Source organism: Papio anubis, chromosome 6, assembly GCF_008728515.1.
Source record: "Papio anubis isolate 15944 chromosome 6, Panubis1.0, whole genome shotgun sequence".
In the NCBI taxonomy this organism is placed as follows: Eukaryota; Metazoa; Chordata; class Mammalia; order Primates; family Cercopithecidae; genus Papio; species Papio anubis.
The window spans coordinates 161,025,848-161,170,026 of NC_044981.1; the positions used below are offsets into that span (position 1 = coordinate 161,025,848).

Consider the following 144,179-nt stretch of genomic DNA (forward strand, 5'->3'; position numbering starts at 1 on the left):
GTGACAGATCCCTCATGGCTTGCTGCTGTCTTTGTGATAGTGCATTCTTGCAAGATCTGATCATTTAAAAATGTGTTGCACCTCCTGCCCACTCTCTCTCTCTTGCTTGCATCTGCTTTTGCCATGTGATATGCCTGTTCCTCCTTTGCCATCCAACATGATTGTCAGCTTCCTGAGGTCTCCCTAGAATTCAAGCAGATGCTAACAACATGCTTCCTGTAAATCTTTCAGAGCCATAAGCTAATTATGCCTCTTTCCTTTATAAATTATCCAGTCTCATGTATTTCTTTATAGCAGTGCAAGAACACCAAACACAGAAAATTGGTACCAAGAAGTGGGATGTTGCTTTAAAGATACCTGAAAATGAGAAAGTGACTTTGGAACTGGCTAATGGGCAGAGGTTGGAAGAGTTTAGAGGACTCAGAAGAAGACCTGAAGATGAGAGAAAGCTTGGTCCTTCTTAGATACTGGTTAAATGATTGTGACAAAAATGCTGATACTGATATGGACAGTGAAGTCCATATCAGTGGAGCTAGTGGAGCTGTGGGAAGGGGTCCAGCATCTTCCAAACCCCAGAATGGTAGATCCACCAGGAACTTGCACCCTGTGCTTGGAAAAGCCACAGGCACTCAACTCAAACCCACAGGAACAAGCACGGGGCTGCACCCTGCAAAGCCAAAGGGGCTTGGGAGCCTGTGCCTTGCAGCATTATGCCCTGGATGTGGGACATGGAGTCAAAGGAAATTATCCTAGAGCTTGAATATTTAATGACTCCCCTACTGGGTTTTAAACTTGCATGGGGCCTGTAGTCCCTTTCTTTTGGCCAATTTCTCCCTTTTGAAATGGGAATGTTTGCTCAATGCCTATACCTCCATTGTATCTTTGGGGTAAATAACTTGTTTTTTATTTTACAGGCTCATAGGTGGAATGGTTTTTCCCTCTCTCAGATTAGACTTTGAACATAAAAGTTAATGTTGAAATGAATTAAGATCTTGGGGGACTGTTGGGAAGGCATGATCATATTTTGCAATGTAAGAAGGAAATGTGATTCTGGATAAGCCCAGGGTAGAATGATGGAGTTTAAATATTTGTCTCTGCCCAAATCTCGTGTTGAATTGTAATCCCCAAAGCTGGAGGAGAAGACCAGTAGGAGATATTTGGATCATGGAGACAGAACCCTTATGACTTGGTGCTGTCTTCAGAGTAGTGAGTGAGTTCTTATGAAATCTGTTCATTTAAAAGTATTTGGCACCTCCTCCCCACTCTCTCTTGCTTACTTCTGCTTTTGCCATATGATATGCCTGTTCCTCCTTCACCTTCTGCCATGATTGTAAGTTTCCTGAGGCCTCACTAGGAGCAAAGCAGATGCCAGCACCATGCTTCCTGTAAAGTCTGCAGAACTGTGAGCCAGTTAAACCACTTTTCTTCATAAACTTCCCATTGATATGGTTTGGCTGTGTCCCCAGTCAAATCTCATTTTGAATTGTAACTCCCACAATTCCCACGGGCCATGGGAGGAAACCACTGGGAAGTAACTGAATCATGAGGTCTGGTCTTTCCCAAGCTGTTCTCATGATAATGAATAAGTCTCTAGAGATCTGATGGTTCTAGAAGGGGGAGTTTCCCTGCACAAGCTCTCTTTTTGCCTGCTGCCATCCATGTAAGACATGACTGGCTCCTCCTTCCCTTCTACCATGATTGTGAGGCCTCCCCAGCTATATGGAACTGTAAGTCCATTAAACGCTTTTTTCTGTATAAATTATCCAGTCTCAGTATGTCTTTATCAGCAGCATGAAAACAGACCAATACACTCATTTGGGGGTATTTCCTTCTAGCATTGCAAGAATGGACTAATACACTCATTTAGGCATTTCTGGTTTACCCAACAAGCATGTTGTGGCAATCAAGTGATTATTGTTTGAAGACAGTAGGAGTATATGTTTTGGATCCTCCCCAAATTGAGTTCCTCATGACAGGGTCATATAGGTAGTTGTTATCTGCAAATATACTTTTGTTTGAGTGCATCAAAGAACTTTCTTTGGCACATTAAGCAAATATGTGGGCTAGAAGTAGCAGATATATGAGACTACCAAGTCATCTAAATTAAGATTGCTTTAAGGTTTTCCTTTTATCTAAAATTTTATATTATTTTATTTTATTTTATTTTAAGTTCCAGGATACATGTGCAGGACATGCAGGTTTGTTACATAGGTAGACTTGTGCCATGGTGGTTTGCTGTGCCTATCAATCCACACCTTGGTTTTAAGCCCAGCAGGCATTAGCTATTCATCCTGATGCTCTCCCTCCCCCCACACACTGCCCACAGGCCCCAATGTTGTTTGTTTCCCTCCCTGTCTCCATGGGTTCTCATCATTCAGCTCCCACTCATAAGTGAGAACATGCGTTGTTTGGTTTTCTGTTCCTGTGTTAATTTGCTGAGGATAATGGCTTCCAGCTACATTCATGTCCCTGCGAAGGACATGATATCATTCCTTTTTATAGCTGCATAGTATTCCATGGTGTATATTTACTACATTTTCTTTATCCAGTCTATCATTGATGGGCATTTGGGTTGATTTCATGTCTTTGCTATTGTGAGTAGTTCTGCAATGAACATATGCATGCATGTATCTTTAAAATAGAATGATTTATGTGCCTTTGGGTATATAACCAGTGATAGGATTACTGGGTCAAATGATATTTCTGGTTCCAATTCTTTGAGGAAATATTACACTGTCTTCCACAATGGTTGAACTAATATACATTTCCACCAATAGTGTAAAAGCATTCCTGATTCTCCACACCCTCACGAACATCTGTTGTTTCTTGACTTTGATAATCACCATGTGACTGGTGTGAGATGTTATCTCATTGTGGTTTTGGTTTGCATTTCTCTAATGATCAGTAATGTTGAACTTTTTATTCTATTTTTCTTGGCCACATAAATGTCTTCTTTTGAGAAGTGTCTGTTCATGTCCTTTGCCTACTTTTTAATGGGATTATTTTTTTTTTCTTATAAATTTGTTTAAGTTCCTTGCAGATTCTGGATATTAGACCTTTGTCAGATGGATAGATTGCAAAAATTTTCTCCCATTCTGTAGGTCATTGGTTCACTTTGATGATAGTTTCTTTTGCTGTGTAGAAGCTCTTAAGGTTCATTAGATCCCATTGTCAATTTTTACTTTTGTTGCAATTACTTTTATCTTGAGCATTGCCTTACACCCCCCAAAACACTATCTATAGACTTTAGGATACATGGTGCTTTGAGAAGCATGCAAATAATTGTTTACATGCATTACACTCAGGTTTGAGTTGACGAAGACAGCATAGTGTAAGTGGTGGCAGAGAAGGTGACTAGCACTCATTAAATACCCAGCACTAAGTACTAATGAAAAACATGAGCTATTTAATTTTTAAAATATTCTTATGTAGGTAGTCTTGTTTATTAATGAGTAAATTGAGGCACAAAGAGATTAAGTAACTTGCTGAAGCCTAGATTTGAACTTAAGACTATGGGCTACTTTGATTGTCAGTTCACTCATTGATCCAATTTTCTCATCTGAAAAAATAATTGCTAATAATCCTACATGCACAAGAATGTCATGAGTGTGAATTAGAGGATGTCAGTGTCTGAGACACACAATAATTGCAAAATAGCGCTTGTCACATCAAATCTGGCATATCTCTTCTCCAAAATGCATTTAGCCTAGGAAAATGGTATGAGATTTCAGAAAAAGTATCTACAATGTGTGTTAATAAAGATCCAGTGGTAGTAAGAACATCAATATATGACACACTTTTTCATTATGATGTGTTGTGATGGTTCTATTTGCAATGTCTAATGGAGAAGAGTTATTTTAGTGCTTATCAGAGTTGTTAGAAAGGCCCTTTGGGACTCTGAATGCTTAAGTTTCTTCATTAACTAGAAAGATGGAAATCTGCCACTGGGCACTAAACGTATATTAATAAATCACTCAAGAGGATAAGGTCACTTCTTCAGTTTTATTCTCCAACTCTTAGGTGTTTAAATGTGTTGATATAGAGGGAAATGTCTGCTCTGCTCATCAAAACTAAGAACTTGTTAATACAAGTTAGCTCAGTAGTGCCTCAGAAAAAATTAAAAAGCCCTGTTATTTATCCACAGCGCAAACATCACTGGATTGTTCCACATGTTCCTAAGATACTTAGAGTCATTCTGCCAAAATAACTTGACATATATTAGATTAATTATCCTCCTCCTAAACTGATTCATTCTCTGGCATTTTCTGTCATAGTTACTATCATGAACCATCTAAAAACTCAGGCTAGATCCCGTGAGTGGTTTTCAATTCCACTTCTTGCCTCATCTACAGTACCAAGCAATAAATCGACATATTTTGTTTTCTCAGAGTTTCTCTAGTCCTGTTAATGTCACTAAAACCATAGTACCAATGTCCTTAGTGAGAGAGATAATATACCTTGTTTAGACTGCTCTAAGGGCAACTTAATTTATCTTCATGCCTTGGGCCTGGTCTTACATCTGCCCTGCACACTGCAATTGGAGTGATCCTTCAACGTGCAAAGGACCATCACACTCTGCTGATAGAATACTTTAATGCCCACAGCAGAGTCTGTAGTACATTGGAGTCACACAATAAATACATGTCCAATAGCATGTTGAACTGACAGATGTGAATGGGATACATTTTAGCCATGCCAACTTCCACAACTGCATTTAGTGATGAATGAATGTCTATTCCCAAACCTAAGAGAAAACTCAGGGATGAAGATCTAGATTTGATCATTGTCAATTTGTAGATGAAAATGAAGGCCATGGTAGCCAGTGTGATTGACTAAGAAGCTATAAATGTTTCTATAAAAAGGGAATATCCACCATTAGCCATCAAATTATTTCCTATTTGATTCTGGCCTATGATATTATAAGCTTATAAGTTTACAGTACTTTCTAGTTAACAGAGAAAGAGCACATATATTAATTTACCTGAAACTTAACACTGTGATAGGTTAAATTTTATAGTTAATGCAAGTTAGTCCCAGAAAAGTTTAGTGAGTTGTCCAATATATTATGGCTAGAAATTGGTAGAACGTGGACTCAATTTCTAAGGTGGGGAGATCTTAGAGTGCAGTCATCTTCACTACCTTTTATGTATGTGATAAGTTTTTGCTGTGTCCCCACCCAAATCTCATCTTGAAATATAGTTTACATAATCCCCACATGTTGTGGGAGGGACCTGGTAGCAGGTAACTGAATCATGGCGGTGATTACCCCTATCCTACTGTTCTTGTGATAGTGAGTTCTCATGAGATTTCATGGTTTATTTAAGAGGCTTTTCTTTCTTGGCTCAGCCCTTCTTCCTGCTGCCATGTGAAGAAAGATGTGTTTGCTTCTCATTCTGCCATGATAGTAAGTTTCCTGAGGCCTCCCCAGTCATGTGGAACTGTGAGTCAATTAAACATGTTTCCTTTATAAATTACACAGTCTTGGGTATGTCTTTATTAGCAGTATGAGAATGGACTAATACAGGTAATTTGGTACTGGGTAGTGGGGTGCTGCTCTAATATACCCAAAAATGTGAAAGCAGCTGTGGAACTGGGTAACAGGCAGAGGTTGGAACACTTTGGAGAGCTCAGACGACAGGAAAATGTGGCAAAGTTGGAAACTTCCTAGAGACTTGGAGGGCTCAGAAGACATACATGTGTGGGGAAGTTTGCAACTTCCTGGAGACTTGTTGAATGGCTTTGGCTAAAATGCTGATAATGATATGGAAAATGAAGTCTGGGCTGAGATGGTCTCAGATGGAGGTGAGGAACTTGTTGGGAACTGTAATAAAGGTGACACTTGCTATGTTCTAGCAAAGAAACTGATGGCATTTTGCCTCTGCCCTAGAGATCTGCAGAACTTTGAAATTGAGAGACATGATTTAGGTTATCTGGCAGAAGAAATTTCTAAGCAGCAAAGCATTCAAGAGGTGACGTGGGTCTTGTTAAAAGCATTCAGTTTTATGTATTCACAAAGAGATGGTTTGGAATTGGAACTTATGTTTGAAAGAGAAGCAGAGCATAAAAGTTCAGAAAATTTGCAGCCTGATGATGCAATAGATTAAAAAAAATTTCTGAGGAGAAATTCAAGTCAACAGCATAAACTTGTCTAAGTAATGGGGAGCCAAATGTTAATTGTCAAGACAATGGGGAAATGTCTCCAGGACCTGTGAGTGGTTTTTGTGGAAGCCCCTCCCATCACAAACCTGGAGGCCTGAGAGGCAAAATGTGGTTTGTGTGTTGGTGGGCCCAGGGCCTTGCTACTTTGTGCAATCTCAGGACTTGGTCCCCTGCATTCCAGCCAAGGCCAAAACAGGCCAAGGTACAGCTCGGGCCATGTCTTCAGAGGGTGCAAGCTTCAAACCTTCACAGCTTCCATGTAGTATTGAGCCTGTGGGTGCAAATAAGTCTAGAATTTAGGTGAGGGAACCTCCACCTAGATTTCAGAGGATGTATGGAAACACCTGGATGTCCAGGTGGAAGTTTGCTACAGGGCTGGAGCCCTCATGAAAAACCTTTGCTAGGGCAGTGTGGAAGGGAAATGTGGGGTCTGAGCCCCCACACAGAGTCCCCACTGGTGCACTGCCTAGTGGAGCTGTGAGAAGAGGGCCACCTTCCTCCAGGCTGCAGAATGGTAGATCCACTGACAGCTTACACCATGCACCTGGAAAAACCTCAGGGACTCAATGCCAGCCTATGAAGGCACCCAGAAATGGGGTTGTACTCTGCAAAGTCACAGAGATGGAGCTGCCCAAGGCCATGAGAGCCCACCTTTTGCATCAGTATGACCTGGATGTGAGACTTGGAGTCAAAGGAGATCATTTTGAAGCTTTAAGATTTGAATGCCCCACTGGATTTTGGACTTGCATGGGGTCTGTAGCCCCTTTGCTTTGTCCACTCTCTCCCATTTGGAGTGGGAGTATTTACCCAATGCCTGTAATTCCATTGTATCTAGGAGGTAAGTAACTTGCTTTTGATTTTACAGGCTCATAGACAAAAGGGACTTGCCTTGTCTCTGATTGGACTTTGGACTTGTACTTTCGGTTTAATGCTAGAATCAGCTAAGACTCTGGGGGACTGTTGGGAAGGCATGATTATGTTTAGAAATATGAAGACATCAGATTTGGGAGAGATCGGGGTTAAATTATATGATTAGGCTTTGTGTCCCCACCCAAATCACATCTTAAATTGTAGTGACAATAATCCCCACATGTCATGGGAAGGACCTGGTTGGAGGTAACTGAATCATGGTGACACTCACACCCATGCTGCTGTTCTTGTGATAGTGAGTGAGTTCTCACAAAATATGGTGGTTTTATAAGGGATTTCTCTCTCTTTGCTTGGCACTTCTTTTTCCTGCTCCCACGTGAAGAAGGACATGTTTGCTTCCATTTCCTCCATAATTACAAGTTTCCTGAGTTCTCCCCAGCCATGTGGAACTGCAAGTGAATTAAACTTCTTTCCTTTATAAATTACCCAGGGTCAGGTATGTTTTTAATGACAGCATGAAAGCAGACGAATACAGTACATATGCTAAAGGTGTTGATTTTGCACCAATTGGTCAGATTTGGAGACACTACTGCATGGTTGGCATTGTGCTTGGAGCTGTAATGCAAAGATAAGCGTGGCCCTGCTCCTCTGGCTCAATGTGAACATAAATAACTAAATATAAAACAATGTGCAAGTGTCATAGTAAAGATATGGACAGGAGATTTCAGAACCATAAAGGAACCAGCAGTGACAAATAGAGGAGTGGCACAGACGAAGGTTATGAAATGCTTCTCCACCTGATGGGCCAGCCATCCACAGTGTCCATTTCCATCCATGTTCACCATTGATAGAAACATGTCCTGAGCATGGACATCGGGGTGGTGCTATTCTAGGTGTTGGCAAAATGGCAGTGAACCAAAAAGTCAGCATTTCTTCCCTCATGGAGTTTAGATTCTACTTGGAATGCAGAGAAAGAAAATAAACAAAATATCAGATGTTAATACTTATTATAGAAAAAATTAACACATGAAAATAAGTGAATCAAGTTAGGAAGGATCACGTATAATTTTAACAGAATCGATCACAAAAGGTCTCACAGAAAATATGACTTTCATCAAATATGTTGTATCCATTTGTTATTGTTGCCTTAACAAATGATCACAAATGCTTTGGCCTAAAACACAAATTAATTACCTTTCAGTTCTAGAAATCGGAAGCCCTAAATCAGTTTCACTAAAAACTCAAGGTCTCAGCAGGGCTGTGTTCTTCCATTTCCTTACCTGTCAGCTTCTAGAGTCTGTCTACATTTCTTGCCTTGTGGCACCTTCTTCCATCTTCAAGACTGACAACCCTGAATCTTTGAATGTTTCTCTGAACTATATTTTCTTTTTTTTTTTAATTTTTATTATTATACTTTAAGTTCTAGGGTACATGTGCATAACGTGCAGGTTTGTTACATATGTATACTTGTGCCATGTTGGCGTGCTGCACCCATCAACTCGTCAGCACCCATCAACTCATCATTTACATCAGGTATAACTCCCAATGCAATCCCTCCCCTCTACCCCCTCCCCATGATAGGCCCCGGTGTGTGATGTTCCCCTTCCTGAGTCCAAGTGATCTCATTGTTCGGTTCCCACCTACGAGTGAGAACATGTGGTGTTTGATTTTCTGTTCTTGAGATAGTTTGCTGAGAAAGATGGTTTCCAGCTGCATCCATGTCCCTACAAAGGACACAAACTCATCCTTTTTTATGGCTGCATAGTATTCCATGGTGTATATGTGCCACATTTTCTTAATCCAATCTGTCACTGATGGACATTTGGGTTGATTCCAAGTCTTTGCTATTGTGAATAGTGCTGCAATAAACATACGTGTGCATGTGTCTTTATAGCAGCATAATTTATAATCCTTTGGGTATATCCCCAGTAATGGGATGGCTGGGTCATATGGTACATCTAGTTCTAGATCCTTGAGGAATCGCCATACTGTCTTCCATAATGGTTGAACGAGTTTACAATCCCACTAACAGTGTAAAAGTGTTCCTATTTCTCCACATCCTCTCCAACACCTGTTGTTTCCTGACTTTTTAATGATTGCCATTCTAACTGGTGTGAGATGGTATCTCATTGTGGTTTTGATTTGCATTTCTCTGATGGCCAGTGATGATGAGCATTTTTTTCATGTGTCTGTTGGCTGTATGAATGTCTTCTTTTGAGAACTGTCTGTTCATATCCTTTGCCCACTTTTTGATGGGGTTGTTTGTTTTTTTCTTGTAAATTTGTTGGAGTTCTTTGTAGGTTCTGGATATTAGCCCTTTGTCTGATGAGTAGATTGCAAAAATTTTCTCCCATTCTCTAGGTTGCCTGTTCACTCTGATGGTAGTTCTTTTGCTGTGCAGAAGCTCTTTAGTTTAATTAGATCCCATTTGTCAATTTTGGCTTTTGTTGCCGTTGCTTTTGGTGTTTTAGATATGAAGTCCTTGCCCATGCCTATGTCCTGAATGGTATTACCTAGGTTTTCTTCTAGGGTTTTTATGGTATTAGGTCTAACATTTAAGTCTCTAATCCATCTTGAATTATTTTTCGTATAAGGAGTAAGGAAAGGATCCAGTTTCAGCTTTCTACTTATGGCTAGTCAATTTACCCAGCACCATTTATTAAATAGGGAATCCTTTCCCCATTTCTTTTGTTTTCTGAGGTTTGTCAAAGATCAGATGGCTGTAGATGTGTGGTATTATTTCTGAGGACTCTGTTCTGGTCCATTGGTCTATATCTCTGTTTTGGTACCAGTACCATGCTGTTTTGGTTACTGTAGCCTTGTAGTATAGTTTGAAGTCAGGTAGCGTGATGCCTCCAGCTTTGTTCTTTTGGCTTAGGATTGTCTTGGCAATGTGGGCTCTTTTTTGGTTCCATATGAACTTTAAAGCAGTTTTTTCCAATTCTGTGAAGAAACTCATTGGTAGTTTGATGGGGATGGCACTGAATCTATAAATAACCTTGGGCAGTATGGCCATTTTCATGATATTGATTCTTCCTATCCATGAGTATGGTATGTTCTTCCATTTGTTTGTGTCTGACCTATATTTTCATTGTTACAGATCCTTCTCTGACTCTTAAGAGCTTCATCCTTTCCTTTATAACTACCCTTGTGCTTAGATTAGGGTTAATTGAATAATACAAGATAACCTCCCATTTCATGACTCAAATCTGCAAAGTCCCAAAGGCCAGAAGATAACATATTCACAAATCCCAGGGATTAGGACATAGACATGTTTGGTGCTGGGTGGGCATTATTCTACCTGCCACATACATGAAGGAGTGTAAGGGAGATGCATGCAGCTCATCCGGGATGTGCATTCCAAGCAGATTGAATCAAAAGTACAAGGATTCTGAGGCAGGGCTGTGTCTAACTTTTTTTTTTTTTTTTTTTTTTTGAGATGGAGTCTCGCTCTGTCATCCAGGCTAGAGTGCAGTGGCTGGATCTCAGCTGCAGTGGCTGGATCTCAGCTCACTGCAAGCTCTGCCTCCCGGGTTTACGCCATTCTACTGCCTCAGCCTCCCGAGTAGCTGGGACTATAGGCGCCCGCCACCTCGCCTGGCTACTTTTTCGTATTTTTTAGTAGAGACGGGGTTTCACCGGGTTAGCCAGGATGGTCTCCATCTCCTGACCTTGTGATCCGCCGGTCTCAGCCTCCCAAAGTGCTGGGATCACAGGTTTGAGCTACCGCGCCCGGCCGCTGTGTCTAACTTCTAAGGCATGGTAAGGAATCAACGGCTTGTACAGAGGGACCACAAGGGAGAGGCGTGTGAGAGAAGGCCAGACAGGTAACATGGGGCGCCAGATGATGCAGGATAGTTTAGGTTGTTGTAGAGATTTGGGCTTGAATTCAAATGAAGTCAAATAAGATGGGATAACTATGAAAGGTTTTGCACAATTGATGGGCATGTTCAAATTTATGCTTTAAAATAATAATCTGGATGATATCCTGAGAATGAACTGTGCAGGGGCACGTGTGGAAGTCAGGCCACCAGAAAGGAGATGACTCCCACAATGCAGCTGAGATATGACGGCCATGGAGGCCAATGTGCTAACACTGGTGATGGGAAGGAAAAGAGATCGGTCACAGTTACAAAGCTTTTTAGCTTGACAAACTAGCAGGATGTGTAGACGCTTGCAAGAGGAATGTGTTTCTAAATACAGAGTGGGCCAAGGGTGCAGTTCTTGGTCTGGTGAATTGGGAAAGCCTATTCAGATTTCAAATGAAAATGCTAAAAAGATGGGTGGATCTTCAAGCCTGTAGTTCAGTGGCGAGATCCAGATTGGAAACAGAAAGTTGGGTGGTCTTTAGAGCCATGAGATTAAATTGTCAAGCTTTTGGTAAAGAAGAGATTATTGCACCAACCAAGCTCTGGGGCCCTCCAATTAAGTGGTTAGGGGAGGGATAGGAGGAAAATCTGGCAAGTTAACTGTAAAGGAATGGCAGGGTAGAAAGAGCAAAGAAGAATTTAGTGTCAGGTAAGCCAAGTGCAGAAGGAGTTAAGGGAAATGAAGATTGAACATTAGATTTACAAATATGCAGTGAATCCAATTGATGGAATAGGTTGGCAGAAGCCCAAGTGGCATAGGTTCAAGGATTATGGGGGGAGTAGAATCAGTGGTAGCACCTATATGCAATGCTTTTGATAAGTTTAAATTTAAAGAGTAAGAAAGCATTTCTAAAGAGAAAGAAAGTACCTCTAAAAAGTAACTGAGATAATAGAAGTCAAGTAAGGCTATGTTTGTTTCTTGTAAATTGAGTGAAATAATGTTTGCTGACAGGAAACATCCAGTGAACCTGGGGAAATGGATCATGCAGGAGAGGGTGAGAATAGTAGCTAAGGTGATGACCTTGACTTAGCTATGGCATGGGATTGAGTGCACCAGTAGAGGATCTGACCGTGTCTGGGATTATGGGCCATGTAACCATAGCAAGAAGAGAGAAGGCAGAACAATGGGCAAAGATGAGTGTATGTGGTGTTAGGAAATCATTAAAGCGCTCTTCTTATTTTTTCAGATTCTTTCAATGAATTAGGAAATAGCTGAGAATAAGAATAGGATGACGATGTTGGAGTTTCCAGGAGAAGATATAAGATTTATCTGGGAGAATTGGAGAGGAAATCACCTAAAAAATATAATAGAAATACTAGCCTTGATGAAGGATGCAGTTAGGTCATTGTTTATTAATGTACAGGGGAGTCAGTTAACAAGATTGTGTACTCTACCCCCAGGTTAATCATCTTCACTTGTACAGGCATAGGAGGGCAATTGCATTTAAATAGGGTGAGGGTTTTGTCAAGCAAGGATGATGTAGGTTTCAATTCTAGGTGATTGCATGTTTTCTGCCACCTAATCTTTAGTAAAGTATGAACTAAAGTGTGAATTCCCCCACTCCCTCTATTTGTCATAATCTAGGGATAGGTTAGGGCAGAAAAATATATCATGACTCAAATACAAAAAGGCTGGTCCTAAAGTCCCTTGACACATTTTCACAAAATCCTCATTAATTTTTAGAACTCTATATCATAAAATCTGCACAGATATGATGGTCGCTTGCTGAAGGTGCTCGATCAATGGTAGGAGAAAGGATTTTCAACAGCAAGCAGAGTTAAGAAGTAAATTTATTTTCTGAAGTTTTATAATCCATTGATTTAAAATTATGTAATGTATCACATACTTACTTGACTTACTTATAGAAAGGTATATAAACAATCACATACTAAGACACCATCTAAGGTCTTATCGAAACAAGATGAGCAGTTAGTGAAAGGTGCATCATAGAAGAAGGAGATTATTGATATTCTTGAAAATAGCAGGAGGGTCAAAATTTATTTCCTATTACCCATACCTGTATTTTCATTGACAATTATACCTAAAACAATTAGACATTGATTTACATCTTGCTATTATATCATCTTACACAATGGTGATCTCAACATTTAAATTGTATAATGTGTTTTCATTATTAGTGGTATATTTTTCATTAAAAAACATCTACTTTCTTTAAATAGATGCTTTATAAGACATTGTTATTTCTAGGCATTTTCCACTTCTACAAACAAAAATAATTTGTAAACATTATCTCTAATTTTATAATATGAGTCTAGAAATTGAGATATTCAATGTACAACTTAGAAACAGCTTTTTTTTCTAGGCTCATATCAGTCCCATATAGAGAAGCATGCATGTGTTAGATGCTTTAGTGGCTTACTCAATTAAATACAACGAATCCAGCATCTGTGACTCCTCCCTACTGACAGCTTGACTCTAAGATTCCTTTTATCATTGCTTCGGATAACCATCTCTTTCAACAGTCTAAGCATCTGACTTGGATTTTAAAACACAGGTAATATTTAAAAGTATAGAGCCCTCCTCATTTGCTATAAATTCTGATCAAACCAAATATAAATGGGAAGCAGATTAAGAGCAAAGTCACAAAAAAATCAACTTTTGAGTATAACAAGATAAAAGGAAGTCCTACCTATTTTTTAACACCTGCAATTTGGTTATATATTGTTGTATTAGAGTTGATAAATTTGAGTACCTGCAGCTCCACATCTGGTTAATTCTAATTTAAATTCCAATAAAGGCATTGGTTGTCTGGTTAAAACACTCACATAAAATTGGGTGGTCTTTACATAGTGAATTGTTGCCAGAATCAAGATGGTCCACAACTGTGTACCAGTTGGTCACACAAATAACTTTATATTGCTCCTTATAGAATATGTGCATGTCAATTACAGATGCTGCTGTTTTCATATAGATTAAATGAGTTTCAGTACTAATTTCACTGATTTATAAACTGTGACAATTTTATAGCCTACTTTAAGTACTCTAGGCTCATTGGGAAAAGCAGCTTCCATTTAGAACTATGCGACATGTACAAGCTTCTTTGCAAATATTCTTCAGACCATGTGCATCTGTGTGGTATGCTAAACATGCCAATGATTCATACCTGGAACTGGCTCAGATTAATGTCCATTGAGGGGAAAGAGAGGTCAATGTAAGTTAAATAAATAAGGCAGTTTCAAATGGAAAATACTCACTGAGAAGTTGAAACGCCCAACAATTTCATTTTCTGGCTACCTATACAGGAGGGCGAATATCCTTTAACTGTGATTTAAGCTTTTGCTTTTTTGTGTTGTAGTTGATGAATACTTAGCATAGAGTAGCACGGTGGAAAGGGCCCTGGTGAGGAGACACAAGACTCTTCATTGACTACCCAGAGTGACCTTCTTTCCTACCCACAGTCCCCATCCACCCCACCCCTTTCTATACCTTATAAACCATCCCATTGCCCTGGGGAGGATGGGTTTCCATGGCCACATGCAGGTGAGGCTGGGCCTCACCCCTTACTTCCCTGCATTACTGCAGACAGCTCTGCCATGGCCAGTCATGGTGGTGATGATGGGCCATCCATCACACATCCACATCGTGGAGCAAGCAGGGATTCTTTCTTCATCTGACTGATTTATAACTAAGCAAAGCACTCTCCTGGGTGATGGCATTTATACTAGAATTTTCACAGCTCCCACAGAAACAGAGATCATGTCATAAAACTCAGAAGCAAAGGAGATTGTCTGAACAAAGGCGCCATGGGAGAACTATGCACTCCTGGTGCTTAGGCATGCAGAAAGCATTTTCTTAAGGAGCTCTGCTATAAATTTAAAATACGGCATGTCTGGCAATTTCAATTTTTAACATCCAAGTCCTTAAAGAGAAGCAGGGCCAGACTCAAGAAAGAGAAGGAAGGTAAATTTTGGATGCAAATGAAGGCCAGCTGCAGTCGTGGGGGAAGGGAAAGCATTAAGATAAATGTGTCTGCAGAAGGATTTACAGCAGGTCATTTCAGGTTATTCTCTGATCTGGAAGAACTCTCCACAACAGTACCTGGGAGTGATGTGGATATACTTTGATTGTCAAAGAAGGCTGGCCTAGTGTTTTCTTTTAAGAAAGGCCAGTTTTATTGTTATCACAAAAACCGCAGATGTCAATTCAGGACAAGGGAAGATACTTGGATTCAGAGCTAATCAGTCTAATGATGTATCTGTGGGGTGCTCCGTGGCAAGGGGAGGGGAGGCTGAAAGCGTAGCCAAACTGCTGCTGCCCTGTCCCGGCAGCTGTGCCCTCTGCAGAGACTCCAGGATGGCCTGGCTCAGAGCCTCCTCCTAGGATGTTCCCCTTTGGATCACTGGGCAGTGGGAGCTGTCAGATAAGATTCAGAAACACAAGAAGCACGATGCTTATCTCCAACAAGGCAAGCCAGGAGGAGGCTTGGAAAATTGATTTGCTGCCCTCTGAGACTCAGTGGAGTGAACCAACAATATAGCAGACTATTTAGAAATCTGAAAGATAATGTCAGCATATTCTGAGCAAAGATGCCGCTAACAACAAAGAAAGCACATTTCCTTCCAACCTCCACTAAGAAACAAAGTCAAGCAAGTCAGATAGAAGCTAGGCCTGTGTTGCTGTTGAAATAGTTGGTTATAAATAATATATTATTCAAAGAAATATTCAGTATTATCAACAGTGACCAAAGTTAAAGTAAACCTTATGAGACCATAATGCATAAAAAATAGCCACAACTGGCTAGACACCAGAATGGCTATTTCACATCCTGTAGGTAGAAACAGAATGTTTAAAACGATTAAAATGATTCTACTCCTAGCTGGACAGGCCTTTCAGCAGGGCCTGAGATTATAGCATTCGTAGGAATACAAAGGGAGATTCCATCCAAGGCAGCTCCAGCTGCCAGCTCACTTCAGGGTGCTGGGGAGATCTGTCCGGGCCTAGACCACTGTCCATCACCACCCATAACAATTAGTCCAGGCTGGTTTTCTCAAAGTTGACCACAGTGCATGGGCTCGATAGGGACTTAGGAGGTTGAATCAATAAGACTTGGCTACAGATTGGATGCAGAGGCTGAAGGATACAGAACAGTTACAATGATGCCCACTTGCTTTCTGACTTGGGTAATGCAGTAGGAAGTGGTGCCATTCACCTAGATATGGGACACAGGAGGAGAAGCTAGTTTGTAGAGGAGATTGCTGGTCATGATGATCATTTTAATTTTGGACATCCTGAGTATAAAGCACCTCTGAGATACGAAAATAAATGTGATTGGTAAGAAGTTGAGTTCTATGGTACATTCGACCATGACAAGGTGAAACAGAACAGAGAGTAGTGTAGACAAGAGAAGCACAATGCTTTTCCCTAAGGGTCAAAACTATCCCACGTGGACAACTCTGCTTCACACCCTTTCCTCCCTGGGGAAGCACATCCTCCACTCTTGATTTGCAAGGAAAGCGTCATTTGCTAGTGGAGCGTCTCCTAAGTGCCCCTTCTCTGTGGAGCGGATCTCCATCTACTTTGTGTCTCGGGAACAAAGATTCTTCCCTGGGACATCTCTTATCTTTCTATTCTCATTTTCCTCATTTATACGGTGACTCTTAATAATTACATCATAGAGTTTTTATGAACATGAATTGAGATAACATTGGTTCAGGACCTCAAGCAGTGCCTGGAACATAATAAGTCTTAATTTAGCATTTCTAAAATAAAATAAAGAGTCACTCCAGCTAACTCTCACTGAGCAGTTATGATGAAAGGATTGGTTTAGTAACTTATCCGAGCTCACAATGCAGAACAGGAAGTTAAAAGAGACCATGCTGTTAAAGGCAGCGCGAAGGTTCGTTGGGACATAGATTCATATATGCATGTCCATGGTATTCCTGTAGCAATGGGGTTGACAGAATTAGTGTATCTTTTTGAAAGAAAATTGCTTTAACACTTCTAATTTCACCATAAGTATTAAAATATATTTTTAGGGGCGCGGCAGGGTGGCTCACGCCTCTAATCCCAGCACTTTGGGAGGTTGAGGCAGGCGGATCATGAGGTCAGGAGATTGAGACCATCCTGGCTAACACGGTGAAACCCTGTCTCTACTAAAAATACAAAAAATTAGCTGGGCATGATGGCGGGTGCCTCTAGTCCCAGCTACTCAGGAGGCTGAGGTAGGAGAATGACGTGAACCCAGGAGGCAGAGCTTGCAGTGAGCCGAGATTGCGCCACTGCACTCCAGCCTGGGTGACAGAGCGAGACTCCAGCTAAAAAAAAAAAAAAATTTGTTGATTAGTGAGATCTGATAGCACTGGGACCCTATATTTTACTCAAATAGGTAGAGTTACTACATAATAAATCTTAGATTAAAAAAAAACCAGCAAATATCATACTTATAATCTTGCCAACAGTGGTAGCTAAGAGGTCAGCTGAAAGATGAATATTTTACTGATTATGTCTCCTAGAAATTATGTTGGGGATTTGCAAGTATTTTAGGAAATGGGAAAACAATCTTCCTCTTGGCATTTTAGGGAATATTACTTTGGTAGAAGTTATCTTAATTCTCAGAACAGATATCTAATGGAAAGACCAAGGCTTCCTGTAGCAATCACCAATCAAGTTTAAAATAAACCATACCCCAATTTCTGATATTATTTTGGAAAGTGTAGATAATATTAACAAGAAAGTTACAAATTATGACTTAGTTACATGTAGAAAAAACCAACATCCTTGTCTTTTTTATATTGTACCATTGGTTTTATATTCATCTCATCTTAAAACTGTAGGTATGTTGTATTTTTGTATAACATATATACTTTATTAATTATTTTTCAGAAAATTAGATTAGTCTTTTTCTATATCTATAACCTGTGGTTTTTGTTATAGATCCCTGATTTTGTTATAGATCCCTCAAGTGCATTTTAAATGGCTATTTTCAGTTCATCATAAGAACAAAATCATTTGAGCAATATCACATTATTACAATGTTTTATTGTTTCTATTTTGTAAAAGTTTTAAAGAAAACTATCATGAATTCAAGTGTAGCAAAATACTAGCACAGATTTTAATATTTCCTCAAGATAAATTTCAAGATTTGTTATTTTTTCAAAATACATTTGGTATTCTTTCAATTTTGACTTATTGCTTTAATAAATTAAAAGATTTTATTAAATATTATCAATTTTCCACAAAAAATGTAACATGTACCATTCACCACCTGCCCCTGGCACTCTAAAACTATGACTATTTTATATGCTTGATATTATCATTAAAAATATTTTGGTAAATGGCAAATTAATGGTTAAATTTTTCATGTATTTCTTTTCATTATAACATTTATTTTGTATTATAGGTTTGTGCCTCTGTCTTTTCCCAGTAAAATGATTATATATTTAGTATTGAATTCATATTTATGTATATGACTCCGTATGTAAATTGTCATAATAATTTTTGACAATTTGCATTTTCTTTCATATTTTTATTCATTTTAAATGTATAGAACTTTAATTTTTATGACATTTGGTTTTTTGAGTTCTCCTTTATCAGTTTTTCAATGTCTTTACGCTACAAAATGACTTTTCACTCTTTTATATTTTCATCTTTCATATTTAACTCTTTAATTTAGTTATACTTTATTTTTACATCAAATAAATGATAGAGTTCTTATTTTATCCATCATGAAATAAACAGTTGTTTCAGAAATACCTATTAGATCATGCAGCTTTTCTCTAGACATTTGAAATAGATGACATGTAGGTACAGATTTTTACAACCTTTTTTGTTACACCAAAATAAAAGGAACAGAAGTAAAAATAAAAGTAAAATAATGAACTGTATACTATTAATGCTGATGTTTCTTGATTGGCATTGTTGCCTACTGGATCATTTGTGGTTTCTCTCTTCCTTATTCTCCATGCTGTTCCATCATCAAATTAAATCCTGACTTTCTACCTTTAGAAAGGCTCTCAAATCTGTCTACTGTTCATCTCTTTCTAACACTCTCATTCACCATGATTTCCCCCCGACCAACTTCAACTGCTGTCACTAGCTTCCTGTCTTGTCAATTTTGACTATATTACATTTTTACTAAGCGTAGCTTTTGCTCTGTGTTTTTGTAGTGCATTTCCCACATCACGGTTTGCAGATATAAATTTTTCCAAGAATACCTGAGGATTATATTATTTTTTAAATGCTATTATTAAAAAGTCAGAAAATAACACATGTTGACAACATTGTGGAAAAAGACTTACAGACTGCTAGTAGAAATGTAAATTAATTCAGACACTATGAAAAGTACTTAGGAGATTTCTCAAAGAACTCAAAACTACAATTCAATCCAGCAATCCCATTACTGGTTATACACCCAAATGAATATAAATTGTTCTACCATAAAGACACATACATTCATATGTTTATTGCAGCACTATTTGCAATAGAAAAGTCATGTAATCAGCCTAGGTGCCCATCAGGGGTGGACTTCATAAAGAAAATGTGGTACATATATATCATGGAATACTATGCAACCATCAAAAATAAAATCATGTCCTTTGCAGCAGCATGAATGCATTACCTTATGCAAATTAAATAGCAACAGAAAAAGCAATATCGTATGTTCTCACTTATAAGTGGGAGCTAAACACTGAGTACGCTTGGACATAAAGAGGGGAACAATAGACACTAGAACCTACTTGAGGGTGGAGAGTGGGAAGAGGATGACGTGAAGAAACTAATTATCAGCTACTATGCTCACTACCTGGGTGACAAAATCATTTGTATACCAATGCCCAGTGACACATAATTTATCCATGTAACAAACTTACACATGCACCCCACTGAATCTAAAATAAATGTTGAAATAGAAAATAATTTCTACCAAGCTCTATTTGTCCTAGACAAATACAGTGTTTACTATTTTCAATGTCACCACTTCCAGCAGCAAAGAATAGGGCCAGTTCATCCTGAGTCTTTCTGGAGGGTGAAGACATCCCTACTTCTCTCTTTTCAGATGGTGATGACTGGTGAAGACCCTCCCATCTGTCATTTGACCTTCCTTGATGATTTCTTCCTCCTTCCCCCTCCTTTCTCTTCCTGTTTGTAATTCTCAGCCAGATGATATTATTGTCTCAGGGAGCAGTCATTACAGAAGATATAGAAGAATGGGATTGATTTATAAAACTTTTAGTCATATAAGCAGATAGACAGAAGAATATTTTGTAAAAACTTAAATAAGGCTTAGAATATGTTAAGCCAAATAAAATTCCATAGTTAAAATGGCTAGAGTTCAATAATCTTACATTTTTTAAATGTAAGGCCATAAATATTGTTAACAATAGATTACATTACAAAAGAATGGTTTATTTATTATTTATTTATTTAGTTAGTTAGTTAGTTAGTTATTTTTGAGATGGACTCTTGCTCGTTATTTTTGAGATGGACTCTTGCTCTGTCGCCCAGACTGGAGTACAGTGGTGGGATCTCGGCTCACTGCAATGTCCGACTCCCGGGTTCAAGCAATTCTCCTGCCTCAGCCTCCTGAGTAGCTGGGATTACAGGGGTGTGTCACCACACCCGGCTAATTTTTGTATTTTTAGTAGAGACGGGGTTTCACCATGTTGGACAGGATGGTCTCGATCTCCTAATGTCGTGATCCACCCCCCTCGGCCTGCCAAAGTGCTGGGATTACAGGTGTGAGCCACCATGCCCGGCCAAGAATGGTTTATTTTAAGATGAAAAATGTTTTAACTTTAAAGTATATCTTCTATGTTTAATCAAAGCCGAATCACTCTAAATTCAATGTATTATGCAATTAATCTTGAAATGTTTTCATTTGTAAAGTAAATGCAATTTGTCATCAAATGTGAATAATACTAATAGCAGCCTTTTAGTTACACGTTTTCCAGGTAATAATTCTGAATAAGTGGCAGTGAATTTGTACAGTTTTTGTCATCTGCTTCTATATCGACGTGTGTATGGTGGTACCATGGAATTTGAGTGATGCCACTGTAAATGCATACATTTCCTTTGGGACATGTTAGGAGGAAGGATAGCAAAGAGCTAAATAACTCTAGAAAATAGAAAATGGACAGCTGAACACCACATACACATTGCAGAGGAAAATGGCAACTTGAATGTAATTGGAGAAAGAAAAACTAAGAAAATTTAAGAAAAACAAAGGGCAGGACAGTAGATCATAAAATTCAATGTTGTGTTTTAGTAACTTAACAAAATAATTTGGAAATGTATTTTAATCCTGTTTAGAATAAAAGAGTGCCGCTCACTGCCAGCACTCATGCATTAGGTAGGTGCAAAAGTATTTGTGGTTTTTACATTACTTTTAATGGCAAAGACCACAATTACTTTTGCTCCAACCTAATAGTTTTACATAAACATGCTCTTTGAGGTTGAAGCAAGTCTGATTGATTTTCAATGTGAAGATAAAACACATAAAATTGTTCTTGGAGTTATTTCTAAACAGAACTAAATCGGAATCATCTGAATCAGCAGAATCATCTATTTCAGAAAAATCGAATTCATCAAACGACTCTTCAGCAACAACTGTTTGAGAACAATGTCAACATATGCATAGGAATGCTATGTTTTCTAGGATTTGAGGTTTTCAACAATCAAGAATTACTATATTTTGTAAATGGAAATACTGCTACTGAAAACAGAAGGCTATAGAATAATGTCCTTTTTTTCCTCAAAGTCAATACACTAGAGGGATGCAAAAATAATAATAAAAGTGAGCTATTCTGCAGCAAAGTTATCTCGGGGTAAACGCTGAAGCCACAAGCACTGCCAGGGAGTACTCTCAGGGCCAATGGGGAAAAGGTTAAATAGTAAAATGGGAAATTATGAAAAACAGAGGAATGAGGAAAAGTTTGTCTTACAGTATTAAAGTGTATTTTAATACTATAGTGGCTTTCTAATGCTTTATTCTTTTTCTATGATTTGAATTCTAGGATTCTCTTTTTTTCATACATTTCTCCTTAAATATTTGTTGATTTCTGGTTGCGCACACATCTGTCCTATGGGGGCTCTCATCACTTCATGGTGAGCAGTGTTTCTGATGATCACATCCACCCTGGCTCCAGTTTTTTGGATTTGGGAGTGGGTGTGTAGTTGTTGCCTCAGTGGGTAGTTTCTGAATATGGGGACCCCTTGCATGGGCAGCCACCAAGGATACACACCATTGTCTCCGGGCTTCCTGCCCAAATGCCCACACTCGCTGCTCAGATTCAGGACCTAGGGCTTCGTGCAATTTGTTTCTGCTGCTTGATCCAGGCCAGGGGAAAGCGTTAAGAGAAAAGGGGAAAGGTTGAGTATCTCATTTGCTTAGCTTGATTTTGATGTGGTTCTCTGAACTCAGAACAACCCAGAACTGTTTGCCGTTGACATTGTGAGCGCTGTTCTTTTTTCTGTCAATTCATACACGTGAGCTCCTGTATTTCTCAGAATTTCTCCGAGTTTCTGATTCATTGATGTAGCAGTTTCCTAGGGATACAGTAAGAAATCATTAAGAACTCTGTGGCTTAAAACGACAGACATTTATTTCCTCACAATTCTGGAGGCCAGGAGTCTAAAATCAGGTTCATGAAGCCAAAACAAGCTGTGGATCTGGGCCATGTTCCCTCTAGAGCAGGGGTCCCCCAGCTGTTACCAGTCCATGGTGTGTTAGGAACTGCGCAGCACAGCAGGAGGTGAGCTGCAGACAAGTAAGTGTAGCTTCATCTGTATTTACAGCTGCTCCCCATCACTCGTATTATCACCTGAGCTCTGCCTCCTCTCGGATCAGCCACAGCATTAGATTCTCATAGGAATGCAAACTCTATTGTGAACAACGCATGTGAGGGATCTAGGTTGCACTCTCCTTATGAGAATCTAATGCCTGATGATCTGTCACTGTCTCCCATCACCCCCAGATGGGACTGTCTAGTGCAGGAAAACAAACTCAGGGCTCCCACTGATTCTACATAATGGTGAGTTGTATAATTATTTAATTATATATTACAGTGTAGTAATAATAGAAATAAAGTGCACAATCAATGTAATGCACTTGAATCATCCCCAAAACCATTCCCCTCCCCCAGTCCGTGGAAGAATTGTCTTCCATGAAACCAAAACAGGTCTCTGGTGCCAAAAAGTTTGGGGACCACTGCTCCAGAGGCTCTAGGGGAGGGTCCTTCCTTGCCTCTTCAAGCTTCCGGTGGCTGCAGGCATTCCTTGAACAATTGGATGCATCACTCCAATCTCCACCTGTGTCTTCACATGAACTTCTCTTTGTGTGTCTGTCAAATCTACCTCCACCTGCCTCACGTAAGTACGTCGAGATTACATTTAAGGCGTTTAGGGCATACCCATATATTCCAGAATAATGTTCTCGTCTCAAGATCCATAATTTATGCACATTTACAAAAACCATGTAAGGTATTATCTATCTTTAGGTTGCAAGGATGAGAATCTGATACCTTTGGGAGGCACCATTCAGCACACCATACCTAATGATTCTCTTTTTGGGTTTTCAGTTTTCTTATGAATTTATTTTTCCTTTCTCCGTTTCATTTTTACATTACTTACTAGGATTAATAAAATAAAAATATGTATTTTATATTAAATATATATTTGATTAAAGATAATCATAAGATCATATATATGTATTATTTCTTTATGCATATATTTCATCTGCCATCTTACCCAATCCTGTAATATAAAACACAATAATTAAATCTGTATACTGTAGAAACTTTAATGAAAATATAGATCCATAAATCAGAGTAGTGAAAACTCTGAAAAACACAGAAATACACTCAAGCATATGTAGGAATCTTGTAACATGATATGAAAAAAATCAAATAAGCATGGAAATGATGAGTTATATTTATGATGTGCTATGGCAATTGGCAAGCTATTTGGAGACAACAGGGCAATTGAAGTTTCCTCCCCTCCCCTCCCCTCCCCTCCTCTCCCCTTCCCTTCCCCCCCCTTTCTTTTTTCTGTCTCTTGATTCTTTTTACAGATTTAAGTATATATTTACAGATTTAAGTATAAAAATATATGATTACCAAAAAGAAACAGACAAGAACAAGGAATGAATTTATGTATATATTGAAATAAATACTACATTTAAATATTATTTAAATAAATTTGGGTATTACAAATTGAAACAACAGTGAGATAAATTAGGTCAATTGCCAGATTGTTAAAGATAAAACAGACAAGATGCAGACTGGTGAATTTCTCAGTTATGATTCTTTAGGTATCCAATGACAGAAAACCCAACTAAGAGTAGTTTAAACAATAAAGGCACTTATTATTTCAAACCATAAGAAGCCCCCAAGTCTGCAGTTTCAGAGTTGTTCCAAAGGCTCAGTTGTGATGTTGAGAACTCAGGCTCTTTGCACGTTTCTGCTATGATGACCTTAATTTAATAGACTGATCCTGAGACTGATCCTGTTGCTTGTTCTTTGAGTTCCAGGCATCAATGACAACCAAATATACATCCAGAGGCATGTATTTTTTATTAGAGAAACCTTCCAGAGGCCTCCAGATTATTCCCTTGCAGGTCCCAATGATCTTAATTTGGTAATAGGTGAATGTCCTGGCTTCAGGAGAGTCTGGGGAACCTGTTTCTGGCACTGGCACATTCAGGCTTTGAAGGGGAGTCAGACCCTTCAAGGGGACATCCAAAGTGGTGTTCCTGAGAGTTCATCAGTTTGCTTAATTGAAAAATAAACTTTGCAATAGTAATATATTACCTATTCGTGAGAAAAAATAATAAATATTGCACATTTAACAATAAAAATAGAATGAATACTGCTTTTGCTATTTTTCTTCCCAATTTTTGAACATAAAATGTATGCATTTATTTAAAATAGAAAAAATAGATATCACACATTAATAAATACATAGTTTTTAATGATAAGAAAATCCTTATTGATCTTCAGGTAATGGTGTGACAATAACCACTTCCCAGGAAGATTCCCTTTAATAGCAGTTGCAGACAAAAAAGGAAGTGATGGTGTGACAGGACTTTTGAAAAGAGCCGTTGGTGTCATCTGCTTGCTGTTGAGATGCCATTGGTTTACACTTTCGTTTCAGCTAATACCTCTGCAGCACCTCTCCATCAATAGTGAGTAACCTTTGTTTAATGTGATTTATGACATTTTCCCAACATGAAACAAACCTTCAGTGAGTCATTTTCCACCCATTCATTAGGACCTATGGCCCTCTGTTTGTTTCATGGAACTACTAACCAGAGCATTCCTTGAATATCACATCACATCGTCTCTAAACATCAGTGGCTCAAAACACCAATTCCTCCATGTATAAATCAGCACTTATAAGAATGATTCATTTTCTAAGAATCCTCTCTTTGGGTGTCTTCTAATACTAACACTTAAACTAAAATATATTTTATTGTGTCTACTTGTAAAGAGATAATTTTGCAACATGTAGAAAATACAAAATGAATATATCCTCTGATTCAGGATACCATCCCAGGTATTTATTCTCAAGAGACATCTGGCCTAATGAACAAATATAGATATTGATGTTTTAATCATTTGGAATAGATCCAGTTGAATACACAATGCTGCAGGAACAGACAGCGAATACCTTAGCATCTTCAAAATGACAAAGTTTATTCGTAGTTGCTGCTTCATGAGCACTGCAGGTAGGCTGGGGACTCTGCTTCAAACCACCTTGCTCCAAGACCCTAATCTCAAATGTGGTGGTCATCATGGAAGAAAAAAGATCACCCTAGAGGGATGTAAGCTGGCAATTAGTGTTGTAGCCCTGAGGTGACCAATGATACTTCTATTAACAACTCACCCGTCTACCTGACCAGTAGGTCCAGGCAGTGGAATTCTACCCTGTGCTTAGAATGAGAGAGAATCCGAATATTTCTGCTAAACAATTCTATGGACTACCATCCTTGCATCCCTGAGTTTTCTCTTTATGTTAAAAAATTGCAAACTATCAAAACAGTTATGAATGAGGGTCAGTAAAATAAGTTATTGTATATCTAAGGCATTGAAGTCCCATGCCACCATTTATGAGGTGATTTAAGTCAAAACTTAATGACATAAAAGATTTCTGGTAAATACCGTTGGGAGAATAAAGCACTGTTAATTTGCATTTAATATTTTGTCCGTTTACTTAAATTCATAGGTGGATATATACAAGAGTATGGAAATAGCTATGAAAGAAACTCAGATACGGTGGGTATGGCCAAGGAGAATGTACTTAGGTAAGAATATCGATTGCTGTATTCAACTTTTCTCAATTATTTTTCTTATTTTCTCTCAATATGTTACTTTGGATACAAATTTTCCAGACTGGCTTGGATCTTATGGTTGTTATTTTAGACTTCCCATTATAACTGTGGAGGGCTTGTGTTGATTATTATTTTATTTCTATATGTTCTTTGCCCAAATATGGGAAAAGTATTGATTTTGTAATCAATTAAAATAGTTTATTATTATTTTAGTAGATTGTCTTTGATTTATGTGCGAAACAGTAAAACAATCTTACTATTCAAAATTAACGATATTTTAATGAACTTCTTTATAGTAGTCATTCTTCTTCTGCTTGCCATCTTGTTTAAATAAATCAAGCTTATAGAATATTTTAAATAATGGCTAAGATGGGAATTTTTTTTTTTTTTTTTTGAGATAGAGTTTCGCTCTTGTTGCCCAGGCTGGAGTGTGCAATGCTGTGATCTCGGCTCACCGCAACCTCCACCTCCCAGGTTCAAGTGATTCTCCTGCCTCAGCCTCCTGAGTAGCTGGGATTACAGGCATGCACCACGCCTGACTACTTTTTTGTACTTTTAGTAGAGATGGGGTTTCTCCGTGTTGATCAGGCTGGTCTCGAACTCCCAACCTCAGGTGATCTGCCCGCCTCAGCCTCCCAAAGTGCTGGGATTACAGGGGTGAGCCACCATGCCTGGCCAAATGGGAATATTTTAAATGATGGTTAAGATGGCTAGTGAGAGACTAGCCCTCTCACCATAAGTAACAATGTAGTTGTATACAGTATATGATGCACCTGTTTCCATCATTGAATAGAAACAGTGCAAAAGAGAAATCCCTGGAAAAAAAGGAAAATTCTCATGGGGAGCTTCAAAATTACCCCAGTCTTGCCTGAGGACACTTTCCCAAACATAGTGCCGTGAGAGGGAGTCAGGGCAAAACTCAATCTCTCACAGGATTAAGGAAGAAGATGAGGTTTTGGATAGAGTGGGGACCCACCAATTCTTTTTTGAGGTCTGGGTTGCACATGTGCAAGGCAAAATGCCAGAGGCCTACAAGAGCACGGCTGCTACAGTCTAAGCACACAGTAAAGATTCTACAGTTTAAACAGGGCCTCTCCAGAATGGATAGATGTCAGTAACCCTTTGTCAACACCAGGGGGATCCAGCTAAGATTCCACAGAGGCCATGATTCCCGAGTAAGAACCACATTCTACAGCAACGTCTGCTCTCAACTCACCCTGACAAAGCTTAAAGACTCAGAGGGAGGAGAAATGGAGGAGGTGGAGAAATTAATCTAAAGAGGTTTGGGAATATCTTGGGGTTTCCACAGATGATTCTTCTTAACAAAGTATAAAAGGAAGTCTTCACAAGCTCAAGATGTTCTGTTAAGAATTTTACTTCCTACTAAAACAAAAATTCTACACTCTTCAGAGGAAGATAACAAGACAACAAATTCCAAGGTCTTTAAAATGTCATTCACAATGTATAGCAAATGAAAAAAATTAGAAATTTTAAATGTAGAATAAGAGAATAAAATAAAATCAGAGAAAAAAATAAAAAGCATGCATGGGTTGACCTAGATGTTAGATGTATTAGGCAAAGACTATAAAACAACTATTGTATGTATATTCAGAAAATTAAAGTTACATGTGGTCTTAAGAAGTGAATGGGGAATCTCTTCAGAGAAATGAAAATTTTATAAAGAATCAAATGGCAACCCTAGAACCAAAAAGTTTAATAACTGTAATAAAATCACTGCATAGGCTTAACACCAGACTGGATATGACTGAAAAAAATAATCATTGATTTTGGACAAATCCATAAAATTGTTTTAATTAAAAGAGAGAGAAAAAATAATAATGAAAAGTGAATAAAGCATCAGAGATTTGTGGGACAATATGAAACATTCCAATATATGTGCAGTTGAAGTTCCGGAAGAAGATGGTAAGAATGGAACATAATTTATTAAAGATATAAAAAACAGTTTCAAAAATTGATTTGAAAAAAATCTACCTAGATTTCCAAAAACTTAACCCAAAGCAAGAAAGAGACAAAACCACCTGGTATTTTATACTCAAACTGCTGGAAACCAAAGACAGAAAATTTGAAACTAGAAACATATAAAGGAGACACTCCATCTAGGGAAATGGTGCTATCAGTGAGAGCTTTAGAGTACAAGGAACAATAGCAACAACCCTCCCAGAATTCTGTGTCCAGTGATGATATCCTTCAAAAATGAGGGTGGAAAAAATACATTTTTAGATAAATGAAAGCTAAGCAGTTTCCTTGATAGCAGATGTGCACTATAAGAAATGCTCAAGGCTGTCCTTCTGGCTGAAGTGGAATGATACCAGCTGGAAATTGATCTATAGGAGGGATGAAGAATGGGATCTAAATTGCTGAGTGACTTGCTGTAGGGCTCTGCCACTTCTGAATGGCAGAGGCATACACAAAGCCCAGGACTCTCAGCTGCTAATTTGCTCATTTCGTAGAGGGTCATGTGAGTAGAAAATCTGGATTGTTTGCAAGCCCATCTAAGTGACTTGATCCAGAGTAATTTTTGTTCCTTTCAAATGGGCTCCAGAGCTCATATGCATGAATGAGGAAATGCCTCTGCAGGCTGTGAGCTCTGGGGACCTGGGATCCCAAATCTGGTCTCCTGTGCGCACATTTACATCATCACTCTATTCACTCAGAATAAGAGTAAAACGATGTCTCTTTCCTGACCCCATATGTCTTTTACTATAGTTTTTCTTAAATTCTTTGGAAAAGCTACTACAAAACAACCAAGAGTGTGAAAAAAAAATGAAGTAAAAGTAGTAGGGCACCTATCAATCTAGAACCTATGCCCGTCAAGGTTGAAGACTTCTGTAATTAAAACACACTAAGTGAATTATAATTGTATTCAAAGAGATAAAGAAATGTAGCCAAACCAAAAATAGTAGTGGCCGTAGGCAAATTTGTGTTGTATCTTGTTTTAGTGATAAGGCCACCATCATGTATGAGGAGGGCTGTTGATTTCAAAGAAATATTCATTATCAAGTTTTGAAAATGTGCTCCTATCTCCTGCACTTTACTGAGACTTCCACCAACATGACGTACTTAGCTTACTTAGCTAACATTCTGCCCCTAAACTCTGCCAGCACAAACTCATAAAAATGCAGAAGATAGTATACAAATATTATATGTAATATATATATTAAAAATACCATATTGGATAGCATATATATACAACTGTTCATGAGCATATATATGATATATGACAGAGCTGACACTATGTATCATGCATCAATGGAAAAAGAAGCAGAAAATAATGCTGAAATCATGGGTTATTTGTATTGGGAAAAAAAGTTACATTGAATTCCTACAATACCATGGACAAATACTTCTAATTAAATTAAAATTTAAATATGGAAAGTAAACATTCTGTGAAAACTAATAATGAATATCTTATTTATTTATGGGCAGGGAGGGATTTGTTGTGTAATGCACAACAAAGAAACCATAAGAGTAATAGCATGATTGCCTTAAAATTAAGAACTTCCCTTTATTAAAAAATACTTTTAAAAGGTGGATAAAGTCCCAAAACAGGGAAGATATATTTGCCACCAATAAATCAACAAGGATTTGGACCTTGTACATATAAAAAAAACTCCTACATATTAGTAAGTTAATAAGCAAATAAAAACAAAGTAACCAATTTGAGAAATAGGCAAAAAAAAAAAAATTAACAGGCATGTCACATCAGAGAGTGTATCATTAGTGAATATATATGTGAAAATATGGCAAAGTCTATTTGTAATAAAACAATTCAAATTGAATTATAAAGGCGCAACATGTTCTACCCACGTGATAACATAAAATTTAAAAAAACTGGAGATTATAAATATTGTTGAGATTGTAAACCAAGAGGCATATTAATACACTGCTCCGAAAGATAGAAATTGATTTAAATGCTTTGGAAAACAATTTGGCATTATCTAGTGAAGTTGAAAATTCACAAAATCTATTATATTTTCAGCAAGAAATACACTTTGTCGTAAGTTGGTTATTAAAACACATACACAGACACCACAAAACCTAATGGTTTAAAAGTTTGAAAGTAACTAAATGATAGAAAACCCAGACAAATAAAAGCAGAAAGAACACTGGTAGAGTAATATTTAAATTACTAAAGTATTCAGGCCCAAACCAGTATTAAGTATAATGATCACTTAATGAAAGGAACAATTTACTGGGAAGACATAAAAATCGCAGGCCTGTTGAGCCTAGCAAGAAAGACTAATTCTAAAACCAAAATTATAAGTGAAATTGGCAAATCTAGATCATAATTTTAGAGAATTTATCACATACATATCAAAATGATAAATCAAGCTGGTAAAAAATATATATATAACAGTAATTTTAAAAGAATCAAATAAGACAATAAACAAGGCTGGTAATTGATATACTTACTCTTTTACCCCACAATTAGAAAGTACTTGTTTTCTAAAACAGATGGAAAATTTTACAATCTGTAGGCCTCAAAGAAAGAACAGACATGGCCAGGTGTGGTGGCTCACACCTGTAATCCCAGCACTTTGGGAGGCTGAGGTCGGTGGATCACAAGGTCAGGAAATCAAGACCATCCTGGCTAACAAGGTGAAACTCCATCTCCACTAAAAAATACAAAAAGAAAATTAGCCGGGCATGGTAGTCTCAGCTACTTGGGAGGCTGAAGCAGGAGAATGGCATGAACCCAGGAGGCAAAGCTTGCAGTGAGCTGAGATGGCGCCACTGCACTCCAGCCTAGGTGACAGAGCAAGAATCTTTAGCAAGCAAGCAAGCAAGCAAGAAAGAGAGAGAGAGAAAGAAAGAAGGAAGGAAGGAAGGAAGGAAGGAAGGAAGGAAGGAAGGAAGGAAGGAAGGAAGGAAGGAAGGAAGGAAGGAAGGAAGGAAGGAAACTACAAAGAAATTAATGATACAGAATCAGTTCTCTAATCACAAAATAAATGAGTTAGAATTCAATAACATAATGATATCCAGTATTCCTAGAGTTAGAAAATAAGAGTTTTAACCAGAGTGTATGTTGATTTTTAAAATTTCCATCTATGAAATAATCATTGACCTTTTGAATTGATAATTTTTGTAAGTAGAGTTTCGAACATTGCAGCCTCATGATATTCATAGGATAAAGCCTGCCTGGTAATAACATACTTTTCTTTAATTGTAGTGCAGTATTCAATTTGATTCTAACTCATTTAGGATTTTATTGCTGTCATCTCAACATGCATGCTTAGTTTGTAAAAATAAATAATTCTATAGGAAAATAAATTATTTGGTGGATTTTAGCATCAGGGTTAAGCTAATGCCGTATAATAAATTTAAATTCTGTCCTTTTGAACAGTTTGTGTGCATTTGAATTCCTTGAATCAAGATCAACTCCTTAAGGAGCTAGCAGTTCTAGCTCTCCCAGCCAACTCTACTAAATTTTTATTTACTCCCCACTCTTGTAGTTTACTATTACACAATTTTCCTTTCTCTTCTGTCCTCCAAGTCTTCCCATTCTTCTCTTGCCTTACAACCTTTTTTTCTAGTTTACTGAGAAAGTGTGACTGACAGAAGAGATTTTCCATGAACTCTCATCACTCGGTCTCCAACCCATCAGCATGCCTGTCTCTTCTTCTTGTTTCTAGGGATGACCTGAGGCCACAGCAAACCCTCCACTGTGCACTGGCTCCTTTCCTTTCTTATTGACCCAACGTCCTCACCCTGGCCATTGCTACTTGCTCCCTTGCACCATCAACTTGGCTGCGGCAGTGCCCAGCTTATAAAATTAATAAACAACTGCTAGCTTAACTTCAGTGCTTTAACTCCACTACCTCATTTGGGCTTCCCTCTAGAGAAATGTTCCTGCTGTAAGGACTGTCGTCCCTTTCCTTTTTCTCATTCTATCCTGGGCTGCTTGAATGAAGTTTTTCTCCAATCTGACATTCCATGGAACCAGCTCTTGCTGAAATGAGCAGTGATTGCCACGTGATCAAAGTAAACCAGGCCTTGGCTTGAGGACCGCTCAACTCATCTTTTCACCCTCTTACTCTTTATGGTCTCATCTCATTCCATGGTTTCAACTACTATCTATAGACTGACAGCCCCAGATTTATATCTTCATTCTCAATATCTTCCCTGAGCTCCAGACCTGCATATCCAGTTAGTGATCTATCGCCCAGATGTGTAACAGACAACACTAATTTACCATGCCCAAAATTAAATTCCACAATTTCTTTCCCTTTCGCACCTGTTCCTCGGAAAGAACCCTCCCTCCCACATTAGTAAATGGTGCCTAGGTCCCAAACGTGAAGTCTTCCTTGACGCCTCTTTCTCTTCACATCCTATGCTCAATCCATCAGCAAATCTTTTTAGTTGTACCTTTAAATTAGATCATGCTTACCATCCTGGGCCAATCCACAGTCACCTTTCTCCTGACATACCACAGGACACCACAGTGGTGTCATGACTTCCTTCTCTTCATATACTGTTTACTTTTTCACACAGCAAAACCTCCATGATCCAGAGTGGACTTATCAGATTGTGTTTCTCTTATGCTTGGAACCCTCCAATGACGTCCAATCTCTCTAGAATTAAAAGTTAGAGATTTTGTAACAGTACCCAGGGCTCCTGTGATCTGCCCCCAGTGTGTCTCTGATCCAACCCCTGCTATGTTCTCCTTGCCTCTTCTCCATCCACTCCCCTGTGACCCTTCACTATTCAAGTGCACTCTCAACTTGGAGGCAGGATAGGTAGTCAAGGAGGAGACCATATCCTCTAGATGCAGCAGCCGTGGTGGCCATACGATCATCACAATAAACATTTGCATTGTAGGTAAAGCTCATTCCAGCAACACTGTCTTCAGCAGGGAATTTCCCCTGTAGAGAGTATGCGCACTTTGATTTTACCTGTCCTCAAACGGCCCTTTGCTCATCATAATAGTCAAAAAACACACCCATTGGTGGAGATTTAAGATTCTAATGAGACATGCGATGTATGAACAAGCATGGACAGCTACTGGGCATGTGCCCTCAGAGCACCACCCAGAACATGCTTACTAGTAATGTCTCTTCCCACCCCCTTTTGAATACTCATGTAGGACTCCCACAAAGGGAGTCTTCCTAGTGCCATTCTCTGCTGTCTCATTCTTACGAGTAGCCCGCCCTGAATCCAATCTTTCTTAGGATGTCCTATCTATTCTGTACTGTACTTTCAAAATATTATTTTTCCTTTGCATTAAATTGCATCTCCTTTGCTAGGTGTCTCTCTTTTTAAAATTTCTTCTAAAAAAGAATAAACAGAAAACGGGATACATGTGCAGAACATGCTGGTTTGTTACATAGGTATACATGTGCCATGATGGTTTGCTGCACCTACTGACCCATCCTCTAAGTTCCCTTCCCTCACCTCCCACCCCCCAATAGGCTCTGGTGTGTGCTCTTCCCCTTTCTGGGTCCATGTGTTCTCAGTGTTCAACTTCCACTTATGAGTGAGAACATGCAGTCTTTGGTTTTCTGTTCCTGTGTTAGTTTGCTGGGGATGATGGCTTCCAATTTCCTCCATGTCCTAGCAAAGGACATGATCTCATTCCTTTTTATGGCTGCATGGTATTCCATGGTACAAATGCACCGTATTTTTTTTTTAATCCAGTCTATCATTGATGGGCATTTGGGTTGGTTCCAAGTCTTTGCTATTGTAAATAGTGCTGCAATAAACATACATGTGTGGGTGTCTTTATAGTATAATGATTTATATTCCTTTGGGCATATACCCAGTATTGGGGATGCTGGATCAAATGGCGTTTCTGGTTCTAGATCTCTGAGCAATCATCATACTGTCTTTTACACTGGATGAACTAATTTACATTCCCACCAAGAGTGTAAAAGCATTCCTATTTCTCCACAGCCTCATCAGCATTTATTACTTCCTCACTTTTTAATAATCACCATTCTAACTGGCATGAGATGCTATCTCATTGTGGTTTTGATTTGCATTTCCCTGATGATCAGTGATGTTGAGCTTTTTTTCCGAATCCAGCAGCACATCAAAAAATTTATCCACCTCGATCAAGTTGGCTTTATCCCTGGAATGCAAGGCTGGTTCAACATATGCAAATCAATAAACATAATCCATCACATAAACAGAACCAAAGACCAAAACCACATGGTCACATGATTACCTCAATAGGTGCAGAAAAGGCCTTCAATAAAATTCAACATCTCCTCATGTTAAAAACTCTCAATAAAATAGATATTGATGGAACATATTTCAAAATAAAAAGAGCTATTTATGACAGACCCACAGCCAATATCATACTGAATGGGCAAAACCTGGAAACATTCCCTTTGGAAACCAGCACAAGACAAAGATGCCCTCTCTCACCACTCCTATTTAACATAGCATTGGAAGTTCTGGCCAGGGCAATTAGGCAAGAGAAAGAAATAAAGGATATTCAAATAGGAAGAGAGGAAGTCAAATTATTTCTGTTTGCAGACGACAGGATTTTATATTTAGAAAACCCCATCATCTCATCCCCAAAACTCCTTGAACTGACAAGCAACTTCGGCAAAATATCAGGATACAAAATCAATATGCAAATATCACAAGCATTCCTTTACATCAACAATAGGCAAGCAGAGAGCCAAATCATGAATGAACTCCCATTCACAATGACTACAAAGAGAATAAAATACCTACGAATACAACTAACAAGGGATGTGAAGGGCCTCATCAAGGAGAACTACAAACCACTGCTCAAGGAAATAAGAGAGAACACAAACAAATGGAAAAACATTCCATCCTCATGGATAGGAAGAATCAATATCATGAAAATGGCCACACTGTCCAAAGTAATTCAGAGATTCAGTGCTATTTCCATCAAACTGCCATTGACATTCTTCACAGAATTAGAAAAAGCTATTTTAAATTTCATATAGAATCAAAGAAGACCCCATATAGCCAAGACAATCCTAAGCAAAAATAACAAAGCTGGAGGCATCATGCTACCTGACTTCAAACTATACTGCAAGGCTACAGTAACCAAAATAGCACGGTACTTGTACCATTAACAGACTTATAGACCAATGGAGCAGAACAGAGACCTCAGAAATGTCACCACACGTCTACAGCCAGCTGATCTTTGATAAACCTGACAAAAACAAGCAATTGGGAAAGGATCTCCTATTCAGCAAATGGTGCTGGGAAAACTGGCTGGCCATGTGCAGAAAACTGAAACTGGACCACTTCCTTACACCTTGTACAAAAATTAACTCAAGATGAATTAAAGACTTAAATGTAAAACCCCAAACCATAAAAAGCCTAGAGTAAAACCTCGGCAATACCATTCAGGACATAGGCATGGGCAAAGACTTCATGATAAAAATGCTAAAAGCAATTGGAACAAAAGCCAAAATTGACAAATGGGATCTAAGTTGTGTGTCTCTTGTTTAAATTCTTCTAAATCAAGAAGACAAGAACTAAGATCTCACAACAGCTATTGACACCTTTTCCTTTCACTTGATGTTCTCCTTTTCTGACCACCTTCCCTCCAGAAATCTCCACTCTGTGGAAGCGTGCCTGGCAAACCATCTGTGATCCATCAATATTTTCCAAAGGAATGAACTTTCCATCCTCTCTTTCAACTAGGTCACAAATGAAAGAGCATGAATAGCTCTTCATTCCACAATTATTTTAGTAGATTTGTAGCTGTGAGAATGGCTCACACCATCTTCACATCCTCTTACCCAGCTTGAAACAAGAGAGAGGCAACTGCCTTATATATGAGCTTAATCAAGGTTTATGGTTATTTTCCACTTACCTGGATATTTAGGTAAAGGTGCAACCATTGTTTTTGTCTCATTAATGAATTCACTTTTTAGGGGATGCAATTTGCAAATTTGAGGAGAAGGAAAGGTTGATAATTTAAAAGGGGAATAAAAGTATTCTGCCTTAATAGTGACCAAGGATTTAGTGGTGGGTACAAAAGAGAGGAGAGAGAGGAAGGAAAAGGAAAGAGACCAAAGCCAAGAATGGTGATGGAGGCCAGAAAGTGTTCAGGAAAAAAAAAAAAAGAAAAAAAAAATATATATATATGGCGAAGAACAGTTTTAAGACCAAAGATGTCTTACATGCAATTTCAATTTAGTTTTACTATGATGTGAGACTTCTGATCCTCTGCCCCTGTAAATATTCAGATAAATCTGCTACTCTCAGTACTTGCACAAGAGTTTTTGTTTGCTTGTGTGTATCATCATGGGTGTGAAGAAAAGTGACAATGTCAAGCTGGTTTCACATGATCAATGCCCACAAGATTTGAGAAAAATCCATAATTGCACTCTGAAAAATGGAGTACAGAGCCAGGGGTGACCAGGGAAGGACAAGCAGCTGGGAATGCACCTCCGCTGTGGAGATAGTATTGACTTCCCACAGGCACAGAAGCTGGGCATCTATGAATTCCATCTTTATTGCTAGAGGCAGAGCTGACATTTAGGCTACCGTGTAAATAGGTGAAGTGGCGCTCATGCCTGTAATCCCAGCACTTTGGGAGGTCGAGGCAGGTGGATTGCTTGAGACCAGGAGTTTGGGACCAGTCTGGTCAACATGGTGAAACCATGTCTCTACTAAAAATACAAAAATTAGCTGGGCATGGTGGTGGATGCCTGTAATCCCAGCTACTTGGGAGGCGGAGGTATGACAATTGCTTGAACCTGGAAAGTGGAGGTTGCAGTAAGCTGAGATTGTGCCACTGCACTCCAACCTGGGTGACAGAGTGAGACCCTGTCTCAATAAATAAATAAATAAATAGGCGTAGTGGACAGACTTTAATAAAAATGAAGAGTGAAATAGAAGATAGAGATCTAGTCTTTCCCTGAAACTTTATGAAAGTACAAAATTCATTATATCTTAATTATACAATCTACAAAATATCCACACATACCTCCACAGTAAGAGCGCTGTGAGTGTACAATACATAGGTAGATATTAGCCATAAAAATACCCGTTCAGCAGTGGACAAGGGCAATTCACTTTGATATCTTCCAATACTTACAACAATCATATTTGGAACTTTCGGGTAACACCTGTCAGTAATTTTTCTCTAAATAGTGAAGATAAAGATTTACTTGAATTGTAAATGAAATCCATAGAAACTTTTCTCTAATCGTTTGAATGTCAATGATGTTAATGTTATTACTATTTTAGACAACAGAAAATTCTAATCTCTGAAGATCAAAAAGGAAAAGCACATTTTAATTATTCATAAGCTGCATTTATTTATATTGTTAGGCTGTGCATATTTTTTCCCACAAATCTGTTATTTTAAATGGTTTTTTGTTATATCAATATTTTCAGTTAAAAATTAAGAAACATATTTTTTCAAAAAATGTGAGATGGTCTTATCCAAAAATATTACCCACATCTGCCTCTCTAAATTACTCCATGTATTTTAATCTTTTATCTGGCATAACAAAGAAAGACAAGCTAATAAGGGATGCATTTTTACTGCTGTGGGGGTAAGTGTATGTCTCCTTTTGGCTTGCACAGCAGTGACATGCAAAGGAGGTGACCTCAGGGACCCACGGTCCTTTCCTGCTGCTCTACCCTTTCCTAAGTCTGTGATGAGGCAGAGACTGCTAGTTGTCCACAAAAAACAAATTTTTCTTCTTTCTTTTTGTATAATAACATATGTTGATGATTATGAGTGTTTGGATCTCCATGAAGTGAAGGTTTAGGAGTATAAAATTGTAATGGTTTCTATTAAGAATGGAGTGGCCTGGGTAAACAGAGGTCTTTAAAATGTTTGGTAACAATAATAGTAATAATAAGTAATAAAAACTAATATCCAAGAACGTATCAGGCAAACTTAAGTAACTTATCTCTTTTTAGTTCTCAAACAACTTTTAATATATACAGAGAAGGTATTATTATCCCACTTCAAGACAAATGGTTGGTTAAAATAAATTCATGATTCAAGCTAGGCGACAGGTAAAGTTTAAGACCATAATATTTGAAGGATTAGAGTTATAAATGTAAATTGACTAGTGATGATATTGACGATGAAAATGATACTACTACTAATATTGATGATGACTGTCAGGATGTGATAGTAATATCTGGCATTGTTGTAAAAGGTACAAACATAATTTCTCATTTCAGGGATGAGGAAACTAAGATTCCAGAGTTTAAATAGCTTGTCAAGCACATGCAGTCAAAGATGAGAGTGAAGTTTTCAGTAACTTTAAATATGAGAGAAGGCATAGAGTAGATGGAGAGACAAAGTGTGGATGAAGATGAGCCAGTGCGTTGGTGGAAATTGGGTGATTGAAGCGAGAAAAAATTTCGTAAGAATAAAGGTTGCTGAAGGACAGCTGTAAAATAAATGTATGTATAAACCATGCTGACTCCTTCTTATCCAAGGAAGTTGAGGGTAGTCATGAAAGCAGAGAGTAGGAGAAAAAGCAGAGACTTGTGAAATTTATGCCAGGGGAAGTAATCAGCAATATTGTCATTGATTGTCCAGTAGAATTGTTTAAATGCTTGCTCTATAACTAAATCCTCACCATTCTTTGGAAGCATTTAACCCTTCTAATGCAAACAAGGGCAAAATGAATCAGTCAAATCAATTCCACAGTACTAGAGAATATGTTAAAACAGGTTGATAAAAATGAATAGTTAGGAAGCAGTTTCTTCATATTTTTTCTCTCTTCTGTGCCAAAGCAAGAAACAACGCCAATAGCATGCCAGCCAGAGAGGCTGAAATCCTTCCAAACCAATCTGGAAAATGCAAATGCTTTAGATAATAGGTGCACTCTAATTCAGATGCCTCAGGTTATATTAAAGAAACAACAGCAAATGGCAGTTGATCCTCTATCATTAAGGGTCTAATTAATTATCCAGTCTGTACATCATTGAGGGCCCATGATTTTTCTGGGAGCATGGAGCTTGAGCATCACTCAGGTAGCACTTCCCCTAGAGGGAGAAGGAAACAATTATAATTAGTATATTTTGCATTTTGGGAAAAGTGCCTGTAAGTACTCTGGTGGTAAAAATGATATGTTAGGCTGAAATAGCCATGCTCCCTGACAAGGGTGACAGACCATGCAGGGTTAGTGCTGGAATCCTCAGCAGGGGCTGGGAAGAATTGGCCAGGCTGTGGCTTCCTCTCCCAGGCTCCTCTACTTGCTCCAGGCCCCCAAGTGTGTGCACCCTTTAGCTATTCTAGTCATACCAGGGAAGAGCTCCTGACCAAGGAGCTGCAGAAATAGAAACGAGTCAGAGCCCTAACCCTATGAGATGGAAGACGGTTAGGCACTAGGGATGCTTTAAAAACGTCTCTTCTACCAGAATTGGAATGAAATCTGCCATTTTCATTTTGTGCCTGTCCTCAAATGCTCACTGCAGAAGTGGCTTTCTGGAACTGAATGGAGCAGCTGCTGTTTAGTAGGAAGGAGGATGGAGGACTCCTTACTTGGCAGAAGCTGCCTGGCTCCCAGGTCCAAGTTATCACTCCCCTCCCTGCCAAGGAGCCGTCTTTCTCCCTGCATCCAACAGGAAAACTGATTTGCAAAGTGAGGAGGGACACAGAGGTCGGCTCCGGGTTGCCAGGCTCCTCTACACAGGCCACTGCTTTGTTTCCCACCGCAGAGTTAGGATGCTCACTCATTTCATGAAGACTCCTACAGTTCCATCCCCTTAGTTCTTCACAGGCAGCACGCTCTGTGTTTAAAGTATGGAAATGCAGCTTGCTCCTCCTCAAAGCTCTTGACGTTGTCAGGTCATAAAGCTGGAGATGCAGCTTCTATTTTGGGCATCAGTACACAGAGTGCATCGTATTTTTCCTCTTTATCTCATTGCTGTTAAGAGAAACATAAAGCGTCACGAAAGGGTTCCTCCCATTAGTATTTCTGTGCCTTTCCAAACAATAACGATTCTGCTTTAAGCAATTCGAATGTTTGACATCTTAATAGTGTTTGTATCATCTTTTGCAAAAAGAAATTTCATGGATAATCCCATTTGATTCTCAAAAATAACTCTTTGGCTTAGGAATTCAGGGTACTATTTTCAGTTTACTAACCAATCAATCAATCAATACAAGCAGAAGCTGCAGTTTACTCTCTCTGTAATTGAGAACATTTTCTTCCTCATTACTCCAGCCTCTTCTTCCCCAGGGGATCGTTACTTCTTCTTAGAGGCTTTTATTCCCATCCCAAATCCTATCAACCAGTCTTGAAAATGCTGCGGTGGTTATAATGTGTCCATTTCCTCTGTGGCTGGGATTCGGATGCCACGTTTTGTGGGTGCTAACTGAAACACGCTCTTCCTTTTCATCCCAGGTCTACTTCCTTGTCATATATCACTTAGATTCTCAAACTGGTTTCCCTAGGTGCCAGTCTTTTCACATTATAACTTCCTGAATAACTTTTTTTTTTTCCTGAAGTATAGCTCTGATGATGTCACCCCTCAGCTTATGGGTTTTCAATAAATTCTGCACTTGCCCCTGAATATATTATAAATTCTAGTATGTTATTCAGGGTCTTCAGTGATGTAATCCAAAGCTACATTCCTAAACTTCAGTATCAACAACTAACTCAATAATACTGATCCTACTACTAATATTAGGTAATCTTTTATAGCACTTACTGGATTTCAGGCCTTATAGATATTAACTCAAGAATTCTCAGAATAACGTTGTAAAGACACTGTATTAGTCTTCCTGGACTGCCATAACAAAATACTACAGACTGGGCTGTTTAAACAGCAGAAATACTTTTTTGAGCGTTTAGAAGTTGGAAGTCCAAGATCAAGGTGCTGGTAGGTTTGGTTTCTCCTGACACCTTTCCCCTTGGCTTCTGAGGGCTGCCTTCCCTCTGGTCCTCACATGGTCTTTCATACGTGGGAGCATATCCCTGGTGTCACTACCTTTTCTTATAAGGACACCACTCAGATTGGAATAAGGCCTCATCTTTAGATCTCATTTCATATCAATGATCTTTTTAAGGCCTTTTCTACAATTACAGCCACATTTGGGGGTGAGGGCTTCACCATATAAATCTAGGGGAAGATATAATTCAGTCTGTAACAGTTACTATTGTTACAGCCATTTTATACAAGAAAATTAGAGACTGAGAAAGCTAACTGAGTTTCTGAAGATTGTACAACTAGTTCTATGTCGAGTCATGAATTTTAACGCAGGTCTTCCTGATCTCACTTAATACACCATAAATCTATGAGAACTGCTGCCTGCTAAAATATCAGATATTTTGTAAGCACATGGTAGAAATTTGTGACACGATTTAGCTGCTCAGCTTTCCTCTTTTCTTGTCAGCTGCCCAAACCATGCACGCTCTGCTATGACCCCTTGAAAAGCCTTGGGCAGCTCGTCCTTACCCCTTAGGCCTGAAGCACTGTGCCCATTCTCTGGACTCTGAGCTTCTCTTTCAACATCTCTAGGAAAACATAAGATATTTACCTTTTTCAAAACTTGGGGGTTTTGAGGCAAATTTTATATGTGGTAAAATGTATCCCTTTTAGTGCACGGTTCTATGAGTTTTCAAAAACGTACAGTCATGTAACCGCTTACACAATCAGATACAGAAATTTCCATTTCCTAAAGAGTTCATTGAGCCCTTTTGGAGTTAACACCTGCCCCATCCTAAGTCCGAAGTAATCATTAATTTGTTTTCTGACACACCTGTCCCTATAGTTTTGCCTTTTCTAGATTACAATATAAATAGAATTACACAGTATGGAACATTTTGAATCTGGCTTCATAAAGTGTAACACATTTGATACCCAGCTGTGTGGTATGAATCAGTAGTGTTTTTCTTTTTATTGTTAGGTGGTGTTCCATCGTTTGGGTGATTATCCATTTATCAGTACAAGAACATTTGTGTTACTTCCAATTTTGGGTGACTATGAATAGAGCCACTATAAACATTCATGTAAAAGTTTTTGTGTGAATATATTTTTTTCATTTCTCTGGGGTAAATACTTAGGTTTGGGATTGTTTGGTGGCATGAGAAGTTTATGTTTAACTTTATAAGAAACTGTCAAACTCTCTTCCAAGGTACCTTGATATTCTGTATATTCACCAACAATGTATGAGAATTGCTGCATGTTAATGTCAATAGTAACTATACTGTTATATTATGGACAAAAATGTATAACTTAATCCCACATTGCATTTACTTGGTATTTCTTCTTAGTCTCCAGCAGTCTGTGATAATTCCTACATCATTCTTTCTCTTTCATGACATGACACTTTTGAAGAGTATTATTGATCAGCTATTTTTTTCTAATGAGTCCCAATTAGAATTTGTCTAATTTTTGTAGTGATTGGACTTACGTTATGCATTTTTGTCAACAATACAACAGTAAATATATAGTTACTATTGACATTACATATAGTTTCTATGTAACTATATATTGAGTACTATATATTGAGTTCTCTTTTTGTTCTCTGTTCTCATTGGTATTTAATGTAATGGTATCTCATTGAGGATTTTGCTTTTTTGAAATAAAGTATAACTTTTCAATTTCATTATTTATGCATGACAATATTTCATCAATTTTATTCTACTTAGCATTTGCTTTATTTTATTGTGATTTTTAAGCTTTTTAATTTGAATATTTTATAGAAACATCCCCAAAATGGTATAACTCTCATCCAGTTTTCTGTAATGCTAACATCTTATGTAAGCACAGTACAATGATCAAAACCAGAAAATTAACATTGGTACAATGCTGTTAACTAATCGTAAGGCCTTATTTGAATTGCACCAATTTTCCCACTAATGTCCTTTTCCTGTTCCAGAATTCTACCCAAAATACCACATTGCATTTACTTGGTATTTCTTCTTAGTCTCCAGAAGTCTGTGATAATTCTTCCATCATTCTCTTTCATGACATTGACACCCTTTGAGTATTGATCTGCTAATTTTTTTCTAATGACTCTCAACTGGAGTTTGTCAGACTTTTGTTGTGATTGGACTTAGGTTATACATTTTTTTCAATAATACAAAAGGAAGGATTTGTTCTTCACATTTTATCATATCACATGTTTCATGATCTCAACATTACTGAAGATCCTCACTTTCATTACTATTTTTCTCTTTGATTAATGGTTTAATAATTATCTTGGGCATTCACTGAGGTTTTAATTTGCCCTTTTTTACTTACCTATGGATTCTGTTTTATATTTAAGAAACTATTTTCTAGTCAAATTAAAATAATCATTTCTATGTTTTTACTTCTAGAAGTTTTATAGTTTTGGATTTTTACATTCAGATCTATGATTTTTTTGAGTTGATTTTTGCATATGATGCAAGATATGGATTGAAGGCATGTTTGCTTCTGGATGTTCCAGCACCATTTGTCAAAAGACTATAATTTCTCAATTGAATTATTATAGTAATTTTGCTGAAATTCATTCACTTAATATATGTGGGTCTGTATCTGTACTCTCTATTATATTTCATTTACATATATGTATATTTCTTCTCTAGTATCTAACTTTATTATTTTAGCTTTATTGTTCATCTTGAAATCAGAGAGTGTGAGCTATTCAGTTTTGGTGTTTTTATTCAGAATCATTTCATCGTTTTAGTTCTTATTTGTTTCTATATGCATTTTAGTAACATTTAGTCAATTTATACACAATTACTATAATTTTGATACAAATTCTGTAGGTTAATTGGGGTGAATTCTCATCTTAACAATATTAAATTTTGCAAACCATGAACATGTTATATCTTGATAGTTAAGCCATCTTTGAATTATATCAATAATGTTTTGTAATTTTTGACATATGGATCCTCCATATATTTGATTTATACAAAAGCATTTCAGGTTTTTGATGCCATAATAAGTGAAGATTTTAAATTTTATTTCCTAATTGCTCATTGCTAATATATTTAAAAGTTATTGATTCTGTATATTGAATTCGTACCCATAAATTTGCTATGGTAAATTATAAGCTCTTGTAATATTTTTGATGACCCTTTTTGATATTTTTCATAGACTTCCTTCAAATAAAGACAATTTTATCTCCTCCTATCTAATCTGCCTTTCTCTCCCTTCCACCTCCTTCTTTGCTTTATTGCACTAGTTAGGATCTCCAGTATAATATTTAGTAGGCGTGATGAGCTGAGTTGTCTTGCCTTATTCCTGATCTGAAGGAAATAATACAGTCTTCTATAATTAAGAGTATGATGTTAGCAGTAGGCCTTGATATATGCCCTTTTTCAGGTTAAGAGAGTTGCCATTAATTGCTAGTTTGCTTAGAGTTTTTAGCATGAATGGATGTTGAACTTTGTCAAATGCTTTCTCTGCAACTATTACACTGATAATATATTTCTTTGTTTTTTAGATTGTTGACATGATGAATTACATTGAATTTTGGCAAATGTGAAACAAAACTTGCATTCACATGACAAAACCTACTTTATCATCATGTATTATCTTTTTCATATACTGTTGGGCTTTAGGCTTTATTTGCTATTATTTGGTGGAAGAGTTTTGTGTCCATGTTTATGAGGGATACTGGTGTATAATTTTCTTTTCTTATAAACTCCTTGTAGGCTTTGGGGATAAGAATAATGCTGACCTCATAAAATACATTGGGAAGTATTTGCTCTATTTCCCATAACAGTTTTTGTAGAACTGACATTTTTTTTCTTAAATATTAGGTAGAATCCATCAGTGAAGTTACCTAGTCAAGAAGTTTTTGTTCTTGTACCATTCACCCTTGTTTTTTGGGATGCATTTATGCCACACAGAGGATGGTGCTCTAGGCTTTTGCTTGTCCCCCAGTATTAGGCTTCTTTGTCTTGTTACTTAGTGCTTACTAGGGGTGAGGGAATGGGAGTAGGTTTTTCTCATGATATATGATGGTTTCATATCTCACCATTCATTCTGCACTTTTTCTCTCCTGCCACCATGTGAAGAAGGACCATGTGTTTGTTTCTCCTTCTGCCATGATTATAAGTTTCCTGAGGTCTTCCAAGCCATGCAGAACTGTGTTAATTAAACCTCTTTCCTTTATAAATTATCCAGTCTCAGGCAGTTCTTTGTAGTAGTATGAGAATGGACTAATACAGTATATTGGTACTGGGAGTGGGGCACTACAATATAGATGCCCCAAAATGTGGAAGTGACTTTGGAACTGGGTAAGAGGCAGAGATTGGAATAGTTTGGAGGGCTCAGAAAAAGACAAGAAGATATAGGAAAGTTTGGAACTTCCTAGAGACTTGTTGAGTGGTTTTGACCAAAATGCTGATAGTGATATGGACAATGAAGTCCAGGTTTAGGTGGTCTCAGATGATGAGGAACTTATTGGTAAATGGAGCCAAGGTCACTCTTGCTGCACCTTATCAAAGAGACTGGTGGCATTTTTCCCCTGCCCTAGAGACCTGTGGATCTTTCAACTTGAGAGAGATGATCTGAAATTGGAACTTATGTTTAAAAGGGAAGCAGAGCATAAAGTTTGGAAATTTGCAGCCTGACAATCTGATAGAAAAGAAAAACCCATTTTCTGGGGAAAAATTCAAGCCAGCTGCAGAAATTTGTGTAACAAGGAGCTGAATGTTAATCACCAAGAAAATGGGAAAAAAATGTCTCCAGAGCATGTCAGAGGACTTCATGGCAGCACCTCCCATCACAGGTCTGGAGGCCTAGGAGGAAAAAATGATTTTGTGAGCCGGACCCAGGGCCTTGCTGTTTTGTGCTGCCTCAGGACTTGGTGCCCTGCATCCCAGCCATGGATAAAAGGGGCTAACATACAGCTCAGGCTGTTGTTTCAGATGGTGCAAGCCCCAAGCTTTGGCAGCTTCCAGGTGGTGCTGGGCCTGCGGGTGCACAGAAGTCAATAATTCACATTTGGGAACCACTGTCTAGGTTTTAGAGGATTCATAGAAATGCCTGGATATTCAGGCAGAAGTTTGCTGCAGAGGTGGAGCCCTCATGGAGAGCCTCTGCTAGAGCAGTGCAGAAGGGAAATGTGGGGTTGGAGCCCCCACACAGAGTCCCCACTGAAGCACTGCCTAGTAGAGTTGTGAGAAGAGGACCACTGTTCTCCAGACCCCAAAATGATAGATCCACCAACAGCCTGCACCAGGTGTATGGAAAAGCCACTGACACTCAATGCCATCCCATGAAAGCAGCTGGGAGAGGGGCTGCAGTCTGCAAAGCCACAGGGGCAAAGCTGTCCAAAACTGCGGGAGCCCACCTCTTTCATCAGCATGTCCCAGACGTAAGACATGGAGTCAGAGGAGATTATTTCAGAGCTTTAAGATTTAATGACTGCCTTGCTAGATTTCATACTTACATGGGGCCTGTAACCCCTTTGTTTTGGCCAATTTCTCCCACTGGAAAAGGTGCGTTTATCCAATACCCATACCCAATTGTATCTTGGAAGTAACTAACTTGCTTTTGATTTTACAAGCTCATATTGTCTTGTCTCATTGAAATTATGGACTTGGACTTTTGGGTTAATGTTGAAATTGTAGAACTGTTGGTGAGTCATAGTTGTGTTTTGAAATGTGAGAATGATGAGATTTGGGAGAGGCCATGGTGGAATGATTTGGTCTGGCTCTGTGTCCCCACCTAAATCTCATCTTGAATTGTAATCCAAATTGTAATCCCCATGTGTTGGGGGAGGTACCTTGTGGGAGGTGACTGGATCATGGGGGCAGTTCCCCCATGTTGTTCTATGACAGTGAGTTCTCATGAGGTATGGGGATTTTATAAGGAGCTTTTCCCCCATTCACTCTGCACTTCTCTCTCCTGCTACCATGTGAAGAAGGACCATGTGTTTGCCTCTCCTTCTGCCATGATTGTAAATTTCCTGAGGCCTCCCCAGCCATGTGGAACTGTGAGTCAATTAAACCTCTTTCCTTTATAAATTACTCAGTCTTGAGCAGTTCTTTATAACAGTGTGAGAAAGGGCTAATGCACAACTGCATGGCAGCTGGCATTGATTACTCTCATGGCTACTGCAGGTAAGTAAATGCTTCCCTCAAATGTCCTTGGGGAGGCCTAGCTTGCCTTGGATTTCCTTGGGAGCTCTGCAACCGTGGCTTTCTTTGAGCTCAAGAAAACATTTTCTTTTTTTCTAGCCATTTTTGTTGTTTTTAAGTGGACACTTTCTAGCTTTATTAATCCTAACTAGAAGTAGACCATTTTCTTTGAGAGTACCCTCTTCAGAAACTAGGGAACAAACAAAAAAGAAATTTGCATTAATTTATATATTAATTATATTTATATTAATATATATAGCCTTTTTTTTAACCTTTTTTAGATTATCAGCATCTGACTATATTTTCTCATCACGTTACCTAGCAACATGCACATAAAACTGCCAGAGAATAAAAGACGGTAGGAAAATTCAAATTTTCAAATTCTGGGACTAAGATAACTTCAGTTGTATAAAATGTCAATGACTTACATCCGTGTTTCACTATTAGAAAAACAAAGCAATCAGTACTACCTGTTTGCATTAAATAACGGCTCTTTAGAGTTTCTAGAAAATGAGCCATCAGCAACAAGGCACAGTGACTCCAGTTTTATAACATCCCACTTGTCTTACATTTTTAACCTTCTTTAATAGTCTTATCTATGTGAATTCATCTTTTATCTCTGATAAACTGTTTTCCATGCATGACTCAATTTTGGAAATTTGTGTTTCTCCTTAAAAGTGATGTTATTGCTATTTAAATTAGTAGGACTGACAGACATTCTTCTTTGGTCAGCATTTTCAGGGAAGTGGGGGAAGGAAAGGGAAGACAAGGAGCCTGTTACAAAAAGGTATTCGATCACTCTATTATTGGGGCCGAAAATTTCCTGGCACTTGAACACCCCATTGACACTCACACTCTGGAAATAGAGACAGGCAGTGCCGGGCAACAGAGGGACTAATTGTAATTGTTAAGTTCTTTTGAGTACATTTAACCAAGTAGCAGAAGCACATTGCCTTCTTCCATGAATTCAGGAGCCTGCTAGCAGGCAGTGTTATATTACTCCTGGGTGGGAATGAAATCATGTGGGAGCAGCAAGAACAGCTCATGGAGAAAAATTACCATTTTATATTTATTACTTTGGCTAGCGTAAGTGCCATAGGAATAGACTCTCTAATGTATTAAAGAGCAATTCCCCAACAATTTGACTCTGTTGCTTGGTAAACTATTTTTCGGGACTGTCTCCGTCAGCTTTTAAAGGCACATGCCATCCCATTTTCAAAGGTTATTTTAGTGGTTTGTCAAAATGATATAAATAACAGAATCTTTCTCTTCAGATTAGAGCAATATGGGACAAACTGGGATGAAATCTGTATTCTTGAAAAAACGCGGCCCACTTTTTCTTGCTTGGTATTTTTCATTGCTAAACTCTGGTACAATTCCATTTCATATCTTTGATATGATGCTAATCTTGTAGTTTAGCTTGGCTTAGGTGAATAATCAGATAATAGGATTTTGTTGAAACCACGACTCAGAAGATAGCATGCACTTATCTTTGACTGAGGCTAGATACCAGGTGAATTTTGTTCCATAGATGCACTGCCAGGTCAGCTCATTGGAGAAATCGCAGTTACCACTAAATATGAAATGCACTTAAAGCACTTTCATCTTAACATACCCCAGGATTTACCTAATATGAAATGAGATCTAGAATCTACATTTTGATATTTTATTTGTTCAACTGCACAAAATAGTAACGAGAAGCCATTCTGGGGTGCATCTCCCTGAATGACACATTCCTAAGTGGATTAACTCATATACCAAGGAAGTTCACATACCATCAACAGAAGAGGCTCCAAGGCTGTACAGGGTTTGTTAATTGACCAACTGAGAGCCTATGGCCCTCAAGAAGACTCACCATTGCAGTTATTACTTTTTATCAATTGAATTCCTTTTCTCCAGTAAGTTAATTATGCTAAGTACAGTATAAAGCAAAAATCAAACAAAGTAGGTTTTCTTATACTTTTTTCTTCCAATTCATGGAGTTCCAAGTTCTTGGAAGATGCATGGCCTTTAAAAAAATATGTTCAAATAATTATATTCACTGGAGAACAGAAGTAATGTGATTCTGGTGAACTGCCTAAGAGATTAATTTTTAGCTCTTTCTTAGAATAAATGGTCTGAATTTTTAATATTGTTCATTAATCTATAAATATATAACACTACTGTGTTATTGTATATTATCATCTTCACATTGCTGCAACTTGAAAACTGACTTCTTTATAATATGCTAGATAAAGAAAACCGAATATAAATCAAGTAATAGGAAAGTAATAGTTGGTATATTGGATTTGTTGGTATGAGGCTCTTTATGTAAATTCTATTATAGTGAGTATAGTTCCTTCTAGCAATCAGAAAATTAACCATATTTTAACGATTAGACTGTAAACTTCTTGAAAACAGGGGTCTTATCTACCTTTGTATTTAAGTGTTTGAGTATTTAGCACAATTATTGTTCAAGACATGTTTACCAAGTAAATTAATTAATGGATGAAGGGTGGATGGTTAAGGCTAAAATCTTTAATTTGACTGCATGAGGGTCTGATGAAGTCTGAATATAAATAAGTTTACATTAATTATTAAAATCACTGGAGATATTAACCTCTTAGAAGAAGTTTTCTTGTATTTTCCTCTTGAAAGGGTTTGAAAATATGCATTAATGGCTTTTATTTTCTTGATATATAGTACTTTAATTCACAGGAAACTGCATGTTAAAACATATATAAAATAAAATGTTTCTCTTCACCAAAATCTCAATTTTCTAAATTTAAAGCCCAAAATGTATTACTAGCAAGTGCAGAGTCTCAAGTGGGGTGCATGCCCCTCCCTATTTTCCAAGGTATATGATCATCTGAAGAGTCCTTAAACACAGGATTCATGCTGTGAATCTTCTCAGATTATTGATTTTACTTATAAAGTTGGAAAAATCTACATTGTCTTTATATATTAAAAGTTAAAACAGCTGTCTAATAGGGTAAAATATACATTCTATTGTTGTTTGGTTGAAAGACAAGACTTCAAATAAATACTAAAATCAGGAGCTCAAAGGCACCTAGAAATGCTTGTTCTTTTTCTTCTGCCTGGAGTTACTTTACTGGAATTGTGAGAAAACACTGATGTGATGCAAATACTAGTGATCTGAAGACTTGGGTTCAAATCATTCTTTTTCCTTTTGAAAAGTGTGAGCATGTGTGTATGCCGTAACATAATTTGGGGCAAAGTTGGCTCATGTATAAAATCATAACAAGAATTTCTTATCAAAAAGTTTCTTGGGAGTATTAAAATAATTATCTGTGAAATACTTAGCCCATTGGATATCACATATTCAGCCCTCAATAAAGGTAGTTGACTGGTTGAATGTCAAGTCAACTTTCAGGTTACTCTCTGCTTATTATACTGTCATTGAAACTAGAAAGGGACAGGATCGTGCACTCTTGTTGACTGGAATATGAGTATGAAGAGCCTCTCATTGTTCTTTGTTCCATGGCAAATAGAACAATGCTTTATATTTTCCCAGTGAACATTACTTATATAAATATATTTTAAAAATCAATCTAGGGTCTGTCTATTGCACCTTCTTGTTGGGTCTCTGAAGTATTGAAGAACTGTTGGAGTCTTGGCTAAGCAGGAGCAATATTTGATGGAATCTGACATTGCTTGAATATTCTGGGATGTTCATAAATATATGCAGCAAGTACCTGGTAAATTGCCCATTTCAAGGTACTTTGTGGATTTTTAAACTTTAGTGACAGAGTAATAAGAGAAATTTAATCTAAATTGACTTGACATTCAATAGGACATCCAACCAGACATTTCTATGCTTTGAAATAATTCTAATATTTATCTCGGCAACTTTGACATTCTTCTTGGCCATTTTCAATCTCTCAATTATAAAGATGTAAAAGCCCTTTAGCTCACTGGCTGTCACATTCCTTAACCTGACTGCCGTGACTTTACCTCTGTCTCCTACATCGTGTCCACTTCCTTCACCTCTTGTTCTGTGGGTCTCACTCTCCTACCTCCTTACTCTGTTCATGATGTGTCTTAACATGTGTGAATGAGTGAGGACATATGCATAGGACTTCACGTGACTTGAAGGACGTGGAACCATTTCCTGATGCATTGAGCATGACCTGGCAAATCTTGTAAAGGATTGTAAGGGTTGGTACAAGAGAGGACACAGGTCTTTTCATATTTATTTTTCTGTTTTTCACCTTGTTCCTCATTCTCCACCTCTCTGTCTCTCTCGTTTTCTCTCCTTCTCTCTCCTTCTCTTGCTCTGTCTTTCTTAATTTTCACTTCTTGCTTGTTTTCACAACATAATTTATCTTTTCTCTTTATGCTGCTTTAATTTCCTCGTGCTGATATGCTTCAAGTTTATTTACTAGTACATAATCTTTGTACCTGTCTTGTTAAATCATAAAAAAAAAAAGGCCTCACAGGTACACCAAGAGTTATAAGGGCACAGAAAAATTTATATTGTTAAGTTGAATTAAGTTTGGCCTGAAGGTTTCTCCATGCATGGGGAACTGCAGCCTAGCTTGCTGGGTAAACAGACTGTAATCCTTTCTTGTAACAACCAGCTCAGCCTCAACCAATCACCACAGCCGTGTTGTAACCAATCACAGGCAGACTACTGTTCAAACCCTGTTCAAGTAGCCCAATGCCAATCTGTACCCAGCCCATAGTTTCTGAGACTCACTTTCCTTTTCTTTCCTGTAACTGCTATGCAGCAGGCAGCCCTGGTTCACTGTGCACTTACTCTGGTCTGGGGGCTGCCTGATCCACAAATTGTTCTTTATTCAATGTTCGATTAAACTCAGTAAAATCTAATTTGTCTAAAGTTTTAAAAAAGTATATTAACAAGAAGAACATTCTTAAACTTGTTTTGAATCCTCAATGAAAACTTCAGTACCATATTGGGAGAGCCTAAAAACCCTATTTTTTGAGGAAAAATTAATTTGACTTGTTGAACATGTGATGTAATCATCCCAGTAGAATTAGATATAGCCTCTGATCGCAGGTGCTTCCTTTTGTTTAATCTGGTAAAGTTAGTATTGCATGGGTTTGGTGCTTTAAAAACTAAAGGAAATGGAAAGAAAATGTGAATATTATTTTACTTAAATATTGGTCTCAATGTTAATGTGTATATATGCATGATTGTGGTATCTTTATAATGTTAACTGCCATTTAGAAATTAAGAGTGTTATATAGGTTTAGCCAAACCTTTTAAATATTTTATTTATTGACCCCCACGTCAGAATAGAGACAAAAGAGAAACAAACACAAACAGAAAATAAACAGCTTCTTTGTGTTACCGGTGGAGGGATTCCAGGTTCTTGGCATCTTAAACAAAGAACTGGACAAAATGCACAAACAAAGCAAGGAAAGAATGAAGCAACAAAAGCAGAGATTTACTGAAAATGAAAGTACTTTTCACAGGCTGGGAGCGAGCCTGAGCTTTTAGGGGCTCAAGAGCCTCGTTACAGAATTTTCTGGGGTTTAAATACCCTCTAGAGGTTTCCATTGGTTACGTGGTGTACTCTCTATGTAAATGAAGGGGTTGAAGTAACATTACAAAGTTATTTACTGGGTGTATGCCATAGGGCGTAAATGGAGAGGATATTTCCTGTTACAGCTGAAATGTTTCCATTTGATTTAGTTCTAGAAAGTCAGCGTGGATTGGCCTTTTGTTCCCTGCCTCCAGACCCTATTCTCCTGCCTCACCTGGTCCACAGACATGCATTTTGAATGGGTAGATTGCTCTTATTTTTAATAATAGCAACCTTTTTTAAATAGCACCTTCCTGGATAACAGAATGCATCCCCCCATCTCTTGAACCATTTGCCAAACTGCCCTTGATGGAGTGGTGCTTCTTTGAGTCTTGACAAATGTAAACATCTAGGATGGTGGAATCATGGCATGGGGCTCAGGGGGCCCTTGGCATAACTATGAGAAATAGGCTTTCTTCTCTCGGGTTCTGTTTTTCCTTCCTTGCCATCATCTACCTTCTTTTCCCTTAGCCACCCGTCGTGTGGACTCACACCATTTATGTTGAGTTCACAGACATTTATATCATTAAATAGATGATACAGAGAAAGAACAAAAGAAACAAATTTAATTTTAATCAGGTCACCACCACACACAATCATGAATCAAGTGCTTCAGCAGTCACGACAATTTCTTTTTCCTATGGTTCATAAGAAACTGCCCACTAAAACTTTGATTATGATTTAATGATTAAATAGAGATTTGCTATGGGGGACAGATTGTTCATTTTCTTGGTCTTTCTTTAAAGACCTCATTTATACTCATCTAAGTAAATAAACTACTTCCTCTCTGTGCTCTCAGACAGTCTTTTATCTCAGCCAAGATGCCTACGTGTCCCCCACAGCTTGACTAAACTTTAGACAGGTTTCTTCCTGACTTTAGGCTTCTGGCCTCCCTTTTGTTAGAGCATTGCTTTAGACAACTTGTCACTGTAAATTCTTTGTTTATCCCTTTGAGATGTAAATCTCCCAACTTCTTGTCTGGATTTCTGGCTCCAGGACCGGGACTGGGAGCCACCTCTTTGAAATGTAATCATTAAGAAAGATACTGCCTCGGTCTCCCAGTCTCTGTGGGAGAGTAGGAGCCTGTGTTAGTCTGTTCTGTGTTGCTATAAGGGAATATCCAAGGCTGGGTCATTTATAAATAAAAGTTTGTTTTGGCTTACGGTTCTGCAGACTGTACAAGAAGCATGGAATCATCATCTACTGCTGGTGAGACCTCAGGAAGCTTCCACTCATTGCAGAAGGTGTAGAGGGAGCAGGCATATCACACAGTGAGAGAGAGAGAGCAAGAGAGAGGAGGAAGTGCCAGGCTCCTTTAAACAACCAGCTCTTGCATGAACTAATAGAGAATTCTACTCATTATTGCAAGGAGGGTACTAAGTCATTCATGAGGGATGCGCCCCCATGACACAAACACCTCCCACTAGGCCCCACCTCGCACACTGGGGATCACATTTCAACATGAGATTTGCAGGGGACAACACATCCAAACTGTATCAGAGCCTAACTTTGATAAGCACCATTAGCAAATGCAGCTGGTCTAAGCCTATTGGCCGGCCTCCCCACAAGCCTTCCTCCAAGGATGAAAGTATCTTCCTTTCCTGTTTAACTCTGTCCAGTGCAGTTTTTATGTGACAGTCTTAATGATGAAGGTTGTTTCTGGCCTGTGAGTCTGCCTGTTTCACTTCACTGTGAGTCCTGAGGTCTGGAAATAGGGACTAAGCTCCGTTCATCTTTGTATCCTTCAGGAGTGACCATATACATCAGTGCCCTTGGGATAATTCTTTAAAAATTAAGCAAAAGTTAAAAATACACCAGAAATCCCAAATGATATCAAGGCAAATACAAACACTGATACACTGCATTCTAGGCCTGGGATTTCCAGTATCTTTCTTCTGCACCAATAAGCTTGGGGTATTATAGAGGTAGTAGTTGAAGATACAGCGAAGTAACAGAACCAAAATCTCTGTGTAGACTAGGTTCAGAAAGGAAATACTGGAAATATTTTTAAAAGTCACAGGTGGTCTGTTGCTAAATGCTGTTTTTGATTCTAGCTCTGAATGGGTCATTATAATTTTCCAAATGGGAAAAAGTCACCTTTCTTCTGTCATTTTTTTGTTTATCCTACTAATCTGGAGTCAGGGACTGCTAGAACCAAAGGCAGCCTGAGAAGTATCAATTCAAAAGCTTCTAGTGTTACAAAGAAGAAACACGGGCCTGAAGATTTGTGTCTTTGCTTGCGTGATGGAATTACATCTCTTGGCCTCTGTATAAAGCCCTTTCACCAAATTGTATGATAATCCATCTGCAGCCCAAGAAGAATACCATGGAGCACATTTTAAACATGATTACTCCTGCCTCTGGTTGAACATTAGCAAAGTTCTACTAAGCAATGACTGCTCAATTCACAGTGTGTTCAATTTCTCCTTGAAGTTTATCTGAGTTCAAGATATGTTTACAAATCCATGTTAATGTATCCAAAACTCTAAGAAACTCTTTTTCAATATATACGTGTATATATGTAAATTCTATTTTTAACTTTACATTATTTTATAAAGTTTTATTTTTATTTTTTTTTAAACTTTTATTTTAAGTTCAGGGGTCCACGTGCAGAGCTGTTACATAGGTAAACATGTGTCATGGGGATTTGTTGTGCAGATTATTTCATCACCCAGGTAGTTAGCCTAGTACCCATTAGTTAATTTTTCTGATCCTCTCCCTCCTCCCACCCTCCACCCTACAATAGACCCCCGTGTGTGTTGTTCCCCTCTATGTGTTTTTTTGTTCTCATCATTTAGATCTCACTTATAAGTGAGAAGATGCAGTATTTGGTTTGCTGTTCCTGCGTTAATTTTCTAAGTATAATGGCTTCCAGCTCCATCCATGTCTCTGCAAAGGGCATGACCTCATTCTTTTTTTATGGTTGCACAGGGTTCCATGTGTTTGTTATTGTGAATAGTGCTGCAATAACATACATGTGTATGTGTCTTTATGATAGAATGATTTATATTCCTCTGGGTATATACCCAGTAATGGGATTACTGAGTTGAATGGCATTTCTGTTTTCAGGCCTTGGAGAAATTGCCACGTTGTCTTCCACAATGGCTGAACTAATTTACACTCCCAACAATGGTGTATGATCATTCCTTTTTCTCCATAATCTTGCCAGCATCTGTTATTTTTTAACTTTTTAATAATGGCCATGCTGACTGTTGTGAGGTGGTATCTCTTCTTCTTTTCTCTTTTTTTTTTTTTTTTTGGAAACAGAGTCCCACTCTGTCGGCCAGGCTGGTAATGGTATGATCTCGGCTCACTGCAAGCTCTGCCTCCTGGGTTCACGTCATTCTCCTGCCTCAGCCTCCAGAGTAGCTGGGACTACAGGTGCCTGCCACCATGCCTGGCTATTTTTTTTATATTTTTAGTAGAGATGGGGTTTCACCATGTTGATCAGGATGGTCTTGATCTCCTGACCTTGTGATCTGCCTGCCTCAGCCCCCCAAAGTGCTGGAATTACAGGCATGAGTCACCATGCCTGGCCTGAGGCAGTATCCCACTGTGATTTTGATTTGCATTTCTCTGATGATCAGTGATATTGAGTTTTTTTCAATATGATTGTTGGGTGCATGTATGTCTTCTTTTGAGAATTGTCTGTTCATGTCCTTTGCCCACTTTTTAATGAGGTTGTTTGTTTTTTTTCTTGCAAATTTGTTTAAATTCTTTATAGATGCTGGATATTAGACCTTTGTCAGAAGCATAGTTTGCAAAAATTTTCTCCCGTATATGAAAATTAACTCAAGATAGATTGAAGACTTAAATGTAAAACCCAAAATTATAAAAACCCTAGAAGGCAACCTAAGCAATACGATTCAGGACATAGGCATGGGCAAAGATTTCATGGCAAAGATGCCAAAAGCAATTGCAACAAAAGCAAAAATTGACAAATGGGATCTAATTAAACATAAGAGCTTCTGCACAGCAAAAGAAACTATCAACAGAGTAAACAGCCTAGAGAATGTCAGAACATTTTTGCAAACTGTGCATCTGACAAAAGTCTAATATCCAGCATCTATAAAGTTTTAAATATCAAAATAAAAATAATAATACATGGGAGAAAGGCACCACCACAGTTGGTCAAAATCCCTTTAGGTATAATGCTGACAATATGCAACTTGTACATTTTACTTTTGTAATTTTTTATTCCTAAGAAAGCTGTCAGCTTTTCATACCCTACCCAGCAATCATCTCCTTGTGCCAGAGCCCTTTTGAAAATGTAATAATCACTGAAACAGAAGGATACCAGCAACATAAAGACGTTTCACAGCTTTTAATTCACTCCTGGGATTTTTGTTTCAAAAAGTGCATTGTTTTAGGAGTAGCAATTACAAGCTATTTTGGCTCCCTCGTTTACTCCTGGGTTTCTGACTGTTTCTTTTGGGTTTAGAAGAGGGAACAATTGGGTCTGGAAAAGAGCAATGATAGGGTTGTTGCTTGACGTTACTAACCCAGCCCCTGAGTCACCCTGGTCATAAAAACAAAGTCAGGGAAGTGAGGGTCATGATTTCTACCGTGCTCTTTTCTTGCAACTTCGGGACATATATTTTTGACCCTCATCTGCTCTTTTCCAAGTTCAAAATGTCATCTCAGAAGCAGAGCTATGAAAAGTTTCTTCCCGATTGCTGAAGGTTTTGATAAAGAGAAATCTGAAAACTTTTCAGAGAAAGTGACAGCATAGAGGCCCTTTGCTGTTGAACAGGGAGATGAAACCCTACGAAAGAGTCCAGTCTGGCTTTCTCGATGATTTTCCTGTTTCCACTGGAATTTTTTTTCTACCAATTAAATGCTGTTTTCCTTTTTAGTTACATGTATGTCTCCACTTATTTATAATGTCATCCTAGCATTTCTCAGTCATTATTTAGTCAAGATGTTAGGAATCAGCAGCCTCAGTTTCTCTGCTTTTTAATTCATTGTGTTTTCTGTATCCTCTTTTGTTCTCTCCATGTTACTATACAAATATTTCTGATCATTATCCCAGCCTTCATTTAAGGCAATGGTTCCCAACCCTTTTGGCACCAGAGACTGGTTTTGTGGAAAACAATCTTTCCACAGTTAGGCCAGGGAGAGAGGGAATGGTTTCGGGATGTTCCAAGTGCATTACATTTATTGTGCGCTTTATTTCTATTATTATTACATTGTAATATATAATAAAATACTATTGCATATGTTATATAATATAGGATCAAAGGGAGCCCTGAGCTTGTTTTCTTGCAGCTAGATGGTATCAACTGGGGATGACAAGAGATAGTGACAGAGCATCAGGCATTAGATTTTCATAATGAGCGTGCAACCTAGATCCCAGGAATAGGGTTGGTGCTCCTATGAGAATCTAATGATGCTGCCACTGATATGACAGGAGGTGGAGATCAGGTGGTAATGCAAGTGATATGGAATGGCTGTAAAAACAGATGAAGTTGGCCAGGCACGGCGGCTCATGCCTGTAATCCCAGCACTTTGGGAGGCCGAGGCGGGTGGATCACCTGAGGTTAAGAGTTTGAAACCAGCCCGACCAACACGGCGAAATCCCGTCTCTACTGAAAATACAAAAATTAGTCAGGCGTGTGGCGCATGCCTGTAATCCCAGCTACTAGGGGGGGCTGAGGCAGGAGAATCACTTGAATCCAGGAGGCGGGGGTTGCGATGAGCCAAGATCATGCCATTGCTCTACAGCTTGGGCAACAAGAGGAAAACTCTGTCTCAAAAAAGAAAAAAACAAACAAACAGATGAAGCTTTGCTGCTCACTTGCTATGTGGTGGCCTGGTCTCTAACAGGTCATGAACTGGTATCTGCCTATGGCCTGGGGTTTGGGGACCCCTGATTTAAGGCACTTGTTAAGAGGTGATATATCATTACCCACTAATTTTTAAATAAAAAGTCCAATTAAGCTATCTGTAAAGATTTAAAAAATGTAACTTTATGGAAATAGGTAAAAATATTTAGTCTAAAATTTTTTGGATTTCAACCACTTATTAAAAACCATGCTGGTTAAAATTAATTAACTTTAGTTGCTGTTCCTTACTTATTTTTTAAGTTTACATGCATATGTATGATCTTTCTTGATATATGTCTCTTTGTTAATTTCAACCTCATAATTTACAGGAATCTCAAGCTTGTTAAAAAATGGTAATAGACAAATTTTGAACAACCTGTTCAGAAGCACTCTGCAATGTATTACCCTTGAACTATATATTGTTGTTTATCATAATAAGATGGCGATTATAACTGGTTGGGGTAAGTTTTCCAATCTAGTTAATTTTATTTGTACTATAGTTGCCTTTTGAGCTAAGTTTTTAAAAACACAATACCATCAAAAACTTCATTGAAGTCTAAATTGATAGCATCTATGATGTCATTTTTTCTTAATAAAAATAGTATGAAAATATAATTCGTATACCATATAAATCACCCATTTGAAGTGTGTGATTCAATGTTTTTATATTCAGTGCTGTTCAACTATCAGCTTTACAAGTTTTAGAATATCTTCATCAACCCAAAAAGAAACCCCATGCCTATTAACAGTTGCTCCCCTTTTCCCTCCTATGTATCCAGCCCTAGGCAACCACTGATGTACTTTCTGTCTCTGGATTTGCTTATTCCAGATATTTCATAGAAATGGGATCGTATCATATGTGATATTTTATGACTGGCTTCTTTCAGTCACCAAGATGTTCTCCAGGCTTATTCACGTTGTAACATGTGCCAGTAATTCATTCATTCTTGTTGCCCAACAGTTTCCATTATGGATGCGTCACATTTTATACATCCATTTTTCAGTTGATGGACATTTGGGATGTTTCCACTTTTTCACTACTGTGAATAGTGCTTCTATGAACATGAATGTACAGGTTTTTGTGTGGACACGTGCTTCATCTAACTTGGCTGTGCAATTAGGAATGGATCGCTAGGTCACAGGGTAACTCTACATGTAACTTTGTGAAGAACTGCCAGACTGTTTTCCCGAAAGACTGCACCATTTTATATTCCCCCTAAGAATGTATAAGGGTTCTAATTTCTCCACATTTCTGCCAACGCTGCTTAGTACGTCTTTTGGAACATAGTTATCTAAATGACTGGGATGTGGCATTTACTGTGGTTGTCATTTACCTTCCTCTGGCCAATGATGTTGAATATCTTTTCTTGTACTTTTTGACCATTTATATATCTTTGCACTTATTTTTAACCAATTAATTTTGTAATTCTATCAAAAGCTAGCTTTATTTTGCTCTTTAAAAAATTTCTTTCTAAAATTTTTCATTCCAGATAACACATACATTTTATTTGATTCCTTTTAAAACATTGACCCCTATAGTTCTGAGAGTAAGGATTTATTCTTTATTAATACTTAAGATCACATCTTCAAGTCTCTTTCAAATTCAGCTATCTACAAATTTTACTGATTCCAAACAATGCAATTCTATGTGCAATAAGATTTTGGTTAGAATTTATTAATTATTGTCATTAGAAATAAGTGTAAGCCCATTCATGTTTTGCATATTCCAATCATTTTCATGAACATAGAACTGGGTGGCCCTGAGCAATCAGGTTTTTTATCACAACTGTGTCCTGGAATTCTCCCCTGAAAAAATCTGCTGAAACAAGTAATCTCATATTTACTTTACCTCACAAATATTTATTATTGTGTCAAGGCATGAAACACAATATCTTAAAACCATTGAACCTAGTCGCCATTTTTATATTATGCATTTAATTACCAGACTAACGTGAAAATGGCTTTTTTACAAACACTGTCAGAAATGAGCATTTCGGCGCCACACATACATGCCTGCTAAAAGGCTTTGGATGCATCGTCTCATTTAATTATAACTACACTACGAGATGGGCAGATTTTTTTCCCCACTTTACACATTAGACAAGATGCAGAAAGGTTATACAACCGGTCAGAGGTTTGTAATAAGTAAAGGCTTCGGTAAGATATAGATCCAGTTAGCCGCCATAACATTGTCCCTCGTCTATGTTTCACTATTTCCTTAGGCTTGAAAATATCAGATTGAAAATTAATCAAGACATTAAATTAACCAAGACAGAAAATTAACCAAGACAGAGGATCTTCGAGTATAACCCTCAAAGCTTAGCTCAAATGCTACCCCTTTTATGAAACTGCTTTTCCCTTCAGTCGTGCCGTAGTACCTCATTCTCTTTGCTCACAAAATGTTTTGTCTCCCTTTCGTACCACTATTCACTGTTGGCCTATAAAGAGTAATCAGAACAGTATTCCATAATGGTGGAGACTGTCTTATTGACTTTGTTCTTTTTTTTTTTTTTTTTTTTGAGATGGAGTCTTGCTGTGTCGCCCTGGCTGGAGTGCAGTGGTGCGATCTCGCCTCACTGCAAGCTCCGCCTCCTGGGTTCACCCCATTCTCCTGCCTCAGCCTCCCGAGTAGCTGGGACTACAGGTGCCCACTACCAGGCCCAGCTAGTTTTTTGTATTTTCAGTAGAGACGGAGTTTCACCGTGTTAGCCAGGATGGTCTCGATCTCCTGACCTCGTGATCCACCCACCTCGGCCTCCCAAAGTGCTGGGATTACAGGCATGAGCCACCGCGCCCAGCCGTGACTTTGTTCTTTAATCTCTGCTGCTTGCCTTAAACATGGCAAGTGCCCATTACAGGTTTGCTTTACTTAATTAAACTGCAGCCATACGAATAACTAACTGTTCATTAAATGAAGACCCATTTTCAAGAACAGTAAGTTCTGATATATTACACTGGAGAAACATTGCAATACAGGTTTCCCAAGAATCATTACTATGTTTAAACAAATCCTGCATGTTCATATTCACCAGTGGTTTTCTTTGTTCTGATGTGAAAAGTTTACAAGTGTGGAAGAGTCCAGATATTTTGATCTAGTTCAACCTAGATTCAAATATTCATCTCCACGTTAAGTAATTATGAGGTTTTGAGCAATTTTAAAAATCTCTTTAAATTCCAATTTTACCAGCTGCAGTGACTCACTCTTGTAATCCCAGCACTTTGGGAGGTCAAGGAAGGGTGGATCGCTTGAGGCCAGCAATTTAAGACCAGCCAGGCCAAGGTGGTGAAAACCTGTCTCTACTAAAAATACAAAAATTAGCTGGACATGGTGGCATGCACCGGTAGTCCCAGCTACTCAGGAGGCTGAGGCACAAGAATCGCTTGAACCCAGGAGGCAGAGTTGGCAGAGAGTAGAGATTCTGCCACCTCACTCCAGCCTGGGAGACAGAGTGACACTCTTTCAACAAAACAAAACAAAACAAAACAACAACAACAACAAAAACCCCTCAACTTTCTCATATCTTAAATAGGAGCATAAATACTAATCTCAGAAAGTTTATGAATTTGAGAATGGTTGAAGATTAAATAAAAAATTATCAAAACAGCACAATTTCTGTCACTGAGCAGGTACTGTTAGTAAGAATAATGATCAGTATTGCTCTGTTGGTCCTATAAGAGCAATGGCTTTTAATTATTTTTGTGTTTGTCAAGTATAAGATAAATACAAGAGTCTCTAGACATATAATTCCCAATTCTCCACTGTCACTCATAAAATTGAGAAGAAAAAGTGTCTTCACAACTCAAAAGTATTACCCATTGCCTTTTCTAACAAAAGGGAACAGCTGCTTATTCCAGACATAATAGCTGAGCTTTGGAATTCTCAGAATACAAGGGCTATAGAGAATGACTTCACCTCTCCAGAGAAGTAAAGATTGGGAAAAATCATCTGTAATTTAATGTTATAACCAGAAGAAAATGAGAATAGATGGGGTTGAACATGTCAGAGCAGTAAAAGGCAGTGAAATTACAGAATGCAGCCAAATGCCAGGAAATACATAGATTGTATGATAGAGATTAATAATGCCCTTTCTCAAATTAACTTTTTTTCCTTTCCTGTGCTGATATTTCAGGTTTGGTATTATGTTTTGATATAACTGTTCATAGATTAAATCAAGTATGATTTTTCTGTTTTTATCCTTCTTTTTTTTCTTTAAGTTCACAACCTGAAATGAGAGTCCTCCAGCATGGAAAGCATGCACTCAGACTGTGGAGACGTGTCTGTCTATTTCAACACAACTTGTGCTCGGGGCTATATGCAAGCACAGAGCAAAACCCAAGCAGGGAACATGGACAGAGGAAACTGGCCACATGCTATTATTACCTCACCCATGCTGATGGCTCTAAGTCCACAGAATGCTTTAATAAATCATTTAGAAATATACTTGCATCATGTCTTCTGTTTCCTTCTCTCAAGGAAGAAAATCATATGATGGTATTGCCAGCAAAATTGGGGGGTTCTGAGATAAACCCAGCATCTCTGCTTTTCCTTATCTTTTTCTTTTTTCTTTTTTTTTTTTTTTTTTCTTTTGAGACAGAGTTTCGCTCTTGTTTCCCAGGCTGGAGTGCAATGGGGCAATCTCAGTTCACTGCAATCTCCACCTCCTGGATTCAAGTGATTCTGCTGCCTTAGCCTCTCGAGTAGCTGGGATTACAGGCGTGCACCACCACACCTGGCAATTTTTTTTTTTTTTTTTGTATTTTTAGTAGAGACAGGATTTCACTATGTTGGCCAGGCTGGTCTTAAACTCCTGACCTCAAGTAACCTGCCCACCTCAGTCTCCAAAGTGTTAGGATTACAGGTATGAGCCACCACGCTCGGCCTCCTTTTCCTCATCTTAAACTACCAAGTAGTTGGTATAGCGTCAAAGCTAAAAAAGACAGGAGAGATTATCAAATTCTAACACTTTGTTTTTCAAATGAGTAAACAGTCTTTCTGAGAAGCTAAGTAAGAGAACTAGTTATCACAGGACTATGGCAGAGCTAGGAATAGGGATGCCTCCTCCTCAGTTCTCCTGGTCTAGCCCTGCTTCTCATTCAGGCAAGACCAGCAAGGTGGTCATTATGTCATAGACACACCATACCTTGGAACATGCATAAAAGATCATTGGGACAAATTAGGGTTATATATGAAGAACAAACTCCTTTTGAGGGGCATGCATCAAAATGTGGAGTAATAGTCTATGAACTTTATTGCATGAATATATACATATATATGTGCATGTGTATTTATATGTCTATGTCTAGTATGTTATTAGTCCATTGTATTAGTCTATTTAATTTACAAAAAGCTATATGAAAATGGACTAATACAGCAATTTTATTTATTTTAGTTGTTATGACCTGAATCTTAGCTAAAACCCACAAACAGAAAATTAACTGGGCTATATGGAAGTCCTAAACTTAGGTTTAAACATCAAATTATATGATAATAGAAATAGACTTGTCTTAATTCAAGGGAATGTGACATAGCTTAGTAACCTGTGAATGATACTTTTCACTGGATGTGAGAATAATGTGTAGTTTGTATTAGTCTGTTCTCGGGCTGCTATAAGGACATACCTGAGACTGGGTAATTTATAAAGGGAAAAGGTTTATTTGACTCACAGTTCAGCATGGCTCGGGAGGCCTTAGGAGACTTATAATCATGGCAGAAGGGGAAGCAGACACCTTCTTCACAAGATGGCAAGAAGGAGAAGTGCCCAACACAGGGGGAAGGGTTCCTTAGAAAATCATCAGATCTCTTGAGAACTCACTTGCTATCACGAGAAACAGCATGAAGGAAACCACCCCTGTGATTCAATTACCTCCACCTGGCCTTTCACTTGACATATGGGAATTATGGGGATTATAGAGATTACAATTCAAGATGAGATTAGGGTGGGGAAACAAAGCCTAACCATATAATTCCAACCTTGGCCCCTCCCAAATCTCATGTCTCTCACATTTCAAAACCAATCATGCCTTCCCAGCAGTCCCCCAAAAGGCTTAATTCATTCCAGTATTAACCCAAAAGTCCAAGTCCAAAATCTCTCCTGAGACAAGGCAAATCTGTCCTCCTTATGAGCCTGTAAAATCAAAAGCAAGTTAGTTATTTCCTAAATGCAATAGGGGTACAGGCATTGGGTAAATATAACCATTCTAAATAGGAGAAATTGGCCAAAACAAAGGGGCTACAGGCACCACCCAAGTCCAAAATCCAGTAGGGCACTCAATATTAAGGCTCCTAAATGATACCCTTTGAATCCATGTCTCACATCCAGGTCACACTGATGCAAGAGGTGGGCTCCGTGACCTTGGGCTACTCTGCCCCTGTGGCATTGCAGGGTATATCTCCACTCCTAGCTGCCTTCACAGGTTGGTGTTGAGTCTCTGCAGCTTTTCAAGGTGTACAGTGCAAACTGCCTGTGGATCTACCTTCCTAAATCTGGAGGGTTGTGGCCCTCTTCTCACAGCTCCACTAGGCAGTGCCCCAGTGGGGACACTGTGTTTGGGCTCTGACCCTACATTTCCCTCCCACACTGTCCTAGCAGAGGTTCTCCATGAGGGCTCTGCCCCTGCAGCAAAATTCTGTCTGGACATCCACGTGTTTTCATACATCTTCTGAAATGTAGTCAGAGGTTCCCAAACCTCAATTCTTTACTTATGTAATCCTGCAGGCTCAACACCACGTGGAAGCTGCCAAGGCTTAGGGCTTGCACCCTCTGAAGCCATTGGCCAAGCTGTACATTAGCCCCTTTTAGCCATGACTGGGAAACAGGGCATCAAGTCCTGAGACTGCACAATGCAGCAAGGTCATAGACCCAGCCCACAAAACCATTTTTTCCTCCTAGGCCTCTGGACCTGTGATGGAAGGGGTTGCTGTGAAGACCTCTGACATCTCATGGACAAATTTTTCCCATTGTCTTGGTAATTAACATATGACTCCTCATTTCTTATGCAAATTGCTGCAGCAAACTTGAATTTATCTTCAGAAAATGGGTTTTCCTTTTCTATCACATCATAAGGCAGCAAATTTTCCAAACTTTTATGCTCTGCTTCTCTTTTAAACATGGTTCCAGTTCTAAACATCTCTTTGTGAATGCATAAAACTAAATGCTTTTAATAACTCCCAGGTCACCTCTTGAATGTTTTGCTGCTTAGAAAATTTTTTTTTGCCAGATACCCTAAGTCATCTCTCTCAAAATCAAATTTCCACAGATCCCTAGAGCAGAGGCAAAATGTTGCCATTCTCTTGGCAAAGCATAGCAAGAATCACCTGTATTCCATTTCCCAAAAAGTTCTGCAAATCCATCTGATAACCACCTCAGCCTAGACTTCATTGTCCATATCACTATCAGCATCCTGGTCAAAGCCATTCAACAAGTTTCTAGGAAGTTCCAAACTTTCCCACATCTTCCTATCTTTTCCTGAGCCCTCCAAACTGTTCTACCTTCTGCCTATTACCCAGTTCCAAAGTCACTTCTACATTTTTGGGTATCTTTATAGTAGCACCCCAGTCTCTCTGATATCAATTTACTGTATTAGTCAGTTTTTATACTGCTATAAAGAACTGCCCAAGACTGGATAATTTACAAATGAAAGAGCTTTAATTGACTCACAGTTCAGTATGGCTGGGGAGACCTCAAGAAACTTACAATCTTCTATATACCAGTGTTTTCATTTCTATATTTCTTTTGGCTTTTTCTTTATGTTTCACCTTCTCACTAACTACTTCAGACCCTTTGAACTCTTCTCATTAGACACTGTTCCATATTTAAAACAAACAAAAAAACAAAATTTCAATTTCTCATTCACCTTCAGCCACTTAAATACATGACTATATTTTTTACCATCTCTTTACCTGGAATGACAGCTTCTCTGAAGTCTTAAAATTCATTTAAGTTTTGGTGTCTTGTTCAACTCCTGCTGTTTCCAGTTATCTCACCCAGTTTCTGGTATGAACCACTATTCTTCTCCAGCATAAACATTTCCAGTGCCTTCCTTTGTCCATCTAGTTCCATTCTGGCTTCACCACTCTCCTAATCAGTGTAAATACCAAGATCAAGCAATACAATCATTCTTATCACTACTTTTATTTCTGGTGGTCACCTTGTGTTCTGGTGAACACCATGTGTTCCCTTTATCTATCAAAATCCTAGACCTGAAGCTGTAATAATTCATCTTTTTTACTTCTATAACAAGATTGCTGAACAATGAAAAATCACAGAATGCAACCACTGTCAACTCACAGTCTTCAGCCTCTGGTGATTCTTAAAACTGAATTCCTCTTCTTTCATATATTCCCGGTCAGCTTACTTCTACCTCTCCTAAAACTCTCAGGAGGTAATGTCCCCTACCTCAGACAGAAGAGAGGCCAGAGGTGGAGGAAGTGAAAAAATCACACACAATTTTTTCTCCCATATCACTTTAAAAAGCCAGGCTTCACTCAGATCCTATAGTGATCCATCTTCATTCTCTCTCTTCTAGTTTCAGGAGAAGATGCAGTTTCTTCCAGTTATGAGCTAATCTTTCTTAGTGTTTAAAATAAGCCCCTTATAATATCTTTGGGAATGTTTTCAAACATTCGATATGATTATAGCTTCTTTCCAGATCTACAATCTTTCTATATTGGTTCTTACTCTGTTCCTAACAGTAAACACAGTCATTCTCTTCTGTCACTAAGCAAAAACCTTCTCCTGACTCCCCCTTCCCTATTGTCTGTCCTTTTCTTCCCTCTCTTCAACCAAACTGTATAAAGAAAACTCACTGTTATTTCTTGTATTTCCTCCTTAATACATTGCAATCTATCACTTTACTGAAGCTGTTATTCCTCACATCACAAGTGGTCACATAGTTTGATTCAGTGAACATTTTTTGGTTCTCAGACTATTCATTCTGTTTACAGCACTCAAAATTAACTTACAATGTTTAAAAATCTCTCTTCTTTCCGTCTTCAACGACACCACTCTCCATAGCCCGCTTTTCTCTTCTTCTGTCCATGAGTTAGTTGTGATGCAAGTTCAGGATTCTCTCCTTGGCTCTTTTAGGGGATGTTCCCACATGTCAGCAAGCAAGAATCTGAACCCTCTTCTGAGGTTTCCAGGATTTTTCATTTTACATCTTGTTGATAGGCAGAGATTGTCTTTCTCTATGGAAACTGAGACTTTCAGAAACTTGATTTCTATGTCTTCTTTACAACCAGTATGTACACATGTGACACAGTAGCTTTTGACTCAGGAGCTTGTGAATGTAAGAAGCAGGATGGGTGAGGCCCACTCTCGCAGGGCTGACAGGCAGTGGAAATGTTGGCAGAGGCAGCAGAGGCAGCATCAGCAGGGGTGATAGGTCACAATCCATCCCATTTCCACACTAAGAGGATGGGTTGCTTAAGCCACAGAGGCCCCTCATCGGGACTGGTGGTAGCAGAGTTCTCAGCCTTGGTCAAGAAAAGAGTGTTCCTATCCTTAGAGATCTGCAACAGCAAAGGACTGAAAAAACAGATAATAATTTCGTGCAGTGATACCTACTAAGAAAATACAAAACAGGGCAGCATGATAGGAGGTAGCAAATGTAATGTAAATGGGAACTGCTTCACTAAAATAATCAGAGGTCATTCAGCTAAGGAGTCACATTGGGTCACAGTGCTAAAAGAGAGAAGCAAAGCCATGAAATATCTTAGAAAGAGCCTCCCCACAGGAAGTATGACCATGCAGGCACAGGCTGGGTGATGTCCAAAGAAGCCTGGGCCAGCAGATTGGGAAGCTCAGGCAAGAGTGGCGGGACCTGCGGCCAGACGGTGGACAAGGGCCAGGGCCTGGAGGAATTTGGATTTAATTTCATGAGTAGCTTGCAGTTAAGTTATACTTATTAAGATGGTGAAATGTAATCAGTTCAGGCTACATTTTGAAGGAAGAGCTGGTAACACTTGATGAGTGATAGGATATGAGGTATGACTGCTAGGTTTTGGACCCTAACAATCAAATTACAGTGAAATTCATGAAATGGAAAGGTGGAGAAGGCATTAGTGTGGAAAAGGGTGCAATGCAGAATTCTCTGTGGCTGTGCTAGTTTGGATACGAGTGTGAGGCATCAAAGGGGAGAACAGTGGGTTGAAGAATTTTGGATGCAGTGGAGATTGAGCTGGAAATGTAAACTTGACAGTCACCCAGGTAGTAAACGCACACACAAAATAGAGCTATGATAAGCAACTTTGAAACTCAGAGACCAGGGAAAGGAGGGTCTAGTAAAGGAGGTAGAGAAGGGGTAGAGAAAAGAGAAGAAAACTAGGATTGTGGTGTGATGGAAGCTATGTAAATAATGTGTTTCCAGAAAGAAGGAGTCATTAAGGAATGGCACAAAATTGACTATTGTACATGGAAGGATGCAAGTTATTGGCTTTCTTGACATGAACAGACTTATGAAGGAGTAGAACTCAAATCCTGAAGGGTAGGTGAAGACAGGTGAGGAATGAAGGCAGAGATTGGAAGCAACCCGTCCAAGGAGTTGTGCTATAAGAGGAACAGGCGCAGGAGTTGAAGCTGATTATGGGCTCAAAAGAGGTTCATGCATTTATCTATTGATTTATTTAATAAGGGCATGTTTGTTTGCTAAAAATGATCCAGTAGAGAGTGACAGAATAATAATGCAGAAGGGAGAAGATATAATTGCAATAATAAAGTCCTGGGGAAAGCAAGAAGAATGGAATCCAGAGCAAAAAATAGAGTTATTTGACATGCACATGAACAGTTCATCCATTTCAACAGGAACGAAAGCAGAGCTGCCCGGGATCCACAGAGATTGGCTGTTTCTTTTCTGGTGGCTTCTATTTTCTAAGTAGAATGAGATGAGATGTCATGAGCTAATAGCGAGGTGGAAACAGGGATGCTGGGCCTTCGAGGCGGGAGGAGAAGATGTACAATAGATGTGTCAGAGAGTAGGAGTGTAATTTAACTATAGAAATTTATAGGACTGCCAAGCAGTGAGAAAGGCCCACTTGGGAATTGTGGTGATAAATTAAAGAGATCCCAGTTAGCATTGCTGCAAGATGTCACCCTCTTGCAGAGTGGGGTTTATGTTTTATTTTCTCTTTATATCTTGAGGCTACCACAGTAGATATTCAATGAATGATGGCCATGAAGTGACTGCACTGGATAAAACTCCAGATGAGAAAATGCTTCTTTATTTGTAAATATGTCTAGGGCAGGATAGCAAATAAAAGCGCAGAACCCAATCAAGACCCTCTTTCATGAGTTGTCACTATCTCCACGATCATCACCTTTCTCAACATTTCTATAATGCTTTCCAGTTCTCAGGGTTTCCAATGTGAGATTGTAGCTTTGCTGAAAGCTGAATTTTGTCTTCTAAGCCAATTGCATAAGTGAGCACCCCACTTTAGGTTATTATATCATGGAGGTTAGTAATATAGGTGTGCTTTGGAGTTGGACACCTAGACATTTGAATACTTATTCAAACACCTATTAGCTGTGTGATCCGAGTTACGTTACCCAAACTATTTCTGCTTCAGTTTTTTAATCAATAAAATTAAAAATGATAATATCTACTTAATATGAAAAGTTTAAAGGAAGTAACTGCATGATAAATATTAACTATAATTGCAAAACTCCATAGCAGGATATAAGAATCAATACAGGTATCACAAATTAGAATGTCATGACAGAGTAACTGGTATGTGAACCACCATAAACAATTAGAAAACTGGACAAACATATGAAAAACCGTCTTTTTGTAATGGGTTTCAGATAGGAAAGGACTGAATCCTGAGAAGAGAGAAACAAATGAGGTGAGCCTTCAATTGTGTGAAATCCTGAATTCATGGTAGGGAACAGCAAAGGAATATGCACCACGCTGTTTCTTGTTAACGAAACTTTAATATTTTCTAATGGTTTTGGTGGCTTTCGTATCATATAACACTTCATTGCTTTATATTTCAATATTTTCCAGATCCTCTATTTGCTTACTGAATGCTAGCCGTTAGATCGGGTTTTTAAAAATTCACTCATTAGCAATTACTGTCATCCGTGGAGCTTTCTCCTCTTGATTGAACTGTTCTCCATCATTTTGAGAGTACGCATATAAGATAACCACATGTTATATGCAAACCCATAATTACCTTTTTCCTTTCCCACTTGTGACCATATTAATTTGCATTGCCTTTGAGTTCGAGGTTGAATTTAATTCTACACAAAATAAAGTGCCGTGCCATTTTTTCATGTGACATTTTCTGGTTTTGATTTTTGTGTGTAGCTTATATAAACTCCTGTCAAAATTTTATTGTCAGAATTCAGAGAAAGCTTCATGTTTCCTGCTGTGTGATTTATCACTATGTACCTCTTTAAGTAGGTAGAACTTATTTTTATGTATTATTTGGTTTACAAATGAAAACAAACTCTGATAGAGTTAGTCACTATTAGGAAAGACAAAAAAGAATAAAAATAGATCAACAATGATAGCCCTTTACTTGTAATTCAGTATTTGTAATACATACTGGTGCTAAGATAGTGAAAATCTTAATCTTTATTTTTAAATGGTGAAAAGCAGATAAAAATGTACACACTCACACTTACCCTTGAACAGAGTGTCCTACAAAAAGGATGGTGTAGTGGGAGATTAAAGTTCGTTTACCATGAGGTAATAACGAATCTTAATAAGTATGAAGTACTATTAGGGCAAGCAACATACATTCTGTCACTGATTTAGAAAGTCATAAATAAAATAATTTGTCACCTGATTTTACTATGCCCAGATTACCTGGCTTCTCTGTCATCAAAGCATAAAAACAAGAAGAGGACTCATAGAATGTTTCTTTCATATATAAAAGTGAAACTCTTCACTTTGATAAATATAGCTACTTGAACCTTATATTAAATAGTTTTGTATGTTGAAATTTGACCCTAGAAAATTTTCTAATTTAACATTTGCAATAACGAATGAGACTAGCTATAAAAATTCTTTATACCTTTTAAAGATGAAAAACAATCAACTCTCCTTATTAAAATTTCTTCTAACATAGGTAAGAATATTCTAACAAGAGACTATTCCAAGATAGAACAGATTTTCTGTCAATAACAATAGCCAATCCAAAGCCGTTAATCAGAGGAATGTCTTAGAGAAGCTATAAGCACAGGGTATAAATGACTAAGTAAGTGACACTTAAACCATCATCAGTTCAAAATAAGAACTTCTGCTTATTTGAAGATGAGGTAGACATACTTTTCCCAATTTCTATTGCTAAGATATGATGCACATGACAAACATAAGAAGTTTCCAAAAGGTAGAGATAACATATACTTCATAGGGACCTCAGAATTCATGCACATGAACTCATGGTAATTTCCTTGGATTTTCTTTTTGCCTCATCTATCCAAATCATGGTTATGAAGAAGTCTGAAATTTAGAAACTATAATGAACACAGACAAAAATAACCTCCAAAGGGGGCTGCTCTTTCTATAACCAAAGGGCTTAGAAAGAAACAGCAGAGCAATGCAGAAAACTTTCAAACAATAACCCCAGGTGAACACACAGAAAAGTCTATGCCCCCACCCTCACACAGGCCAGTTAAGGCCAAGGCGGGACTTGCAAGGCTGTGATCAGGCATGGAAAAAATTTTATTGCTACAGACCCTGTAGACGTCAAAACAATGGCAAGAGAATACCTTGAATAATTCCATGCACATAAATCCGACAAGTTAGATAAAATGGAACAAGTACTTGAAAAATACAAAGTAGCACAATTCACCCAATACAAGATTGATAATTTTTAAATAGCTCTCTAACTATTAAGGAGATTGAAGTTTTGATTTTTTTTTTTTAAATTATTGATGAGATAATTTACATTCTTTTTTTTTTTTTTTTGAGGCGGAGTCTTGCTCTGTCGCCCAGGTTGCCGTGCAATGGCACGATCTCACCTCCCAGGTTCAAGTGATTCTCCTGCCTCGGCCTCCTGAGTAGCTGTGATTACAGGCACGCACCACCACGACCGGCTAATTTTTTTGTATTTTTAGTAGAGACGGGGTTTCACCATGTTGGTCAGGCTGCTTGAACTCCTAACCTTGTGATCCACCCGCCTCGGCCTCCCAAAGTGTTGGGATTACAGGCGTGAGCCACTGCGCCCGGCCCTGAAGTTTTGATTTTAAAGCACTTCCCAAAAAGAAACCTCCAGCTCCAGATGGTTTTACTACAGAATTCTACAGAATGTTTAAAGAATTAACACAATTCTATACAATGTCTCCCAAAAATTAGAAGAGGGGCCACTTCATATTTATTTTACAAAGCTAGTATTACCTTAATAGCAAAAGCAGACAAAGATAGTACCTAAAAATAAAATGACAAACCAACAAGTCATAAGAAGAGACAAAAAATTTAAAATAAACTATTAGCAAATATAAATCCACGTCATCTAAAAAAATTGCACTATGATCAAGGGAAGTTGATTGCAGGAATTTAAGGCTGATAAATATTTAAAACCCAATGTATGCCACCGTATCAATAGAGTAAATAAAAAGAAACAAATGATCATATTAATTGATGCAGAAAAAGCACTTGACAAAATTCAACATCCATTCATGGTAAAAAATGTTAGGAAACAGGAATAAAAGGGAGCTTCTTCAATGTAAAAACTAACAAAAATTGAACAGATAAGATTATACTTAATGGTGAAAGACAATGTTTACATCTTAAGATTTAGAACAAATCAAGACTGTTTGCCCTCACCACTCTTAATTTAACATAATGCTGGAAGTGATAGCCAGTGAAAGAAGACTATGGAAGGAAATAGGAAATATGCAGATTAAAAGGAAAAAAAATAAAACTGTCCTATTTGCAGATGATATGATTGTTTATATAGAAAATTCCAAAGAATCTAAAAGAAATTCTGGGACTAATAAGTGAGTTGCAAGATAAATATTAACATAAAAACATCAATTTGTATTTGTGCATACTAGCAATGAACACGCAGACACTAAAATTAAAAATAAAAATTTTAGTTTTTATTTACAATTACTCAAAGATTTAATACTTAGGTATAAATCTAACAAAATATATGCAGAAATGTGTATGTGGAAAATCGCACAGTACTGATGACAGAAATCAAAGAAGATCTAAATGGCAGAGACATGCTATATTAACAGGTTGAAAGACTCGACAAAGAAAAAATGTCAATTCTACTAAAATTGATATACTGGTTTTACACAATTTTTGTCAAATTTAGCAAATTTGTGTAGGTATACACAAGATTATTTAAAAACTTCTAGAGTAATCTAAAACAATTTGGAAAATAAATAAAAAAGTGGGAGAAAGTAGCTTACCAAATTTCCAAATGTATTACATAGCTCTATTAACCAAGACTATATGGTAGTGGGGAAGGTATAGACACACAGACCCGTTTACTAGAACAGAGAACCCCCAAATCAACTGCAATGATATGCCCCGCTGATTTGGCAGTGGTAAAAGCAACTCAGTGGAGAGAAAATTACCTTCTCAACAAACAGTGCTTCAGCAATTGGACATCCATACGCAAAATAAACTAACCTTCATATTCAAAAAAATGAAATCTCATATTATACAAAGTTAACACAATATAGATCATAGAGTTAAATATAAAGGCAATATAAAAGTTTTTGAGAAAAAAAATCATAGGAGAAAATTTTCAATATCTAGGGCTAGGAAGAATACTTAGACTTCTCACCAAAAACAATCTATAAAAGGAAAAAATGATAAATTTTACTTTACCAAAATTAAAAAGCTTTTGTTTTGTGGAAGATTCTGTTAAGAATGAAAAAGTAAGTTAGGGAGTAGAAGAACATATTTGTAAGCTATACATCTGACAAAGGAATAGTATCTAAAATACATAAAGAACTCTAATAACTCAACAATAAAAGACCAAACAATTTAATGGGCAAAATAAATAAAGAGATATTTCACTGAAAGGAATATATGGTTTGCAAATAAGTACACGAAAGGATCTTCAATGTCATTAGCCATTAGGAAAACAAATTAAAACCACAATGGGATATTACCATTTATCTGTGAAAATAGCTAAAATTAAAACAAAACAAAACAAAAAAACTAGTGACAACACCAAATGCCGGTGAAGGTGAGGAGGAACTGGATAATTCATATATTCCTGGTGGAAATGTAAATTTCTGCAGCCACCCTGGAAAACTGTTTGACAATTTTTTTAAAAGGCTAATATGAAACTACCAAACAACTCAGAAAGTGAACTTTTGGGTCAGAGAATGGAACACTATGCCACTCAAAAACCTGGACATAAATATTCATAGCAGCTTTATTTGTAAAAGCTCCAAACTGGAAAGAATACAGGTGTCCTTCATCAGGTAAAGGGGTAGACAAACTGTGGTACAGCCATAGTGTGGAATACTTAGCAATAATAAAGTCAACTATCAATACACACAAATGAATGAATTTCCAGAGAAGTATGGCTGAGTAAAAAAAAAAAAAAAAAAAAAAAAAGCCATTCTTAAAGCTAAATATTACATTATTCCATTTATAATATTCTTTAAATGACAAAATTACAGAAATGCAGAGCAGATTAGCTACAGTTAAGGACAGGGCAGGGATGAAAGGGATTGTGTGTGGCTACAATGGCAAGATAAGTGGTCTTTACACTGATGAAATGTTTGGTATCTGGACTATATCAGCATCCTGGTTGTGATGTTGTGTTATGGGTTTGCAAGATGTTACCATTTGGGAAAGCTGAGTAAAAGGTATTCAGGATGTCCCTGTATTATTTCTTAAAATTGCATGTGCATTTATAATCATCTCAAAATTAAAAGTTTAATAAAAGCTATAGATTATTGACTTGAGATAGGCCACCCTTATTACATTAATTGCTTGCAGACAAAATTAAACAACGAATATAAATAGATAATATTTTCTAAATTGAGAGGTATTATTTTGCAGTAGGAAGACCATAGGCTTTAGAGACAGAATATAAGTTTGAACCTTAGATCTGCTGAGGATTAGCTGTGTCAACTTATTCTAAAACTCACATTTACTGACTTTATATCTAGTATTCCTTCAACTACATCACTGGGTTCTTAAGTCACATAGCTTTCATAGATCAATTGGCAATAAAATATTGATGTATGAATTATCTAAGTTTGGATGTCATATTACCAGACAACTGAGAATAGTATTACAGTAAATATAATACCACTAAAATCCATCTAAATTTTAAAATGAATGTTACAGCACAACATAATGAAAATAATGCTAAAGAAAATCTGATTCTGTCAACAGTTGTTTAATGGGTTGTATTTTAGGGGTACTATCTAGTTACTTTAAATTGTGAAAAAAATTAACACCATTCCCCAGGACCAGGAGGAATAACAAATAAGTAATAAGAATTTGGTCTAAAGTTTATGGAAAAAAAAATCTAGCAACACAATACAGTAATGATTACTGACACAATGGTGCAAATAAATGAGCAAGCATTTGTAAAATGTGCCCAATTTTACAGCCATGTCAGTTTTACTAGTATAATTTCTCCTAACTGCTACCTTGGGTATTGGTTCAATATGAACTTGAGGAAGAATGCCGTCTACTGAATCAATTACCTCATGAACCCAAAACAACATTCCAGTTGCCAGTTTAAACTGACAAAATAATTTGATCAAAACTAATAAACAGCTCCTGCAGAGAACCATACTTTTTTTTTTTTTCAAGTCTTCTTGCAGATTAATACCAAGGTTCTCGGGTGTGCTCAGACTGACATTGCCAGTCATGTTGTGGTATACTGCCACTGCTTTTCTCTACAATATCTACACCACCAAAAAACTGTAAAACCGATCGTTTATATTGTTATTTATATAATGAGAATTCCACTTTTGTTTCCTGAAGTAATTAAATTACACTTAAAATTATGTGCATAACAACAGGTTCATTAACCCCGGGGGGTTATCGTTTATAAAGAAAATAATTCAAACAGCAAGAGACACAAAACATACTGTTTTCCCCACAATAGCATTTCATTGTGTTATTTTTTTTACCATTTATGAATAAGAACAATTAATTCATTAACTAGAAGTTAAAAATAAAATAATACCAATGAAAAGTTTGCCAATATTGATAAAACATATCATGTTTAATTATTTCCCTTATATTAGAAATGTTACTTTTATATAATCCAAATATTGATACTTTTGGTGAATTCTTTACATTAAATATCTGTGAGATTGGAATTGCTGTATTAAATAGTCTGTTTTATGGATTGCTTTTCATTTACATTTCAAATTGTAATTCATCAAATTCATGCATCCCATTGCAGTGTAGTGCCCATTTTCCAATATTGGCCCAGCAAATGATTACATATTTTCAAAGAATACTATTATTTTTACAAAATTGTTTCCTATTGTGCCAGTCAAAAATGTTAATTGTCTTTAATAATACTTTCATTTTAAGTGGGGATGAAAATTATTTTACATAATTATTTGTGGTTCTTTCATAAACTTTGGCCAATGTTTTTTGCTGTGTTCTGGTTTTCTAACTCATTATATATTTTGTTGCATTTTTCTTATTATGAAAGTTCATCTCAAAATACAAGCAAAACACACAAAAAGAGAGAACAAAATTCACAATGGTATATACATATTCTGTGGAAACTTTGTTTTATGTTTTTAAACATACATATATACATGCACATACATTAAATCAATGAATACACACAAATATATTAACATTTGCATACAAAGACATATGCTTCTATAACATTATTATTAATAGTTGCATAACATTTTATGGCCTGGTTCTAAAAGAATTCCTACTTCCTGTTGTAAAATATATTCATTTCTTCACTATTTAAAACAAGCACTGCAAAAATGGATACTTTTAACTCAATATATGAATATCCATACCTTAACAATTTGTCTATAATAAATTAGGAGAGTTGCAACTATTGCTCTATCACCTATCTAATCTATCATTGATCAATCTTTCTATTTAATAATTTAGATTAATAAAATTGTCTTTCAGAGTGGTTGTACAAATAAATTTATGTGCTTACTAGCAGTTTATGAGACTGGCTTTTTGGACTGGGTATTTTTTTTTCTAACTGTTGTTTTGCCTTTTAAAAATAATGTTTTGTTTTGTTATTTTTTAATGGTTTATTTTTGTTTATTTTATAATATTTTGTACATTCTTGTTTTATCTTTCTAATTATTGAATAATTTATTTTCTATTTACATTTCTTTGATAACACTGAGGTATATTTTAAAATTATTTTTATAATTTTTATTAATAGATTTTCATATCCTTTTGCTATTTGCTCTTATATTATAGTTTTCCTTTTTTGTGTATGTGCATTAGTTTAATAATTGAGATAGTAAAATAATATGAGTTATATATGCAAAACTTCAGTTCTTCATTTCATCTAATAGACATCTAATAGACTCCACTTAAAAAAATTTCTTTTTGCTTTAATAATATTGCATATTATTGTTAGAAGCTGTTGGGCTGTGATGCAAATTCTTAGATTTGTGATGCAAATTCTTAGATGTTGGGCTGTGATGCAAATTCTTAGATTTTAATGGCTTTGGGGGTTTTTTGGAGTGAAGTGGATATTCAATTATTTTCCCATTTTTCTTTGCCTAGTTCTAATATGTACAAATTACTTTTATATTATAGATATTATTTCTTATCAATAACATGTGTTAAAATGTCTTACTTTTTGCTGCGCTTTTCACACCCTAACTTGTATATTTAGTGAATAGAGATCTTTGATATGTATTTGGTCAAGTGTATTATGTGTCCGCAATTTCTTTGTATGGTTAGTATACTTTCTGTTTAGCTTAAGAGATTCCTTCTTGCAGAAATGTATGAAGATATCATATTCTATTATATTCTGACAGTCTTATTAGTGGCTACCACCTGTATTTCCTTAATTTACCTGTAACTGATTTTTGTGTATGGTTTGATAAAGGGACACCTTTCTTTTTCCTTTTCTTTTTCTTTTTTTTTTTTTTTTTGAGGCCGGTCTTGCTCTGCTAAGCCCAGGCTGGAGTGCAGTGGCCGGATCTCAGCTGCAAGCCGCCTCGGGTTTACGCCATTCTCCAGCCTCAGCCTCCCGGATAGCTGGGACTACAGAAGCGCCCGCTCCTCGCCCGACTGATTTTTTGTATTTTTAGTAGAGCCCGGGGTTTCACCGTGTTAGCCAGGATGGTCTCGAACTCCTGACCTCATTGATCCGCCCGTCGGCCTCCCAAAGTGCTGGGATTACAGGCTTGAGCCACCGCGCCCGGCCGATACCTTTCTTTTTGATGTCTATCATCTCACGTCATTTATTCAGCCTTTCCACTGCATTGGCCAGGTTGCCCACAGGACACAAGGTGGGGAGTGATGATGGTAAACCGAGAATAGCACGTGGTAACTTTATGAGATGCTAGACTCATCTTCACCTCGGATGTAGTTAAAGAAATGTATAATTATAAGACGAATCGTTGTATACACTTAAAACATATTCACTATACACAACTTACTGCATGTATGTTACACATCGGGATGAAAGATAATATAAAAAGTTAAATTAAGTGACTATATATAAGTGCTTGCTGGGTTAAGAGACACTGTCAGAGGGATGGAGAAGCCAGAGAGACAAGCAATAGGAAGATACTATTACTACTAAAAGCTTCAAAGGGATTAGGGAGAGAGCTGTTACAAACACCAGTGACAGCTGTAGCGTCAGGCACCCATGCCCATCAGAAACTGTTCAGGAACACTACCACGGCCATGGTGACCCAACAGTAGCTAAGAAAGTAGACAGCCAACCTCTAGCTTGCCAGCATGTCACTGGCTACTCATTTTCTGCCTACGCTTTCAACTGGCAGGACGAGAAACAAAGCCAGAGGGTGAAGGGGCCTTGTTGATGGAGTGTACAGACATCAGAATCTCAGGGCGTGGAGTAAGGTGGGTCGGTGCCACACACGAAGTGAAGCCACTGATTGGAATGCGCTTTGTCACCTGTCAAGTGGTAATGTTTGTTTATGGAACTTTAATTTTTTCAAATAAAAATAAAAGATATCAATTATTTTCACTATGACACTCACTGCATTTAATATTGATAAAATACTTCAAATTCATATTGACGATTTTAATTTAAAGATAGTAAAATTCGTTATATTATTCTCTTCCTTTGAAACTGAAAGAAAATGAGAAGAATGAAAAAGAACTTCATCTTCAATTCAATTAGAATGCAGTTTCAGTTACAATCCTTGATGTCTAAGAGAGGAAGTATATATCAGACTCATTTATCTGCAGGTGTCTTGGGTGCGAACGTCTTCCAAAAATGGATGCCTAGTCTGTAGGGTCCAGTAAGCAATGCATTACTTAGGATGCAAAGGTCCAGGACTGTAGGGGAATGCTTGGTTCGCTGTAGGAGGAAGGGTCGCGGAAACATGAATTCTCAATGCACCATCTTTGCTCTCAGTGTGACATGGTAAATAAAGGAAAAAACACTGAGCAGCATCAAATCAGGCAGCCAACAATCCTTATCACCTGAAGTTACTATGTAATCACCCCTAACTAGCAAAATATAGCGCTTGAGGGTGAGCCAGGAGACTTCCTGGGACCTGAATGGAGGCATAGCCTTGGGCAAACAGGTAATAGGAAAATGTTCAGAGAATGCTGCTTAAAATCCCCACAGGCAGCTGAAGTGCTTAGCCAACACAAGCTCTACTTAGCCTCCCTTTCCCCCAACCATGCAGTATTCCCCAACAGATATTTGCCTTAGAGGGCCACAGCATGTGATAAAAGATGAATGATGCCTTGAAAAGACCTCTTGAATGATAATATGACTACCCAAAATCAAATAGGGGAAAGGAAGACAACATAGTTGAATGACTTTTTTCAGTTTTAAAGTAGGGAAGTAACACGTATTACCAAAAAAGGTAAGTAAACATTACATGTAATATATAAATATTAATAAAAAACAAAAATTCCAACTGTTGATATTCTAATATTCCATAAGAGAAACACAGCAGAAAAAGTATAAATCACTTGAGAAGATGAAAATACAAAGTACTAATAATAGGAGGAATATAACAAAAGACAATGATAAAACCCAAGTATGTATAAATCATGAAAATTAGTCTATGAAAATTAAAACAAAGTATTTAAAGTATATAAGAACAAAATTGACTTTCATGGTAAGAAGTACCCAAAATATTGTTTTCAGACATGATAAAAAGTAAAAGGAAACAGAGACATACCAGGTGAATGTTATATAAATGAATGCAAGAAATATCAATGTCAGAAAACTTGAATTCCAGTAAGTTTATAATAATGAGTAAAATAAAATAATAATACAATAATAAAATAAAGCAAAGAAAGCTTTTTTAAAAATATAAATGACAGATACAGTAATAATGTATGATCTACCATAGAACATCAGGGTTGAAGCTCATCGTATAGCATTATTGTTTACAAATATAATTGAAATCACAACAAAACTGAATGAAATAAAACAGAAACTGAGAAAAACACAATAATGTGAATTTCTGAGGCTAAATTACTTTTCTCAGTTCAAGACAAAGGTAAAAGTTCAAAATTATGTGATAATACAGAAAATACGAGTGAGATAAATGAGACAAATATGAACTCTTAATATAAGATATATAGAAGCTTATCTAAAATCTAATCCATATATTATGCATGTATATAATCTTTAGAGTTGTATGTTTTATAATTAAAAACTATACCTTTTAAAAATTTCCATAAGATGTACTAAAAATTAATCATGTATTAAGTAAAACAACAAAAAAATAAAGTCCAAAAATACAAATAATATAAACATGCAAATTTTGTAACAAAAAAACACAAATAAAAATATAAGCAGTGTCAAAATGACTATTAAAAGGAAAATCGATCAAGTATCAGATGAAATTTTCAAAGCCAATGTTCAAAACATTTTAAACAAATTAGTCATGTAAAAAGTTAGAAAACTCTGTAATCATAAATTCCTGAATACTTAAAATGGAGATTTTAAAATAATTAGATATTCACTTCAAACAATTAGAAAAACTATAAGATGTATGTCAAATAAAGGAAAAATACTAAATAATGTTAGAAAAGAGATAAATTGATTAAAAACTGGATGTTTTTAATCACTACTAAAAAAGGAAATACAATTTCTGCTTCTCTGTAGAAAAGTAATTAAGAGACGGCATTAGCCATGATAATGAAAAATATAAAGGAAAGCATAATTTTATAAAGTTGTTACTTAGAATGGACAAATAATTACAGATTCAGGGGAAATTCAATATGGAAACTAAATACGTTGATTTTTTTTGAAATATATTTAAAACGCTGGAGAGATGAAAATTTTTCTAGAAAAAGACAGCCTAAGAAAAGCAACTGCCTATTGGGTGGGAAGTCTAACATGATCAATGACCACATGAGAAATTTAGAAGTTGTCAAAGAACAGCCAACCAACCAGGGCTATTTAATTTCACAAGTGAATTCTATCAAAACTTCAAGGAACATTTAACCACTAGGCTCCTTTTATGTAGCAAATATACTACTTCCATAAAATCCTGAAAAAAGATAACAAAGAAGGAATCTGCAGACCATTAAAGACGTAAATCACTAAGACTGAATTTCTCCCAGGAGTGCAAGAATGATTCAGTCTATTTGAAAATCGAGTAAAAATTTGATTATCAATGTGTCCAAAGATAGGGGGAAAACTATGATTTCTTTGCAATATAAAAATTCTTAATACAAATATGACCTTCTTAATATATTTCTCAACCTTATATTTAAAGGAGCAACACTTAAGAAATATCATTCTACATAAAACAATTCCAGGATACCCACTGTATTAGTCCCTTCTCACGCTGCTATAAAGAACAGCCTGAGATTGGGTAATTCACAAAGAAAAGAGGTTTAATTGACTTACAGTTCTGCGTGGCTGGGGAAGCCTTGGGAAACTTACGATCATGGCAGGAAGGGAAGCAGTCACATCTTACATTGCAGCAGGTAAGAGAGTGTTTGTAGAAAGCAAAGGGGGAAAGAGCCGCTTATAAAACCATCAGATCCTGTGAGAACTCACTTACTATCACGAGAAACACATGGGGGAAATTGCCCCCATGATCCAATCACCTTCCACCAGGAGATTGGATCAACACGTGGGGATTATAATTCAAGATCAGATTTGGATGGGGACACAAAGCCTAACCATATCAGTCACTAATGCTAATTTGATTCATCATAGTTCTAAAAGTTATTATCAGCGAAATTTTACAAGTAACAGTAATGAAGTGAATATAAGGAGAAAGCCAAATAATCATTGTTTGCATCGGATAGAAAAGCTGAATGATAAGAACTAAGAAAATCTACTTGTCGTATAAGATAAATTAGAGAAATATGCTGATTAAAATCAATATACAAAAACCAACAAGTTTCATATATGCACAACAACTTAAATTATATTTAAGGAAACACTTGATTTGCAATAAAGATAAATGTAAGATACTTAGAAATAAACAAAACAAAGTCTTTCAATGTGCATAAAATAAAACGAGTAAATATAAAATATGCCTCTGAATATTACAAAATTATTTACATATTATAAATGATAATAATGAAAATAATTTATTCTATAATTATTTTTAGATTAAATGTTATTTAAAATTATCTATTTTTTGAAATTTGTCAGGTTGATTTCAAGAGGCTATGACATGAATAAGTGATATTAATAAAGTGCTACTACTATAATAAGCATGAAACAACTACTAAGAAATTTCTGACAGATGAGAGGAGCAGGCAAGAATATAATCTATAAGATACTAGAGATATAAATGGGCAGTATTTTTAAAACTGTGGACCAGTTTTTGAATATATAAATAGATTAATGAAACAGACTAAATATTTCATAAACAACACTAGATGCATATAGGAATCAAAAAATGATATCAGTATTTCAAAGCAGTGGGATAAGGTGGATTGTTAAAATTAATGATATAAGCAGATGTGGCTACATAATTTGCGAAGTCAAGTGAAAAATGAATCATGGGGCTTCTTATTCAAAAATTATTAAGAATTTCAAGATGGAAAGACAGAAATAGCAGTGTTAAAACAAGCCTCGGTCTTTTTAAGTGTGGGGCTCTATTTGGTTGCACAGGTTGTACATCTCGGAGCACGTCCTGATCACTCCAAAATAACTTCCAGATAAATCAATATTCTGATCATTAAAAATAAAAACTGCCAAAGTTCTGTAAGAAAAAAAACGATGTGTTGCATATACAATCTTGGAGAAGAAATTAATCAATAGCAAAACCAATCAACTCTAAAGGAAATGATAATTGCACTTGTATAGACGAAAATTATTTAATTTTGTATAGGAAAAAAGTAGTATGTTGTTTTTAAAAATAATGAACTAAGGCAAAAATTTCCCACAGTTATAGCAAGCAAATTTCATTATAAGAAACCCTTACCAATTAATATAACGAAAGCAGATTTCGTAGCAAACTAGGCGAAGGATGTGAACAGACTTTCTCCTGATACAGAAACGCACTTAAAAACATTTCAAAGGTATGCTCTATCTCACTTTATAGTTAAATACATAAAAATGTAACAGTGGAGAACTTTTAAAACCACTAGATTATCAAGGATCAAGCAATTAGACATGAGGCAGTTTTATCTTGGTTAGGTGCAGGAAGTCTTTCAAAGATGTTTCAACAGTCTATATATCCAGTAGGTTATATACTTATCATACTTACCAAAATTTAAAATGCACACACTATTGGACTCTGCAATTCTACTTTTATGTGTGTAGGCGACTTAAACACTTGCATGTGTAGAGAAAGATGTATTATACCATGTTTACTATAACAGCAAACAGTTTGTAAAGCTACCATTGACACATGCCTTAATTGAACTGTGGTATATTTGTGATACAACACTCTGCAAATATTTTTAAAACTGTATTAATATTTGTTAATATGAGAAGACCTCCAACATATATTCCTCAGTGAAAAAACAAGCTACTTAAAGTTGTGTGTAGCATGCATTATCTTGTAAAACTTTTATATGGTATACAGGGAGAACATGAGTGTAAAAATTAAGTATAGAAATTAATATGTATCTATATTTTCTGAAAGGATTCAAAAATCTTAAAATAGGTTGCTTGTAATTATGAAAGACAGTTACTTTTTAATACACAAACGACATGAATTATTTATCATGTGTATATGCATTACTATTTGAATATATAAATAATATTGAATATATATATGCATTTGTATGTGTATTTAATTGAGTGGCTTATTTATTTACACTAAACTGTATTAAAGGATATAGGAAAATGTTTAGTACTCATGGAACTTAGGAAATAATCCAGACTAATAGATTTATTGTAAGATGAGCAGGAATCTCCACCACAGAGTGAGTGAATACAAAAACAAAAACATTGCATAGGAAATTAATTCGTGTCTTGTAACTGGATGAATTCAGACCACTTGAAACCTCTCACCAGAGCGAGGATTATTTATTAAGCTCAAATATTTCTGACTGTATGCATATATGTATACGAACCTAATGATAACATGCTCTTCTTAAAGAACAGATACTGTTAGATCTAAGAACCAAGTGTGGAAACCTAACCTCACAGACCCACCTCTCCCTTTCTTAGAAGCAAACACTCACACTAACATGGAAAAGTATAATACTGTTGGTGAAAGAGAAACAGATAATCACCCACAGTGTATATAATTATACTGTGAACCTATAAGGGACATTTAATTTGGAGCTAGTTAACTTCATATATAAGCAAATATTTACAATGATGGTAGGAAACAGTGCAGGGACTGATTTATTGGGCTATGTTGAAAGAGAGTCAACTCCACCCATATTTGTGGCATTGGTGTTATTGTGGCTCATAACCCTCATTAAGCACACTGAGAAAAATATAGTTAATTTAACGGAATAAGTAACACTGTATGAAATGAAAACCTTGTGTCTGTCATGTTACAATTCAAATACCAAGATTTCTCATTCAAAAGTTGCCTAAAGAGTATTTGCTTAATAAACAGTTCTCAAGACTGAAAGCGAAATTTCCATTAACCATGCATACCTCTCATTCTCTTTTACTCCTTGTTGGGAATATTTTTGAATAAAATAGATAATTTAGCTTGTCTGTTGATCTTCTCACTTCTTCCCTGATCAATTGGCTTCACTTTGGTTTTTCTGGTTTTGTTTATTTATTTTTTGCTAATAGCCAAACTAATAAAATACGTTGTCTTTTTGAACTCCTATTCTAGAAAATATATGACACTGAATCTGCCATAAAATTGACATATTTTAACATTTTACTATTACAATATAAGAAATACAAATAAAAATAAGCAGACACATTTATGAAAAATCATATTTATAAACAAAAGCAAATTAACAGAAAGACAATGTTTCCCACAACAAAGCAGCCTATTAAGATTACTATTCCTCTGAGAATTACGAGCCATGTGAGAATTTAAAAGAATGGGAAAAAACTTGTTATTCTTGTTTTTCTACATTGTAAAGTGTTGTATTGTGATATAATAAGAAATACATATATATACTTATATTCATCCCTTGATATCCCTGGGGGATTGGTTTCAAGATCTCCTGCATATACCAAAATTCTCAGATGCTCAAGTCCCTCATGTAAAATGGTGTAGTATTTGCACATAACCTAAGCACATCTTCTCATATACTTTAAATAATTCCTAGATTACTTATAATACCTTATACAATGTAAATGCTGTGTAAATAGTTTTTATACCGTACAGTTTAGGGAATAATGGCAAGAAAAAAGTCTGTACATATTCAGTAAATACACAGTTATATTTTCTCAAATATCTTCAGTACCTAGTTGATTGATTCCACAGATGCACAACCCAAGGGTACAGAGAGTTAATTGTATTTGGTTTCCATCTCTGGTTCCTGGCACCCTTGTAATTTCCTGAGTCATGGAGGTGCTAGAGTATCGTTTTGTTATATCTGGTGTTAGTTAAAGGCTCATGATCTCAACCTCCCATTTTTCTTCCACAAGCTGTGGAAAGTAGGAACAGGTCCCCAGTTTCACTTTTATAATACAGTAGTTATCATTTCCCCACGTGTCTCCAATGGGTAAGACGTTGAATGAGCCAGTGCGTCCTCTTCCATTTGTATCCCATCCTAGTCCCCCAGAGGCGAAAATCTTATCAATTGCAAGACCGCCACATTCTGAGTGTGCCATCTACCTGCAGTGGGCCATCCTCATGGCCAATCAGGTGGTCAGTGGTCCAGCTCCACACTTCCATCCTTACAGTCCTGCTCCAGGGATAGCTTCTGACACCACCTGTCGTTGGTCAGGCTCTCTCTCAAAGAGCGGAAGACAGAGAGCTCTGTGAAAGGAATCTATTTGAGGAACTCTTTTGTGAGACAATAGGGAAGATAAGCTAAGTGGGGAAAGCTAAGCAAGATGTGCTCTTTGCTGAGTGAGACCAGATTCAGTCCGATCCCAATGAGAAACTTTGGAGCTGCACTGTTGGATAAAAACCACGTAAGCCACAGATGCACCACGCATGTGTATTTTAAATGTGAGTGTCTTGTGGGCTTTTTAAGTGAAAAGAAATGATTTTAATGGCATATTTTATTCAACTCAATATATCCCAAATATAACCATTTCAATATGCAGTCAGCGTAAAGAAATAACTAGTAACATTTTTTTGTATTTTTTTGGAAGGAAGTTTGAAATCCAGTGTATATTTTACACTCACAACACACCTCAATTCATAGGAGCCACATTTTATATGCTCAATAGCCACGTGTTGGCCGCCACGCTGTTGGACAGTGCAGCTCTGAAGCATGAATTGAACTGCAGAATTAGTGCCACTCCGAGAGGCAAGGAGCCAGTCTTCTGCACTCCTGCCAGTCTTTGGCTAAAGCTGGTTTCCTGGGAAGGGCGTTGGCCTCTCAGGTATGGTGGCTCCCAGTTGGCACAGGCCGAGTTCTTGAAGAAGCTGCAGCTTGGTGTACTTATCAAACTAGATCCTTTTATTAGTAAATATGCCGGACTCTCTAGAAACAAGGTACGGTTTTAATATCTTCATTAAGGTAGTGGACATCCAGCTCTTCTTTGTCCCACATGGTGTCTTCATCATTCTTTCATCAGTTACGTTGCTCAGGGCTGAGTCTGTGCAATCTGGTGTTCCGGGAAAAGTGAGATGACACTGTTTTCTCCCACTGAGGGCTTTTCTGCTGAAGATTATAATTCTACTTCTGTGATTCTCTCTCTAATTGTTTAGAAAAACTGATGTATAAACCACCACAACCTCCAAGCTATTTTTACATCATTTCCCCATGATGTCGTGATGTTTTATACACATTCAAGCTATAGAAATGGACATGTGTCTATAGCCCTGATTTGCATAATAAGACTAAAGTGAGACTTACAACAAAAAACAACCCATCAGTAACTGACATGGTAATTTTGCAGCTGCTAGAAGTATTATTATAATCTTTCTATATTAGCAGTAATCTCCACAGGCCACTTTGGGGGGTAGTCACTAGTATGACTTTACAGATAAGACATGTGAGGCTCACAGGTAGAAAAAGTAGGGTCAGGACTCAAATGCTTGTTTCATTGAATCCAGAGGAGACATAATTTTAATTTATACATTTGCATCTTACGGCATGAAGCAATTAAGTGTGGACTTCCTTTACCTCTGTGCATCTGATGAATGTGATTTCTTTAGGTGTTTTTTTACATCAAGATAAAAAATAAGAGTTTTCAATTCTTTTTCTTACATTTAGGAATCTGAACCATAATGTGGCTGAAAGGTTGTATATGTTTTGATAGAAAAGTATCCTTAAAATTAAGAGGACTGTAACAAGGGGAAGAAATAAGGAAGCGACAGAAAAAATTCTGTATTAGGCAAAAACCAAAAATCACAACAGGTATTTTTTTTTTTTAACAGAGATAATTTAAACAAGATAGTGTTAGTTTCGTGTAGGATGTTAGCCATGAAATAGGACAAAAAGCAAACATGAAGCTTTTATAGAGGTTGCATCTGCAGAGAGCAGCTCCCGTCTCCGGTGCTGGGAAACAAAGGAAAGCTGGATTGTTTAAAACTGAGAAGCAAAAACAAACAAACAAAAAAGACTGAGAAGCTTAGAGAAGTAGCTCCATAGAACTGAAACTCAGATCTCTGGAAGAGGTGCTGCTTGACGGGTGGTGGTGTTTCTGAGCCCCCAAAGAGGTTCCCCATGGAGTTGAGACCTGTTAGGAGAAGAGCCTCAGCCTCAATACTGGTGTCTGAGAGGGTGCAATGAGTCTGGTTCAGCAAGCCTTGGAAAAGTGCCTGCTGGGTTTAACGCTGCTAAGAAAAGGAAGTGTGGGACGAGAAGGCATGGCTGAGATGAAGACGCCTCAGGACGGAAGTAAATTGGAGAAAAAACATTCCCTTTTTTCACCTCATAACCTTGCAGGCATCTTTTGGCAGAGATACCGTTTGCAGAACATGATGAATATAACATAAAAAGGTATGTCTAGATCTCAAAAACTTAATAGCTGGCAGAGGCCCAGACGGGAGAGCTTGAAAATGTTTCAAAGATATTTGCCAATTTCCAATTTGCCTAAGGTTGACCTCACTGGGCAATCTTATGGCAGGAAGGAGAACATAAACAATAAGGTTAAGGACCTTATCTCATCACTAACCTTCCCTTTGTCCTTTCATTAAAAAATATATATACACATATGTGAGTGTGTGTGTGTGTATATATATATATGTGTGTGTATATATATATTTGTGTGTGTGTATATGTATATACACACACATATATATATACATATACACACACACACAAATATATATAGGACAGAATCTCACTCTGTTGCTCAGGCTGCAATTCAGTGATGTAATTATGGTTCACTGCAACCTCAATCTTTTGGACTGAAGTCATCCTCCCACCTCAGTCTCCCAGGTAGCTGGGACTACAGGCGTGCATCACCATGTCTGGATTTTTTTTTAGTTAATTAATTAATTAATTTTGTAGAGACAGAGGTCTCACTGTTGCCCAAGCTGGTCTCAAACTCCTGGCCTCAAGTGATCCTCCTGCCTTGACCTCTCAAATTGCTGACATCACAGGCCATAAGCCACAGCGCTCAGCCCCAACCTTTCTTAACAAGGTGTACTAGGATAAGAAAACAAAATGTTTCTTACATGATGCCATGTATACCAATTAAAGTATTTAGATTGAAATTATTGAATTAAAGGAGCATTTCCTTTTCATCCATGAATTCTTTCAATCATTTGACAAATACTTATTGGGTACATCTTATGTTCTAGGCTTCTGATTAAAAAAACAGAGCTACACTAGTGAGGAAAAACAGGCATCATTCCTGTCACCATGAAGCTTAAACTCTAATGGCAGTGCCTGGCAATAATGCAGGCTAGAAAAAGAGGTCAAACTTTCACTGAAAATTATTATAAATTTTGTATTAAAAGTTAAAAGAAACTTATATGTATGATTAGGCTGGCAAGAAAGTAAGAAATATTTAGCCTAAAAACTAAGTGGAGGACGGGTGCAGTGGCTCATGCCCATAATCCCAGCACTTTGGGAGGCCGAGGTGGGTAGATAATGAGGTCAGGAGTTCGAGACCAGCCTGACCAACATGGTGAAACCCCATCTCTACTAAAAATACAAAAATTAGCCGGGCGTGGTGGCATGCTTCTGTAATCCCAGCTACTCAGGAGACTGAGGCAGGAGATTCGCTTGAACCTGGGAGGTGGAGGTTGCGGTGAGCCAAGATTGCGCCATTGCATTCTGGCCTAGGCGACAAGAGCGAAACTCTGTATCAGAAGAAAAAAAAAAAAAAGAAAAGAAAGAAAAGAAATAAATAAAACTAAGCTGACATAGAAATAGAAACCAAAGATGTAAACAGCTCAGTGAAGCACCTTTTGTCTTTGTGGCACTTAGCTACATCAAACCTTGATCTCAAAGTTTTTCCAGCCTTTTGAGACTCAGAGGATAGTAGACAAAGTTTAGCAGTTACCCAGCTAGGAGAATCTAACAGGGTCATCTCTTCTTTTCCAGCTGGGATCCTAGAATGCACCAAATGTTCCTAATCCCTTTTAGCTCGGTGTCAAAATGAAGCTGAAATAAACATGTCTATATGTCCTAAAAGCTTCAGGGAAAATTCCTTGTATCTAACTTTAGAACTAACTTTAGAATTTAGGCTGGACCTGGTAGCTCATGCCTATGATCCAAGTACTTGAGAAGGCTGGGTAAAAGAGTGAGACCTCTGTCTCCACAAAAAGTTAAAAAAAAAAAAAAATGCTGGGCATGGTGGCTGGCAGCTATAGTCCTAGCTATGCAGGAGGCTGAGGTAGGAGGATTGATTAAGCCCAAGAGCTAGAGGTTGCAGTATCCATGATGGCACCATTGCACTCCAGCCTGGACAACAAAGCAGTTGCTAGAATGGGATGAAACTCCTCGTGAAGCTAGCCCTCAAGAGCTTTGTAGCTTGACATTCTTCAAGAGCATTCTTTTAGTTTCGAAGTTTGTCAGAATTGTATTGCTACTCGTAACCTGGCAGAAGATATTGCAGATATTATATGAAGGAACTAACTTCTCTTTCAGGTCTTAAGAATTTTCTACAAATATGGATGGTGATAAAGGAGCATTTGAAATTTAACAATTGCTGAAAACACAAAGAAACTGGGCGCATTTGGAAGCAGTAATAGGAATAAAAAACAATACAGGCAGACATACAAATGCTAAATATGTTGGTGTATAAAATGAACAATATTAAATATCTATGCTTAATGTATTTTAAGGAAACAAAATGCAATCTTAAAAACATGAGTGTCAAGTGAACCATAAAAAAATTATCAATGAGATTATTTTAAAGTACCAAATAAAAATTCTAAAAAAAGGCAAATTCAGCAGTGGGAATTTTAAAATGGATTTTAATTTAAATTAGACTTCACTGAAGAAAAAAATTAATAGCATCAAATTTAGATCTCATGTAAAAGAAAGATCAAGAGCTCAAAAGCAAACAAGTCTAGCATCCATCTCAGTGGAGTAACAGAAAGGGAAAAGACAGAAAACGAGGCGGAGAAGCATGTGAACAGACGATGTCTGGGAATATTTCAGAACTGATGAAATTCCCTAGCTCCGATTGACAGTGCCAACGTAATTCAAATTAGAATGAATAAAATGCCATACACACCAAAACATATCACCCTGAAATGTAGGACAGGTGACAACTTTTAGAACAGCCTGAGGAAAAAGATCAATCACAAACCAAGTGTGAACAAATTTAAACTATATTGTAATTAAAAGAAAAAAAACAACAACTGTAAGAAGAAAAAACCTGATGGAGCTTATTAGCTTATTTATTTAGCTTAAAATTAAATGACGTATTTTAAATATATACGAAATACAGCATACCATCCAAGAGGGAATGAATAGGGACAATTGGTTCCAAACTGGTCCTGGTTGGAATAGGATGATGACATTGATTGATGTTAGACTTGTAGAGTAATCACCGAAGAAAGGGAAATAAAAAGTGTAGATTGAAAATTAGGATTTTACAAAAAATAAAATTAAAAATTCAAACGGTAGAAAGATCTTCTAAAAAAATAGACAACCAAAACATTTGTAGGGCAAAGAGAAAGCACAAAAGAAGATAGTTGAAATAGACTCAAATAAATCATGAATTACAATATATGTAAATGAACTTGATGAAATTAAAAGATAAAGCTTGTTATAAACTATTTAATAATAGTTCACCTTTATATCGTTTACAAGACCCACACCTGAAATATAATTGTATCAAATGTTGAAACAAAAGGGATATGAAAATTTTTCACCAAAACTATCCCAACTAATAGAAAGCTGTTATTGCTCTTTAATACGGACAAAATAGAGTGTAAGGGGAAAAAATTGCTAGATATTTCATAATGATACATTTTAGTGTACTTGGAACATGTAATTATAACAAATATTAAAATATATGAATATAATTAGTAATTATGATAGTGTGCATTTGACAACACATCCTAGAAATGTATGGCACAATTCGGCAGAACTCTTAGACACATTAATAATCACAGAGAGAGAGTTTAATAGACCTTCTTCACTAACAGCTAAAGCAGATGAAAATCAGTAATGGTATAGAATATTTAAATATTATTTTAAGAAGCATAATCATAAATACATACGTAACTGAACCCCACAACTGCATAGTGAAAATTTGAATCCATTATAAATGGTCCATTTATATAAAGTTGCTAATGTTTTGGATTATTACGCAACTCTCAACTAATTTCAAGGGATTAGCATTATGTAGGTCACATTTCTTTTTTCTCTATATTTAGGAAATTTACATACATTTTGAAACTAAGAAAAACACTTCTAAATAACTCATAAATTACAGGAGAAATTATAATAAAAATCAGAAAAATCTAGAAGTGGACATCAGTGAAAATACTTAACAGTATGTAGTTAAAATGGTTATTAATCAGCAAAATTATATCTTTAAGTACGATACTAGAAAATGGTAAAATGTAATAAGCTAAGCCTGAAACATAAGGGAATTATTTAGAAAGAAAAAAAAATGCTAACAATGAGTGAAGGGAGTGAAACTAGAACAAATGAAATAAAAGAATCAAACAACCAAAGGAACCACAGATACAAATGCTCTTTCTTGTCAAGATAAATAGACTAAGATAAATAGTCACGATTGATCAAGCAAAAAGAGAAGGCAATAGGATACAAATAAACAATATAAGGAGTCTGAAAATATTGCAAACACAAATGTAAAATAAATAGGATAAATACAACACTAATTTAATAAAAACATATGATTACAAGAATGTATAAATATGTATGATATATTTAATACATATATGCTATATTCTAAAAGTATACTGTGGTAGTAGGGAGTATGTGGCCACCGAATATCTTTACACCCTAATCCCTGGAACCTGTCAATATTTTATTGTACATTGCTAAAGAGGATCTTAGATGAATTAAAAATAGGGAGATTACTTCAGGTTATCCAGCATGGACCCAATATAATCATTTGGGTCCTTAGAAGTGGAAGAGGAGGGCGGAAGAGTATGTCAGAGAGACTTACTGATGGAACAAGAGGTGGGAGAAATTTGAATTATAAGGGGGACTCTGACCTACCTCCGCTGGATTAGAAGATGAAAGAAGGAGTCATGAACATGGAACCTCAGTCCTAAAATGCAAAGAACTAAATTTTGCAAACAATCTGAGTGTTCCAGGAAATCGATTCTCCCCTAAAATCTCCAGAGAGGAACTCAGCCCAGCTGACACCTTGATGTTAGCCTGGTGAGGCGCATGGGACTTCTGACCCACAGGACTTAAAACAAATGCATTCGTGCTGTTATAAGATGCTAAGTTTGTGATCATTTGCTATGGCAGTAAGAGAAAACTTTGTATGTGTTTATATATATGTATATATATACACACGCATATATATATAAAGTTTATATATATGTATATATATTACATATACACACACATACATATAAAGTTTATATATATAAAGTTATATATACATACACACATATATATTCAAAATGTATACATTATATGTGTAATAAAAATATCCATCAAATTACTTTATGAAACCACACACTATCATAACTGAACATAACTGAAATTCACATAGAATGCAATAATAGAAAATTATATGATAAACCCATTTGAAAACTTAGTTCTGAAAATACTGAATAAAATGGTAAACAAACTAATTCCACCAACACATAAAAAGATAATTCATCATAAATAAATTAGGTTTATCCCAGAAATAAAAGTCGGTATAATGTTGAAAATCTATCAATCTAATATACTACATTTGTACATAAAAGAGAATATCCTCTTAATATAGACAGTAAATAAATAGAACAAATTCAACATCTATTTGTGATAAAACCTCTCACCAAACTAGAAATAGAAGGGCATTTTCTTAATCTTATGAAAGATAGGTACTAAAAACAACCAATAGAAACATTAAGAAGTATCTGTAACAACCTATTAAGAATATTTTTAATACTACAAACAATGCTAAGGTGCCTATATCACCATTTCTGTTGATCATTAAGCTTTATATTCTCACCAGTGCAGTAAGTCAATGGGACATGCAAAGTATAAGAAATAGAAAGGAGACAACAAGTTCTGATAGTGTCTTTTCTTTTCACGGCGTTGCAAATGTTTTCTCCCTGTCTCTCACTTGTCTTCATTTTCTAAATAGTGTCTTTCGAAGTGCAAAAATGTTAAATCTTAATGAAGTCCAATTTGTCTTCTTTTAATTCTTTTATGGATCTCTCTTTTGGTGCTGTATCTAAATCTTGACCAATGCACGACATAAGAAGTTTTCCATAGAAATGTTTGCTCTAATTTTTACTTCTGTGGTTGATACTGTTTTTTTCCCCATTTTACAAATGTGGCTTAGAGATGTCAGTGATAACCAGAAATCACATGGCGAGTAATTGGTGGAGCCAGGATTTGAAACCTGGCATTCGGGCACTAGATCCTCCACTCTTCAACACCTGGCAACACTGCTTTGCTCATACTGTATTTCTGCTCTACACATATATATGGCATTTTCGAGATTTAAAAAATGGCAGTAATCACGCAGATGTGCAGTTTAGAGATCCACATACTAGGCAACCATCTCTACTCTTCATGCACTCCTCATGAAAATGGAAATAGAGCTGGTTTAAACATCTTTTAAAATCCTGACTTTGCACTGAATATTTGCTGCTGCTTTTATGCAAAACACACACTCCCCTCTCAGTTGTCTTGCGTCTGTTTTAAATTCCCGCCTCATCTCTATGTCAGTAGATCCCTGCATCCACTTTCAATAGCAATCGTCCCCATTTCAGAGCCATGAAATGCACTCACGGGTGTGTGATTCTCCCTTTTTAATTGATATAAACATTTGTACATATTTATGGGGTACATGTCATATTTTATGACATGCATAGACTGGATAACAATCAAGTCACAGTATTGGGGGTGCCCATCATCTCAAGTGTTTTCATTTCTATGTATTGAGAACACTTCAAGTCCTCTCATCTTGATATTTTGAAATATACTATACATTGTTGTTACCTATAGTCACCCAACTCTGCGATTGAACATTAGGACTTATTCCTTCTATCTAACTGTATGTACCCATTAACCAAAGTCTCTTTATCCTGCCCCTACCTGCACACCAGCCTTTGGTATCAATCATTTTACTCTCTGTCTCCATGAGATCATCTCTTTTAGCGCTCACAAATGAGTGAAAACATCTGAGATTTGTGCTGCTGTGCTGGCTTATTTCACTTCACGTAATAATCTCAGTTTTGTCCATGTTGCTGCAAATAACATGATTTCATTCCTTTTTTATGGCCAACTAATATTCTATATTATTCTATTAGGTATAGTATGTAACCCATTTCTTTTATACATTCATTCATCGATGGACAGTTAGGGAAACACTTCAGGACACTGGTCTAGGCAAAGATTCTATGGATGGCACCGAAAACACACAGGCAACAAACCCAAAAATAGACAAATGGGAATGTATCAAACTAAAAGAAACTTCTGCACAGCAAAGGAAACAATCAACAGAGTGAAGAGACAACCTATTGAATTGGGTGAAATATTTGCAAACTATTAATCTGACGAGACTAATATCCAGAACATATGAGGAATACAAACAATTCAACAGTAAAAATAAAAATCTTACTAAAAAGTCAGCAAAGGCCATGAATAAACCTTTCTCGAAAGAAGATATACTTCTGAAAGGACATGAATAAACCTTTCTCAAAAGAAGAAATGGCCAGCAGGTGTATGAAAGATGTTTAACCTCACGAATTATCAGGAAAATGCAAACTAAAACTACAGTGAGATATTCCTTCATGCATGTTAGATGGCTATTATTAAAAAGACAAAACAAACATATACCGGCAAGGACGCGGATGGAGGGAGGAACTCGAATACACTGTTGGAGGAAATGTAAATTAGTGCAGCCACTGTGGAAACCAGTGTTTGACGCAGCAATCTCACTACTGGGTATTTCTCCAAAGGAGAGAAATCAGCATGTTAAAGGGATACTTGCACCCCCATGTTCATTGCAGAGCTATGTCATTATTCTGTTTTTTTTCCCCTGATCAGCTTTTATTGCCTGGACAATCTTATTCACTAGTATTCTGAGATGTGAAGTGCAGGTTAAAAAGATAGTTGGGAGGACTTGGTTTAATGTCCAGGAACTATAATCTAGTGAAGGAGACAGATTCTCGAAAAAGCTGTCTGTTCCAAGCTTTGTGGTGTGAGTCACCACTTAATTCTTAAGGGTCTTCCCAGAACCATAACATTCTACAGTTATCAACCATGACCTATAATAGAGGTACAGTATGTAGGAAGAATAAATTGATTTTAAGTGGGAAGATCCCAGAAACCTTTATGGAAGTGATACTTGAGCTGTGACAGATAACTTACAGCGCCCGATATTACTTCTCAGGCCCATTTTCTCATACAGAACTTAAGAAGCATTGAAAGTTTATTGCTGAGCAGATCCTATGAAGCTGCACCATGGCCTGTCTTCTTGACTTTATAGGCCTTTAATGAGATTAATGGCTTGATGGATCACTGTGCTTTGATGATAAATAATAATAAAGTCCAGGGATGTGACAATTCTTATGTTATCCTTGATTCATATAGAAACCTTTATTTTCTTCTCTTTTTTTTTCCCTCCCACTCCAGGTAAAGGCCAAATCAGTAAAAGGTCAAGCTGACTGCTATGGATTATTATAATATTGTTCTCAACCTGTCCAGAGATCAATAGTGGATGTCATCATCCATTTTCCTGAAACATAGACACTAACTTCATTATCCTAATACATTAAAGAAAGAAGAACCTGAGCTATACTAATTTCACACTGCTCTTCTCACAACTATCATTTGAACTTTAAAATATCTGTGCATTAAAATGCTTCATAGTAATTTCTTACTGGAGCCGCTTTAGGATAAAATCTGATTCAAGCCTCCCAATTTACTTTGATGGATATGTGAGTTTCAGATTTATGTCTTTAAGAAAAGACCACAAAATTATATTCTCTTTAGAAACCCTAGAAAAAGAGTAATGTCCCTAACACATACCTTTCCTAGGCTTCTTGGTTTCCAAATACAGACACGGATCATTATAATCATTGCGATTGAGAAGCACTTGTAAACAGCTCCTTCTCTGGTCACATCTACAATTACTCAGGTCTTCTGTCAAGATAAGCCATTTTGGTAAGCAGGAAAATGAAAATGCTATTTGAAAAGTGTAAACTATTTAACCCACGTCTGTCTACAGTCATATCAGAACAGAATCTGTGATTTATTAACTGTATGACAGAGCCAATGATTGAACATATCCAAAATTTGATAATTTTCTTGGTAATGTTGGGTCTAACATCTACTTTGCAAACTTTTTGAGATGAAATATCAATCTGCCTATTTAAGTGCCTAGAAAACACATGGTATCTGCTTGATACGGTTTGAATTTGCTTGGATTACAGATCAGCGATTTCAAAGGTTTGTTGGGCTCAATCCAAACATGTCAACAACTATAGAGTGAACATATTATACAGAATGCAATGTAATATTTAATGTATTAAAACGTTCCGTATTTAGGATGTCATAACGATTAAAACATATGCCAAAACAATTCACTGCAATATACTCTAGAGGATGTTTTCCCTTTTACAACAAAATTTCCAGCTTTCGTATTTTACTACCAAAGCAAAGAGAACTTACTGCTTTTAAAAAAACCATAAAATGGTTCAAATGTTAAATTGTATAAAAATCTTAACACAAGAAGCAGGATGCAGTGGTGTGTGCCTGTAGTCCCAACTACTCGGGAGGTTGAGGCAGGAAAATTGCTAGAGCCCAGGAGTTCCCATACAGCCTGGGCAACGTAGTGAGACCTATCTCTAAAACAACTGTTTAAAAAAATCTTCAAAGAAGAGAATAAAGTTGAGCCTCACTTAAAAATAATCTTCCCACTTCTGAATCACCATTATACTCAACCTTGAGGAATTAATTGCATGTTACAACTTACAGAATGTATCAATGACTACAATCCCTTGCCACCAGGATTGATGTCTGATTCTCTTTTATATACTCTATAAACCTAGCATATAGCCTTGCACACATTTAATGAATAAATAAATCAATTTATTAGAAAGTGATGAATCACAGCAACATTATATTCATTAAAGCAATGCAATGTCTTATTCTAGAAAACAACGAAATCCTTGTCCCAGGGTTTATTTTTTATTTTTCTAGAGAGAAATCTATCTTAGAAGATGAACCACCAACCATCAGATTATTGAGTAGGTTTAAAACAGGACTTGCAAGCATTTTCCTGGAAACCCTGGCATACCAAATAATTATTAAACATTGTTATTACAGAGCATATTTTAACACGGAGATAAAACAAACGGAATACATTTTAAGTACCAGTGCTAGAATGATGGAGCCACTCAAGTTTGTCTTGTAAGAAAATACCTAAATGCTTCATTTGTTTAAAAAATGACTTTGGAAGAAAATGAAATGAGAAAGCCTACCACATACAAGAGAACTAGCCTTTTGTGTGGCCCTAAGAGGCAGACCCATTCCCTGTAGGTTAGCAGTTATAGAGAGACACATGTAGAGACAGTCGGACAGAACTGAAGTACCTTCTCACAGACAAAGCTGCACAGTGAAGAAAGGTGTTGTTTCTGGGACTTCTGGTATTAAATGTAGAGGAGACATGGTGATAGAAATGGTGATAGAAATCCAAGATTTCCATGAGTAGTTTAAACATTTTTTCCAACACAGTAATCTGTGCATCCATGATTCATAGTAAGAGGTTATTTTAATACTTCGGGCTCTAGTACGACATGAGATTAGGTATTAATAAACTAGATTAATGAGAGGAAAAGGGAGTAGGGAGAGGAGGCTAGAGGACCTCTCACTGAAGCTGAATTATCTAATTTTCTTCCATGTTCTACTAATCAGGGACTTATAGAAGCTTCTCTGTTTTGAGTGTGTGTGTGTGTGTGTGTTTGATGTTTTCTTTTTGTTTTGCTTTTGAAGGGAGGGTATTGTGGGAAAGCTTTCTTGTATTTTTTTGTAAGCAGTTAAAAAATGCAACTCTGACATTCATTTGATTGTCAAAAAACCCTGAGAATATTAGGCAGCTTTATGATTCTACCTGGTGGCTTTAATGCTCCATATTTTAAAAGTAGTGATCTCTTGCCAATGGTATTCATTAGAAATGTGTCAAAGGAAGTAGTGCCATCTACTGTGTCGCCAGCAATCATTCTTGTTGAATTTCTTTAGAGCCATCTAATCTAAGTATTGACCGACGCCTTGTTTCACTGATGAGATTTGACAAGAGCTAAGCCCAGAGTGTCATGGCTTCCTACGGAGTAGCAGGAACTCTGATCTAATTAATCTCGACTGGTTCAGCTCTGGAAGTAGATATACATCATAAAACTCTATCCCACTTGTGCATCTCAAAGAGATATTGTATGTTACAAAGTTATCTGAGATCAAAGACTATTTAAGACAGATTTTTAGAATTTTATAGGGTTGCTGGTGACTCAAATAAATAAAACCAATAAAAATCACAAACAATAAAAATTCAGTTAGGAAATATTCTTTGGAAAGAAAGCAAAGTCAATATACTGTACTTCTCCTATAATAGGTAGTACAGTTGCTCATTTACTGTTCAACAAGAATTAAGTGCCAATCCAATTTTTCTCTAATATGATATTTCATAAAATATCCATTAGGATATTTCAATATTTGAATCAATTGAGCATATAGTAGTTATAAGGGTAACATTTGAGGATGGTAATATTTTTTGCACTTAAATCATTGGATAACTTTGATAAAAATCACTTTTGGTGTTAAAAAGTCATTTAAAAAATTCTGTCCCAAAGGGCAAAATCAGACATATTTCCTCTTGCTGTCGTAAGTGCTGACATTCATTCCTTCCACATTTGATACTGGATTTTAGTTTCCAGTTTTATATATCTTGGAAAGATAATTTGAAAAAAAAAATTGGATACTGGAAAAGAGTTAACAAATTCCGTGATAAGATTGCAGAACAAACAGAAATAAAGAAGGTGGTTTGGAGTGTGTGGTAAGTGTTAACGGTATCAAGAGAGAAAATAATTCTTTTCGTGGTATTCCACACTTTCATCTTTGCCATTAACCAGGATAAGGTCAAGCTAAGGATTTAAAAACACATCTTATTCATAAAGCATTGAACCTAGAAAATAAAATGTCTAGAACATGATGCATTTATAATTATCCCCCGGGAAATAAAATACCTTCCTAACATTGTGCAAACACTTTGACTGTATCATTTTCATCATTTAATAAATTAGATAAAATTAGCATTATGGCGTAAATTACGCCGAATCATTTATATTCTGGTGTCTACTACGTTAATTTGCTAAGGTCTTCTTTTGAAATCAACTAAATCAAGGAAAATAAGAAATGGAATATGGCTTGACACTGTAAAAGTTTTCCTCCGTAAGTTGATAATATGAAACATCTTCCTTACTAATCTAGAAGGAAGCACTGATATGAAAACTTTCCTTAGGGTACTAATACAGAGCAAAAGCTGAACAGCAGTCACTGGTCTGCTCAGAGACATGCTATGCCGATCCCAAATACAATTCTACTAAAAATATGACATCGCCTCCAAAAGTTCAGGTATAGAAAAGTAAATGTTGCCCATTGTATCTTGTAATGAAAGTAGACTTGGATACAAATTTTCACAAGAATTTTATGAATGAAATCTTGGAAATTCAGATCCTGTTGATCATCAAAAGGGATTGTGTCAATCAAAATCAGCCTGTCAAATTCCATCAGCTTGTAACTGGCTGAAATCAAGAAGTCCTTCCTCATAGACTCTATTTCATTACAAAATTTGAGCTACATGGGCCCCGCCACCTCTCTAAAATTTCAAGATCTGTTCCAAATTATAGGCTACAATTTATTCCAATTATTTTTTATTTTGTTTAACTCTATGGATATGGTCCCACCTGATTTATACCATAGCCTAATCCCTTGCTACACAAAGAGTGATCCATGGGCGAGCATTTTGGATATTCCCTGAGAAATTACGAGAAATGCCAAATCCCAGGACATACCACAGATCTACTTTTTCAGAATTTGCATTTTAAATAAAATCCCCCAGCAATGTCCATGCACATTTGGGAAACACTGACCTAATCTTTATATTTTTAAATTGTATACACACACACACACACACACACATATAATACATATCTTACATTGGGTTTATTGAGGTACATTTAACAGAAAATAAATTCACCTTTTTAAGGTTTTCAGTTCTATGAGATTTGACAAACGTGATTCAGTCAAGAAACCAGCAATATGTTAAAGAAATTGAATATTTTCATCACCCCATAAAGTTCTTTCATGCTTGTTTGCAGTTAAACACCTCCTCCCATTCCCATCCCCTGGCAACCACTAACCGGTTTTTTTTTTTTTTCCTATAATTTTGCCTTTCCAAATGTTGTACATAAATGAAATCTTTGAATATGTAGCCGTTTTTGTGCAGGACTTTTTCATTTAGCAATCACTTATGAAGTTGTGTATATCAGTGGACGCTTCCATTTTATCTCTGAGTGCTGTTCCAGTGGATAAGTGTACCGCAACTTACTTATCCATTTACCCATTCACCATGAAAATTTGAGTTGGCTGCACTTGCTGATTCTGAATAATGATTTTATTAAAATGTGTGTACAGGTCTTTGTGTGGATATATGCTTATGTTTGTCTTGGGTGATTACCTAGGGATGAGTCATTGGTTAAGTTCATGCTTAACTTTATAAGATATGGCCAAGCCAAACTGTTTTCCAATGGGGCTATGACATTTTGCATTCCCACCCAAAATGTTGAGAGTTATCTCCTCTAGTAATGAGTGTTAGCAGATTTTGGGGGTTTTCTTTTAACCTTTCTAATAAGCATCATTTGTCATTTTAAATTACATTTTCCTAATGATTAGTGCCGCATACACATTTTTCACATGATAATTTTCCATTTGTTTCTTTTTATTCATAAAGTGTTCAAATTCTTTGCCCATTTTCATTTTTTTCTTCATATTTAGATATGAAAGTTATTTATATATTTTGGATATAAATCCTTTCAGTTATACGTTATACAAATATTTTCTCCCCATTCTGTGTTGTTAGGTTGCTTTTCATTTCCTTAACTGAGTCTTTGGAAGGGCAGATGTGTTTAATGTGTTTAATTTTGATGAAGTTCAACTTATGCTTTTTTTTTTCTTTTTCTGTTTTGTGCTTTTGGAGACTTATATAAGAATTGTTATCCTACCATTAGGTTATAATATTTTCTCCTATACTATAATTTTATAATTTTAGGTTTTACACATAGATTCCTAATCTAATTTGGGTTAATTTTTAATTACTATGTGAAGTATTAGTGGAAGTCATTTTTTTACCCATAAACATCTGTTTTTTTCCAACACAATTAATTGTGTTATGTCCCTTCTACATAAATTATCTTAGCACCATTGTCTGAAATTGAGCATACAGGTATGAGTCTACTTCTAAGCTATGTATTTTGTTGCATTAATACTTATGTCTCCTTTTTTTTAAACCAACACCCAACTGTCTTGATTATAGCAGAGTAGGTAAGAAATAAATAAATATTGTGAAATTTCCAACTTTTTTTCTCTTTTACAAAACTGTTTTAGGTAGTCTAGAGCCACTGATTTATAATTAATTTGTAGATTTTCTAAAAACCACTGCTGCATTTTTTATTAATTCGGGGTTGAATCCACAGGTACATTTGAGAGAGTTTGTATCTGCTCTGGTCTGAATGTGCATCCCCTTCAAAATTCATGCTGAAACTTAATCCCCACTGTAATTGTATTAAGAGGTAAGGCCTTTTGGGAAGTGATTAAATGTTGAGGGCACCCCCTCACAAACTGATTAGTGCAGCATAAAAAGGCTAGAGGAACTAGTTTAGGCCCTCTTGACTCCTCCACTCTTCTGCCATGTGAGGACTCCTAGAAGATGTGATCTGTGAGAAACAAGTCCCTCACCAGACACAAGGCCTGCCTATGCCTTGATCTAGCACTTCTCAGGCTGCAGGGCTGTGAAATAAATTTCTGCTCTACATAAATTAGTCAGTCCAAGGTCTTTGATTATAGTAGCAAAACCAGACAAAGACAATATCTTAACAATATTGAGTTTCCAATTACTTCGTGTGGTGTATTTCTCAATTTTATTAAGTCTTTGTTTTCTCTCATCATTAAATTTGTTATTTTCAGCATAAACATGTTGCATATATTTTGTTAGATTTACTCTTAAGTCATGGGTTTCATTCCATTGTAAATAGCACTTTTGATACTTTGAATTCCACTTATTGATAATATATAGAAATAAAGTTAAATTTGAATATTAAGCTTATATCATATGGTCTTACTATATTCACCTATCCTCCCCCCACTCCCCTCCCCTCTCTGCCCCTCCCCTACCTCCCCTTCTCTTCCTTTCCCTTTCCTTCCCTTCCCATACTGGGTCTTGCTATCTGCTCTCAAACTCCTGGGCTCCAGTGATCCTCCCACCTGAGCCTCCCATCACTTATTTTTTTGATGATTTTGATGTAGACAATCCTCTTCTGCAGTGAATGATAGCTTTATATGTTTTCTTCCAGTTGTGTTTCTTTTTCTTGCCTGAATACACTGACTAATATCTCTGGTAAAATACTCTAAAGTAATCAGAAGGAAGGAAATGATAAACAGTAGAAATCAATAAAATAAAAAACAATACAAATGATGGAGAAAAACCAATGCCTGGAAATATGAGGAATAACTTTGTGCCAAAAAAATAGATAACATTCATGAAATGGACAAATTATAGGAAAAAGAGTGCTGAAGAGCACTCACAAAGAAATAGATATTTTTACAGCTTGTAGATTTTCTAAAAACCGCTGCTGCATTTTTTATTAATGTGGAGTTGCATTCATAGGTCAATTTCAGAGAATTTGTATCTGCTCTGGTCTGAATGTGTGTATTTCTTTAGATGTTGCTATGGTTTGAGTGTTTTTGTCCCCTCCGAAAATCATGTTGAAACTTAATCCTCAATGCAACAGTATTAAAAGGTGTGGCCTATAGGAGGTAATTAGGAGGTAAGTGAGATTAGGCATCCTTATAGAAGGGTTTGACAGAAGGAATTCAACTCTGTCTCTCTCTCTTTTAACCCCTTCTATGCCTTCCACTATGTAAGGACACAGTGTTCTTCCCTTCAGAGGACACACAATAAGGAGTCATCTTGTAAGCGGAGACCAACCCTCACCAAGATACTGAACCTACAGTGCTTTCATCATGGCACTTCCAGCCTCCAGACTATGGGGAATAAATTTCTATTCTTTATAAATTACCCTAGATATTTTGTTATGACAGCACAAATGGACCAATACAGATGTCATCTGACATTTTCTGCATTATATATTTTTTATAATGTAAGAACCTGTCATAACAGCGTATACAGATGTGGTTAAGATTTTGGTTAAATGATTACAGTTTCTTGGCTTGGTGCATAGTTTCTATTCTTATAGTGAGGTATGGTTTATTCAGTAGTTTTTCTTGTAGGTAAAAAGAGATTTTAAGCGTTTCCTGACTTGATAATTTTCTGTGTTTTTACACAGTTTCCTTAGTGCTTCTTTCCAAGCTTTCTTCTCTCCCCAGAGTGATGTATTCCCAAGATTACTGCCTTAGATTCCATAGGTTTTTCAGTGTCTTCCAGTCACAAGTGTTTTTATAGTTTAAGGATAAGGTAGTCATTTATTTGATTTTATATTATTTGTTAGTATTTTACATTTTATGATGGACCTTTCTTCTTCTGTATTTTTTTCTGTTTTTCCCTTTAAAGGCTTTTTGTGTCCTCTTTAATACGTATTATGATTATTATTTCTCTATTGCATGAAACCTGCCTTCTTATTATGGATTTTTAACACAATCTCCCTTGAACGCAAGTAACTACCTCAAGTTAGAATCTGATATTTCTGTCCCCTTCTGCAGTAAGTCCTACCTATATTGACTGTCTCTTTCTATTTTCTCTTATACCTGTGCCCCTAAGACATTGCTCTACGACTTCATTGAATTTGCTTTTTTCTTTGTGTCTATTGACTTCCTCATTATTAAATCCAATCCTCAGTTCTCACCTTAACTACTCAAAAACAGCATTTCAGATCACTGTTTCTTAAGAGAATTTCTTCCTTTGGACTCTGGAGCCCCGTGTTCACTTTACTCTTTCTTACTTAACTAAACATTTTACCACAGTTCTCATTATAGGATTATCCTCTTTTGCTCAGCTTCTACACATGAAATACACCAGAAATTAGCTCTAAAACTCTTTGTTTTTTCATCTATAGTTTTCCCATCCAATCCTATAGCTTAGATATCACCAAGACCTTGACAAATGCTAAACCTAAATCTGATATCTTTTCATGTCCTGCAGGAATATCCCTGGATGTTCCTTCATTCAGGTTACCTCTATCTAAATAATAGTGTCTGCCACTCTCTGTCTTCTTTTTCTCAGAGAATGACAATGTCACCCTTTTATTTGCTCAATACAAATCTGAATTCGTAGATTACATGTCTCTAAAACTAGAAACTTCTAATTCTGTTGAGTTAGTCAATTGGTTTAACAATTCCTTTTCTGTATATCCAAAGCATGTTTTATTTAAATAACCTGAAATTACAATTATATTATTAAATATATAATTGTTTTATAAACATGCTTTTCCTCACACATATTTATGTAAATAATGTAATGTCTGCATCTTGATGTTCCAAGTTTGGAATATAAAGCTTGCTTCTGTCATGTTGTTCCTTTGAAATGAGCTCAGTGATCATTTCCTCACTGTGCAGATCTGCACACTTGCTAACACCTACTCACAGTATTAATCTTTCTTTCTGATTGACTTGTGTTTTAAATGCAATCAATGAACAGAAACAAACTCGCCCAGATATCACAGAATGTATTTCTTCCCTTCGAATTCACTTTATGTTAACTTGGTGAGATATGCTGACTCTGTGGAATCATGGCAGCAACTTGTAAATGATGCATGAAAATAAAATGAAAGACCCCTGCTCGGGGAATGAGGCAATCAAAAACTGCGCTTTGCTGTGCTATTTGTGTGTAGTCACTACACCCAGTGCAGACGTGGCCTCCAAATTTTTTCCATTGAGTGAAAAACATCCCCAGCTATAAAATAAAAACAGGCCGGGCGCGGTGGCTCACGCCTGTAATCCCAGCACTTTGGGAGGCCGAGGCAGGCGGATCATGAGGTCAGGAGATCGAGACCATCCTGGCTAACACGGTGAAACCTCGTCTCTACTGAAAATACAAAAAAACTAGCCTGGCATGGTGGCGGGCGCCTGTAGTCCCAGCTACTCGGGAGGCTGAGGCAGGAGAATGGCGTGAGCCCGGGAGGTGGAGCTTGCAGTGAGCAGAGATCGCGCCACTGCACTCCAGCCTGGGCGACAGAGCGAGACTCCTTCTAATAAATAAATAAATAAATAAATAAATAAATAAATAAATAAAAACATGTCCCTCAGACTTTCATTTTTTTACTAGCATTACTTTAAAAGCCAGTGGAATCCTAAAACAACAGTAGCAACAGCAACAACAAACCTGAAATGAGTTGTCCGATACATTTAGTATTATCTCCACACTTTAAATGGCATTCTCTGATCTGGAAGGAAGGATCAATTCAAACCAATAAAATGTCATGATTATCAGACTTTTAAAAGTTTTTATTGAAAACAAGTCCTTAATATGGTTTAAGGATAAGGTAGTCATTTATAACCTGCTTCCTCAAGGATATTGGATATATGCTCCCACTTAAAATAAAGAGTTCAAACTCAAGTTCCAATAAGGAGAGAAATTGTAGTGTTTATTGAAAATATGAAAACAAAAACTACACTTTATATAACCATTTTTTAGGGAAAGACTCTCAAGATGAACTTATGATTTTAAATGCTAAAAAGTTATTATTTTCACAATGTACCAACACATAAAATTTAGAACTAAAATTATCAAAATTATGGAACACATTACAAATCTTTAAATAATATTTATGTTTTACTTTTGTCATGGTCCCTAGTGAAATTGAAAAACAGTTTTTTATTTTTTTAACAGATGGAAGTACTTAATCTGTTGTTCAAATGTTGTCAGTCTCTGTCCTTTAGAAGAAATCATTATTTCTTTCTACTGAAAAATTGAACACACCTCCAGTTGCGCAGAGATGAATTGTTTCCTTGGACAATGTCCTTGTTCTTGCAATATATGTATCTTTGGGTTAAACACATTTTCCTTCTTCGCTAAGCTGCCAGGGGGTTTAATTGAATACAAGAAAAGAATGAGAATGTTATAGGTTCCACTTCGTACACCACGCCCAATGTGTATTCTGTCTTGCTGTTTTTCAATTTATTATCTCCGTATCCACACAATCAGTCACAAAGCAAGAGACATTTGGGTTTTTTTTTAATGTCTGTGATAGTCACACTGTGTCAAATACCACTGAGAATGTGACTAAATCACGAATCATCCAGAAATTAGTTCTCTATTTCATATTTAAATACGCTGAAGGAATGAAAATAAGTAATTACAACTTCTTTACTATTGTGGAGAAAAGAAAAGGAAAAAAAAACTCTTCATTAACTTTTCTCAAAAGACTCAAGGCATGAGACAGAGGGAACATTTTAATCTATTGCGGATCTGTTCTGTGTCATTGTTGGATTCCCATAGCCTTTTACCAGCAGAGAATATTATAAACCCTGGAATTAGAAAAGCATGAGGTGGGAGAATCAGATGAGGATGGAATGAAATTGTCACAGACAATTCAACTATACTCTATATTACCCTTCAAAAATGCTGCAGAAATGTTTTTAATGTCTATGATTATGTAATTCTTGTTTATTATGAAAAATCTTTTATAGCTTCAAAAACCTTAAAAAAATTTTAAAGCCTGTATCTGTACCTCTTAAAAAATTATTTTGAAAAAATCTATTTTGCCTTAAAAGGTGGTTTTCCAAATTATCCACTTCAACTCATCACACATCTTGACTGTTATTATAATAGGAAGCTCTCCTATACATTTAGTTTTACTATTTACTATTTACTATTAAATCACATTTAGCTTCTGGCAATCTTATCTATTTTCATTACATTATTAGTAATATATGTAGATTCTGAAAGTGGTTTGGTTCAGAATTACAAAATCAAGAGAGGCCGCTTTCTCCTCAAGTCTTTTGCCATCCTTGTGGAAAATATATTTTGCACCCCCACCTCTCTGTAATTTCTACCTCTGATAACCCAAGTTTAAAAAAAAAAAGAAACACTTAAATACAAATACCGAAGCATAGATGAATAGTTTGGTACATAGTTTCTTAGGATCTCTGTTCTTTTTTAGTTGTAGAAATTTTGATAAAAACTTATTTGGCTGTGTCAGGAATTCAATTTCAGAACCTAATGTTACTTCCTGGAGGAATAAGTTTTCCCCAGGAACATTTCGCATAATTGGAAAACTTGTCTCGAGTGAAGTATTTTGTCTTTCTCTCTTGTTCCCATCTCCACCTCCTGGATGTAATGCATTTCCAGGTCAATTCCCATATAGTTCTGATTCTTTCTACTCCACTTGCTTAGGAAATTCAGCAAACACAGCTCTTGCAGACAACACTCTCTGGACTGTAGCTCAGCATTTCATCTTCACCTGAATGGTATATTTCAAGATTAATATAGGAGACATGACTTGGTATGCTAAAAATACCCTGAACACTCCCTAATATTATTTTTTCAGATACCTCCAGAAAGTCAAACAAGAATTTGGTGTATATTTCAGTGTCTTTTCCAGATTCGCTTTAGAATGTATTCCATTCCTATTTTCTGAATAAAATAAAATGCTGCTATCTTTATTGGCATTTTAAAAACAATGACTTAAGGCAATTATAAAGCAAAACACAAAAGCATAATACGAAATACAAAGAAACAAGTTAAAACAGTTTAGTAAAAACATTTTTCTCTCCTTAGAAATGTAGGCGTGCAGTTCTGAGAGGATTTGTGATATTTTCCTAAATTCTTAGTTAACTTGCCTGCTTCTTACTTTGCATGGTATGTTCTTGTAGTATCCAGTTAATAATGGTACTTCAATATGTTTGCCTAATAACTGAATGAGAGATGAATGATGGTTAGAGCAAGTGGGATGGTTTCGGGGAGTGAATGATCACATCTTAGTTGAGTAAATGCTTTTCTATTAAATCAGGCCATGGTTCACACAACTTATTCATTTTTCTTTTTCTGTTTTAAATGAATAAATTGCTCATCTTTGCAAAATGTGGTGAAATCAGTTGTCAATTGAATCATAATATATGGGAGAAGAATAAATATCACTATGTTTCTTCGAAATAGACTTTAAAAAAATTATGTACAATCATGCTTCTTTTGAATAAAATTGAAAACAAGGTCTAGACTCCTGAAATCTATTTTAGTATATATTTTATTCTAATAAAATAGTTTTATAATTTTAATGCATTGTTATTTATTTTAGTATTTATTTATATTATAATGAGAAATTTGGGGGAAATAGCAAAGATCTACTCGAATAATATAAGATTTTTTTTGAAGCCAACTTTTGAACACTGCTGCCTCCTCCTCTTTTATGAAATCTAAACTGTATATTTACCCTGATTTTAAAAAATGTTAGGATTTACAAAACTTGGATGACACCAAAGATAAACTTGAGATTCGAAATGCAAAACTAAGGATTGTGGAAAGAGCTTGTGTCACCAGAATATGCCAACTCCTGTGCAAAAATCTATATTGGTACCATCTGAATCTAACCAAACACCATTGCCTTTGAAAGACCGGGAAGGTTCTGATCAATTGGGTTGGATCCTCTAAAACAGAGAGAGGAAAAGAAGAAGGGAATGAGCGAGAGTTTTTTCCCATGCCTCAGTAGAGTTTGTTAGCCTGCCCATTTCACTCTTTCAAGCCAGACAGGTCTTACCCATTGCTTTCACCACTTTTGAAATTGCCACCTCTTAGAGTTGTCCAGAAAACAGTTGTGAGCTCCAGTGAGTCATGAAAAAAAACTGGCAATGCATTTAAGGTTATCCAACAGAAGCAAGGGAGATAAGGACTGGAACAAGCACAATCAGCAAAACATAGCTGCTCAGGAAAACTGTATTAGTCAGTGCTCTCTAGAGAAACAGAACCAATAGCATGTGTACACACATATATACAGAGAAGTCTATTTCAAGGAACTGGCTCACACATTTATGAAGGCTGGTGAACCCAAATCTGTGGTGTGGAGTGAGCCAGAAGGCTGGAGACTCAGAGAAAAGGAGATGTTGTGGTTCAAGTTCAAAGGCTTTCAGACTGGTAGAATTCCACAATTTTTTCAGAGGAAGTCGGGCTTTTTAAAATTTATTTATTTATTTATTTATTGTTTATTCGAGCCTTCACTTGAGTGGATGAGGTCCACAAACATACTGCAAGACAATCTGTGTTACTCAGTCTATCAATTTAAATGTTAATCTCATCTAGAAATAGCCTCACAGAAATATTCAGATTAATATTTGGCCACATATCTGGGCACTGTAGTCTAGCCAAGTTGACACATAAAATTAACTTCCACAGAAACCATGTATTTAATAGGCAAGAAAAGAAAAATGAGATAAAGGAGAATCATAAAAAAGATATGATGAAACTAAAAACAAGCAAACATTATTTATTAACTCAGATATCAATAACAGAAATCAAACAAAAGATAATCTTTTTTGCACCTGTATTAGTGTCCTTGAGGATCACATGAATTAATATTTCATACCCATAGAGCAAAAATATAAAATGAATGAAATCATGAGATTGTTAAATGGTTTAAGTTCCAGTAAGAGAAAAAGAAACACATTTAGGATAGATAAGAATTATATAAAAAACAGAGGAAAATTCTCATGAGTTAAAGAAATATTTACAACTGTAAATTTAAAGAATGTACGTAAATCTAGACAGAATTGATATGAAAAAGCACATACTTTGGCTCATTCTGGTTAAAACCAATTCCAATCCTTTAGATCAAAATAACTTGTTTTCTTCAAAGGAAAAAATGTTAGGTTGACATCAGGCTTCTTTTATGCAACTCTGAAAAGTAGAAGGCAGTGAAATAACATCTAGCTTACTGAAAGAATAAGATTGTAACCAATGCGATAGTCACATGTTCAGACAAAAATAAGTTTACAGATATTAACAAACTGAAAACATAACATCTGCATTTTTCTCTAAATTAAAACTAACATATTATCTAAAATATATAAAGTGCTAAATTAGAACTCTTGAAGCATGGATTCAGGTATCAAAGAAAATTCTAATAGATATTTTAAATATATTAAAGTATGTCTGAAAACAAAAATCAAGGTATTTCAGAAAAAAATAAGGTGGAGTATGAGTGTTTCAGGTTTCATCTGAATAGAGATGATGGGAAGATAGAAGAAAATAATTATGCATATACACAGACACAAATTATATATACATGTATACACATATCTGTGTAAGACATCAGTTTATCTTAAGAGAGTGAGGCATATGGGTAAATGCATTTTAGGGATATCAATAAACAATGAGGAAAGAAAATAATTGGTTCAATCATAAATAGTTGATAATCTAGAGGAAGCAATAGTTGAATTGGTACCTTGATAGTGGTAGTAGTTGCACCAAGTATTGGAAGAAGAATTAGTAGAGAAACAGGTTTCGTATTTAGTCATATAGGAAAAGAGAAGGTAAAATTAGTAGGAAATATGATAAAACAGGCAAATATAGGAAAATCAGCAGCTTGACAAATCAAGGAAATGTAAGGAAAATAGATAAAGGAAAAAACCATTAGAATTAATATTAGCTAAAATAATAAAATGAGGTATAAAAGTATTTGGTGAAGAAGGTAGTAGAGATGGCAACTACAATTTTTGTATCTTTCTAAATACCCACACAATTACAGAACAGTGAAAATTATACAACAAATTTTAAAAATTTATGAACAACATTTATAACATAACTGGATAATACAGTATAACCTTTAAATACAGCAAAATAGGGAGAAATCACTGACTACAGAATAATTAAATACATAATTGATATCTGTAGGGAGAAAGCAGAAGAAAGCGAGAGGGCATTGACTGTAAAATAGAAAATCCTCAAGGTAACTAAAAGAATTGCAGGCCAATTTGAAGACAGCTCCTGAAATGAGAATTGTTTTGTCCAGTTCAGTAGAAGGTGAATTCCAGGAGCCCCTCACTGAAAACTGAGGAGAACAGAGCATTGTGGCCACCATGAACGGTCAACACCATCCTGCAAGGGCCCCCATTCCACACAGGACTTCACACTGAGGAGAAATTACTGAGAGTGGACTTAAAATTGGTTGGAATCAAGGTAAGAGAAATAAGGTAAAGATCAAAGTTAGAAATATAAAGAAGGAGAAAATATGAGACACGCTGTAATGGTTTTAAAACTCCACAAAAACAACAGAGAAGTTAGAAATGCCATCTAAACAGTCTAGTTCTACAAGTTAAGTAAGGTACAATTTACATAAAAATGAGCAATCAACTATCTAAAGGTAAAATTTCATAAGCAGTAACTATAATAAAAAATTATTTAGAAGACAAAACATTTCCCCAAAACAATAAAAGCATGCAAGAAATAAATGCATAAAATAATAATAACTCTAATATGTGATTTCAGACCAATCTAAAAGACATAAAGATATGACATGAAATAGGAGCATAATTTAGAATAATAAATTATATGAAGAACTCAAGAAAGATAGGCATATAAGGCAAATATAATTTTAATACTGAAGAATAAAATTAGAAGGACACAAGAGCAAACATATCAAAATTAATAGAAATGGAAGATGGAAAGAGAAAATTAAAAAAAAAATGAAAATTCAATCAAAAGATTAAAATAACATTCAAGAGAAAGGAACATATATGCAAGATAGGCTAAGATGATTCGACATTCAGAGAACAAGAAGCCCTGAAGATGAAAACTAAGCAAAGAAAAAGAAAAAGTTCTTAAATCACAATTCAAGTAAACTTTTTAAAATACATATTTTTAAATAGCTGAAACAAAAGTTGAAAATAAAGAATACCATACATGATAATGTTGCTGCAGAATAACCCACACCCATGTATATTCTGATAAAATTACTAGTTTTAACAAAATAAAAATCTTTCATGTTTCTAGGCAAAATGACAGAGTGACATGAAGAGAAACAAAATTAGAATATCTTCCAAATTAATAGCAACACTTTATCCAAAATAGAATGGAGCATCATATTTAAGACTCCCGAATAACTACATAAACCATGAAAATGGACCTTGAATATGAAGGGCAAGGAGAAGATGTCACATCCAATAACTCTCAAGGGAATGTTACTCCCATGAATGCTTCGTAAGGAATCTACTGAAGAATTCACATCAGAAGGCCAAAATAACTGAAGAGCCATTTGCATGAGGACGAGTAGTTAACATTAAATATGCTGCATAATTATTAATAGAACTAAGATTAAATGGAGGCAAACAAATGGGAAATTACAGTGTTTAGTAGCTACAAAATCTGAAAATGTGGATAGAGGACAAATATAAAAATGAGGAGATAATGCAGATAGAATATAAAAAGTTAAGTGTTTCAGTAATCATAATTGGTAATGTAGTATTTGTATTATTATTCTGAGATACACGTATGGGCAATAATCTAGCTCTATCATTTCCTATGACCTGGACAAGTAGAAGTCTTAGCATAAAAATAGGAGATACACATATAACGTAGAAGATAAGAGGCTAGGTGTGGTGGCTCTTGCCTGTAATCCCAGCACTTTAAGAGGCTGAGGCAGGCAGATCACTTGGGGCCAGGAGTTCAAGACCAGTCTGGTCAACATGGCGAAACTCCATCTCTACTAAAAATACAGAAATTAGCAGGATGTTGTGGTGCATGCCTGTAATCCCAGCTACTCAGGAGGCTGAGGCGTGAGAATCCCTTGAGCCCAGGGGTCAGAGGTTGCAGTGAGCCGAGATTGTGGCACTGCAGTCCAGCCTAGGTGACAGAGCAAGACTCTGCCTCAAAAAAAAAAAGAAGATATAAGATATGTAAGTGTGTAAATATATTTGTGTGTGTTAATATACATATTTATATGTGTATACATACATAAATATATAATGTATATTTAACGTATAATAAATATATGTATAGTATATAATAAACATATATAATGTATATTTAATGTATAATAAATATAGGATGTATATTTATATACGTATATTATATAATGTATATTTATTTACATATAAAATATAATGTATATGTATATACATATATAAACATATTTATATTTATATACACACAAATATATTTTTTACATATATATGGTGGCAGACGATCCTGGGATGCCCCCAATGGTCTTCACCTTCTGAGGTTCATATTGTTTTACAATCTTTATTCCCTGACTGTGAGTTATGCTTTTAACCAATAGACTATAGCAGAGATTGGACGTCACATTTGGTATTAAAATATTATATAAGACTCCATCTTGCTAGTGGATTAACTCTAAGAACTCTCCTTTAGGACTTGATATAAGCAGCCAAATTAGGGACGCTCACATGGCAAAGGACTTTGACAATGCTGGTAGCTAAAGACAGCCTTCCGCCAACCGCCAGCAAGAAGTCACGGCTCTTGGTACTACAATCGCAAGGAGTAGAATTCTGCCAACAACCTGAGTGGTTTGGAAAATTGGCGCTTCTCTCACTGAGTTTCTTTTTTCTTTTTTTTTGAGACGGAGTTTTGCTCTGTGGCCCAGGCTAGAGTACAGTGGTGTGATCTCGGCTCACTGCAAGCTCCGCCTCCCGGGTTCACGCCATTCTCCTGCTTCAGCCTCCCGAGTAGCTGGGGCTACAGGCGCCCGCCACCATGGCTTGTTATTTTTATTTTTATTTTTGTATTTTTAGTAGAGACGGGGTTTCACCGTGTTAGCCAGGATGGTCTCGATCTCCTGACCTCGTGATCCGTCCCCGCCTCAGCTTCCCAAAGTGCTGGGATTACAGGCGCGAGCCACCGCGCCGGGCCCTCTGGTTAAGTTTCTGCGTGAGAACACAACCCTGTGAAAACGTCAGCGTCAGCCTTGTAATACCCTAAATAGAAGACCCAGCTAAGCTTTGCTCTCACGTACATGTATGCTGCTTTAATTTTGTAGTGTATTTGCTATACAACAATAGAATATATGTGGGCGTGAGTATTTATATTTACAATAAAATTCCAGGTGTGAGCCAGTAAAAGGATCTAGAATTAAAAGCCAAGAAGAAATAGTCATCATTTATGCCCAGAGAGTTTAGATTTTGGACTTCAATTACCATTTCTAAAATCTAAAGCAACCAGATCTTCTTGAAGAAACAGACTAATCTAGATTTTGAGAAAGAAAAATGCAGGAAAACAAGTACACAAAAAATTGTCAAAGATTACTAGCTTCATATCCAAAGAATGAATGACTGATTTGGAAATGCACTCACTACACAAAATGGGACAATTTGACATACGATAATGATAACATATGCAATGGATTGTGGCAAATACACTCAAATGATAAATGATTTTAAGTGAAATGATTTAGCCACCTTCTGAAGATGTTAGGAAAGCAATTCATTTTTTATTAAAATTGGGCATTTATTTTGCTTTTTCTTTATGAATTGTACCAATGGGCAACTAAATAGATTAAAAAAGAATATCTTTAGAAAATTATTTTACCAAATGAAAAGACAATAATAAAATTATAAAAATCCTATCTTTATGAGTATTTGCACAACTTAATATATTGAATATATAGAAATTAAGCAGCAACAATATCAGCAAAGCGTGGAAACCATTCTGAGTCTCTAAAATGGAAATCGTAATACTCCTCACTACGTAAGCCCATGGTGAGTTTTACTTAGTGTGCAAGGGTTTCTCACACAAAGAAAGCACCAGGTAAAATTTAATTATTATTATGAGATAGACACAGACATATACAGGTATACAATTGCCCCTTTATCAATATAAAAATGACTATTAAAATACACACATAGAATGTCCTTAATTTTTTTCCTGCACCCTCTATTCTCCAAAAAAGTTTAAATCAGTATTTCATTAGACGTACTTCAATGTCTACCAAGAATTCAGGGTGCTATGCAAGTTTAAATGTACTTGTCCATTTGCTGTGTGTGTTCACACACACTCTTGGAAAAGGGTGGTCTTAGTTTAAGCATCAGAAATACCTGCTAAAATCAAACTTCTCCGTACCATGTGGAATCCCTCGAATGATTTTCCCCTCATGTGGCACAGCGTTTTCAATACAAGGTAATGCAGTGTCTACATTGGCTTATTCCCAAAAGTCTCAGAAGCAAGTCTTCACTTTCAATAGTTTCTTTTTCCACCTGTGTCAGAATGGTAATTCTAATTTGCAAGGTAATGCAGGCAGGCAGACTTTTGTTTAAGGTGAAGATATAACAAAGAAGAATTATGAATATTATCTGGGTATTTTTTAATGTGCTGCTAAACCCGAAAGTCCTTGTCAGTCTGGCTCTGGCTGACCTTGTCTGCATTGAGCCCCCTCTCCTCTCTTCACTGTTATGATCTACTCCTGAGAGCCTCCTTTGCTGTTTGGAATATAATCTTATAACCCTTGACCGCCTCTTCACTTTTATACTTGCTGTTTCTGAGGCCCGCAATGCTCTTGCCTCAGCAGTTTTTATCACTGCAGTGTAAAAGTTCGGGAAATGCGAACATGTTGGGTCCATTCAGTTCTTTGAAAATAATATGTTAACTAAGTTAAACTATTGAGTTAAAATATATTCTATATTTCCGGGAAATTTTGTCTTAAATTAAAGGTTCCCCAAATTTTAGTTTACCTGTTTAGTCTATGATTCTAACAGCATTTTAAAGCTTATTACTTAATTTAGTAACATTAAAAGAATGATGAATTATTACTCAAAGTGGTGCATACTTGCCATTTTTATTATTTTATTGTTATTATGTCTTTAGAGCAATATTTCTCAATATTTCATGCATGTAAAATTGGGAATGAGTTGCTTTGCCAAACTACAAATATTTCTTCTCATCATGTTAATAATTCTAGACATTTGTTATATTTTTAAAGATCCTCAAATAATCAAGTTAAGCATTTTCGAATCCACTGAACATTGTATAATATTTAGATGAGAAAAACTTCTATTTATGTTAACATGATTTAAAGTAGTCATATACATTTTACTCTATGAAAAATCAAATCAGTCATTTTTTTAGTTTTAGCTATTAACTAACATATTATCATGTTAATTAAGTCAATAATTCCATATCGATGTATTAATGTAATCAGTTAATGTGTTTAATAATCGATTACTTGATTTTTACACCAGTAGCCCTAGAATGACTCAATGTTTTTGTAAAATCTTCTTTCTTGGGAAACTTGAGCTATTATTCCTGGCTCAGCATAGTTCATTTTGGCAGGTTAAAATAATCACTAATCATTTTCCTTGTAAGTAAAAGTTAAAAAAAAAAAAAATTTACTTACTTTTTCAAATATGTATTGGTGGTAGATTTTAATATTACTCACCAATATTTTCTGTTCAACTCTTTCCACCCATAAGGTTGTTGCGGTTCTCCACCATCCCAAGATAAGGTGCAGCCCAGTGACTTGGCGCGGGCCCAGGAAAAGTGGAAAGCCTTGATGAGTGCTCCTGATGACCAGGGCTGGCCTCCCCAGAATGCTCTTACCTGTGCCGGGTGGAGAAGGGTTGAGGCTGAAGTACCATAAGATCAATCAAGGCAGTCTGTAATGCTGAGACAACAGGAACCGAGAACCCAAACTGCAGTAAATTTTACATTAAGTCACTGAGATTTTGTGAACTTTGTTACTGCCACTTAACCCAGACTCTCCAGACAGATACTGTATAACAAAATTAAGAGTCTCATTAATTTTATTTATAAACTATAATGATCAATAATGATTGAATTCTAGATAAGTCATGCTATAATTATCTGTGACAAAATATCTGTTTTAAAAAGCACAAGGGTCTTACCAGCAGACTTCAAGTGATAAATTGAGGTATTTATAAATGCATTTTATTTTTTATTTTTAGCTGAAAGAAAATTTATTTTTCTCAATTTCCTTCTAATCTTCAAACAGAAAGTTTGGCCAGGCCTGGTGGCTCATGCCTGTAATCCCAGCACTTTGGGAGGCTGAGGCGGGTGGCTCACGAGGTCAGCAGTTCGAGACCAGGCTGGATAACATGGTGAAACCCCCTTCTTTACTAAAGATACAAAAAATTAGCCGGGAGTGGTGGCAGGTGCCTATAATCCCAGCTACTTGCGAGGTTGAGGCAGGAGAATCACTTGAAACCAGGAGGTGGAGGTTGCAGTGAGCCGAGATCGTGCCACTGCACTCCAGCCTGGGTGACAGGCAAGACTCCATCTCAAAAAACAAAAATAATTTAAAAATTAAAAAAAAATAAAAATAAGGTTTGCAGAAAATACCAAAAAAGTAATACTGGTTTTATTAATGTCTGCAAATTTGGGTATATTTTCATATTGACTTTGCTTTTACTTTGTATTTTTATTTTTCACATATGGGATTGATTTTTTAAATTAACTACTATATAATACAAACAAAATACTCTGAAAATAATACATATTTCCAAAATACATTTTGTTGTTCTCTGACTTATTAAATACAATTTTACCTTTTAATTTCGTATTTTAAGGCACATCAGTATGAATGAACAATTATTGAACTGTGATATCTAGGAGTTCAACAGAAAAGTAGGGAGCTGCTATCCCATAGCAAATGACTCTAGATTCTTGCATGACTATAATCAAGGCAATGTGCTTTGTATTCAGGATTATGACTCTCCTTTAGTGTCAGGCTTGTATGCCATTATTATGTGTTCTTGGTTATTTCTTACCTATAAGCCTCAGTTTTTGCGTTTTCAAAAACTCCTACTTCAAAATCCTCAGGAGAGAATCAGATGAGAATAATATAAACAATGAGCCTAGTATGCAGTAAATGCACAATACATTATAGCTCTTAATATTATTACTATTATTGAGACATAGCCTCACTCTGTCTCCCAGGGTGGAGTGCAGTGGCACGATCTCAACTCACTGCAACTTCTGCCGCCTGGATTCAAGCAATTCTCCTGCCTCAGCCTCCTGAGTAGCTGGGATTACAGGTGTGTGCCACCACACCCAGCTAATTTCTGTATTCTTAGTAGAGATAGTGTTTTGCCATGTTGGCCAGGCAGGTCTTGAACTCCAGACCACAGGTGATTCGTTCACATCGGCCTCACAAAGTGCTAGGATTACAGGTATGGGCCACCGTACCCAGCTAATTCTTAGTTGTTTTTTTTTCCCCCCAGCAGTATTGAGTTATGTTTGGCCAATAAAATGTGTACAACTTAATGTTTTAAATACATACACATTGTGAAATAATCACCACTATGTACTTTGAGGTATCCATCAACTCACAATTACCATTTTCTTTCTTTATATGAAATGAGAATGCTTAGGATTGACCCTCTTAACAATTTGCAAGTATACAAAACAGTATTGATAACTGTAGTCACAATCCTGTGCAATAGATCTCTGGAACTTATTCATCCTGTGTAACTGAAATGCTGTACCCTTGACCAACATCTTCCCATTTGTCCCCTGCCTCTCATTTCTGGAAACCACCCTTCTACTCACTGCTTTTGTGAGTTTGACTATTTAATGTTCCACACATAAGAGAGTTTACACAGTATTTGTCTTTCTGTATCTGGATTTTTGCAAATATTGTGTTGAATAAGTCATTTTGTACCTACTTTGTTGAATACATTTATCATGAGTGAATATTGCGTTTTGGCAAGTGCTTCTTCTGCAACTATTGAGATGATCATGTCATTTTCTTTCTTTCATTCTGTTGATCTGGTATGTCACATTGATGGACTTTCATATGTTCAATCATCTTTGTATCCTTAGGATAAATCCTTTTTTGTAATGGTGTACAACGTTTTTAACGTGCCTTTGTTTGCTTTGGTTTGCTAACATTTTTTATTAAGGATTTTCACATCCATGTATTTAGTTTTCTGCATGTTTTGCAGTTGCTCTGTTTTTCTCTTCCTCTTTGCTATCTTTCTTCAATATTTGATGATTTTTTGTAGATTTACTTTGATTATTTTTTAACTATTTTGTATGTGTTATGGATTTTTTTGTGGTTACCTCAAGGATTGCATAAAATATTATGTAGTTATATTCCATTATTTTAAAGTAATCACAACTTGACTTCAATCAAATACAAAGTTCTACACTTTTACTTCCTCCCCAGGTAATTAGTGTTCTTTCTGTGAGAGTTTGTTTCCTTTTATGTTGTTTATCCATCAACAAATATTTATCTTTTAACTTTCATATTAGAGTTAAAAGTAATTTATGCAACACTATTGCATGGTCACATTATTTTGTATTTCTCTATGTATTTCTTTTACTAATGAGATTCATGATTTCATATGCTGTTATATTTCTGTCTAGTGTGTTTTCATTTTGATTTGAAGAACTCCCTTAAGTATTTCTTGTAAAACATGTTTAGTGGTGATGAATTGCATCAGTTTTATGTTTCTGAAAAAGGCTTTATCGCTCCTTCATTTTTAAATAATAGTTTTTCCAGGTATAGGAATCACAGTAAGCAGTTTTTCTAAATTATTATCATCATTTTAATAGAGACTGAGCATCCCTAATTTGAAAATCCAAAATTTGAAATGCTTCCAAATCTAAGATGTTGTGAATATAATACACTGGTTGACTTGATGATGTCCCATGAAGCCTGTAGCCTTTCCACTCTCTTTTTATTATTTTTTAAGTTTTCTCCTCTGACTAGATGATTTCCAATGTCCTGTATTCTAGTTCACTGTTTCTTTCTTCTACCCAATTGAGTCTTCTGTTGAACCTCTCTAGTGCATTTTTCACTTCATTTATCATATTTTCCAGCTCCAGAATTTGTTTGGTTCTTTTATAATAATTTCTACCCTTTTGTTGAACTTCTCATTTTGTTTTTGAATTTTTTTTCTCATCTTATTGAGTGTTACAACTGTTTTCTCTGATTGTTCACTGAGATTCTTTGAAACAATTACTTTGAAATTATTGTTAGGCAATTTGTAGATCTTCTTTTTTTTTGGAGTCAGTTTCTGGAAATTTGTGTTCCTTTGGTGGTGTCATGTATCCTTGATTTTTTTGTGTTTGCTGTAGCACTGTGTTGGTGTCTGCATGTTTAAAGGAGTTGTCACCTCTTACAGTGTTTATGTACTGGCTTCAGTAGAAAAATACCTTCACCTACTAGTGTAAACAAGGTCACCAGCTGAGTTGGGTTGGTGGTAGTGCCAGGTCCAAAGTCAGATCCAGGGATGCACAGGGATGCTGGTCCCAGGAGCATACAAGAATGCCAGTTCCAGGGGCAAGTGGCACTGCAGGTACCAGAGGATGCACAGCAACGCCAGTTCCAAGGTCAGGTGGGCAAAGCAGCATTTACAGCTCCATGGGGGGTCAGCAATGAGTGCCAGTTTATGGAGACAACTGGTGCAGGTCTATCTCTGGGGAGTGCAGTGGCAACTTCTGCACTGGGGCAGGGGAAAGGTGCAATCATGTTTCTGGTTTCAAGGAAGCATACTGGTGTCTCTTTCTCTATGGGGCACAGTTTCATGGACTCTGGAAATCTTCATTACCTGAGATCAGCATTAGCAAAAACTGTTGGGAATCTTAGTGGCAAAGGCTGTGAGTGTCCATGGTGGTGTCAGTTGCTTCTGGGGTCCTCAGTGGTGAAGGCTGCTAGGGTCTTCTTGATCTTCCTTTTTCCCACAGAGGAGAGTCATTTTTGAGGGGATCCTTCGTGGCACTGAGCTGTGCCAGGTTTGGGGGATGGGTTACACAGATAAATTTTTTTATATACTATTCTGTGTCACCATCCATACCACCCATGGTTTTTGTGCTTCACTGAGTTGAAGCATACTCTTGATTATATACTGGAGCTCTTTCAGAGCTATTTATTTCCATAGGCAGTTGAATTTGTAAGGGAGTGAAGACTGGGGCATGTTAGTCTGCAATTTGCTAATATCATGTTCTGGTAGCTCTTATTATTATTATTATTATTATTATTATTGCTATAGGCATTATCTACTTTTAAATTATAACTTCAGTTGTCCTCTGAGCTTTCAAACATATGTGTAAACCAACTAGAATTGGATGAAAAAAAAGCCAAGTAAAAACACAGGTAAAGTACATATACTCTAAGGAATTTACATTGTGGCATTTATTTTTTGGCTGAGTGGTCATGGGTCTCATGAAAACTATGTTTTGGATAGAAAAGATTTCAGCTTTATTTTCTACTAGATGCAGAGGCCTTTTATGAAATAAAAAATTTACCAAAATTTCAGCTCTTGGCTAAGTTATCGTTCAGAAAATCGACATATTTCAATTTTATTGTCTTTTTTTCACTTACATTATGTAATACTTATGCCAAAAATGATATATTTAACTATATATGTAATTTTTGAGGGTAATAATTAAACAAAATGATAGCATTCATATTACATTAACGATAACAATAGCATTTGATACTGTTATGAGTAAAGTGGCAAATTAAAATCTACAGGAGCCCAAGGACATCATCATTTATCCCGTGAAACATTATCTGAGGGATTGGACTGTGGAGCCTTGAGGCTGGGCCAGAAATTTAGAGCAATATTCCCACAGCCTATGCATACTTAGTCACATTAGAGGAAGACACCCATATTGAAGACACCCATATCAAACACACAACTGTTCTCCCTGTTAAAACAACTTGAAGATTTCAACTCATGTGGTACAGAAAGCAAAAAAAAAATATATCAGTGTGAAAACTCTGAAATGAATAACAATGATGATAGAAAAGACAGAGTCCTGACATGCTCTATGCCAGAAAATAGGGAGTCTCTTGCCTCTGAAAAAACAGAGCTGGAAAGGCAGGATTAAATCTTCCACATCTTTGGATGCTTAGAAGTCAAATTTTTCATTAGGTGGAGTTGTTTGCCATAAACGCACTACAGTTCTTGTCTTTAGAACAATTGAAACTATCCATACATATATAGTCAAGTGTTTTTCACTAGGAGCCAAGAAAGCAATGGGGGGAGGGGGGGCAGGAAGAGTCTGTTGGAAAACAAGATATTTATATAGAAAAAAATTCAAAAAGAAGTCTTGATTTTTTTTGCACATTATGCTATAAAATTGATTCAAAATTGATCATAGTTATATAAAATTATAAAGGCATTGGAACAATAATTTAACCTTCCACCTGATAACAAGTAAAGGAAGGGAAAATTAAATTCAAGAGAAACAGTAATGGGATAAATATATAACAGCAGAAGTCAAAGAAATGAAAAGCTAAAAAAAAAAGGAAAACAGAAGCACAAGTTTTCATTAATTTCTGTTAAGATCAATAAAATTGACAAATATCTGTATAGACTGATCAGGAATATAAGAGCAAGGATACAAGACACCAATATTAGGAATTATAGACAGAATATTGCCACAGCCTGTATGAATATTAAAAATAGGAATATCATGGAATACTTTAGGACAAGACAGTCAACAGCTTAGATAAAATAGACACATTCTTTGACAAAGATAAGCTTTCAAATCGCTGATACATGTCAATAAATAGTAATCTATTAATTTTTAGAATGTTGTGTAAATGTTCTAAATTGTGTAAGTAGTTAAACATTTTCCTACCAAATAAACTTCAAGCTAAGACGCTGGTGAATTATATCAAATGCTTAAGGACAAAAATGTATTAATTTTACACATTCTTTGTTTTCCCAGAATAGAGAACGGAGGGGAATGCTTCTCAACTAATTTTATGAGACAAACATTATTCTGATTCTAAAATCAGATAAGGGCATTCCACAGAAACTTCAGGCCTAGATCACTGATTACCATAAAAGAAAAAGATCCCTAACTGTATGTTAGCAAATTGAAGTTACTGATATATGAAATGGATAATATATTAGAAATATACATATAAGGGCTATATATATATGGAAGTTTATCACAGAAATGCAATCTTTGTTCAACGTTTTAAAAAGCAATAAAGGCAAATCACCAAGTTGAAAGCATACAGAATAAAAATATGATGTAAATAGATTAAGAGAGTATATTTGACAAAATTTAAAATTTTTAATATATAAAATAAAAGCTCAGTAAGATAAAAAAAATAAAAGGAAACATCTTTAACCTGATAAAAGTCATCTACAAAAACCTATATGAAACCTCATACCAAGGAATAAAGACTGAATGATTTTTTTTTTCTATCTTATACAAGGTAAGATGTCTATGTTCACACTTCTATACAACATTGTAGTAGACGTCTTAATCAGTGTGATATGAAAAGAAAAATCCTTAGAGTTACAGGTTACAAAAGAAGTTAGCTCTTTACTGACCGCTGTTATGTACATATGGATAGAATATCCAAGCAAACCCATAAACAGCTGTAGTCAGCTATAAACAGCTATAAATACATATTTTGCAGAATCATGTTCTAAGATCAATATACAAAACTCAAATGTATTTCTGTACACTAGAAATACACAATATGGAATTGAATTGAAGACAATTTATCTTAACTTCAAAAATTAATACATATTAGAATGTATTGACCAAAATTTTATTAGTTGTATATAATGAAAATTTAAAATGTTGGTATAAGAAATTAAAAGAATTTAGTACATGCAAAATATATTATATTTATGTATGGGAAGACTCAAAATTGTTATGATGTAATTTATCTCCAAATAGATGTAAATATTAAACGTAATCTTAATCAAAATCCCAACAAGCAAATTTTTGGTAAAGAAATTATTAGGCTTGATACAAAATGTATGAAAAAACAATCTTTAAGAAAACAACAAAATTTGAGGACTTCCAGTACCTGACTTTAAGACTTATATTAAGCTATAGTAATGAAGATAATGTTATATTAACAAGAATAGACAAGCAATCCAATGGAACAAAAATTAATGAGTTCAGAAATAGAACTAAATGTAAAGGGTCAATTAATTTTGATGAAAAGAGTGCCCGTTGCCCTGCATAGACATGATCAAGATTTTTCACCCAAAGAGACTTAAGGGGAAAGAAGCTAAGGTAATTTAATGGGAAAAAGAATAGGCTTTCAACGTATGGTCCTTGAACACTGGACTTTACTTTTGGTTGTATACGTTTACATTTATTTATTTATTTATTATTTATTTATTTACTTATTTATATATTAGTAAGTTCAGCTATTGTTTTAGATTCAGAGGATATGTGTGTAGGTTTGTGATACGGGTGAATTGCATGTCACTGAGGTTTGATGAACAAATGATTTCGACACACAGGTAGTGAGCACAGGACCCAATAGTTTCCAACTCTCACCCTCCTCCTACCTGCTGCCCTCAAGTAGGCCCAGGTGTCTCTTGTTCCCTCTTTTGTGTCCATGTGTACTCAGTGTTTGCTTCCCACTTACAAGTGAGAACATACGGTATTTGGCTTTCTGTTCCTGGGTTTATTTGCCTGGATAATGGCATCCACGTTGTTGCAAAGGATATGATTTCACCCTTTTATATGGCTTCGTAGTATACTGTGGTGTACATGTACCACGTTTTCTTTATCTAATCCACCATTGATGAAGATTCCCTGGCAAAAACAAACTTTTAGGGAAATGGAAATGCTCTGTATCTTTATTGTGGCAGTGGTTCTATGGGTCTATACTGTTGTCAGCACTCAGTGAATTGTTCAAGTATAATAGGCATATTACACACATATACATTTACATATACACACACATATTCAATAAAGTTGATTAAAAATAAAGATGGAAAAACAATTTAAATTTGCCACTGAGTAGCTCTCATCCTGCTTCCTAACAGTAAAGGTTTGAAGACCCAGATCCCTCTTTTTATTACAAACAATCTCTGTCCCTTTTAGTCCAAGTTAGTTGTGGAGTTGTCTTTCATACAACATTTATAAAACCTTTGTGAGTTACCTATGAATCTGATCAGAATTCATACAATGTCCCAAAGCCAGACCCATAATTCTTTTTTGAGTAGGTCCTTCAGGCTTTGGTCCTTGTATGAGACAATTGCAGACAAGGCACCAACGCTCCTGGAAGCCCTTTTATAACTCTAGCTGAAAGAGGCTTCTTATCACTGTTGTCAATCTTTGAGTCCTTTAACATGTATCTTATAGCTACAAGCTCATTTCAATTGTACTCTGATGTCTTCTACTTAGAGAACCTTCTAAGCATAAGAATATTTTTAAATTTAATTCTCCAACCAAATCACCCTAAGTGTTCTCTGTTACTATATTTGACTTGGCAACTGAACACCACTGAGGAAAGGATGTTTTAAGCAAACTCAGTCAAGAATCTCAAAGGAGTCATGGGCATCCGTGTAAATCTCCAAGGAGAAAGCAGAAATTCGTTTGCACATCTGTCCTGACTTACCATAGAATCACTGCCTTCTTCTGTAACTCTTTAACAAGAAAGATAACTCTTAAACTATTAAATAGAGTGTACAATTTTTCTTATCAAATGTGTTTTTATATAGGAGGATGACCTAGGCCAGTACAGACAGAGAAGATTAAGAGAAAAAAAAAAAATTTAGAACGAAATATACTTTAGACTCTAGGTACATGAACCTCTTCGGGGCATTTTTGATCCTTTAATTCTATCCCCTTTTTGACACTACCTCCTCTCTCCTGTTACCTTCCATCCACCAGATATTTTCATGAAGTAACAAGGATTATTTTACTAACAGAAGGGGGATTTTCTGACAAAAGTGAAAATAACATAACACAGGGGTTTTCTTGGCGAAAGAGTACTGACAATACTTTTATCTTTCTACCTACACGGTTTAGAATTCATATCATACTTGAATATCATTCTTTACTTAATCTCTATTTTTAGTGCGTTAAAAATATGACAAAAATACCAATTAAGCAATGGCAAACCAAATCACATAATAAGAACAGAGGAAGAATGAGGACTAGTTACTAATTTGGTTATACTGCTGTATGAGTGTGGAACATGGTGAGGGTAAAAGGAAATGGCTTGGTGGGGGGGAATAACATAACAACGAGAGCACTTGAGAGTAAGAGAGATGAATGAAGGAAGGAACACTGTAACTTCCTCTTTGGGCCTGTACCTCTTTTTTGTTTGTCCACTCTTTTTTTTTTTTTTTTTTTTTTTTCCTTTCCTTCCTTGCAGGGAGAAGGTCACTGTGATGTGATGGGAAGACAGAAATCAATGGTGGCTGGCTCCTCAGTGATATGAGTCAATCCATCAGACAGACTGGTGGCAGTCACCCAGCCTTCACAGCCACCACCCCCGTGCTGGCAAATGTCACATTTGGAATTCATTTGCATAGCTGGGTAGCACTCCCTGCGGAGTTACATTGAACAGTTTTGCAGCTGTGACAGCTTGAAATAGAAAAGCTACTGCAACTATCTGTTGACTTCCTCTGTGCCTTGTTTCCCTAAACTCTAGCTGGGAATTCTTGTCACAGGAAGGGTGAGGATCACGTACAAATGGAAGGGAAACTGGTGCAAAGCTCTCAGATATTTTGTGGAGAATGTTACCAGTTAGCCTTTAGTTTTTGCGTGTGTGGTTTTTTCTTTTTTGGTGTTTTGTTTTGTTTTTTCAGATGGAGTTTCGATCTTGTTGCCCAGGCTGAAGTGCAATGGAGCGATCTTGGCCCACTGCAACCTCCGCCTGCCGGGTTCAAGCGATTCTCCTACTTCAGCCTCCCAAGTAGCTGGGATTACAGGCATGCACCAGCACGCCCGGCTAATTTTGTCTTTTTAGTAGAGACGGGGTTTCACCATGTTGATCAATTACCCTGCATTTCTTTTTTCTTTTTCTTTTTATTTATTTATTTTTTTGAGATGGAGTCTCACACTGTCGCCCAGGCTGGAGTACAGTGGCCGGATCTCAGCTCACTGCAAGCTCCGCCTCCCGGGTTCACACCATTCTCCTGCCTCAGCCTCCCGAGTAGCTGGGACTACAGGCACCTGCCACCACACTGGGATAATTTTGGTATTTTTAGTAGAGATGGAGTTTCACTGTGTTAGCCAGGATGGTCTCGATCTTCTGACCTTGTGCTCCACCTGCCTCAGCCTCCCAAAGTACTGGTTACCCTGCATTTCTAATTCAACCTTCCTTGCCTCTAGTTTCTGCATTCACCTCTGACTATATTTTTCTGGTTTGCTATATTGATTGAAAAGGATAGTACTGTTGGGTTCATTAATAGGTACAGTGCCTTTTCCCTGTGGGGGAATAGAGATTTAAGTCACTTTCCTGAATTTCAGCAATATGTTTAAATTGTTTTTATTTCTATATTAAATATTTTCTTCTATTTACAGTATCTTTCACCTCTCTCTCCCTTGCCCCGTCCCTCTCTCCCTCCCTCCTTCCCTTTCTCTTTCTCTTTAGTTCCATTTTCTTTCTCTCTTTCCACATATACACAACCACATACATACATAAATACATTTACACAGACAGAGGCATGTGGGGGTAATAATGCATTGTGGAATTGAGGCCTTTGATTAATTAATTAAAATTTTTACTTATAGAAAGAGTAAGCAGTAATACAGTTAGATGTGTATTTAATTTTTAAAAATTTATTATTGTAGTACGGCTTATATACTTTTCAATGTAAAGATCCTAAGTATAGCATCTAATAAGTTTGCCAAAACTGTATTCACCTATGTTACCTACACCCCGGTTAAATTTTACATTATTGTCATCACCCTAGAAAGTTCCTGTGTAATCTTTTCTCATTAGTTCGTCTAATTCTCGTAGCCACTTTTCTCATTACTGTCACCACAGAAGAGTCTTTCCTGTTCTAGCATAAATAAAATGTAGGATAAATGTGAATTGAATGTATACAATACGTACTCTATCTGCCTGTTTTTCCACTACTCTCGGCAAGAGTTAACTCTCAAAACTGTCCATGGTGAGCCTTGGCAATTTGTCAACTGTAGTTTAGGTTTTCCTGCCCTCAGTATGGATCCCCACAGTTTTCGTTCCTGGGGTTCTGCTCCAGGAACCCGTGATTCTCTGCATCCACCTGTCTTCCTCTTCAGTATTTCAGTCCGTATTTCGCTTTGTGACCTCAGGTATCGTCACCTGACGGCTCTAAGAAGAGTCGTCAATTTTTAGTGGGTTTTGTTTTCAACTTTTTCTTGTTGTGAAGTTGCAGTGACAACTTTCAAACCCCTGACATTCCAGACCAGAAACCAGAAATCTCTCAATATTATCTCAATCATGTACCTTTATTGACTTAGTTTATTGCTCCTTCAGGGTTTTCTTTCTTTATTTTGAAAATTTATAATTAGATATACACGTGGTTATTGCTTATATGCTTTCCTGATGAACTGGCAATTTTATGATATTAAAATGGCCTCCTTCATTTCTGATGATTTTTTTTTTACCTAAAGTTATAATTGTCTGAGATTCATTACAGCTACCTCAATTTTCTTAGGCTTAATACTTTCATATCATTTGATTTTTCACCATTTTATTTTAAACCTTCTAATGTCTTGTATTTGAATAATGCATCTCATAAATGATACATTTGTGCTTGGATGGTTTTGTTTGTTTTAATTTTTTCTCCATTTTCACCCAAGTTAAAAAAAATCTGCATTTTATTCAGGCTATTTAGTCCATTTATGTTGAATGCAATTATTGGTTGTATTATCCATTCTGTTAAGATAACTTGAGAATTGTTTTGATATCATTTCTATTATTCTCTATTTGCTTTATTGTTTCACCTCTTTGTGTTATATTTTAATAGTAGTCCTAAAGATTATAATACACATATTTAACTGATTATTGTTGATCATTCTAATAGTTACTTATCATTAACTTCCTTTCACCAGATAATTTCTGCTTTTATTGATGTATGTTTCACTTCTACAAACATCGTAAGCCATATCATACATTATTATTTTCATTTTATTTTACCTGCAGTTCTGGGTTTAATCTGGTGTAATTTTCCCTCTCCTTGAAGAACTTCTTTCAGTATTTCTTGTATGCAGTCCATTTGGGGACACATTTCCTCAATGTTCAGTTATCTGAAATTGTCTTTCTTTAACTTTCTTTTTTCAAAGATGTAGATTCCCATACTATTTTCTCTTTCTTTAAGCACTTTAAAATGTGGTTTTACAGTTTCTTCTGAAGTGCCCATAACATATATGAATGTATATGTAATAAAATGCTTATAAAATAACAGAGAATACATTAGCCTAACCATATATGAGGAATATTTTTAAGTTTCTGTCAATATAGTCTGGAGTAAAAAAACAAAGCTAAATAATCATACTTTTATACTCATACTTCAGTTGTTGCTTTTTCAAGTTGAGCTATATTTTTAGTTTATTTTTAACTTGAACTTTGTAGAAATAATGGGTTTCTTGTCAATCTTTTACCATTTTCCTCTTTATGTCTTTTATAAGAATAAATGGAAAGATAGAAGTCTCTTTTTCGCACAGAGCACTGTAAGTTTCACTGTGACATTTTCATTAAGCTGTAATTTAAAGTGGTTATTCTTTTCAAAAAAAACATAAACTGAATTATTTCTCAGTGAAATTTATCTTTATATAAACAAAATAATGTATTACACGTTACGCATATTTTAAAAAATAAGTAATACATAGCCATATGCCTTTTTTGTTTTAGAATATGTTCAGATGATATAGCAACATTGGGTAAAGACAGTAAACTTTTCTCATCAAAAAGGAACCTGGGAAAACATATATTAGTTTATTACTTTGGGAAAACTGGGCTGGAGACAAATTGAAAACCTTAACAATTTTTTTCTCTTTCCCATCTGTACTTCAATGCTCTTCATTAAACCTTGTTGCTACAACTAAATGAATTACATATCACATTTATTGACTTTTCATAACCTATCATGATCTCTTCTCAAATAAACAATATGAATTTGTTAACTTTATATTATTATAGGCCAAGTGTCAGTTAGAACATCAGTATCAAAGAGATTTTCATGAATCAAGTTTCACTACACTTTCTAGATTAGTCTGGAGAATACGTTGCTTAGAAATAAATGTATCGCTTCATTGACCTTGAGGATGTGTGGTGAGCATGCTAGCAGTAGTAGTGGTTAAATAAGCCGATATAAAAAATATAAATGAGAGGGTTTTGCACTTTTTGGCATGCATATAAGTAGGATGCATAAATGAGAGTATTCAGGATCCACTTGAGGAGAATATTTCACTCTTTCGATGATTCCTGCTAAACATCAAAATTCCACCAATACCCATATTTTCTCATGATTCAGATAGCTTTCAGAATAAATGTAAATAGGTATTTCTCTAGTTACATGCCCAGGCCACCTTGCATGCAAATGCAATCTGCTTAATCAGGTCAAGAGGAAAGCAGAACGCTTGAGGACGGGCACCAGCAGAAACCTCCTGGTACATAGTTTTTGATATTATATGACAAATTTTTGGTGAGTTTTCCTAACTGCATTTGTATACAATCAAGAGTGACTAAAACTAGGAAAAACATGCATTTCTAGATAAACCAATAAAAGAAAATTGAATACAAAAAGTGTCAAAATGGTCCTACTAAACACTCCTAAATGGTTATTCTTATGTTCTGAACATTTGTGTCCCTCCAAAATTTATATGCTGAAACCTAATCACCAATGTGATAGTATTGGGAGGTGGAGTCACTGGGAGATGATTAGGTTGTGAGGGTGAAAGCATCATGAATGGGATAAGTGCCCTTGTTTTTGAAAGGTCCTAGAGAGCTGCCTCGGCCCTTCCACCAGGTGAGGAAGCAGTAAGAATACACCATCTGTGAACCCGAAAGGAGGTTCTTCCAGACATGGAGGTTGTCAGTGCCTTGATCTTGGACTTCACAGATTCCAGATCTATGAGCAATAAATTTCTGCATTCATAAGCTACTCAGTTTAGGTATTTTGTTACAGCAGCCCAAACAGTCTGAGACAATTATAAATTCCACCTACCTTTTTCCAAGTTGAGATTTTCTCTTTTGATTGAGTACATCATGCGTTGACTATTTTTTATACCACTTGACCTCTTATTACTTAATTTTTACATATTGTGTCATATATTCATTATGCAAACCTTGAGGATAAGGTACTGAGATTAGTCTTATTATATAGAATAACATAAGCAATACATCAAATGAGTAATCTAAGATTCCAGAAGAAATTAAGGTAGTATTGAAAAGAGGAAGAGAGAACTTAACTCCTACTATTGTATGCATTAGACAATGTAGTATGCTGTTTTCTAAAAATTATCTTATTTTCTTTAATTCTCATAATAATTCATTGAGTAAATATTATATCCATCCCACAGATGAGAATAACAAGATTTGCTGGATATCATATAAGCAATTGGTGGGAGTTGTGCCATCATCACAGACAACGAAGAGGAACCTTTTCTTCCGAGGGCTCCACTATTGTCCTTCGGTGACCACAGCTCTGTCCACTGTCCATGAATCTGGGGTAGCAAGATAATTTTTTTAGGGTCATTACTCTACACTGTAGTCCATGTTCCAGGTACCCAGGACCACAGTGTTCCTTGCCCAAAGGACCACAGCCTAATTCTTTTGCCAGTATGAGCTTTTTCTTCTCCTAAAGGTGGACCATATTATGCATGTTTTTCACCTCAGTTCTGTGGGTGCTTGACTCTTTAGTTCATTCAACTTGGGTGTACAGGTGGGCATTTCCATGAGCATGCACACAATGCTCCTTATGGTGCAGCTGAAAGTTGGAAATAAGATGAGTTGGTGTTAAACCACTAACTTGGGGAAAATCTCTGAGGACTCTCAATTTTACCCTAGACTTCAGGTTGTTAGGAAGATATATTTATTAAGGGAGCAGGATAGAGAATATTTTATGTAACATTCTGGGGGCTTGGTTTGTAATCTTTTAATAATTATATATATATATTCAGGCCCCTGCCATTTCTGAGACCCACAAAGTTCATATTGTATATATAATATGTTATATGAATATTATATATTCATATATAATGTTATATGAATATTATATATTCATATATAATATTTACATGCTCATATATATCTTATATGAATATTATATATTCATATATAATATTTACATGCTCATATATGTTATATGAATATTATATATTCATATATAATATTTACATGCTCATATATAATATGTTATATGAATATTATATATTCATATATAATATTTACATGCTCATATATAATATGTTATATGAATATTATATATTCATATGTAATATTTATATGCTCATATATAATGTTATATGAATATTATATATACAATATGAACTTTGTGGGTCTCAGAAATGGAAGGGGCCTGGATGGAAAAAACTGCCAATCAAGAATACTATATACAGCAAAGCCATCCTTTGGAAATTAACAGAAGTAAAGTCTTTCTCAGGCAAGCAAAATCTGGGGGAATTGTCACTGTGAGACCAGTCCTACAAGATATGCTAAAGGAAGTAGTACATTGGGGTGCAAAAGTACACAATCTACAATGATGAAAACACACAAAAGTATACAACTCACTGTTAGAGCAAATATAAAAATAAGAAAGAGAAAGGAATAAGTTATTACTACAGAAAACCACCAAATAGCAAAGATAAATAATAAGAAAGGAAGATAAGAATGAAGAATATACAGAAAGCAATTGGAAACTAATGAAATGACACCTATCAATCCTCACCTGTCAATAACAACCTTGAACGTAAATGGTTTAAATTCCCTAATTAAAAGATACAGACTGGCTGAATGGCTGACAAAACAAGACCCAACTATATGCTGCCTACAAAAAACTTATCTTACCTGCGAACACACACAAGGTGAAAGTGAAGGGACAGGAAAAGATATCCCATGCAAATGGAAAACAAAAGAGTACAGAAGTAGCTATCCTTATATTAGACAAAATAGATTTTAAGTAAAAAAATAGAGACAAACACATTCATTTAATAATAATAAAGGGAATAATTCAGTGAGAATATAAGAATTGTAAATATGTATGCACTCAACCACAGAGCACCAAGATATATACAACAAATATTATTAGAACTAAAGAGAGAGAGAAACCATAATACAATGATAGTTGGACACTTGAGCACCGCACTTTCAGCATTGAACAGATTATCTAGACAGAAAATCCATAAAGAAATATAAGACTTAAACTGCACTATAGACTAAATGGACCTAACAAACATTTACAGAACATTTCATCCAATAGCTGAAGAATGCACATTCTTCTCATCTGCACATGGAAAATTGTCTAGGATAAATAATGTTTTAGGACACAAAGCAAATCTCAACACATATAGAAAAATCAAAATGCTGTCAAATATCTTCTTAGGCCACAAGGGAATGAAACCAGAAATCAGTAACAAGAGGAACTCTAGAAACTGTACACAGAAGTGGGAATTAAACAACATGCGTCTGAACAATCAATGGGTTTATAAAAAACATTGAGAAGGAAATCAAAAAATTTCTTGAAACAAATGAAAATGGGAATACAACATACCAAAAGAGATATAGCAAAATCAGCACTAGGAGTAAAGTTCATAGCAATAATTCCCTATATAAAAAACCAGAAAATTTGAAATAACCTGATAATGCACATAAAAAAACTAGAAAAGCAAGAACAAACAAAACCCGAAAATTAATAAAGGAAATAAATAATAATGATCAGAGCTGAACTAAACAAAACAGAGACTAGAAAAACAATACAAAAGAACAAAAGATCAACAAAACAGAAAGTTTGCTTTTTATAAGTTAAAAATAACCAAAGCATTAGCTAGATCAAGAAAAAGAGAAAAGATCAAAATAAATAAAACAGAAAGAAAAAAAAAAGCATTACCAAGGCTGAATCAGTGCATGTAAGCTTTAGTTTTGTCACTTCTAAAGCTATGAAACATCATTTCTCTTTTATTACTTATTTACATTCTGTTTTCTCTTTTACTCTCAATTTTCTCTTCTTGTAGTAATGGCATGTACCAATATGATTAGATAGTATTTTACAGGAGCTAGCATTTTATTGAAAATGAAGCCATATATAAATTTGTTTTAGCATTCAATAATGAAACCATCTGTACCTGGACTTTTTGTTTTTTGAGATGGGGTCTGGCTCTGTCACCCAGTCTGGAGTGCAGTGGCACGGTCTCTTTGGCTCACTGCAACCTCTGCCGCCCAGGTTCAAGTGATTCTCATGCCTCAGCCTCCCAAGCAGCTGGTGTTACAGGCAAGTACCACCATGCTCTGCTGCTTTTTTTTTTTTTTTTTTTTAAGTAGGAATGTGGTTTTGCCATGTTGGCCAGGCTGGTCTTGAACTCCTGACCTCAAGCAATTCACCAGCCTCGGCCTCCCAAAGTGCTGGGATTACAGGCATGAGCCACTCTGAATTGTTTTTTTGTGGCTACAGATATTTACCTATAAATTAAGAGATATAAGGTATTCAGTTTATCTATGTTTCTTGAGTTAGGTTTGACAGTTTATATCCTTGTGATAATTTTTCAATTTCATCCTCATTGTGAAATTGTAGGACTAGAGCTGCTCATAATATTCACTACTACACATTTAATACATTTAATATCTGTAGACCTTGTAGTGCTGCTCGCTTCCTTTAATCCTCAGGTTGGTAATTTTAGTCTTTTTTTTCTTCATCAATCTGGCAAAAGGTTATCCGTTTGAGTAAACCTTTAGAAAAAACAGCATTTGGTGTTATTAATTTTCTCTATTTTTCTGTTCATAATTTGACTGATTTCTGCTTTTCTTTTGCTTGTTTAGCATTTTTGTTCTCTTTTTTTGTTTCTAAAGTAAAAATCAAAGATTTGTAATATTTCTTCTTTTTAAACACGAAAATTTAATACTATAGATTTCCCTCTCAGCACTGCTTTGGCAGCATCTCATGCATTTTATGTGGTATTTTTATTTTAATACAATCAAAATATTTTCTAACTTTATAATTTCCGTTTGACTCATTTGCTATTTATAATATGTGTTATTTAGTTTCTAAATAGTTCAAAATTTCCCAGATATTTTTCTGTTATTGATTTCCGTATTTTATTTTTTACTTATATTTCCTTGTAACCATATTGTATTATAACTATTTTAACTATTGCATAATTAACTTACTGTTTTGCCAGTTCTTGACACTACTATAACCATAGAATATTTGAGTCCCATTTTTTTTTGGTGGGGGGCGGAGGATTGCTGAGATCAGGGGAACAATGTCTCACCGCGTCACTCAGGCTGGAGTGCAATGGTGCCATCATAGCTCGCTGCAGCCTCCTGGAGTTAAATATCCCCCTGCCTCAGCATCCAAAGTAACTGGAACTACAGGTGTGTGACACAACATCCAGCTTATTTTTTTAGAAAAATTTTGTAGAGTCTTGCTATATTGCTCTGAGTCTTGCTATGTTGCCCAGGCTGTTCTTAAACTCCGGGTCTCAAATGATTCTCCTGCCTTGACTTCCCAATGTGTTGGGATTACAGGCATGGGACATCATGCCCGGCCTAATCACATTTTTTTTCTTTAACTTTTGTGTGTCTTTATCTTTATCATGAATTTTATTTCTCAATATAATTTAAATTCCAAATGACATTACAATCATCGTCTTCGAACAGTCATTATTTACTGTGTTTACTCACATCGTTCCTATTTTCTTTGATCTTTATTTCCTCCTGGAGTTGCTTTTTTTTTCCAACATGAAATACTTTGCTTTCTTACTGAAGAAAATTATTGTTGTTTGTTTGTTTTTTAGTGAAGAATTGTTAAGAAAAAATACCTCCAGCTTTTATTTTTATTTAAATTTTACTTTCATTTTTAAGGAATATAATCTCCAGATATGGAATTTTACTTTAGCTGTTTGAAAGATGCTCCATTGGCTCAGGGTTTCCGTTATGTCTATCAAAGTCTCTTCTAAGTCCTAATATATTCACTGATGATAGTGTCTTCTTTCTCCTACTGTTATTATTTTTATCAGTTACATTATGATTTTTCCTACATATAGTTTTCTTTATGTTCATTGTATTTGGGATAGTTTCACTTATCATTGGAAAGGGCTGATTTATCGTATTGTGAAAACTCTTTATCACTAACTTTTTAAACATTAATTTTAACCCATTCCTCTATTCCTCTCCTCCTGAGATTTCTTGACACATATATTAAAGCTATTGAATGAATCCTATATTTATTTTATGATTTATTTTAAATTTGAAATATACCCTTTCATATGTGTTTTTATTACTGTATTTTCTATTGATTTTCTTTCAAGCTTAATTCTCTTTGTACAATGTTCAATCTGTTGCTCAACTTATTTATTGACTTCCTCAAATTTTGCATTTTGAGATAACTAAATTCACATGAAGTTGTAAGAAATCATATAATATAAAAAAACTATAAACCTTTAGTTTATTTTTCCAATGGTTGTAACATCTTGCATGTATATAGTACAATATCAACACCAAGGGTTTCATATTGAAACAATCTATTAACCTCATTCAGAATTCATCAGTTTTATATTCATTCATATATATGTATGTATAGTCTACGCAATTTAATCTCATATATAGACTCATATGACAACCACCACAGTTAAAATACAAAACAGTTTCATCAGAAGAATTTCTTATGCTATTCTTTTATAGCCAAAGGCAATTCTGTTTCTGCTTCTCTCCAAACAAAACCTATGGAAACCATTAATCTGTTCACATTATGAATGCTGAATATTTATTTTATTATTTGGGTTATAATCCAATACTACTTAATCTTGTTGCTTAATTAATTCAGCTTAGACTTGAGGAAACTCTTCAGTTGGCTTTTGTGTCTTTTGGCTTATTCCCATTATTTTGGGATTTATTTTTTAGCACTTCCTTACTTTCTGGTACCACAAATTGCTTCAGATCATTTTATAAGGGATTGTGTTGAATCTGTAGATCAACTTGGAGTGTACTGCCTTCTGAACAATATTAAGTTTTCTGATAGACAAACAAGGAGCCTTTCCATATATTTGGATCTTCTTTACTTTCTATCAACAATGTTTTATAATCTTCATGTAGAAGTCTTGCAGTTCTTTAGTTAAGTATAATCTTAAGTATTTCTTCTTTTCGATGCTTTGTAAGTGAAATTGTTTTCTTAATCTCATGTTTGAGAAATTCATTGTTAGAACTTCTCAAAGTTCTAACAAAGTTCTTCTCAAAGTTCTATGATACAAAGATCATAGAAATACAACTGATCTTTGTATTTGGATCTTGTATTTGGATCTTTGCTGAAATTATTAGCTCTAAGTGGTTTCTTTGTGTATTCTTTAGGGTTTTCTATTTATAAGATTATATCATCAGGACAGATAATTTTACTTCTTCCTTTTTAACCTGATTTTCTTTTGGTTGTCTTGCCTGGTTACCCTGGGTAAAGCCTCAAGTATAATACTGAAAGGTTTTGGTAAAAATAGACATCCTTGTCTGGTTTCTGGTTATAAAAGAAAGTCTTAGAATTTTCCCATTAAGTGACTATTTCAATCATAAAAGAATGTTAGGTTTTGTTAAATTTTTATGTATCCATTGAGATTATTTTATTTTTTACTCCATTAATCTGGTATATTGATTGATTTTTTTCGATGTTGAATTTTCCTTTCAATTTGCCATAAATCTCACTTGGTCATGCTGTGTAATCTTTTTGGTAAGCTGCTGAATTCAGTTTTCTAGTACTTTGACGAAGATATCTGTGTTTATGTTTATAAATAATAATGGTCTGTAATTTACTTTTCTTGTGATGTTTTGGTATCAAGTAATACTGGTCTCAAAGAATGAGTTAAAAAGTGTTCTTTACTCTTAGACTGGTGTTATCCTTCTTCAAATAAGTGATCTAGCTTACAATGAAATCATGTGGCCTTGGGTTTTTCTTCGTGGGAAGTATTATTGAATACTTAATCTCTATATTTATATGGAATATATCCATATAAATTAGCCCTTCCTTTCTTTCTGGTGCCACAAATTGCTCCAACTCACTTTACAAGGGATTGCATTGAATGTGTAGATCGACTTGGAGTGTATTGTCTTCTTAACAATATTAAGTCTTCTGGTCGACAAGGAGCCTTTCCATATATTTAGATCTTCTTTAATTTCCATCTTTATATGGAATATGTTCATGTAAATGTAGATTAAATATTCAGTAAAATATTCTTAATCTTTCTATATATATGGATATATTCAGGTTTTCTATTTCTTCTTCAATTTTGGTAGTTTATATCATCCTAAAAGCGTATCCATGTTGTGTGATTTGTTGACATATATGTATTTAGGGTATTCCCTGGTGATTTTTTTCATTTCTATAAGGACAAGAGTAATTTTCATTTTTCATTCCTGATTTCAGTAATTTGAGTTTTTTCTTGGTCACAGTTGCTAAAAACTTGTCAATTTGCTTCATAGTTAAAATATGTGGTTGTGTTTATTTTCTCTATTGTTTTCCTACATTGTAGACACGACTGCATCTATAATCAGTTCATTTTAGTAGAGGAAATAATTCTCATTAAGGTTGGTGGGCCTCAACCAGTCAATTGGAGGCCCTGAGAGCAAAATCTGAGGTTTATCTGAGAAGTAATTCTGCCTAAAATCTTTCCAAGCTATGACCCTAAACTGCAGATTTCAGATTTGCTGGTCCTCATAATTGTGTGACCCAACACACACACACACACACACACACACACACACACACACACACAGAGTAGGGTTCTGTTGGTTCTATTTTTCTGCAGAATCCTGGCTGACACTGATATACACCTCAAATATTCACTCACTAGTTTTAGCATCCCTCAGGTTTCCTTCACTGAAATGATTATTGCTATGATATTTGCTAAGTGGTACTTTTTCTAATTGTATCATCCTTATTGTATTTATGGCTTGGTGTTCTACTCTAGGGAAAACGTTTATCTTCTTTACATTCATTTATTCATTTGTTTACTTTTGTCAGTATGGAAAATAATGGATTGTAAACTGTTACATTTTTATTTATTTTGATGCTCAAATTGTGCCAGAGTTTGCCACTGGGAATACTATTAAATTAGGCTTCCATGGGGCTTTACACATGCCCTATTATTTTTTGCCTACTTCCTTGCTTGCTTCCACGACAAAATACTTCAGGCTCGCTTTCTATTTCCCCATCCACCAGTCCCGAAATTTGCATTTCTAGCATCCTGGTAACCTTTGGTTGAGAAGGATTTTTGAAAACACAGAAGGGGGCTGCTGGGAGTGCTCACAGATATTAAAGTATTGCTGTTCCCAGGCCCTTTGTGTGGATATAACTAAAACTAGGGTGTGTGTGTGTCTGTGTGTGTGTGTGTGTGTGTGTGTAGTGTGATGGGGAGAAAGAGGAGAGAAAGAGACAGTAATTGTATACATACATAACTAATACCAAGACTTCAATATATTTCCAAATCCAATCTAATAATAAAAGCTCATTCCAGTTTTCTTCCGCTCCATATCTGTAACGTTTATTTCTAAAAACAATAAACCTGGCTTCGGTCATTCCCAGCGTATTTACTTATTGGGTCATCCTCTTCTGTAAGTAATCAGTCTCTCATCATTGCTGCTGCCTTCCATGCAGACACCTAGTTCTATTTCCGATTTCCTTTCTGATTGATATTTACTTAGCGCACATTTTCCGATCCTCCTTCACATTTTTTTTCTTGTTTGAGGCAGTTCTTTTCTAAGCAGAATATAGTGGATCTTTGTAAACCACTCTGTTTCTTTCTCACCTATTTTTTAATGAAAAGTCTATTGCAACACACTGTTTGAGATTACTGGGTTATTGGGAGGAGCCATCTTATTTATATTTTGTTTACATCTTGGTTTTCATCTTTTCTCTTTCTGTAAAACTTTTGAAATAATTAGAGCTTTTTCTTCTTCATTTTTCCCTCTATTTATTCAGAAGATATTCACCCTGTTGTCAATTCCCTTAGTAAATAATCTAGACATTTTTCCATTCTATTTTACTTATTAAATTCTAAAATTAATCCATTTATTCATCTTTTTTTAAAACTCTGTAAGAACTCCCAGTGTTTTACTTACAGTAACCACCCATGCTTAATGATGTTGCTGTCCATATTTTACTTACATCGTAGTTTAACTTTCATATTAAATATTATTATTTATGTCAGTGTTTATTTGTTCAGATTTACTCATGTATTTATCATTTTCCTTCCTCATATTCTAGTCACATTCTTATACACTTGTTCTGTGACAATATTCCTTCTTCCCCTAAAGAGTTTCTCTGGCTGAGCGCAGGTGAAGAGTAAACAATTTTAATTTTGCTTGACAGAAAATGTATCAATTTTATATTTTCCTTTGAAGATAGATTAACTGGACACAAAATTTGAGACTGACAGTGTGCTCTTTCAGGACTCTGAGGGTGTCAGCCGTCTGTCTTTGCCTTCTATTGTTGGTGCTGAGAACTCAACCATTAGTTTAATTTTCGCTTACTTTTGAGGCAATCTGATTTTCTCTTTGGCAGCTTTTATTATTTTGTGTTGTCTTCAATGTTCTGTAATTTCAGTAAGACATGTCTACATGAATATTTAATACATTCTGGTGGAGGCTCACTGGGTTTTTAAATGTGCACATTGATATTTTTCAACAAATCTGTAAAGTTTGAACCACGTTTTCTAATTTGTTCTCTTTGCAATTCTATATTTCTTCCTGAAGTTCTGATAGAACGTGTGCTGACCTTCTCAAACTACCCTACATGTCTGTTTATTTTTCTTTAATATATACTCCCTCTCTTCCACGTGAGTAATTTCCTAACACTATCCGTATCATTTTTTGTATCTGTCACCAATGTTCTCTTCAGCTGTGTTTATTCTGGTGTACGACCATTTCATTTCCATTGTAATTTTCATTTCTAGAATTTGTGTTTGACTCATATTTAAATTTATTTTCACACATTTTATTCTCTTTTTTCTTTATCATATTTTTAGTCAGTTTTATTTCTTTAGATTTCAAATGTACTTAATTTAAACACTGCATTGATGGTTCTAACACTTATAGTCATTATGTTTCTGTTATTCTTTTTCTGACGGTCTTTAAGCAATTATGGCCTCTTTCCATTTATATTTAGAGATTTGATATGACACTTTTTTTCCTTTAGCATTGTTAGTCAAAACCTGAATGTTAAGTGTGCTTCCTCTGAATGGACCTTCTCTTTCTCTCTCTGTCCTCCTCTCATGTACACAACTCCCTTTCGTTTATTATTTTTTTATTCTAAGAGCCATGAGGCACTAACCAATCTAATATTGACATAAACTAAATGTTCAGCTTGGGTGTGAAGTCAAGATTTCTTCTATTTTATTCACTAAATATGCCACGTATCAGCGGTCCTTACTTAAAGGAAGGTTTTGTCAGTGAAATTTCTCACCCTACTCTGGGATTTGGATCTGCCTCCTGTCTCCTATGTACAGCTTCATAAATGTGTTCTAAGCCACCAGAAATTGGCATGTACTCCTGGGGAAAATACTGGCTTCAGTCTTTGATCGCCCTGATTTATTTTTGTTTCTGGCCAGGATGTTATGTAAGAATCTTCACATCTTTGCTTTAAGTTTTAACTCACTCGAAATGAGTTTAATCTACTCTTATTCAACATTTAACATGGTCTTGATATTTATGGAATATAAATCATGTCTAGAAGAATATATTTAACAGAATAATTTTTATATTTTATATAAATATTAATATACACATAACTATTGCAAAAGAAAATTATATTAACATTGCTAGCTGCTAGATATTTTATAATGACTTTAAATGTTTTGAATATTGACATGAGGAAGGTGTATCTTAAATTATTTTACTGTACCCTTGAGCTTAGTGACATAGGGTATAACTAATAAACTGTACAAATATGAATATTTATATGCACACATAATCAACATATTTAAATATGGGACTTCTCCTGATTGTTCAAACACCGAGTGAATTGAAATACCTTACTATCATAAGAAACTTGCCGTTTTATGGAGACTATAGCGAGAATTCATTATATTACTTGTGAAACACTCATGAGAAATCCTTTCTGTTAAGGGTTTCACATCCATTCTAGTTACACATTTACCATGTTCAACCCAGAAACATTATTTCTTTGGAACAACATTCAAGAAGATGCCCCTGGGAAATACAAAAGGCAAGTGATAAAGTTTAAAGGATTGCTTCAAAAAGTTGTAGAAGGCTTTATTCAATTGCTGAGTGCGTTTGGTAGAAACTCCATGCATTTTTTTTTTTTTAGTAGACACAGGTAGAATGTGCTTGTATTTTGAGTGAAATCTAGAGACAATTTGAATATAGAGCAA

General features: G+C 36.0%; 1 long non-coding RNA gene across 2 annotated transcripts; it reads left to right on the forward strand.

The window, feature by feature from the left end:
• The first annotated feature begins 23,981 nt into the window (after positions 1-23,981).
• LOC108585649 lies at positions 23,982-63,012 on the forward strand. 2 transcript variants are annotated; one of them, XR_001902255.3, is made up of 5 exons: positions 23,982-25,036; positions 25,395-25,579; positions 26,077-26,155; positions 58,903-59,034; positions 62,789-63,012. It is a non-coding gene; the product is annotated as an uncharacterized LOC108585649 (long non-coding RNA). The 2 variants fall into 2 exon arrangements; XR_001902254.3 differs by lacking the exon at positions 58,903-59,034.
• The last annotated feature ends 81,167 nt before the right edge of the window (positions 63,013-144,179 follow it).